The sequence below is a fragment of the Cynocephalus volans genome, chromosome 9 (assembly GCF_027409185.1).
Source record: "Cynocephalus volans isolate mCynVol1 chromosome 9, mCynVol1.pri, whole genome shotgun sequence".
Classification (NCBI taxonomy): Eukaryota; Metazoa; Chordata; class Mammalia; order Dermoptera; family Cynocephalidae; genus Cynocephalus; species Cynocephalus volans.
In genome coordinates, this window is record NC_084468.1 from 151516469 (window position 1) to 151660647 (window position 144179).

Sequence of the window (144179 nt, forward strand, 5' to 3'; positions counted from 1 at the left end):
CAATACCCAGGCAATTGTGCTGGCATCAAGAATGAAGCTGGTATCTTAGGAGGCAGCAGAAGAGTAGAAAAGACTGGGGAGATAATGGGCAGAGGGGTTGTTAGAGGGTGAACAGAACCAAGGCCATTTTGTGCCCTGCCAGCCATGTTGACTCCTGCTCAGCCTCACTCCTTTGTTTCACTGACCACCTTAACCTTAGGGCAAATGTAAAGGGAACATAGGCTTCAGGGAGTAAGTGATTTATTACAGCAAGTGGCATCTGTGGTCTAAGCACTAACTCACAAGACACCTCCCACCCCTCATGGATCACAAGACACCTGGTGAATGATGTACCAAGTTATCTCTCTTAAGATGTTTCCTTGAAGTTATTTTTAGAAATAGCGACTTTTACTATATAAACATTGTCTAACCTCAAAGATCTAGAGCTCTCATTTGTAGACGTCTGATTCTTTGCTGCACACGGTTTTCTTGTAATGGAAGTAGCCCCCATTAATAAATATCTCTGATTACCAAATGGACCTGCCAACTTCCTTCATCAGTCTCAAAGTACCTTTTCAATCTGAAGGGCATTGTACTTTATCCCCCTCCTCACACAGGAGTACAACAAGGAGGGAGTACAAAAAAAGTATTTCTCTCTTGCTTGGGCTATGTGCCTCTGTACAAGTGAAGGGTGCCCCCACGTGTATTCATGGTTGGCTAATGATCATTTTAATCTCTCTCCCTCTCTGGAAACGAACTGTACCTGTACACCCCTCCAGCTGCTACAGACATCAACTAAAGGGTGATGGGTAAGAATAATGTTGTAGAATTATAACCACCAGGGAAAGAATTCCTGTTTGTCTCATTGGTTAATAGATGGGGTGTTATGGCACTGAGTCTATCACTCTCAGCAAACTGGGCTAGCTTCGAGAGATGGCCCTGTGTAATAAAGAGTCTGACTCCATTTGTGATGCTTGACCACTGACGACTTTCAAACTACATCTCCACTTTCGCCTGTGCCCCATATGTGGGCAAGCTGATAAGAAAGCACATGCACTCCTTCCCTTAGCGTTAGAGGGGAAGTGCAAACCACACAAAGTGCTGGCCCTTGTGCAGGAACATTCATCCAGGTCCCACCCTCTAACCACAGTAAAACCCAGGGCCACTCATCTTTCCTTTGCTGATGCCATTTTTGGACTGGCTTAGGTGACTGACCTGCTCTCCCAGAAAGCCTTAATATGTGAATAATAAATTTCTTCATACCCTCTTGGTGCATGTGTGGCATCACTAATCTTGACATTAAACCAATTTGGGGTGGGGGGGTCCATCATGCTTTCATAGAGTGAGTATGACACCCTGTACGTCACCTTGGATAAGTGATCAGAAACTTCTCAGTCTGTTGTCAAAATACGTAAAGAACCCAGACTCACAATTTTCACTACTTTATAAGCTTTAACTTACTAATCAAGGAGAGATGTTTAGATTGCAGCCCAGGAGTTGGTACCAAGTTAGGCTGTCAGACCATTGAACTGCACATCTGTTATTTTTTCCTACCCAAGATCCCACACCTCTCCTCCCCCCTCTCTCTTTTTTCTCTCTCAGTAACAGCAACTTGATTTTCCTTTGGGGGACTACCCTTTTCCTACTATCAGTCTATGTGCCTTAGGTAAAGATGATCATACCCCTCGTAATTAGGGGTGACCTAGGCATGGCCAGTTAGAGTGCTGCATCTCCCTAGCCACAGTGATTGTTTCTATTACAGCTACATGACCCTCGCTAAGGCAATGAGGATAATACATGGAAGTCTTACTGGAACTGAAAAGGTGTCTTTCAATTGGGGCTGCTAAACTGGAGCCATCTTTGTCTTCTAGTATCCATCTTTGCCACCACAGTGGGAGAACCCACATGAGAATAAAGCAATACAAAGGAAATTGAAGCTGAGGGGAGAAGAAAATACTGATTATATCATTTCAGCACCTAGATTTAGCCATTCCTGAAGCTTCACCCTTGGACATTTCACATATGTGAACTAATAAATTCCTTTTATTTTCCTCTCCTTAAAACAGTTTGATTTGGATTTTGGTCCATTGCTATTTTCAAAAGAGTCTTGACTGATACTTGCTAAAGCAGAAATATCAATCCCTGGGTCTTTTTGCTGAGAGAGCAAATCATTATGTAAGTATCATATTCCTTGATTCATGATACTCTTTCATTTTTGGTTCATACATGGTTCTCTGTGATTTTTCATTTGTGTGTATTTTATATATATATGTAAAATACATATATGTGTTTTATATATATGTGTGTGTGTGTTTGTGTATGTGTGTATATATATATATAAAATATAGTAAATATCCATGAACCACCATCCAGGTCAAGACTAGAATATTACCTGTAACTTATATCAACCTATGTGCAATTTACCTGTACCATCTTCTGCCCTTCTGCAAGAGCTTACCATCATTAAATTTTATGTTTATCAATCTTTTGACTTTTAAAAACATATAGTATTTTTATTCTGCTTTGTTTTGAAGTTTATAAAAAAGTAACAAAGTGTTTATAAATAACCTTACTATCACATATATTATCTTACAGGTCTTAATTTTTAAAAATTATCCATGAGATAAAGAAGAAATCCAAAAGCAATTAGGAAAAAAAAAAAAGCCATTAGAAAGTATTTTGAACTGAATGTAAATTTTAAAATAATACATAAAATTTTTAAAAAAAATCTGTGGGGAGAGAGAATTCTGAGAAGACGGTAGAGAGGAAACACCAGGAATCTGCCTCTCCATCTAGACAACAAATGCACTGACAGAATCTGTCTGATGGAATTATTTCGGAACTCTGGAGTCGACTGATGTTAACGTTGGTCAATTTCAGATCTCAGCACAGTAGTAGCTACCCATATCTCATCTCCAGCCATGTGGCAGGCATCTGAGCATGAGTTCCTGGAGCAGCCTGTACACAGCTTGCAGGAGCCAGGGTGGGCAAAAAAGAACCTATCCTCCAAATATTAGGGATCTGTGCTTAGGAAGTGCTGACGAAAAGGTCTGAAGCCATTGTTGTTGCACCTCTCCCCACTGCTGCAAGCCCCTCCACCTTTGGCTGAAGCACAGGGGATTTAAAGGCCAATGCCCACTTTTCACCCCCCCGTTATTCATTTTTCTCTTTTTCTGCTTATGGGGCCAGACATTAAAGACTAGAACATTAAAAAACAACTACACATATTGGGAAAATTAGAAAATGACCACGCATACTCAGAGACAGGCACAGGCTCACAAAAGACCTGCAAACACTTTACATTTACACCTCAGGCTGATCCCTGGCACACAGACAGCCTACCACAATTTTTAAAAACCCAGAAAATACTGGGAAAGGGGGAGAAAGTGAGTTCTGGAGTTACCACATTATTATATTAAATGCCCTGTTTAAAAAAAAAAATCACAAGGCATAGAAAGAAAGAGGAAAATATGGTGCATTCAAGGGAAAAACTAAATAAATGAACAGAAACTGTCCCTGAAAATGGTCTACCCAACAAAGACTTCAAAATAAATCTTTTAAAGATGATCAAAGAACAAAAAAAAAAAAAAAAAAAAAGGGGCTGGCTGGTTAGCTCACTTGAGATAGCATGGTGCTAGTAATGCCAAGGTCACCTTGGTACAGATCCCAGTACCAACCTGTTGCCTTGCCTCACAAGGATTTGTCACCCCTTTCCCCCTGGGTGATGGTGCCATCAAAGAGTACTCAAAGCCCATCTCTTTTGAGCAGTGAGAAGCCTCAGAAAGGGGTTAATCTCCCATAGCCCTTAACAGCAAGGCATTGCTTCCATTTGGGAAATCAACCACGAACCGGGGTTCTCTTCCTGCATTTATTCTCCAGACCAGCAAGTTACAGGAAGAGACATCAGTGGGGTTTTGCTAAGCACAGTTTAACAAGTTTTAACAATAGAAGCTTGTAACATGCAATTAAGTGATCCACTAATAAAAGCTTGAGCTAGCAAACATTCCTTCTCCCTCTAGCAGCTTTTTAGTAATTTTACATACCAATTAGTAACTTGTCTGTCTTTGAGCCACCAACCTTGCTGTGTTACAGTTCTTATCTTACAACAGAGACTCGATAGCCTGGGGAAAATTTCCTGTCCTTTGCAAGATCAATATTTGAAACTGCAAGGCTTTGAAACACCAGGCCCTGTGAGCTACATTTGCTTTATGAATCCTCTACACCAACCAGCTGCCTGCCAAAAAAAAAAAAAAAAAAAAAAAAAGGATAACTAAAATAAGATGTGGAGAAAGTCAAGAAAATGATGTATGAAACACATGGCATTATCAATAGATAGAAAACCTTAAAAATCAGAAAGAAATTCTGAAGCTGAAAAGCACAATAATGAAAATGAAAAACTCACTAGAATGATTCAAAGGCAGATTTGAGCACGGAGAAGAAATCAGTGAATTTCAAGAGAAGACATGAAAAGCAAGTCTGAGGAACTGAAAGAACAAAGACAAAAGGAAAGTGAACACAGCCTAAAGGACCTATAAGACACCATCAAGTGGATGAACTTATGCCTTGTAGAAGTCCAGGAAGAAGAGAAAGAGGCAGAGACAATATTTGAATAAATAACAGCTGAAAACCCCAAATTTGATGAAAGACATGAATATAAAAATCCAAGAAGCTCAACAAACTCCACATAAGATGAACTCAAAGAGATCAACAACAGGACACATCATAATCAAACTTTTGAAAGGCAACAAGAGAATCTTTAAAGCAGCAGTAGAGAAGCAACTCATCACATATAAGGGATCCCTAATAGATTATGCACAGATTTTTCATCAGAAACTATAGAGGCCATAAGACAGTGGGCTGATATATTCAAATTGCTAAAAGAAAAAAAAAAAAACAAACTATCAATCAAGTGTACTAGTCCATTTCTGTTGCTTATACCAGAATACCTGAAACTGGGTAATTTATAAGGAAGTGACATTTATTACAGTTTTGGAGGCTGGGATGTCCATGGTCCAGTGGGGTGCATCTGGTGAGGGCCTCCTTCTTGGTGGTGACTCTCTACAGCAACACAGAATGCCAAATGGTGAGAATATGGCAAGAGCAAGAGAGATAACCTTCTCACTTCCTCTTCTCACAAAGCCATCGGAACCATGTCCATGAGAACCCATTTAACTATCAATCCTTTACTCCATGAATGGATCAGTTCATTCAGGAGGGCACAGTTCTCATGATCCAATCACCTCTTAAATGCCACAATAAGATTTCCCACTCTCTTTTTTTGTTTGATTTTTGTTTTTGTTTTTGGCAGCTGGCTGGTATGGGGATCCGAACACCTGAGACCCTGGTGTTACAACACCACACTCTAACCAAGTGAGCTAACCAGACAGCCCAGATTTTCCACTCTCTTAACACTGTGATAGGGTTTGGATGTGTTGTCCCTGCCAAAACTCATGTGGAAATCTGATCCCCAATGTGGCAGTGCTGGGAGCTGTCTGAGCCATGGGGGCAGATGCCTCATGAATGGATTAATTTTAAAAATGAGTGAATTTTTGCTCTATTAGTTCCTGCAAGAGCTTGTTGTTTAAAAGACCCTGGCATCTCCCCTCTCTCTCTCTTGCTTCCTCTTGCCATGTGATCTGCTTGTACCTGCCAGCTGTTTGCTGCTTTCCGCCATGAGTAGAAGCAGCCTAAGGCCCGTGTCAGATGCAGCTATCCCGAATCATAAGGCAAATAAACCTCTGTTCTTTATAAATTACCTAATCTCAGGTATTTCTGTTATGGCAACACAAATGGACTAATACACATTGTTACAATGGGGGTCAAGTTTCTAATACATGAACTTTTGGAGGTGAAACATCTAACCTGCACCACCAAGAATCCTGTATTGACCAAACTGTCCTTCAAAAGTTAGGGATAAATTAAGACATTCCCAGATAAACAAAAGGTAAGGGAGTTCATTACCGCTAGACCTGCTCAAGAGATGTTCCAGGGAGTACTAGTACTGCAGGTTGAAATGAAAGAACATTAGACAGTAACTAGAAGCTGTATGAAGGAATAAAGATCTCAATAAAGGGAAATGCATGGGTTGTTATAAAAGCTAGTATTATTGCAACAATGGTTTCGAACTACTCTTTTTGTTTTCTACACAATTTAAGAGACTAAAACATTTTTTGAAAAACTATTATTAGTCTAAAAGCTAGTACTGTTGTAACTTCGGTTTGTAAATTCACACTTTGTTTTCTATATAATTTAAGTGGCTAATACATTTCAAAAAATTATTAGTTTATGTTTTGGGGTACACAATGTATAAAGATATAATTTTGTGACATTAACAACCAGAATTATTAAAGGAGCAGAATTTTTGTATTTTATTGATGTTAAACTAGTATAAATTCAAGTTAGAGTGTTACAACTATAGGATGTTAAATGTAATCTCATGATCATCAAAAGAAAAGGAGCTATAAGATACATACAAGAGGAAATGAGAAAGGATTTTAAAAGTTTTGCTATAAAAAATCACCTAAACACAAAAGAAAACAACAATTTGATCCCAGCACTGGCAGCCACCAAATGAAAAAAGAAAACAATAATGTAGGAAATAGGCAAAAAAAGCTGTAAGACACACAGAAAACAAATAGCTATATGACAGAAGTAAGCCCCTCATTATCAGTTAATTATTTTAAATGTAAAGGATTAAACTCTCAAAAGACAGTGACTGGCAGAGTGTATTTTAAAAGGTAATCCAACTATATGCTGTCTATAAGAGTCTTGCTTTAGATCCAAAGATGCAAATATATTGAAAGGGTGGAAAAAGACATTCCATTAAATAGTAACCAAAAGAGAGCAGAAGTCACTGTATGAATATCAGACAAAGCAAACGTTAAATCAAAAAAGGTTACAAGAGACAAAGAAAGATATTATATATTAATAAAAGGTTCAATACAGCAAGAAGATATAACAAGTATAAACATTTATGCACCTAATGACAGACCATCAAAATATATGAAGCAAAAACTAACAGAAAGGAAGAAATAGTTCTACATATATAGCTGGATACTTTCATATCTCACTCTCAGTAATGGATGGAACAACTAGACCGACTATAAGTAAGGAAACAGAAGACTTAAACAACAAAATAAGCCAACTAGATCTAAAAGACATTTACAGAACACTCTACCCAACAACAACTGCATGCATATTCTTTTGAAGCACACATGGGATATTTTCTGCATAGACCATATATGAGGGTACTTCAAAACATTTGTGGAAAAACAGCATTAAAAGATAATACAAATCTTTCCATTAACATTTTGAAGTACCCTTGTATTAGGCACAAATTAAGTCTCAATAGATTTAAGAAGATAGATATTAGACAAAGTATCTTCTCCAACCATGATAGGATGAAATTAGGAATCAATAATATAAGTAAAACTGGAAAATTCACAAATTTGTGAAAATTAAATGACATATTCTTAAATAACCAACAGATCAAAGAAGAATCAAAAGGGAAATTAGAAAATACTTAAAGACCAATGCAAATGAAAAGCTTATGGGAGGCAGCTAAAATAGGGCTAAGGGGAAAATTTATAGCTATATATGCTTACGTTAAAAACCAGAAAAGATCTCAAATCAACAACCTGACTTTACAACTTAAGGAACTAAAAAAGAAGAACTAAACCCAAAGCTAGAAGAAGAAAGGAAATAGTAAAGATATCAATAAAACCAAAATTTGGTTCTTTGGAAAGGTCAGCAAAATTGACAAACCTGTAGTTAGATGAACTAAGAAAAAAAGAGAGAAGACTTAAATTACTAAAATAAAAAATGAAAATGGAGATATTACTACCCATTCTACAGAAATAAAAAAGATTATAAAGCAAGTATTATGAACAATTATACACTGATAAATTAGATAACCTAGGTAAAACGTATGAATTACTAGAAACACCAAAACTAAGACTAAATCATGAAGAAATAGAAAGTCTGAATAGTCATACAACTAGTAAGAAGATTAAATCAGTACTCACAAATCTTCCAACAAAAAAAGCTCTGGAACTAATAGCTTCACTGGTGAATTCTATTAAACATTAAAAGAACTAACACCAATGCTTCTCAATCTTTTCCAAATAATTGAAGAGGAAGGAAAACTTCCTAACTCATTCTGAGGTCAGCATTGCCCTGATGCAAAAGCCAGACAAGGACGCTACAAGAAAATAAAACTATAGCCCAATATCCCTTAATATTGATGCAAAAATTGTCAACAAAATACTGGCAAAATGAATTCAGCGCCATATTAACAGGATTATACACAATGACCAGTGAGATTTATTCCTTGAACTTAAGGGTGATTCAACATATGAAAATCAATAAACGTGAACTGCCACATTAACAGAATGATGGGAAAGGAAACCCACAAGATCATCTCAACTGATGCAGGAAAAGGATTTGACAAAATCTGATATCCTTTCTTGATTAAAAACACACAATAAACTAGAAATAAAAGGAGACTATCTCCACATACTAAAAGTCATAGATGAAAAACCCACAGCAAACTTCATACTCAATGGTAAAAGACTGAAAGCTTTGCTTCTACGATAAGTAATAAGGCAAGGACATCTGTTTTTGCCACTTCTACTTAACATATTACTGGAAGACCCATTAAGCAAGAAAAACAAATATAAGACATGTAAATTGGACAGTGTAGTGTTTTGTTTCTGTTAATTATAACAAATACCTGAAACTGGGTAATTTATAAAGAAATGAGATTTATTGCTTAGTTTTGGAGGCTGGGAAGTCCAAAGTCCAGGGAACTCATCCAGTGACAGCCTTGGTGGTGGGTAATAACTCTTCATAGCAAAGCAAGGTGTCTCATGGCAGATGGCAGAAGCAGAGAAAGAGCTAACTTCTCACTCCTCTTTTTGAAGCCCTCAGAACCATGCCCATGACCACCATTAAACCATCAATTAATCCATTTATTGGGGCATGGTCCTCACAGTCTAATCACCTCTTCAAGACCCCACCTTTCAATGACCATAATTTCCTGCTCCCTACAGTTACAGTGCGGATTAAGCTTCAGTGAATTTGGGGGGACATTCAATCCACAGAAGACAGGTAGAAGTAAAATCTCTGTTTGCAGATGATATGATGTTGTACGTAGAAACCCTAGAGTTCACACAAAAAACAGAACTAATAAACAGATTTGGCAAAGTTGAAGTATACAAAATTAACACACAAAATTCAGTTGCATTTCTATACACTAACAATAAATAATCTGAAAAAGAAATTACAAAATCAATTCCATTTACAACAGCATCTAAAAGAATAAAATACTGAGGAATAAACTTAATCAAGGAGGCGAAATACTTATACAATGAAAACTATAAAACTTTGCTGAAACAAACTAAAGAAGACATGAATAAATGAAAACGCATCTCATTTTCATGGGTTGAAAGACTTGGTATTGTTAAGATGTCAATACTACCCAAAGTGAGCTACAGATTCAATGCAATCCCTGTCAAAATCCCAATGACGTTTTTCAGAAATAAAAATGCCGATCTTAAAGTTCATATGGAATTTCACGGGAAAGCAAATGGCCAAAACAATACTGAAAAACAACAGAGTTGACTAGCACCACACTTCCTGATTTCAAAACTTACTACAAAGCTACAGTAATCAAAATAGTATGGTACTGACACAGAGACAGACATACAGACCAATGGAATAGAAGAGACGGCCCCACAATAAACCCTCACATATATGATCAAATAATTGTTGACTAGAGTGCCAAGACATGTTTTGCAAGGCATTTATAGTAGTCTTACTGGCCTAGGAAATTTCCACCAGTAGTTAATGCACCAATCCCCTCTCAGAGGGAAGCCTGATTTCCAAGATTTGAGACTCATCAGTGTAACTTCACATGAGTGTTCACAGTCTTTATGTATCTTTTTTGGATTTTTTTATAATAAATTTGAAAGAGCTCGTCATTATTTTAGGTCTCAATCACACTGAATGCCACACTTAAGGCAAATATTTCCCTATGCTACTGTTTTCTTTCACTGTGGATTCTTCCATTTTATCAAAGCTAACACAATTATAATGACTGGAGATATCAGATACATTTTCTAAATTCAACCTGCTTAAGCACCTACCACTTTTGAATCCTAGCTCTAGGACTTAGTATTTCTGCATCCTCGGGCATGTTGCGGAGCTCTCTGGGCCTTCTATAAACTAAGTGTAGTAACAGAACTTATTGCGGTTTTTAACATTAAATCCATTATTATTATTATTTTTTTTTGGTTACCGGTAAGGGGATCGTAACCCTGGGCTTGGTGTCGCCCGCACCACGCTCAGCCAGTGAGCGCACCAGCCATCCCTATATAGGATCCGAACCGCGCGGCCTCAGCGCTCCCAGCGCCGCACTTTCCGGAGTGAGCCACGGGTCCAGTCCACATTAAATCCATTCTTATTTAGGGCTTAGCTCAATAATTGGCACATAACAAGTACACACTGTGTATTAGCTTATTTAGATTTCCAGAACCCAAATGTTGGTAAATACAATATACGTTGATTATGCTCCAATGATGATTTTCCAGATCACATGCTCTGGAAAATTGGAGACTTGAGATGGAGAGTCTTGCTCCCTTCCCCAAATGGGTGAATCCTACTATGTCCTGAGCAGCTCCCGGGCGTCTAGGCACTGGGGGGATGGATGCAAACGTGACTTGCACCCGTTTCCGGGCCTCCGGGGATGGGGACCACGAAGGTCTTGGCCCAGCGGTGGCGGTGGCCGGCCAGGGACGGCTGGCGCTCCAGGTGGCGCTCTCCGGCTCCCGCCCAGGCCCCCTCCCGGCCGCGGCGCCCGACAGCCGCCAGGGGGCGCGCCGCGACCTCCGGCACCGGCGGGCCTGGCGGCTCCGAGCGCGGGCTTGTGGGGCCGGCCGCCGGGAGGCGGGGTCGGGCGGCCTCGGCTGGAACGCGGTCCCGCGGCCGGGTGGGCCCGGGCGGCGGCGGCGGCGGCGGGCGGGCGCCGCGCGGAGGAGGTGTCTCCGCAGCCGCATCCTCAGCTGCGCCGCGGGGCCTCGATGTCGTCCCGGGCGGGGCGCGACGACGCGGGCGCGGGGGCCGCGCGGCGGCCGCGGGAGCCGCCCGAGCAGGAACTGCAGCGGCGCCGGGAGCAGAAGCGGCGGCGGCACGACGCGCAGCAGCTGCAGCAGCTCAAGCACCTGGAGTCCTTGTGAGTCCCCGGCCCGGCGGCCCGGGCGCCCCCGCTGCGGGAGGAAAGGCCGGGGCCGGCGGCCGATGGCGGGCGGCGCGGGCCGGGAGCGAACGGTCGCGGGGCCTCGGCCTGGGAGCCGGCGGGCGCACGCGCGGGGCTCGGCTGTCCCGAGGAGGGCGGTCCCCGCGGTCGCGGGCGCTCGGCCGGTTTCGGTGGGCGAAAGCAAAGTTGAGCGCAGCCCTTGTGACGGGCCTCTGGGGTCCGGGTGGAGGAGGACGGAGACTGGGCCGGGGCCAGCCACGCGGCCGTGCGTAAACCCCGGGCAGGCTGGCCGCGCGGGCGACAGCGCGGACTTGCCCTCCCGTCCTCGGCTCTGCACCGGTCCGCGGGGCCGACTGACGAGGGCTCGGGGGAGCGCAGGCAGCCTGGAGAGAGGGAGGTGCAGAGGAGACTCCGACCAGGGAGGGGAAGGGCCTCCCTCCACCCGGCCAGGCCCTTTGGCTGGGCTACAAATTAAATGCACGTAAAACGGAGTAACAGAGAAAACCACTGTCAGTTCCTACCATGGCAACGCCACAAACAAGAGGCTCAAAGACGTGCCAGGGAAAAGGGCCTGGGGCTCCTGGGGGCGGGGAGACAAGTGGGAGGGGAGGGGAGGAATGAGCGGTGAGTAAGGCGGCCTTGTTAGGCAGGTGTGTCTCTCAGGTGACAAAAGTCATGCCCAAGCCGCTCTCTTCCTGATGCAGATCCCTTTACTAATAATTTCCTTTAGGAAAGGGGAATCTTATACTTTATTGTAGGCAATTGAAGGGGAGGTGAAAACGTTGTCCTGTGTTGGCTGGCTTGCTCTCGATTTCTTTTAGCTCGAAGTAATCAATATCCCGGGGTGGCACATATTGGGGTGGTGTATCCGATCTCCTCCAGTCATACATAATTCGGGGTGGTGTCCTGAGTCCCAACACAAAAGTCAGTTGCATTAGTAACCCTTTCCTTTCCTGTCTGTGATTCTATAATTAGCCATAGAAGTCAAACTTAGACTTAAAAGTCTGGTGTTCACTCAGTAACTCAACAATTCGCTTCTGTTTCAGGCCCTTCTAGTTACCTATGATAAGTAGGTCATGTAAGGAAAGTTCTTCAGAGAGTTAAAATTCTTTATAAGTTGTCTTCTGGTAGCTGTGATTCAGAATGTTTCCTTTCCTTTGCTGAGGCCTGGCCTGCCGTTTTCCGTGTGGCCCAAGAGCTGAATGACTTTTCACCTCAGCAGGGCAGTGGGTGCAGGATACAGGCCCCGCATTGACGGCATGCACATTACCAGGCAGTCCTGGCCCTTTCAAGTCACTCTGTGGCGCCCTCAGTCTCCCAGGGAAGTCAGATGTTTTCAATAAAAGGATGTTTTTGACACCTTACCCCTCTCGCACACACGTCCTTTCTTGCCATTCCACCTTCCACCGTAGGATGACGCAGTCATGAGGCCCTCACCAGATGCGTCCCCTTAATCTTGGACTTTCCAGCCTCCGGAAGTGTAAGAAATAAATCTATTCTTAATAAATTACCCAGCCTTAGGTTTTCTGTTATAGCAGCATTAAACTGACTAAGGTTCCCAAACCAGTGCACTTTTCCAGTTTCAGAGATTTAAAACCGGCTGGGCTGTTCACATGTTTCCTTGGGCTAGTTCAGGGGCTTGTTTGCTTTGTTAAAAGAAAAACTTTAGACATATTAAACTTAACAGATTAATTGAGCAAAGAATGACTCAGTATGAGGCAGCTGCCAGAACCAGAATACGTTCAGAGCAGGCTGGGCTGCCTTATGGTAGGCTAAGAGTTATGCACAGAGAAGAGAAACTGAACTGCAGAAGACGGACGTGAGGTGCGGAACAGTTGGGTGCCTGTGAGTGGCTGAGACTCGCTGCTTGTTACAAGAGAACCTTTAGGCCAAACTTAATTTACACTTTTAAATCAAATTCTATTTATTCTAGAGTAACATTTCATGCAGTTTGAACATCAAATAGTACACTAAAAGGCTAATTTCAAAAAATAGTGGTTTGAGGCCCTACTCTGCAGTGATTCCTTCCACACACTCCCTATACCTCTCCCTCCCACAATCTTTCCACGAGGAAACTCTTAGCTTTTTCATCTGGAATTTAACTGCTTATTTCAAAGTCATATGCTTATACTATTTTTTTTGATTCCACAGTAGACATTACCTGGCTAAGGGAAGAACGTTTTTTCTCTCTCCACTTTTCTAAGGTCTGGTGCCCTTGTAACAAAAGACAGACTAATAAGAAAACAAATAGAAGCTTATTAACATGTTAATTTCATATATAAGTGGGGGATACCCAGGGGAATGAGAAGATCTCAAAAAGGTGGCTTAGAATTCAGGCTTAAATACAGTCTTCAGCTAAATCAAAGAAGGGTGTGGAGGATTTGAGTTACGGGATGGTGACCAGGAAAAGTGTGGTGACTAAGGTGAGGTTTGTTAGACACTTAAGTCTGTTCCTTCTCCATTGTTAAGATTCTCTTGTGATTGAGAGACACGCTTCTCTTCCTGGTACAGGGAGGCTGACAGCTTACCAATGGAGATTTCCTTTATGGATGTGTATTTCCCTTACAGAAAAGGTAGTTTCATTTTGTTTCAGAGCTTTTCCTGTGTCTGTTGTTTTCCAAAATAATCCTTAGGCCAAAAAGGCATATTTGGGGTGGCATATTCTGGTCTCATTCACCTATTAATGTCAGGACATAGTAGATAAAGTTTTAGTTGTTTTCCTACCCTTCTCTCCATCCTTATAATGCAGCTACATGATAAGAATTTTTGCTAAATTAATAGTTAGTGTTAACGTTATTGTTACTATGCAGTATTATTCACTTTTGCACCAAATAGTGTTCTCTGACATCTTTTGCTTTCTAGTACAACTACTATTTTTCAAGTAAATAAGGGCCTCATTTTTTCATTTGCTTAATTTTCTATTTCTTGCTAATTTTTTCCCAAAGGCTCCAAAAGCTAAGAGTACTTTTTCTACATTCCTACATATCAGATACTCTATCAGTTCATTTTTAACCTAGAATCTTCCTTCTGCTTTCCTCCAGTACACTATGGTTACTATGGTACCTCTTAAGCCTGATTATATAATAATTGTCCTGGGACTTCTTTCACCAGGCTTCTGTCTTGGATCCCATTTCATGCAGCCTCTGTCTTTCTTTTTCTGTCTTTTTCTCATTTAGCTGAAGCACATTCTGTAATTTCTATCGCAGAGTACATTAGAGACACTTTTTTTTTTTTGAGTCCTTGCATATGTGAAAATGTCTAACCTCAAATATGATGGGTAGTTTGGCTAAGTGTAGAATTTTAGGGTAAAATTTATTTTCACTCAGCTTCAAAGGTGGTATGCCACAATTTTCCATTTCCCAGTGTTGCTAAGAAGTCTGATGCTCCCCTGATTCTCTTTGCATATAAGTTCCTTCTTCTACGTCATCCCACCTTTGGAAGCTTTAAAGAACTATTATCTCTGATATTCTGCAGTTTTATGATAATGTTTCAGTTAGCATATTTTTAACTTTCAAGAGCTTTTTCTTGTTCTGAGAATTTTTTTTTCCAAAGCAGCTTGTCTTGTTCTGTCAGTAACATATCTTCTTTCATCTTTGAGGATACCCATTAGTTTTTCTTTTTTGGTTTTCTTTTCCCTCCATTGCCTCTGTTTCTTCCTTGCCTTTTCTTTTGATTTTTTTATTTGGAGATTTTTTTCTGATGTGTAGGGATCTTTGGGTCTCTTTTAAAGTGAGACCCTATTAAGCTATTTTGAACAGGGGCTGTTGAGGAAGAGAGAAAGAGCAAAACAAGTCCTGGGTTGCTGACTGGTGAGTTTCACTGTAGGGAGACCAGACTGATCGGCCCTTTTTATGGGGGAGACTTCCACCTATCAGTAGGTGGCATTTTCTGGGAAGGCCCATTCAGTTTATCCAAAGAAGAAACTTCCCGCCTCAGGCCTGAGTGCCAGAAATATGGCTGGCTGCCAGTGCTCTGGACTGGGATGGAAGGGGAAGGAGCAGCGCTCTCGAGTTCAGACTAGGGCTCAGCAACCTTGCTCACCCTCATCCCCATCCTCAGCTCTGCCAGCGTTCCCAGGCAGCTGGGCATCTGCACTTAACCTTCACAGGGGACGAAGCCTGCGGTCTCTGTCAAGGGTGAGGACAGACAGAGCCTCCTGGGGCTGTGGGAGGAGGAGAGGACTGCTGGCTTTAGCTTCTTGGCGTCCATACTCCCAGCCCCCCATCTTTCAAAGATTGTGATAACTTCCCGCACCTAGAGAAGTCAATTACTACTTTCTTCCACTTTCCGTGGTCTTCCCAGACTTTGCTCATAAGTGTTCTCTGCCGTTATTGCCTCTCTCGGTGTCTTTGTGGCTCCTTACCTTTTTCGTTCCCTTACTGTCATGTTTAAGGGAGTCTGGGGAGAGAAGTCAGGTAAGCAAGTTGGTAAGTTGGCCATGCTAAACGGAAAGCCTCATAGTGGTTTTTTACAAATTGCGTTCCAATCTTTTTCCCCCTGATGTGTCCTCTTTAGGCCTTCTCAGTCTCCTCTGGCCGTTTTCTTACACTTGATCTTAACTTTGCTTACTCTTTGACGATTCCTGCTAGGCCCCAGAAGGCATGAGAGTCTTTCACCCATATTTCAGCTCTCTGCTGGACATAAAAGAATGGAGACTCTTGGGCATGTGTGGCAGTTTCCTCTGTGCCTTCTATAGGAGACAGCTGCAGAACGATTGGGTGGAATGGAATATGTTTATGTGAAGGACCCTTCTGAAAGAAATCACACCCCAGCACTCGAAAACACAAACAGTATTTTTAAATGTTTGATTGCTTGCCTCATACCCACACAGGAAGATAACATTTTTTTTCTCTTATGTAATATTAAGTCTTCGTACTGCTCAGAGCTACTTACTACAGTCTTAACGATTTAATAGCAAGGCTTCACAAATGGTGCAAAATAATGGACCTCTGCTAACTTTTTAAAAAAAGTTTGAGAGTTGACTAAAACGATAATGCAAACTTCTCACCTGTCACAGTCAGAAGCCAAACAGTACAATAAACACAACTCCCGTTCCCATCTCCAAATCTGATATATTTGGTAGTTAAATATAACTTTAAACTTTGAGAAATCTCTCTTTTAACATGCTATATATAGTAATGAATTGTTTAGCCCTAGGGAAGAAAGCATCAGCCATCTTCCTTTAAACTTGTGGAAACAGTTGCAAAATGGACTTTTTAAGGAATGCCATTGTTAATAATAATAATAGAATTCAAATGTGCAGTTGTTGCTTTGCATTGCTTCACCCCCCATGGATTTGTCACCCCACTTCCCCTGGGTGACGGAGATGAAAGGATTACTCAGAGCCTATCTCTACAGAGCAGTGAGAGGCCCTGAAGTGGTTAATCTCCCTGGGAACGCTCAAGCAAGAGCCATCCCTTCAGTTTGAGAAATTAACGCTGAACTGGGTTCTCTTCCTGCATTTATTTTCCAGACCAGGAAGTTACAGGAAGAGACATAGGTGGGGTTATAGTTTAACAATATAGGCTGGTAACTTTCAGTGAAACAAGACAGATGACATTCCAGTAAGGCGATTAACAAAAGCTTGGTCTTAGCAAATATTCCTTCTTACAGCAATTTCTCAGTATCTTTACATAACAGTCAGTAACTAGTCTGTCTTTGAGCCAGCAACCTGCTGTGCCAAAATTCTTATCTTGCAACAGAGACTTATAGCCTGAGGAAAATTTCCTCTCCTTCCAAGGTCAATATTTGAAACTGCAAGGCTTTGGAAAACCAGGCCCTGTGAAGTACATGTGCTTTATAGTATGTTCCACATGCAGTTCCATCACACTCCTTTTCCTTCTAGGCAAAAACAATTACATATTTTTCAAGAATTTGAAACTTTGTTTGGTCATATGTTGTTTGTATAACTCCTGTAGCAAAAATAACTTATTATTGGATATTTACATAGACTTTACCACCTCCTCTCTTAAAACAACTCCACCAAACTCTCTTAGGCCCCTATGCATACAGCATAGTATTAATATTCCAAATGCATGGCTACAGATAGACTGTATCATCTTCCCATTGTTCTTGCCTATGACATGCCACAGATTTCCATTAGAAAATACTTTAAGTATTTGCTTTGAAAAAGTACTGTATCATACTTAAAAAGCTAATTCTGCATATATCCAGTTGTTTACTAGGTACTCTTCAGGGGGTAATTCTTCCTCTGTCCCTTAGAGCAGCTCTGGATTAGTGATGGTGAGGGTGATAGCATTCTTTGGAAGGGTCCACAGATGGAGCCAAAGGGAAGTCTTTCTCACCGTAGTGACTCATGGCATTTCTCATCCATCAATCCTGCAAAGTCCTTTTCTCCCACCCCTTGGAGATGGGCTTTTGGAAAAACATTTCACTTTTCCCTTAGTTGATTCTCCCTAATTTTCCCTACTCCCAATATTTACTCTGTTCCTAAGGGTCTTTAAAGTCAGTGCATAAGAAGTGGGTTAAGATGTAGAAAACATTAAATCATTAAGTGTTTCTATATTTTGTAGCCATTCTGAAGTATTAAAACAAGTACTTCCTTGGAGGTTTAGAGGGTTAAGGCACATATCTGTGCTAAAAATGTTTATGTATTATTCTTTGTAGAGAAGGTAAGAATTCCTTTAAGAGTCTGAGAGCTGTATTGAGTATATGGACACCTGGACTCCACAATTTCTTTCTCGTGTTGCTGCCTGTCCCAAAGGCAGACTTGCAGGCTCAGCCTTCTGGGGCTCTCTGGAGTTCAGTCTCTGGATGGAAATAAGGAAGGCCTGGCCGGTCTCTGGTGGCTGGTGCAGCTCAGCACTGGCAGGAGAAGCTTCTGCTCATCCCAGGTTATTCTTGGTCTGTGTAGAGGAGGGAGACCCTTCTAGGGTTTTTGGCTAGGTGATGAATTCAATTGACATAAGACAGATTAATAGGAGAAAAAAAAATTAATTTTATGTGCACACACGGGATTCCTGCAAAGATATGAGACTCAAAGAAGGACCAGATAGTGAACCTAATATAGACCCTGAGCTCCAGAAAGGAATAGGGGCTTGGGGCTTGTGGGCGATGATGGAGACAAATTATGGAGGGTGAAGGGTGAGGGGAGGAAATGTATGATGAATAAAGGTCATCTTGTTATGCAGATGAAAGTCTCTCAGGTAATAAAGGTGGTCTTGAAGCAGCTGTCTTCCTGATACAAATACCTTTATTATTAATGTAAATTTCCTTTATAGATGTAAATTTCCTTTACAAAACAGTGGCTTTTCAGAGCTACTCCTGTATCTATGTTTTCTCAAAATAACCAGCTCAAAATAATCAATATGACAATGAGGTATATTTTGGGGTGGCATATTCTGGTCTCCCGCAGTCATATTTTCGGGTGGTGTGTCTTGAGCTTCAACATCTGCAAATCAGATGATGAAAGCTTATTATGTCTAAAATTTCTGATTAAAAACCCAACAGCTCTGTTTTGCATTAATTTGATGTGTTATGTTCCCATTAACATGGTTGATGGAGTCTTATTGTTTTTTGTTTTTCAGTTATGAGAAACCTCCTCCTGGGCTTATCAAGGTTAGTACTAACTTTGTAGTGTTGGTTATTCCATTAGACATACTTGCAGACCCAGTAGCTTGTTATGAAAAATGGTTGCATAAGGTTTTAAACCTCCTTTTATGAAAACCCTGTTTCTTCCCTGTGGATGCCAGAAGGGTCATAAAGTTTGGCTCTGCTGCAAGCCTGTGCCTTTGTGGAAATTTCATCAGCCCTGTGTTCCTTCCCCATGTAGCCAGTGCAGCACACAGGATTCTTGACCCTGGCTCCCCTTTTCTCGCTCCTGACTGTACCATCTCTAAGCTCTGCTACCTGTTCTCCTTGTCTGCCTCACCAGCTCAGCCCCTTACTCCGCCCTGTGAGTCTCATCAACTCAGAGACCAGTAGACTCTGAGGCCTGAGAACTCCCCGGTGCAGGGGTCCTGCCTCCAACTCCCTGGCCATGGGATCAGGGGGTTTCTGCATGAGGGAGGCTTAGAGTAGCAGGCAAAGGCTGAAACAATGTGTTGTGTTTGGTAACTTTCAGTTAGAATTAAAAACATTCTTCTATTATAAGTTTAATATTCATGGAAGCTCGAAAAAAAATAGAAATTAAAAAACCCAAAGCACCTTAATTGTAAATGCAATGATTCAGTGGTGAACGTGCATATCAGATATACGGCATGTGGCTGTGAAACATGACGCTGGCCTTTAAGGTATATTATAATAAGCTATTTTATTATAACATGCCATTTTTGTTATTCCAGAAAATCTTGTTTACTTTAATTCTTGCACTTGCCTCATCCGACACATTTTGAGATAGAGAAATCTTTGTTATTGATCTGAGAATCTAATTTACATCAGAATTTGGAGCTCACAAATCATTCCTAAATGAAGGACAGACTACTTTTCTGCCTCACCAGTAACTTTTCTCTAAGAACTGCATTGTGTTTGTGGTATAAGTTCTTCTGGTAAATTTATTGCCTGTTTCCTGTTAGGCATAACTGGCCTTTCTGTCTAGGTTTTGAAAGGGGATAATTGAGGATGAGAGGGGTTCTAAAGCAGGCTGGAGAGAATTCCAGTGCTCTTTTGCCATGTCATTGGTATGTTGTTTCCTTCATTTAGGAAGATGAGACTAAGCCAGAAGACTGTATACCAGATGTACCAGGCAACGAACATGCCAGGGAATTTTTGGCTCATGCGCCAACCAAAGGACTTTGGATGCCCCTGGGGAAAGAAGTCAAAGTTATGCAGTGTAAGTGTGGAAGAGTTTTAAGGATCACTCCTAATCCATGCACGTTACAAAGTGTGTTTACTTCTTTTATTTAATTTGTCCTCACCAAGTCCTCTTAACGTTGTGGCATGGTTTCCATTTTCGAGGTGAGGAAGCAGACTTGCATATGTTAGTAAGTGGTCCAAGGGAAAAGGTGGAACAACACTTTGACCCCAGGGCTTCTGACTGCGAGTCCAGCAGTCTTTCCTGAGGACTGTCGCTGCCTTGCAAGTACACTCTTCAGTCATATTCCTGTAACAAAAAGAACATTCCATGGTAGAAATGCCATGGGAGTGAGCCATGCCTTGGAGGGGAGGTCTCTTTGGGTCTTGCCTCCGTGGGCCACCTCCTTCAGTGGGTGTTAAGTGATGTTTTATCCATGTAACCCGAGAGGAGCCACTGCAGGCCACAGAGGGTTGGTCTGGACAGGTAGTGCTCTCTGCACAGCTCCTGCCTTACCTGAGCATAACACCTTTTAGGGTGTAAAAAAACACTCTTCAAAAGAGAAAAACTGTTTTAGTTGGTTGTTTTGATGTTTATCTCTACATGTCTTAAGATCATGCCTGCATTGTTGCTCCTTGATTTTTCAGGTTTAGGCATTATCTATTGACTTTGTACATGAAAATGAGAATTAGTTCACTCCCCTCTTCTCACCACACAGGTGTACCCTTGTTCTATCTCATTTTCCCAGTACTAATTGCATCGTAACTTTAGTTAGGTCTTTGGTGTCCGTTATTTTTAGAGATGAGTCATGCAGTAAACTGGTTACGTGCAGCCTGCATAATTGGCCTCCCGCTGTCAAATCAATGGATTGTTGTTTTCAAGTGTTGTTTTGTTGCTGTTGTTATTGTTTTTGCTTTCCATGTACTGATGTCTAATTTCAACTCCAAATTGTTCCCAAGCTTGAATCAGAAGACATTCAATTCAGATACTAGAGGTGTTCTATCCATTTTATCTTCCGAGGGTGGCTGCCCCCATGTTTATCATCTAGCAGTCTCCCTTCCCCAGCTATTAGGGACTGAATGTCTGCCCTTTTCCAAGAGGCTGTATGTGTGTTGGAGTATACCTTCAACGCTCACGCAGCTTACATGTCTGCCTTAGCTTCCACCGCCTGCTTGCACAAGGCCTCGAGGTCAGCCAGAAGTGAGAGAATAGGGCCTTCTCAAGCCGTTACTGTGTGTGTGCACAGCCTTGCACACGTACACAGCCTTCTTGATGCCCAGAACCCTTTTTTCCTTCCCTGCTCTGTGGGCTATGTCAGAACTTTTGAAAGTCTCCTTTGGATATCTCTTTTCCCAGATCTTACTCTTAAATTTTTGGCTAGGGCTTCATTTTCCCAACTGATATTGCAGCCTTGGGCAGTTGTGATGTTAAACAATTGCAGTTAATTGTTTTCAAAAAATATCCTGAGGGGAAGGCTTTTCCTGTAGAATGAATAGCATAACTGGTCAGATAAGGACAACACCCTATATATGTGCTTTTCCAGGGAGCTGTGAGACAGGTCAAACAGTGACAGTGCTCTGTGGTTAGGGCTTTTTGAGGAGTTTAAAACCCAGTCTTCCCCTTTGGGTGGCTGAAACTGCTGATTTTCAAGACTATTGCAGAACTGGGAGAGAGGGTTGGGAGTAGGCGTAGTTAAAATAGCAGAAATCTTGCTGTTCTTATTGAGGTTCAGTAGTTTTCCTTGAACTAATGGTCCTCAGATTGTGTCAAGTCTTTGGTTAACTTCCAGCATTTTAAGGAAGCTGATTTGGGCAAATTTGCAATTATTTTCATTGTTTTTATGGAGGTTGTCACTTGGCTATTATTGAGGTGCCTTCTGGTTTCTGATTTTTTTTAAAAGGCATTCCTTTTTTTTTTTTTTGGTGGCCAGTACGGGGATCCAAACCCTTGACCTTGGTGTTATAACACCACACTCTCACCAACCGAGCTATCCAGCCAGCCCCTAAAGGAATTCCCTTTGTTATCATTTTCATGGAATCTCAGGATGGGAGTGATGGCAAATCAGTGTGTTTAGTTTTCCATGTTCTCAAAAAACCTTGAAAACCACTGTTCTGTTTGATGAAGTGGCTAATTGCATTTCACTTATGGTTTTACGTTTCTTTTCATTCACTTGGAAAATAAGAGGGTTTGGTTTGGGACCAGAGCCAGTTTATGAAGAAGTTAAAGAAGCTTAAGCTTTAGTTCCCCAACTTGTGCCTTTCAAAGGCCTGTACGGATCCCAGCAATGTGTTCATATGGTCCTATGTTGTAAAAATTTCCAAGGCAAAAATATATTTTTGTATTTCTTTTCCTTAACGGCTTTTCTTCCTGCTGTCTCTTCCAGGAGATATAAGCTTCAGGCCCCACAAAGCTTGGACCCATCCCAGAGGGGAAAAAAAAGACACACACACCTAGACAAACTTTCACTGAGTTTATTTATTCTATTGTTAACTAGAAAAGTGGTTCTCAAACTTCGCTATGTCTACAAATATCAATACATCTTTAAATGTAGGTTGTATATCAGTTTTTGAGGGGTAGGGCCTGATTCTGTGATTTCTAATAATCTCCCTCTTGTTGTCAATTTGCTGGCAATTTTGCTTTGAGGATTACCTTTCCTTTAATGGTAAGAGAATATTGAGCAGAAACAGTATCTTCTAGATACCTACACGTCAGTCCATGTTTCATTGCATTTATGTCCCCTGACTTTAGCCAGTGAGGCAGTATAGTCCTTTCCCTAAACTTTAAGTAGTGGGGTAGAGGAGGATGGGGCAGCTCAGAGACAGTCAATAAAAAAACTTCAATTTTATCAATGGTTTCCTATATCAAATCCTCGAATAAAAATAAACTTTCTTTCCCTTTCACTACATATTTTCTGTAGGTGTCAGCCTGGAGCAAAATTGGCTCATCTCACCTGTTATCCCTCTTCATGCTTTCTGACCTCCTTGGTTGGAGTTGCTCATAATACCCAAAGGCAGGGTCTCACTTAGCTCACCACTGCCATGTAATTTCCTGTTTTGCCTCAAGCCCGGGTAATTCTGAGAGGATGAAAACAGATGAGAGAAGTAACAAGGGTCTCATCCATTCCAGCTTTCCTCACCACTTCCTTGTTCCCGGATCTCAATGCCTGAGCAAAGTCCATAATCGCTGAAATTCCACCAAGATGTACGTTTCCCTTTGTTGCCTTGGAACATGTATATGCATTCCCTAGTTATGTCTCCTCCTAGTTCCCCATCAGGACCTTCTGCGGCTTCTAATAACAAACCTCTTTAAGCAGGACAGTTTCCCTGTTCTACAGGTAAAGTTATACTAGGGTTCAGAGGACATTAACATTTTAAGAGAACTTATTTAAGATTTACTTGGAAAAATATAGTGAGACACCCTAAAAACAATTCGGCTGTTGAAGTGCTTTTGTATTGGGTTGCTTCATAAATACTTGGTGATCGAATATTCATTCCTGAAGCTACAAGATTAAAGGATACTTGTGGACGCCATTAATTTATCTTTGTTTTCTGGGATCTTACATGGTTTATCCACTGATTGCATTTGCTTTTACAACTGGAGTTTAATGAAGAAAAACTTGAATGTAATCTACTGATTCTTTATCTCAATTAGGTGAAACTGTGTTACCTTACAGAAATATTTTCCTTTTTCTTTGTTTTTAGGTTGGCGTTGCAAACGGTACGGTCACCGAACAGGGGACAAAGAATGCCCTTTCTTTATCAAAGGCAACCAGAAGTTAGAACAGTTCAGAGTGGTAAGTAAAACTCCACAATGTCAATTTACATTTATCAGAGATGGTGAATATCAATGAATCAGGTAGTCACCGGTGACCTCAATGTTCACATAAAATACACTCCCAGAAGCCTTTTTTTTTTTTTTTAAAGATGACCGGTAAGGGGATCTTAACCCTTGACTTGGTGTTGTCAGCACCACGCTCACCCAGTGAGCAACCGGCCATCTCTATATAGGATCCGAACCCGCAGCCTTGGTGTTGTGAGCACCGCACTCTCCCGAGTGAGCCACGGGCCGGCCCTCCCAGAAGCCTTTTGACCAAAGTGTCTGCTCTTCACTACACCTCTGTTAAACTGCATTTGTGTGACAGATTAGCTCTTTCACAGAAAACTAACTCCTTACTAAAGTGTTCTTTACTTATACCTGGGGAACAGTGATTCTTTTTCTGAAGCAGACATTGTGATCTTTTCAACCCCCTTTTTTAACTTATTATATATAAAAGTCACGTTTTATAACTAAAATCAGGTTTTAGTTTTCCAGTTTTTATCTAAAGATATCTTTCTACTTTAAGCTAGAGGTATGTGTATATTTCCTCTTTAGGTGATAGTAAGACATACCTTGCATTTCCTCACTTTATTTTAACAGAGTTACCTCGCAGAACTGTTAGTTCACAATTCAGTACCTGCTTCTGCCAAGGGAATTATGCTACAGTGTAGCTATAATGGGTTATCAGCATATATCAAACTGGGGTCAACAGAAATTCTCCAAACTTTTTAAAACAGTTAAAGTTTTTTATAATATGAAAAAAGTATTCTGGATCAAACCCTTCTAGGTGAACTGTCGATTTTTATAGATACTAGAAAACACAGCTCATTAATAAATTCAAGAACTTGAAACTTTTTTTTTTAACTCAGAAATCCAACTTCTAAGAATTTACCCTAGGGATATAAGAACATCCGTATAGCATAACATTCATAATTATTTATAAGGTTTTAAAAAATGGAAATTAAAATTATAGGAAACAACTTAACAGTCCTATATACCAACATAAATTACTGTAATATAGAAATTAGATATTAGAAAGTATGTTTTAACTTCAGACAGAACTGCCATATGATCCAGCAATCCCACTTCTGGGTATATACCCAAAGGAATGGAAATCATCCTGTCAAAGAAACACCTGCACTCCCATGTTTATCACAGCTCTATTTACAGTAGCCAAGAGTTGGAACCAACCTAAATGTCCATCATCAGATGACTGGATAAGGAAAATGGGGTATATATACACAATGGAATATTATTCAGTTATAAAAAAGAATGAAATAATGCCGTTCGCAATAAAAGGGATGAACTTAGAGAAAATCATAGTACGTGAAATAAGCCAGGCACAGAAAGGGAAATACCACTTATTTATAAGTGGGAGCTAACATAATGAACATGTAAATGAAAGAAAGAAAGATACATCATTCACAATAACGGATTGAACTTTCAAAAGGACAACTGAGGTTACTAGAGTGGGAAGAGAGTAGGGAGGGAGGAATGGGTAAAGGGCCACAGCAGTGATACTGTATATTGTTGCATATATAGTTATTCTGATGTGTGAGCATCACATGTTGCACACAAGTATTGAGGTTCAACTCTGTACCCTAGAGATACATGCAATTAACTTTGTTATAATAAAAATAGATAAGTTAATGAATAAATAAAAACAAACAAAAAAGGGAATTATGTTTTAGGCTGTCCAGATAGCTCAGTTGGTTAGAGCATATTACTGATAACACCAAGGTCAAGGGTTTGTATTCCCATACCTGCCAGACACACACAAAAAAAGAAAAACAGGGAATTATGTTTTAGAAGAATGTGTAATGTTATGAGAAATGTGTATGAAAACATAAGTGGAAAACAACAGAATTTTGTGTTTAATATGATTATAATTTTTCATGAATTGTGAAAAAGTGTCTAGAAGAAACACTCCAAATATTAACAGTAATTATTCCTGGCTGATGAAATAATAGATTTTTTTAAATTAACTTTTGTAATATCTAAAAGTTATATAAAAACATGTACTCTTTCTTAAAATTAAAATAATTCACTTACCATAATATTTCTACTATGTATATGCCTATTTTTAAGTACTTTAAGTCATTTTAAATTATTTAAATAATACAAGAATACGTTTATCTTATTAAATAAAATGGGAAACTCAGGAAGGTTTTCACCACCAATACCAATCTTGCTTCCCTCTCGCCAGATTGGGTTTACAGCAAGTAGTCTGAGGCATGTATTTCCAGACTTCTTTGGGGCATGTAACATGTATTTTTCTGTACTTAGAAATGGGTCATTCTTCTATATCATTTTGAAACTCATTTGTTTTGCTTAAGACTATCTCATGGTCATCTATCCATGCAGAACAGAGAGAATAACCTCAGCATTTCTAAACTTGAGTATGCCGTTATGGTTTATGCAGTTATTTCCTCATGAAGAATATTTAATGACCTATTTTTCTAATTGTAAAACTCTTTCTGTAGTCTTAATGAATTTTCAGCGATGTGACCTTTCAAAAGGATTAGAAAATGTTGCACATAAAGCTACATCAAACAGTAAAAAAATAACTTTTTAGTAACACAGGGGTTTAATTTTTGTTTAACAAGCAGTCCATGAAGCCTAATCAAACCGTAACCTTCTCTGACCCTTAAGGCACATGAAGACCCCATGTATGACATCATTCGAGAGAATAAAAGACATGAAAAGGATATAAGGTGAGGTCATCCTGATGATAACAATATCCTCTTACAGATTAAAATTATATAAAGTTAGAAACAACCATTCAAATATTAAGGGGACGGTTTAGCAAACATGGTACTTAGATTGGGAGGTGTTTGGAGGGCAGCAGTCATGGCTCGGCCAGTGCTGGGGAGTGGCCAGGCCTCCTCCTTTCTGCTTGGGTCAGCATGAAGCAGTGGGCTCGGTCAGCCCACTCACGCCACTGCAGTTGGTTCACGTGGAGTCTGCTGTACTTGTGCTGTGTGACAGACCCTTGCACATGATTTAGTTTGTCTTCTCCAGTGTCTTTAAGAGATCTGAGCTTTTGTTAAAAATTATTCTTAGACATGATTAAAGAGAGGGTGAAAAAACAGGAGACTTTTTTTTTTTCAAATTGGTTGCACTGAATTATAATTGTTGAGGAAGGAGATTATCTCCTGTGAAATTGAGCAGTGAGTGAATGGCTTAGTAAAGTGTGCGTCTGTTAGAAGTTACAGTAGTAAGGGCTGAGGGGACGTGAGAAGTGTGCAGGACAGTGAAAAGAACACAGCGTGGCTTCTACGTTGGCTACAGTCACGTAAAATAGACATTCATGTGGACTAGTACGGGGAAAACATAAAAACAAAAATAAGCACTGCCTTTAGTGAAGTGGTTGTTGGTGACCACGCCCCATACGCTGATAAATCATATATTAACCTCAGAAAACTGTTTGAAATTAAAGTTAAAAACCACAGTTCTTTGATCAATCTTCCACGTTTAGGATACAGCAGTTAAAACAGTTACTGGAGGATTCCACGTCCGATGGAGACGGGAGCAGCTCCAGTTCCTCGGAATGTGAAGAGAAGCACAAGAAAAAGAAGAAGAAAGAAAAGCATAAGAAAAGGAAGAAGGAAAAGAAAAAGAAGAAAAAACGGAAGCACAAGTCTCCCAGGTCACATGAGAGTTCCGACCTAGAGTGACAGGGACTTGACGTGTTCAGCAGTGTCTTCTCAGAAATCACACACGGTGGCCGGAGCCCAGAGGGAGATGCAGGCAGAGCGGAACAGACGGAGACACCCAGAGGAGGGTGTTTGTTGTCGCAGCTGTGACTTCTCACCCACCCGCAGGACAGGGGCCAGTGTCCTCCCAGGTGCCAGCTCTGGACTGTGGCCAGTTTCAGGCAGGAAACTTAACTGGGCGCCCTCCTCCCTGCTGGTCGCCTGAGTTTGTCATTGCTGTAAGATGCCGCCTGCACGGTGGCAGGACGAGGAGGGCATCTCTGGGGAAGCTCTTGCAGGTGCTGCCACAGCTTCTGCCCTCCATAGTGGGTGACTCAGTTCCCACAGACCTCAGGCTTGACTCTTCTCTGTTGTTGAGGATAATAAAAGCTCATTATCTATATTTGCAATGTATTTTTTACATGTATTTATGAATGACACATGCATGTGGTCCAAATTTAAAATCATGAAAACACTTCATTCCTTTCTACCCGTTCCCTTCCCCAGTGGTTACCAATGTTCCCAGTTTCTCGTGACGTCTTCCAGAAATATTTTGTGTGTGACAAACAAATTAAATACAATGCAGCCTCACAAGGTTTATTCTTGTTATAGGAATCTCTCTCCCCAATTAACAAATTATGTCAGGTGACTATAAATGCACACCTTTTATATGACAGCAAGGCCAAATGTGCTGTATATTAAAATGGTCATTTTTATACTCAAGTTTAAAATGTAACAATGTGCAGGTGAGTGTGTATAGTATTTGTGTAAAGAAAGCAGCCAGTACACTATTACAAATGGTTACTGGCCTGACTGCCCAGGAGTCTGGAAGCTTCTTGATTGCAGAGACTTTCTAATATATTGCATGCTCAGCTTCTAACATGATGCAAGACAGTGGTGTTCAATACAAATTTATTGAATATATACATAAATTCTCCAGTTGGAACATGATTTGAAAGTTGAAGGGGATGCTATGTTTTCCCACCCATATCTAACCCCACCCTACCCCTACTTTTGCGTGGAAGTATTTACTCTCCCAACAGCTAACAGTTGCATGGGCTTCCCCTCTCCAGGGATTGCCCTTGCCTGTGGAGGGCTGCCCCACCCAAACTCATATTACCTTCCCAGGGACATCCTACATTTCAGTGACTGGCCAAGACAGGTATAAAATGTGGCCCCTTACCACAAAAAGTGACGATTCATCAGGGTGATCATAGCTAGGAAGAAGTCCTCAGTGGGAGTGGCTGAGGCCTTTGTTGTGATTGCATTAAGCAATCATGTTTCCTTTGCCCCTTCAGAGATGTTATTCCTAAGAACACCAACAGGAAATTTCCAGCACACAAATCTCCATCTCAGAGTCTTGTCCCAAGAAACTAACCTGCCACAGGGTGAAATAGCCTCTTGGGAGAATGATAGGTTTGTTCAGAAGTGACCCTTCATTTGGTCCCCATTTTCCACAGAACCTCACTTTTTATCTAGTCCCTAGGGTAAGGTCAGACTCTAGGCAGAATTACAAAGTAGGAGAAACTATACATAGATTGCTTCTCTTCCGTCTACTGTCATTTTCCCCCTACCCTCTGTGGTCTTGACATTTTCCTACCATCCAGAGAGCCCTAGTCCATTAAAATGCCTGGAAGTCAGTACTTCCACAAGACTACAAAGTCCTATTGTGGAAGTGTTTAAAAGGCAATTAGATTTAACTCATTCACACTAGCACACTAATGAAAGCCTGCTTCCTTGAATCTTCCCACAGAACTAAAAGGAGTAAGAATTGGATGGTTTCAATACAAAGTGGAATGTCTTTCCAGATCCCACAATAGGAGGATGTTGGGTCACCTGGAATCAGGAAGTCTTCAAGCAGATCTCAGTATGGTCTTCCTACCCCAGCCTGTGTTACTCCAGCCAGCTCGCTCAATCTCTGCCTCTCCCCCTCACTTACATTCTGTTGGGTTTGGAATACTGGTTGAATCAGTGACCACAGAGCAAATGTGTTCATCTAAGTTGAGACTAAGCTATTCAGCCCATAAATACTTGGATGTATACTATACATCAGGCTCTGTACAAACTACTTCGTGGCGATACCACAGGGAATACAATAATCCATGGCCCTAAGGAATACATATAGTCTGGTGGAGAATTAAGGTTGCAATTCTCAGGAGTTGTATCATGAAATGGGCTATGAAAGTGATAACACAGGTGCTACAGGGACATAACGGAGGGTCATCGGGTCCAGCCTTGGGTGGGGATAAGGGTCGGAGTTTTCCTTGAGTATCTAAATCAGGTTCTGAGCTAGGGGTTAGTTAGGCACAAAAGCAGACTTCTATGGTTTGGGTGTGGTTTTTCCCTGCCAAAACTCATCTTAAAGCTTTAACTGCCAGTGGCTCAGTGTTTGGAGGTGGAGCCTAGTGGGAGGCGTTTGAGTCACGGGGGTAGATCCCTCATGAATAGACTGATGCCATCTCTCAGGAGTGGGTTCTCTTCACTGGATTAGTTCCCAAGAAAGCAAGTTGTTATAAAGCCCGGCTTGTGTTTGGTCTCTTTGCACATACTCACTCACCTTTCTGCTTCTCCACCATGTCTTGATGCAGCACATGGCCCTCACCAGAAGCCAAGAAGATGCCCACACCATCGTCTTGGAGTTCCAGTCACCAGAACCGCGAGCTAAATAAACCTCTTTTCTTTATAAATTACTCAGCCTCACGTATTCTGTTACAGCAACACTAAATGGACTAAGACAGAGACCTCATGAGAGCAGCTTTGGAAAAGCTATCTTTTGCTTGCCTTTTTGGATCTCATGTGGCAGCACTATTACTACTTTTTACCATCTCCTTAAACCACGCTGAAAGGTGCTTGGCTACTACAGTGAGTGAAAAATGTAGCGGAAACGTTTTCTTCACAGCTTAGAAGCAACACTGAGTGGCCCCATCCGTATGTATCACTGTACTGTCCATACTATCATCCTCAGAGACTTTCTGGGAGGCACCTCTGTCCTCTCCCACATCCACAGCACCGTGAATCCAACCATCTGATATTCTCCCAAATAACCTTGGTAAAACCTTCAACTACACCTAAACCTTTTGGCACCTAGTTGCCATCTTAAGCTGTACTTTTTTTTTTTTTTTTTTAAAGATGACCGGTAAGGGAATCTTAACCCTTGACTTGGTGTTGTCAGCACCACGCTCACCCAGTGAGCTAACCGGTCATCCCTATATAGGATCCGAACCCATGGCCTTGGTGTTAACAACACCACATTCTCCCAAGTGAGCCACAGCTGGCCCTCAGAGTTTCTGATTCTTTTTTTTTTTTTTAAAGATGACCAGTAAGGGGGTCTTAATCCTTGACTTGGTGTTGTCAGTACCACGCTCACCCAGTGAGCTAACCAGCCATCCATATATGGGATCCGAACCCGTGGCCTTGGTGTTATCAGCACCACACTCCCCGTGTGAGCCATGGGCCGGCCCTTAAGCTGTACTATTAATTGGGAGAAGGTTAGGTTACCTAGGTCCTAGGTTCTGGGTGTAATGAAATTATGTTTGCCTAAAGCTTCCAAATCTTTGTTTCTAAAAGTGTGCAATGGTTAAAGTGGATATGTGATACTACAGCCCATTGCTGCACACATATGTCAGTTTTATTATCAAGGCTATGTGCAGAGACTATAAAAACAAAAAGGATGCAGACCCCATCCCAACCGTAGTTCCTGTCTGTCAGCATTCAATCCATTTACTGTACTCAGCTTCATCATTTCCCCCTTATCTAAGACTCTCTGGAGATGAGTCAGAAGTACATGTGGCAAACTGAATGGTGCATATTAATTTGGTATTGGTGTAAGCCACTTTGGGTGCGAAGGGAAAATGCTCTGACTCTAGCTCAGGATCTTCGTCGTGCTCTGGCTCTGGCTTGGGCTCTGGATCTTGCTCTGCCTCTGGATCTAGCTCTTCCTCTGGTTCTGGCTCTGGCTCTGGCAGTGGAGGTGGAGCTGGAGCTGGAGCTGGAGCTGAACGTGGCAGTAGGTCTTGGGACTGTTGTTCAGCCTGGGCAGAAACTGGAACTGGAGTGAGAATAATTGAAAATGTCAACGTGAGTTTCTGTGTCTCTTCCAATGACACTGTCTTTCTGAGAAGCCCAAGTCCAGAGACCCAGCCTCAGGAAGTCTCCCCACACTGCAGAACACTGCATGATTGTTCTGAGTACTCAGTGCCCCTGTCCCCAGCCTGCTTCTGGAAACTCTGCTCTGTGTGGCCCAGCCCAGCCCTCTCCCCAACCCTCACAGGCACCCACCCTCTTCCTCCTCACCCTCAGTCTCCGCCTCACTGGGCTCCAGGTGCTCCAGCTTCTTCAGGTTTGCGAGAAGAAGATCAGCCTTGCGCTCCACCTCCGAACCCAGCATGTTGATGTGTATGTAGGCCAGCAGGGACTTCAAACAATAAAATGCAGGAGGCTCGTAGAAATCAACGGAATAGAAATCCAGCCAGATCTTTAAGATGGAGGACATGGCACTGGGGGAGACAGGTGGGTAGCAGCGTCAGAGGCCTGGCCTATCCCTCTATGCTGCCCTCCCAGGGCTCCCCTGAGTGAGCTGCAGTCTTGTACCCTCTGCCGCTGCCTGTCCATAGACCAGCCCCTCCAATGTCCATCCCCAGTCTGGCAGCCCTGGCAGAGATGGGCCTCGCGACCAAGGAGGGGCTGGCAAAAGCTTCCATGGGAGGAGCCTTCAACCACTGGTGTGACCACCTTTCCCTTCTTCAGGGAAACCTGACACCCTCCTCTGTCTGTGTCACTGCCCCATCCCTGCTGGAATGACATGTCCACCCCAGGAGGGTGCTGTCTGCTCTGGGCATTACTCACTGACACACAGGAGGTGTCCAGCAATATGTGATAAATGAGGAAACAGAGGGAGGCTCTGCTCCCCTGGCCTACCCAGGGCTCTTGGAAAAGCCCAAACTTGAGCTCACACGTGGATGTACTGCCCAAGTGTCTGCGTGAAAATCTGCATCTCCTCTTCGCACTGACACCGATCTCTTGGCCCTGACCACACTCTGTGCCCCCAGCACCAGCTGAGTATCGCCATGGAGGCTCCAGCCCCGAGTGTGAGCGGGATGCTCTGCACACCTCCTGCTCTGGCTCAGCACGGGCTCTGAGGGTGTGGGCAGGGCTGGGGGGAGGGGGTGGGGATGGATTCTCTCTGGGCTCACTCTGCTCTCCAGCCTCTCACACCCTACAGTGCCTGGGGCCCCATCCCCAGCTCATCTTGACTCCTTTTCCTGAAGGGAAACCCTGAGCCTTCAGCCATGCTGCAGGAATCATAAGATGTGTGGGAGCCAGAGTTCTGCCAGCTCCCCAATCCACAGGCCCCTGCAGACCACACACAGTTGTGTGGAGATGGGAGCCCCTCCATCTGCACCCAAACCCCCCTTACCATTTTAGCTGCTCCAAGGATTCGCCATCCCCGTGACAATCATGAACCATGCGTCCATACCTAGAGGAGGGCAGGAGGGTGTCAAATCTACCACATGGTGGCACTACCTGCTTCTCTCTGACTAGAATGGAAGCCCAGGAGGGCAGGGCATGTAGTCTCCTCGGTTTATTGGATTATGGTCAGTGCCCAGAAAGTGAGTGCACATAGTGTGGCTTCACATATGTTTGTTGAAGGAATGAACCCCAACCAACTCCTCCCAAGAGAGCTGGGTGCACCTGAAGCCGCTCTGCCCGCCCCTGGTCTCCCTGCTTTGAACACACCCAGGAGCCTGCAGATAGAATCTCAAATTTCCTGTAAAAATGTGAAAACAGTGAAGCCCAAGTCAACGAGGTCAGTGAGGGGGTGACAGAGACTTCCTCGTGGGGGGGCAGGAATCCTGAATGAGGACGACCGTGGCCCCTCCAGCAGACCTTCCACAGGGCTGGACTCAGGAGCAGCACTTTCCATGGGGGACCCACTGGAGCTTGTTCCTGTGACCACCCACTGAACACAAGTGGAAACTGAGGCTCAGAGGGGTGTGGTGACAGTCCCAAGACTCACAGACGGGAGGCGGCCTAGTGACACTGTGCGATCGAGGGCCAGAGTGCTCACCTGAGGAAAAGCAGGTGCACCATCTGCAGGGGACTGGTAAAGTCCCTGTAACTAAGCAGAAACATGTGCACATAGGAGCAGTTGCCAGCCAGGGCAGCGGGCACCAGGTGCTTCAACCGCTTCTTCAGAGTGCCTGCCGGGAGACGCCACACCCTATGGGTGGCATCCGGACTCATGGAAGTCTCGTCTTCATTCTAGGACAGGACAGGGGAGAGATACACAGTGACAGCACCGTGAACCCACAGGAGGGAAGAGGCTGGAGGCCAGTCTTAAGCCCAGGGAGGACATGAGAAGACAGCCTGAGGGCCCAGGGTTAATGCACAGGGTGGTGGTTGCGACCACAGCAGTCCCCTTTCACCCTGCAGCCATGACCTGAGGTGTGAACACACCAGGACCAGCAGGTTTATAAACCCCCCACCCTCTGCCCCTGCCCAGGGAGGGTGTCCCATGTCCCCATTCCTCACACACTCAGGAGGAGGGTGTGGTCACCTAGGGAGGCTCACAGTGCTGGCCTGGCTTGGCGTAGCCAGCCCTCCCCTGGGCCACCTGACATTACCTTTGGGGACCTCCTCCCAAACAGCCACAGGGGTCGAGGGCGAGGGCTGAACCAGCGCCTGAAGCATTGGCCAAGCCTCTCAGCACAGGGCTGCCTGGGGCTACGGCCCCGGGACCTCGGGACACAGCACAACATCTCACTCTGCCTGTGGCCAAGTGAACTGGGGAAGGGGCTGTGTATAGAATGTGGGTGCCAGGTTACCGAGTTCCGAGTTCTGTTGGGGTCTGTCATCAAGGAAGTGAGGTATCTTCCTGGTACCTCATTTCCTGGGCCCCTCCTCTGTGTACAAGACTGCAAATGTCCCTCTGGGTACCTGACTGCTGACCCTCCATCCCCATGAACTCTCTCTATTGCCCACACTTCCACCAACACTGCCTGACCACACCCCTGTGCAAGGCCTGGGTGCAGCCAGCATCACAGCTCGAAGGAGATACACGTAGGCTCAGCCCCAGCTCCTGCTTCTTATCACTTATGTGACCCTGGACAAGCCACTGTGACTCTCAGGACCTCCCCACTCTCCCCTTCTGCACAGTGGTGATCATTCTAGCATCTTCTTCCCAGGGATGGCATCAGGCATGTGTGAGAAAACATCTCTAAAACCTATGGCCGGTGTCACATGCAGCTAATAAACAAGACTAGAGATAAAATCCATGACGGTGTGGAAGGTAGCATGGAATACGACTAACGAGAGGTCTGGTTCCTGTCATATAATCTTGAAAATGTCACTTTTGCTCTTGGTCTGTTTTCCCTGTCTGCACCATGCAACAGTTGAAATTTCATGCATTCACATACTGCTGTCCTCCATAAAACCTCACAATGGCTTCATGTGTATTTAGGTTTGGACTCAAGTGCCACATCTCTGTCTCTGTGGTGGGCGACTCCTCAGGGGCTCCCAGTGGTCCCCACCATCTGCTGCAGACATCCTCACGTAATCCTCTGCCCTGCAGTGTGGACTCGACTTCGTGACTCACTTCTAACCAATAGAGTATCAAAAGTGAGAAGGTGTCACTTTCTAAATGTCATTGTAACACGCCTGTCACTAGAGTCTTGTGCTCTGTCTCCTCTGCTCTCTCTGTGTGTATCTACCATATGCCAAGCATGGTGCTGAGAGCTGGACAAAGAGCTGATTCAGCTGCACCCTGGCTTGGGAGAGGATCCCAGTATAAGGAAGAAGAGAGGACGTGCTATCGGGTGGCTGCCATTCGAAGAGAGGAAAGGGTAAAGTGATCCAGGAGGCCATCAGAATATTCTAGATTAGGAAGCTCCCTGTAGATGGTAGGAAATGAACACCATTTGCAGAGAAGAACCAGAGGCGTTTGGTCCACTAAGATGACGGCAACATGTAACTGATGTGTAAGATGTAAGTAAGTAAGAAATACTATACACAAATTCAAATCCTATTTTCAAAATCATTGAATGGCAGGGACAAGTGCTCGTGTTAAATGCAAACATAACTAGAATTGAGGAAGATTCCATTTTTGGAATAACTTTATATCTCCATTAGATGAAAGTATGCAGATATGTTCAGCAATTCTTTTCAAATTGTATAAAATATCCATTGTTGACATAATCAGGATTCCACCCCCATACTCTGGCTTCACACCCCATTTCCTTTACACCAGACACACATCGCTGTGATGTAGATCCATTGGTCTCAACACTTTCCCAGCCCACAGCCTACTGGTCCTGGGAGACAGCAACCATGTCACTATGTTGTGCCCAGAATCCAGGGCCTGACACAGGGGCTCCATAAATACTCCCTGAAATGCTGCACTTGAGAAGAGGCTGATTTTATTACCTAGTGCTCTGCCTACACATGTTATCACTCTGCATTATGTCATGATCCTTAGTCCCCCTCACTTGACAGTCAGCAACCCAGGGGCAGAGTCTGCACCTCGGTCTGCCCATATCCCAGGCCCCCCGCCCAGCACCTGGCAAAGAATAGGTGCCAAGTACTGATGAATGAATTATCTTGAAAATGTGATCTGACAGGTAACTACTGTATTGAAGCCCAGGATTCATCTAGAACACCCAGATGGGAGGTCACCATGAACATGCTGCCTGATAAACTGCCAGGCCTTTAATTTAGTCTGTCCACGACTTCCTTCAGCCAGAAACTGCCAGGGCACAAAGGTTTCCCAGAGTCACCATCCTGTCCTGACTTCTTGACATCTTAGCTAGAAGATGATTACAAATTTCTTAAACATTAGTAGAAAATTGCGGTTCATTTGTCCTGGCATGCAACTGAATGATAAAAATATGTGAAAACTTCTGATACCAATGACAAAAGAAATGATCCAAACAATATGACCATAGAGGTGCTTTTCTTTTATGCTTAGGACTATTGTTTAAAAATGTGGTATTAAGGAGAATGTCAACAATATTGGGGGAGGCTCTGGAATGTTTCTGAGTAGAAAATGGACTATAGATTACTTTTTTGAGAATTGAGAGAAGCTATTTTGCTGAAAGTGGCAAATGAGCTTGACTTTTAAAAACAAAGAGCATTAAAGCAAGTAAGTTTAGTGGAAAGTAGATGATATTTGGGGGAGGGGTGATGTGTTAAGTTACAAGAGGCAAAGAAATAGAAAGAACACATCTTTTGCAAAGGGAAAAATCATTCCTGTAAAACATAAGAATTTGAGATTTCTTGCTGTTTTTTTGTGCCTACGTAGTATCTTCTTTCTGCTGTAACTTCCAACTAGGGTTCTAGGTACTCTGTGTACTTGTGTGTTTAAAAGAGAGACACTGATAAACCTTAGTAAGCCCTAGAAAATTCTAAAGGTCTGAAATAAACAGGTATTTTTTTAAGTTCATTTAATTAAAAAGCAAAACAAAACAAAAACAGTGTCATCTGCTCCTATTAGGTCAATAAATACATGATCATATTGGAATCTTTTTTTGTGTGTGTGTGGCTGGCCAATATAGGGATCCACACCCTTGACCTTGGTGATACGAGGCTGTGCTCTAACCAGCTGAGCTACCAGCCAGCCTATACATGATCATATTGGAATAATATGCAACAGAGAGATACTCTGCTGCTATGGAGAATAAGCTGATTGCAAGGAAAAAAGATGCTCACAGATAAGGCAAGGGTAGGCTTTTTGTCCCCCATTGTGGAATAGTACAGGGAACAATGCAAATGTATTGAGGCTCGTAATTCCAAGTCATGGGAGGGAAATTAAAATGATGACTCTGGAAGAATAGTTTCAAATGTCAAGGAGTTTGAGGCAGGTGATCAATTTAGTGAAATGACAATTGCTTTAGGAGAGGCTGTTTCTTTGAAAGGATTGATACATACAGCAAGGCAAGGTAGGTGACTGTGCTTTAAGTTTTTAATATTGCTATGCGTTTTAACTTTAAATATATTTGTGACTTTGCATGTAGCTCTGAATTTTGAGTATCATAATTATTTAAGAATCTTTCATTGATTTGATTATTATAGCTATCACTGTAATTTGATAAGGTTTTAGAACTACATTCCATTTCTAATTTTGATTTCATTATTTCCAAGTGCCAAAATACTTAACACAGAACCACCTCTTATTCTATAATGAGAAGCAATGGAGAGAAGTTATTCAGTTGAAAAAAATTACTTTTTTTTCTTTTCAAAGATGACCGGTAAGGGGATCCTATCCCTTGATGTGGTGTTGTCAGCACCACGCTCTCCCAAGTGAGCCAATCAGCCATCCCTCCGTAGGGATCCGAACCCGTGGCCCTGGTGCTGTCAGCACCGCACTCTCCAAGTGCGCACGGGCCGGCCCTGCTCCATGGTAGTTTTGGATGCTTCCCTCCTTTCTTCTCAGAATTTTCATTTTCCCATGTTCTCCTGGACAACTTCAACCCTGCTAACAATTAAAACCCATCACATCTGTCTGTCGTGGTGTGGACTGGCTCCCACGCAGAAGACTCAGGGCCTCTTTGAACTAGGACTTGCATTGACTTCAACTCAACCAAGCCGAGGCGCCGATCTTGTGTTTGCACTTAGCATGTGCTATGAATGGAGAGAAATGAAGTGAAAAGTGCCTATGAGATGCGAAGTCAAACTTGTCACGTTCCTAGTCCCCTCTCTGGGCTTCTCTCCATCTTCAGCTCCACCTCACTGTTTACCCCTTAAAGAAGCCAGATGCTCTCTAATTCGTATGTGCACGAAACACTTGGTTTCAAATAACGGGTATTAAATGACTATTTGTTGGAAGTTCTGTACCCTAAATTTGTAGGTGTCCTTTATGTGACTGGCGATGGCATGAATACCTAGTGTTAACAGTCTTTGGTGTGCTCAGCATTAAGATACGTTAGGAATTGTCATGGACACTTGTAAAATTAAAACAAATGCAAATGCATGTCATCTGGCCTTGGAGTCCAGTTCTTCAGTACACACTCTGCTGATTTGGGCACCTCAGTCAAGAACCCAGTCAAAGAACCTCACAGAGTCACCCACAGGCCACGAAGCCACAGCACACGAGCAAGACTGTCCCGTGCTGCCCTGTTAACCATGAGCAGATGCCAAGGGCCCCAGATGTTTCAGCAAATCCTCTAGTTTCAGCAAATCCTCTAATATGAAACAGGCCAAAGCAAACAAACAAAAAAGGAAAAAGCGAATTGGAAGAAATAGAGATCATGCAAGGGAAACAGAAAATACCATTAACTTCCTCAGAGTTATAGGAGAGAAACTGTTGGACTTACTGACGAAGAACAGACATTGTTAAAGTAGAAGAGGGAGAAGATGAATCAAATAACCACGAGGTCATTTAGAAATTAAAAATATAACTGTTGAAATTTTTGTTTGTTTGTTTTGTGTGTGTGTGTGTGTGTGTGACAGTTAAGGGGGTTGCAACCCTAGGCGTGGTGTCGTCCGCACCGCGCTCAGCCAGTGAGCGCACCGGCCATCCCTATGTGGGATCCGAACCCGCGGCAGCGCCGCTGCGCTCCCAGCGCCGCTCTCTCCCGAGTGCGCCACGGGGCGGCCCGTAAGTGTTGAAATTTAACTTAGAAAACAACTCACTAGAAAGAAGAGAAAATAACACAGGGGAAGCCTGATTAGATCAAAAAGACAAAAGGATAACGAGAAAGATACAATTGAAAAAAAGCATAAAAAAGTAAAAGGAGTAAAAGGGAAAGAGAGAGAAACCGGAAGTGCGTGTCCGCAGAGCCAGAGTCTGAACAACACGCGCTCCAGGAAGAGCCGCGGAGATGGGCAGGAGGAGAGAACCGTGGGAGAAAGGAGGAAGGGACAGGTCCCGGAGGTCCCCAGAGGTCCCCACGTGGAGAGTGACGATGGGTCCACACGCCGCCCCGCACTGGGGAAGCACAGGGGACACCGTGTCAACTCTGGGTGTGGGGGTCCAGGGGACGGACCCTGCGGAGGAGCCTCAAGACGGAGACGACAGGGGAGTCGGGCCTTCAGCGTCTCGTGCAGAGTCGGTTCCAGTCTCCGCTTTTCGTCGTCAAACGTGAGTCCGACAAGGCGAGGACGGGCCTCTGGACGTTGAGCAGCCCAAGACCGTTTTCTTAGCAGTCTATGGGGGGGCGTCTCCCACTACGGAGAAGACATAAACCCGGACAGGGGACAGGGCCCTGGTGACGGCCACGGGGGATCGTGCCGACCCCGACTGCTCGGAGGCTGCAGTGTAGACATCGGCTCCCAGGAGGTGTCGTCCAGAGCACCACATGGGTCCCTGAGGCGTTCACCTATGGTGACAGCAGCTGCCCTAACCGGGACAGTGCGCGTGCGCAGACGCCACCGCGCACAGAGGACACGCGGCCCGCGCCGGGCTGTCAGCCGCGTCCCCGCAGCCGCCGGTGCGCGGCGCTCAGAGCCGCCGACGGGAAGCCGCGGTCGCGGGGTGCGCTCTCCGTGGCGCCTCCTGGTGGCCCTGCCTGCAGCTGCCGCTCCCAGGCCGCCCGTCCCGCCCGGGGACAGGAGCGCACGACCGGCCGCTCTCCACTCCCTGCTCCCGCCCCTCTGCGGCCGATGACAGCGGGTTCCAGCGACACGACGGATTCCCACGCGTGCTCCAGGTCGGTGCAAGGGGTCTGCGCTGACGAGGCGCGAGCACAGCCGTGGGGGGACCCGCGTGGGCTGTCGTCGGCCGACGGTCCTGGCGGTTCCTCGGCCCCAGGCTGGCAGGCACAGTCCGCCGCGTGACAGTCCTGACCGCGGAGCCGTGTGCTATGAAAGCCACACGGTCACCACGAGCGACGGGTGAGAACAAAGAGCGCGGGGAGCGCTGATCACACGACGCAGGTCGTCAGTTTTGTTATCTTTTTGAAGAACTGTCTTGGTTCTTAATTTTGTTGATTTTCTCTATTTTTTAAAATTTTTATTGCGTTTGTTTTGGCTTTTATCTTTTTTTTTTTTTGGTCTACTAGTTTTGGGCTTAGTTTGCTCTATTTTTCTAATTCCTTAAAGTGTAGTTTTGTTGTTGATTTGAGATCCTTTTTTTTAAACGTGAGTGTTTACAACCGTAAATTTCCCTCTTTGAACTGCTTTCACTGTGTGTTTTACTTCTCTTGAGACTTCCTCTTTGAGTCATGAATTACGTAGATGTGTGTTTTAAGTTTCCAAGTGTCTGGAGACTTTCTTTTTAACTTTATGTTTCTGGAGAACATACTTAGTGTGATTTCCAATCCTTTTAAATTTGTTTAGGTTTGTTTTATGGCCCAGGATATAGCCTATCTTGGTATATGTCCCACAGGTACTTGAAAAGAATGTGCGTTCTGCTGCTGTTGAGAGCAATGTTCTACCCATGTCTGTTAGATCTTTTCGGTTGAGGATGTCGAGTTCTTCCACATCCGTGATGATTTTCTGTCTAGGTGTTCCATCAATTGTTGAGAGGGCTGTTGATGTTTCCCCTGTAATTGTAGATCTGTCTATTTCTCCTGTCGATTCTATCTCTTTTTGTTTCATGTATTTTGTAGCTCTTATGTGTGTGCCTGTGTTTGTTTTAATGTGCTGACTGTGAAGAGAGGCTTAGTGAAGGTAAAGGCATGAACTTTGTCCCATGGGGTGACAAGCTGATATCATTGTGCCAGGCACTGTAAAGCACAGGCACTGCAAGTGCCAAGGGTGAGAGCTTGCTTCACTAGGTAAATCATCAGACGCTTCTCAACATCACTGTTTTCTGACTGACATCTCTGAAATGTATCTTTTATAACAGACGTCTCCAAGTTCTCTAGTGTCCTTTACTGTCACGACTATCTTGAAACAAAGCCAGCCCTGAGTTCTTGTCAGCCAATTATTTCACCATTGTAATTTACAAAACAAAAACTAATTAAAAATCTGTCATGCATAGTCATTGTTCTATGTTCTATATAACTTTTTTCCTATACTCCCTCCTCTATTTCCACATAAGGATATTGTCAGTTACATTGAGAGAAGTGTAATCCTAAAGGTGCGCCCACCTTTCAAAAGAGTGGCTTTCCTTCCTTTTCGTGATCATGACACAATAAATGTCTTTAATGCAAATGTGTATATACCATGTGGTATCTTTGCTTTCTCATTTATTGTAATATTTTTTAGAAAATAAGTTTAAACTGTATAGAGTATTTGTAATGAGGTGAGAGGAAAGCTCTGGGTAGTAAGAATGGAGGGTGTTAGGAGTCTTCACTTAGTGGGGGTCTCTCTCCCTAACTGTCTTTGAGAGAACCCATCTCTCTGGGCTTACTGCGGTTAGGAGCCTGATTGGAATAAGAGGAGCAGACACCATTGTCTCAGACACGTCTCATACACAGTTTCACGTCCTCCTGGCATTGTACCAACTGTGCCGGTGTGACCAAGGCCTCTCAGTGTCAACCAGCTCTGCCAGGGCTTCTCTGATGCTGGCACAAGAGGCTGCCCTGGGGACCTGCTCCCTGAGGAGTAGTTAAGTCTCCAAGTAACAATCTTGGCCCCCAAAAGGACAAGAACCTGTGGATAAATGCTTCCCTCTTTCTTCCCCTGAGGGGATAGTTTTGAGACATATTTCATTATAAATTTCAAAAGATTTTCAAAAGCAACTGGTCACCATAGAGGTAAACTACCCATGGCAGGAATGCTTTCCTGGATTGGTTTTCTGTCCTTCCCTTTCCACCCTCATTGTTCATTCCATACTCACAGAACATACATTCCCCAAACAACTTACCATTCAGGTTAACTCTCAGAGGAACTGGCTAAAGACCCGTTACTTTCCAGCACTCACCTTTAGTCCTGCTGCAGAGTGGCTATTAGACTGGTAGTGGTGACGATACTTATAGGTCTGCTCTTATTTATCGAAGTAATCTCAGCTACTTTTTCTTCAGATGACTTCATCCTATTCTTAGCAAAGTTTCAATAGATTCCCATCCACAATCATTGTGCATTTTTATTGCATTTCTCTACCTTGTGTTTTATATACCTCTTAGACTGAAGAACTCTCCAGAAATGGAATAAGTAGCATAAAAAAGGTCTAAGTAATGCCTGGTGCGGTGGGTTTGTTCCTTCAGGGACATTATGTGTGGAAATCCATGGATGTGGATACAGGAAATTAGAGGTGACAGGCTGTGTGGAGACGACCTTGGGGGCAGCAGGCCCTCGGGGACCCACATTATGGGGCTTCGCCAACCTTACTCCAGCGACTCCCCACTTTTCTCCTCTCGGGGTCTAGCTGTTTCTGCTCCTCGCTTATCTGTGTGCTTTCTCTGTCTCTTCTCTGTCTTTTACTTATGGTGTCTGCTTGCTCACAGTTTTCATTTTATGATAATAGCTGGGACTTGTCCTGATTTGCTCAAGGCCTCCACTCTCACCTCCTCCTGTGTGGTCCTGACAGTTGCTACATCGTGGCTACTGTGAACTTTCACCTCTGCTGTGCTGACAACCTTTTGTTACTATTTCCCAACCAGACTTCAGAGAGAGGTGGAGGGGCAGAGAGAGAGAAGGAGAGACAGTGGGAAACAGAGAGAAGGAGACAGAGCAGGAGAGAACGGGCTCATTTCATCTTTCTGTGCCAAGTCATATCATAAACTTCTGATCAGCCCCTAAATAAGCCCTCCTTGATAACGTGGAGAAGACCCAAACGTATTTGCAATTCTTATTATGATCTCAAAGGACTCAGAAAACATAGAAAGTTATTATAGGCCTCTACAGTACTTTTCAATTGTAGTAAAATACACATGACATAAAATGTACCGTTTTAGCCATTTTTAAGCGTGCAGTTCAGCGGCACCAAGTGCACTCTCAGTGTTGTTTAACCATCACAACCATCCATCTCCAGAACTTTCTCATCCTCCCACATCAAAATCCTGCACCCATTCAATGACAGCTCCACATTGCCTCTGTCCCCGAGCATTGTGGCTGCCTTTGCTCAGCTGCTCATATTCTAGGGACAGCATTAGTCAGTCACTAAGCTTTTTTTAACGCAATTGCCTGAATATTCTCCCTTCAGTAGCTGGACTTTAGTGAGACAAGCCGGCTGGGTTAGATTGGGGTGTGGGTCTCTCAGTAGGTGGGTAGGTGGTTCTTCCAGGTAAAAATGTCTAAGCTGAGGAGTCATGGGCTGAAAAAGAAAAAGAATGCAAGCAGGCATCTTTATTCTCAATAACAGGCATTGTGATTTCCATTTTTCAAATAAGCATACTGACGTCTAGAAAGTTTAAATAACTTGCTGGTCATTATACCGAGCCAGGGACTCATCTCTTCTTCACTGCAGACAGTCCCTCCTGTGGTTCCATGCCATGCAGGAGACCACATTTTGAAAGTCTGGGGTAACTGCTTTGTGCTAGACTCAGAGGAAGACATAGAAAAGGGCGAGGTTTTGTTTTCAAGGAGCTTACAATCTTAAAGCCTCCGCGCACGGCCACTTGAATGCTAGCAACTCTAGGCAAGCTCTTAACTACTCTAGTCACCTTCACGGACTCAGACCTCAGCAGGCAGAATCACATGGGGAGGTAAAACAGTGACGAAAATGGATTGTGATTAGTGTTGATGGATGATCGTGAAATATACAGTGAGGAAACAGGGACAGCCTGGAATCCACTGAACTTAAAAAGAAATGATGTGTTTCTGTAAATAGCCAGTCCTTCTAGGCACTTGAAATGTCATTTGATTAAAAACTTAAATGTAGAACAGGTTTTGGGGGAAGTGTATATTCAGCCTTTAAAACCCTTTAATCCATGTACCCAGTCAATGGCCGGTTTTAAGGTAGCCCAGTGCTGACAGGGCTGTTCCCTGCTGAGCAGGCTGTGGGCAGGTGCTTGGTGAGCTGTTTGCCTTACTTTTTAAGCAGCTGTTTTGCTTGGCACATGATCTCCCTTGTGGAAAATGTCTGGTCCTGCAGGACCTTATATAACCCTTGCTCTCAAAGCAAGGCCCATCCCCGCTCTCTCACATGTTGGCTCCTGTAGCCCATGGCCTATCCAAATCTTCCGTGGTCCTTATGGCACAAAACTGGAGCTGAAGCCTCCATGCAGAGCCCTTATTCCAATGCAAACTGTGGGCATTTCCTCATCCTTACAACTCATAGTTACCCACAAGTCTCACCCAAAAGTACAGGGACAGCAGAGCAGAATGGTTAAGACTTCGGGCTCTTGACTGAGGCCTCTGGATTCAAATTTGTCACTTACTGGGCCAGTTCTTTAGTCTACCTCAGCCTCTTTCTTCATCTGAAAATAGGGATAATAATAACCTCAAAGGTTAAGTTAATTCTTATAGAAGTTCTAGGAACAACCCAAATGTCCATCAATAGATGAGATGAGTGGATAAACAAAATTGTGTGTGTGTGTGTGTATCTATATAAACATTTTGTTTGTGTATGTGTATATATAGATATGTACATAAGGGGGTCTTCAAAATGTTCATGGAAAGATTCATATTATCTTTTTTTTGTTCAAAAGATGACCGGTAAGGGGATCTTAACCCTTGACTTGGTGTTGTCAGCACCACGCTCACCCAATGAGCTAACCGGCCATCCTTATATGGGATCCGAACCTGGGGCCATGGTGTTATCAGCACCGCACCACACTCTCCTGAGTGAGCCACGGGCCGGCCCCATATTATCTTTCAATTCCACTTTTCCACAAACTTTTTGAGATACCCTCGTATGTGACATTTTATTTATCCATTTATCCACTGATAAATTCCTTCCTAAAAAGGAATGAGATTCTGACACACGCTACATCATGGATGACCCTGAAGACATTATGTCAAGTGAAATAAGCCAGACACGAAAGAACTGACGTTGTGTGATTCCACCTATGCGATGTATCTAGAACAGTCAAACACATAGAGACAGAAAGTAGGACAGTGGCTAGCTAAGGCTGGAGGAAAGGGAAAATTGGGAGTTATGTTTTTAATGTGTACAGAGTTTCAGTATGGGATGATAAAAAATGTTCAGCAGGTGATTAGTGGTCATGGTTGCACAACACTAGGAATGTACTTAATTCCATGGAATTGTACACTTAAAAATGGTAAGTTTTATGTTATATATATTTTACCATCAAAAAAGTGCTTGGAACAGGGTCAATGCATAGTGAAGTCTCTGTATTCCTGATGGCATCTCTTGCACTGCTGCATGATGTTGTCCTTTAACTCTGGCATTTTTGTGCAGCATGCAGTTTGATGTCATCTCTCTAACTTAGGGCAAGGACAATTTCATATGATGCTTTGGCTGTCCCTTCACTGACCTGGCAACTTGCTTTGCACCTAGTTGGGCTCTATAAATCATTGACTGATTAGTTCAGATTCCAAATAACCTGCTTTATAATAACATGACTCGTGCTTTTACTCCAGTGAGTGGGTCTCAGTGTTTGCTCTGTGGGAGGCTGTTGGCACGGTGACTGAGAGCCAGCGTTTGGAGTCAGGCACACTAAGGTCTGCATTTCAGTTTTGCCACTTACTAGTCATGTGCCTCTGGGGAGGTCAATATGCCTCAGCTTCTTGTCACCTGTGATTAGGATAAACAATACCTTACGCATGGTTGCTGTCATGATTAAAATGAAATAACATTTTTTTGAGAACATGGCCTATCATGGGGGCTCAATAAATTGTAGACAATAAAAACATTTTCTATCCTAAGCAGCACTGCCACTTAACTTCCTCATTCTGAAAGTCAGTTTCTGAAACTGACCTTTTACTTAAAGCAGATGCCAATTCCTGCATCACCGTGGATGCTTCTACAACAAAGGGTGATGTCTTGAAGCCGTAACTGCTCAGGACGACGATGGCAATTATTCTGCTTCCCAAACCCAGCAGTCTCAGGTGTACCAGGAAGACTGTACATGCCCTCGCAGAGTGAAAGAAGGCTTTGTCAACCCGGAGGGGATTCCCACTTAGTGCAGACAACCATTGCTCTTAGGCACGAGTTGCTGCTCAGAGCCCCTCAGGGAGGCAATGCTGAGCCAACCTAGAGCCAAGCCCCTGGGCCTCGCTCTAGATGCCAGCAGCTGGGCCGATGAGCAGAACGATGAGCCATTCAGCCCTAAAGGGCAGTGACCACGTGAAGACCAGATCCATGACTCAGAGGCTGAACTTTGTTAAAAACAAACAACAACAGTGGCCACTACGGATGACTTTGACAGCGCCAGGAACAGGAAGCAGAGTGGCAGCCACAGGGATGAAACCCTGACAGCTAAGCTGTTCCTGCAGCAGGAGCCTGATTCGGGCAGATTAACTCTTGCTCTCTGTGAAACATCTCAGGGGACTTGTTCCAGAGTGGAGCAGTGGAAAATCTCTCAGCCCAGGGAGAGAGCGAGTGACCCTACTTACAGGTGAGTGCTGGAGAACGAAGGAGACTCTGCTGGAATTGGAATTCCAGGAAATTCAATAGAAGGACCCTTGAGCAAACAGAGTCCAATCGTGAGCTGGAATAAGAACTTGGAAGTCACAGCACCTTGATGTCACCACACCTGAGGTGACTCCAGAATACACAGCAAAGAGAAAGAGAACAAGCCGGGGAGGGGAGAGCAAACATGTCAAGAGACCCCCTCGATGTGGAGCAGTCAAGAGGAAGGGGAGGCCAGAGACTGTCAACTGGCTGCTGCACAAAGCACGTATCGCCTGATGGGCAGCTGCTGTCACCCTCCTCTGCCACCTGTTGACTTTTTGGGGTGTCATGCACCTGATGGCACAAAAGTACTCTGTATGTATCAGTCACTGCCTCAAACGTGAATGAATTCTATTTTCCTGCCCATGGAAATACGTGTCACTAATCTTCCAAAGAACTTTACATTTCCCAGCTCCTGTGTCTAACTTATGAATCTGCTGTTAGTCGTTACCCACAACTTGAGAAATGTCACCTTAATCTAACTTCAGGAGATATTTATCTATGTCACTAAGGACTTGACTTGAATTCTCATAAATGGTGGGGAAATGTATATAGATATGGGGATATATATATATAGCAGGATACCAGAGAGAATATACAGTGTGTAATATTAATTATGAAAAAAATGCCCAGGAAAAAAAAAGATTGGAAGGATTTTAACCAAAATGTTTACAGGGGATATATCCATTTTCTTCTTTATGTTTAATACATATCTGTAGTTTCCAAATTTTTGAAGTGAATAGATTATTTTACAATTTCTCTCTAAATACAATTTAGATATAGTTTTTAAAGAAACAGAGAAACTCCCCAGAGCTGCAGGAGCTGCTTCTCCGGTCTCAGCAAGACTAGCCGCCAAAAGCACCTCTCTCTGGGCCAGGAGTGGGTAGGAGGTTTGTGGGACTGCAATGGCTGTCTGTTACTCCAATGGGGGCCTGAGGCCATGGTGAGCAGAAGAAAGGTGTGATGTCAATTCAGGTCATCCTAAACTATACTTTAATTTCATAACAAATTATAAATATAGAGTTTTTCATAAACACTTTCTTATCCATTTCAAAGCAAGTGTTAAAATATTAAGATAACTTAGGTTTTATTCTCTTCTTCTATACATTATTAGTACCAGTTATACTGTCAATTCAATTCAGCAAAACAGACTAATCAAGAGCAAAGGCCATGGCAAGTTTTTAGGGATGCTCAAGGCATTTTGCTATTCACTGCTTACTATTTACAAAATGGTTTAAAGGAATGCAAAGATGAACTTTAATCCAGTGGAAGGGAAATACAAGTACATAAATAACAATATCACAGGTTAGCATATACAATAAATCCACCAAAAGGCAATAAAAATGCTATAATGCTCATAATAATTTTTTATCCTTTCTGAGTCCTTTGGGGTCAATACAAGGATCATAAATATAACTGGATTTTCTAAGCAGTCAATTGAATATTTCATGACTACAGAAATTCACTGGATCAATTAAGATTTTGATGAGCAACATTTCCTTTATTCTATTCAATTTTCAGAGGTGTGTCTCAGAGAGACTATAATGATTATTTTGAGCTGCTGTAATAAGTTTAGCTCCTTGATTTGCTGACATTTTCTCTTAAGTAGATGTGCTCAGATATATTATTTACCTTTAGTCCTGTATTTGCAAACTGTCTTCTATGCAAAATTTATTCTGCAGATATACTTGAACCTCCATTTCACAATTTAAGGAAAGTCTGATGACCTCCCCAATGTTTCTGTCAAGCACCAGGGTGACACAGCCTGGATGTGTGTTCTGACACTGCCACCTCCCACTCTGCCATCTTAGATGGGTTACTGCACTTTTCTGAGCCTCTCTTTAACAACAGGGCTTGAGTAGTTTGAGTTAGTCCATGTCATCTATTACTTACTGTTGGTTTTGTGGAGATTAGAAGCAGTGGTGGTGGCCTCACTGGGGCATTTTTTAAAAAAGACACTGGACGTTAACTGTTTCTATTTCTGCAAGTTCTTCGAGGCCCATGCTGCACCCAATCTGGCACCAGGCTACTCACAACGTTGCTGTCTCTCCTCTCGCATTCTTATTCCTCCCGTCTTTCCTCCTTACCCCGACTCCTTCTCTTCTGGATGGCCAGAACTTCAAACTCTCCTATTCCATTTCTTAAGCCCTTTTTATAAACTCATTTTTGGGCTTACTGCAAAACCAAACCCATTATGATACTTAACAAAAGAAAAGTATTCCAACACATGATCAGGCATCCATAAAACAGTTGTAGGAGAAAAATGGCAACTTTTACTCTGCATGGATGAAAGATGTCAAGTGGACATTGTCAAGGTTCTGTGATAACCATTTTTTATAGCTAATTCTTGTTCATATAAGGATATCCACACAATAATTACTAAGCTACTTGTCCTGAATATCCTCTAAATTTTTCTAAAGTTGCTTTTATTTTAAAATAATTTTATAGAAAGAACAACTTATTATTAGAAGTTCTCTTATTCATTAAGGATATGTTGGTAAATACTTTTCTACAAAACTTTTCCCAGATTTTTATGAGAAAAGAGTGAGTTAAATGACTTTACCTAACTTCACCTCTTGCAGATGACCGTGTTCTTTTGAAAGTACTTTTTAGGTACAGAACCAGAATTTGATTTCAGGTATTACTCAGTCAGCATTTCCTCATTTGATGACACGGGTTTCTCTTTGATTAATCTAGTTCCACAGTTTCAACTGCATCCTCCATACGAATCACGCACAAGTATATATATTCCAGCTTCGGTCTGCAGTGCCTCCGACACACGGCTGCTCTCACAGATTCAATGACTGTTTTCTTTGCGATGCTCAGATGGCTTCCTATCACACGTGGACTAAGGTTCAAACCAAGCCTAGTATTTTCAGCCCTTTAAATCTTGACCCCAGCCATATTCCTAGACTCATCTTTAGTCAATTTATTTCACAAATATTCATTAAGTCTGCCATGTGCCAGGTGTGTGCGGGGCCTGAGGATATGACCGTGGGCAACCCCAGACCCAGTCACTGGCCCCGCTGAGCTTCATCTGGGACATGCTTTCTTGCCCCTCTGTATTCTGTAGCCAAACCACGCACCACTCTCCAGATGTGCTTTGTGCTTTCTTATCTATAGGCTTGTCCTCTGCCTGGAATGTTGTGACCGAGAGCAAGAGTGTTAATGAAGCCCTGGGGTAAAATGATGAATTTGTACTGCTGTACTTTCCGAACTGTTTTTGATCCTCCATAGTGATGGAGACTGAGAAAAAAAAAAACTCACCAGGTCAGTAGTAGAATACCAAGTGCCAAAGTCTACCTTGCTTTTTGTCTATAAGATACCACATGGCGGACATGATTTAAAGTACCACTTGGTTAAGTTCACCTTCATTACCATAATCCATATAGTTTTTATGGGGGCCACATAGATGATTGGTCGGGAACATAATGGATGTCAATGCTCCTGCACTTTTCAAGTCTTTAACGGTGTTGCTCATCTCTGCATTTCCTCCCAGCATGTATTGTTACTTTGACATGTTAACTTGGCTGAGGGGAAGAACAGTTTCAAGTTTCTTACCATGATGGTTCTTACTCCACAGGGGGGAGAACCAATGTGAGGGTTCTCCCAGCCACTAGCAATACGTATTCCAATTCTGTATTCAGAAACCACAGGAATAACCAAAGAATGTTCCTAACAGATCCACCACACCCATTGTGAGACATACTGGAGCAAGAACTCCGTTTATCACGTGGCTGCTCTGTGCACTCGTTCTAACCGGACGTTAATGAAGGTATTTCAGGTCTCTTGATTCAGTACCAGCACAGAGCCTGGTTCTTATATTCAACAGTTCTTGAAAAATCTGAGGATTTCCTTTATGCCAGAGCAAATTTTCTCTGATGAATAGTCTTAGATCCTTTTGGGAAAGGTTCATGGGACTGTTCATCGTATAGACTTATGCTAGCATCGCATCGTCCCTCCTCAAGGGGACCATCTCTTGTGAAATGAGTAGGCTGTAAAATGTCTCATCTGGAAACTGGGTGTGGGACTCTTTTTCCCTGAAGTGAAAACTGGAGAAGGTTTCTGTTCATCAGCTCTTGATATTTTCTTTTTATTATACAAGCAAATTACATTCTGTTTGAACCCCCCAGAATGCAATGATTTTGTTAAGTATTGCTACAGATTCCCCAGGGTCTAAGCATGCTGCATACTATTCTAGCCCTGCCACTCGCTGTGGCAATTATGTCCCCTTTATTCTAACAGTTAAGTCCTACCATTTGGCCTCTGCCACTCCAGAGTCCTGTCATTCCCTTGATACTAGGAATCTCAATTCCATGGCAGCATCTTCTCCTGTCAAACCCGGCCTATCTGAGGCATTTATCACAGAGCTTCTCAAATTAACTGGTGCCCCTCAGCAATGTATTCCTCATGGCTTTAGTGAAAGAGATGTCCTCTGGGTCCTCCTAAGGAGCACTGCCAAGTGCCAGCTTCTCTGATCACACATAATAAACTCATTCTAATATTTTTATATCCTTGAATCTTTGGACCCCTCCCTCAATACTAGGCCAAGGCAGTTCCAGCATCTCCACCTCATTTGCAGTGGGCTATCATTGTGCAGAAGCTCCTAAGAGCCATCTCAGCAGCATGTTAGACAGAATCCAGGTGTCCTTACCAGGACATTGAACTTAAGTCATAGAGCAGGCTCCCATGTCAATAAACTATATCCCATCTGGGTTTATTTCCACTTTTCCCACCAGCATTCCTGATCTTCAAGATCACCATATATATGTGTTCTCCTGATTCCTGAAATATGCATATTAATCAGGTTCTGCACTTTCTTTGGCATGTAAACTACTTCCTCCCAGAACTGGAACTGTGTTTCCTCTTTGGGGCTATGCTAAGATCTTACCATACTTATCAGGATGCAAGGCAGGTCACATCTTGAGAAAACAAGGCCAAGGGAGGTTAAATAAATTGAACAAAATCAGGTAACAGGTTAGCTTTAGAGTCAGAATTACAACCTAAGTCTCCTTGCTCCTGGTGCTGTACGTTTCTACTACACTCTAGAACAGTGTGTCTTTGTCTTAGTCTGTTTGTGTTGCTATAACAGAAATACCTGAGACTGGATAATTTATGAAGAAAAGAGGTTTATTTGGCTTACAATTCTGGGACAGCTGCATCTGGCATGGGCCTCAGGCTGCTTCTACTCATGGCAGAAAATGGCAGGCAGCCGGCAGGTACAAGCAGATCACATGGTGAGAGGAAAGCAAGAGAGAGAGAAGGGAGGTTCCAGGGTCTTTTTAAACAACCAGCTCTCATGGGAACTAATAGAGTGAGAACTCACTCAGGCGCCTGCTCCCAGGGAGAGCATTAATCCATTCATGAGGGATCCACCCCCATGACTCAATCTGTTTCCAACACTACCACATTGGGGATCAAATTTCCACATGAGTTTTGGAGGGGACGACACATCCAAACTCCATCAGTCTTGGTGGTGGTAGTGCATAGATGCTTTGCTGGCAATAAAGACAGAAGCTGAAAATAGCACTTCCTCCACACTTCCTAATGTATTCTCAAATGGAATAGCATTTTATTACTGTCCATAACTTATTCATTTTACATTGAAAGTTAAAAAAAATGTGGAGTTTTAAAATTCATTAATATATAGTCACTGTAACATTTTACCTATTTCTTTTGCCTCTGACCATAGATGCATGTATCAACACAGATGCAATGTTAAATATTGATCTTTTCACTTCATAAATGATAAACATCTTCTGTATGCTATTACAGTATCTCAAATATAACTTAAACAATTATGTCTATTGCTTTTTTCCATTATAAAAGATGCTACTTTGTCACTCAAGAAAATTTATAATTCTGAAAAGCCAAATATTAGAGAAAAACAAAGCACCAATATCTTCACCACATAAATACAACCACATAAGTATTTTGGGTTTTTTTTTTTGTCTTTTTCATGACCGGCACTCAGCCAGTGAGTGCACCGGCCAGTCCTATATAGGATCCGAACCCACGGCGGGAGCGTCGCCGCGCTCCCAGCGCTGCACTCTCCTGAGTGCGCCACAGGCTCGGCCCAACCGCATATGTATTTTGGAATCATTATTATAATATTTAATGATTGAACAAATTTTTATCTTGACAAATACATTTTTTCATTATAATAATATAAAATTTAGGTGATTATATAGGGATTTCCGGAGGTAAATAGGGATTGAATGGGTAGGTAGAATTAGTTTGTGATGGTGATTATTGCTGGGCAACAACATTTCTGTTGCTCCTTTATTGTGTGTGCGATTGTTGTATCTTTTTTCTTTTCTCATTTATTTGTTTATTTACTTATTTTTTTATTAGCTCCCATATATAAGTGAGGACGTGCAGTATTTCTATTTCCTTGCCTGGCTTATTTCACTTAACATAATTTTCTCTAAGTTTAACCATGTTGCTGCAAATGGCAGAATTTCTTTCTTTTTTTATGGCAGAATGGTATTCCATTGTATAAATATACCACATTTTCCTTATCCACTAATCCGATGGTTGGCATTTAGGTTGGTTCCAACTCTTTGCTGTTGTAAATAGAGCTGTAATAAACATGGGAATATGGGTGTCCTTTCGAAATGATGATTTCCATTCCTTTGGGTATACACCCAGCAATGGAATTGCTAGGTCATATGGCAGTTTTATCTGTGGTGGTTTGGGGAACCTCCGTACCATTTTCCATAATGGCTGCACTTATTTACAGTGCCACCAACAGTGTAGGAGTGTTCCCCTTTCTCTGCATCCTCGCCAGCATTTTTATTCTATGTCTCTCCTTTGAAGCACGTGGTAGAATGGTACTTCCCCATCCCCTTGAAGTCGACCATGGCTTTAACTAGTGGGGTATGAGTGGAAATGACATGTTTTCATTCCAGGGGGAAGCTTTTAAAAGCCAGTGCACAATTTTCCATGTTTCCTTCCTTCTGCCAAGGTGACGTGAAAAGTTCCAGATGAAGTTCCATCAGCTTGATTCCTTGTGTGAGGATGACACAGAATGGTTCCCACAGCAGATCAACAAAAAATATATGTACCATGAGCAAGAAATTGTTGTTTTAGGTTAATGAGGTATTTGGAGTTGTTTATTACTGCAACATAACCCTAGTCTATCCTGTATGTTTTGCTTTACTTTTGAAGTATTCTATCCATCATACATTGAAATAGTTGCTCGTTATAAGGGTGATCTGACTTGGACATCTGCCATCCCATTGAACACCAGAGGTCATATGACTGTACCTTTCATCTCTCCCTGTTCCATTTAAATATCCTTCCCAAAGGTGAGAATTCAATGGAAGAGGATTACCCTCTCAGAATACAACTATTTTTAATCCAAAGTGTTAAAAATACCTGTGCTAGGGCCGCCCCGTGGCGCACTCGGGAGAGTGCGGCGCTGGGAGCGCAGTGGCGCTCCCGCCGCAGGTTCGGATCCTATATAGGAATGGCTGGTGAGCTCACTGGCTGAGTGCGGTGCGGGAGAGACCATGCCAAGGGTTGCGATCCCCTTACCGGTCACAAAAAGACAAAAAAAAAAAAAAAAAAATACCTGTGCTCTTTTCTAAAATCTGAAAACAAGGCAAATTTGGTTCTTTAAAAAGAGACTTGTGCCATTTTTAAGAAAATTGTCTAGAAAAGTCTTATTGTGGATGGCTGTGATAATCCCTTGATTGAAGAACTCAAGGAATAGGATGTTTAGCACAATCCCTGGCATGTCATAGATGTTCAATATACATGCAGTGGATTGAATTATGAAAAAATTTAGAAAATTTCACCAGCGTGTAGAGGAGGAGGAGGTCGAACACGGAGTCAAGGTACCTGATCCACCAGCTTTGAGACTTAATGCCTGCCCTGCTGGGTTTCAGACTTGTTTGGGACCCGTTTTTCATTTCTTTTGGCCTATTTCTCCCTTTTGGAAAGGGAAAATATACCCTATGTTCATCCCACTGTTGTATCTTGGAAGTAGATAACTTGTATTGATTTCACAGATGGGAATTTGAACTTTGGACTTTTGAGCTGAAACAAGTTAAGACTTTGGGAATAAAATGAATGTATTTGCATATTAAAAGACATGAGATTTGGGGGGCCAGGGGTAGAATGTAGTGGATTGAATTATGTCCCCCCAAAACTCATTGAAATTTGAATTGTGCCTCTCAAGTTTTATGTATTAGAAACTTAGCCCCCACTGTGACTAAGAGGGTGGGAAATTCTATTATGGTAATTGAAAGTCAGAGCTTTGAAGAAGTGATTGGATTATGGGACTGTGCAGTAGTGAATGGATTAAAAATGGTGGTCAGGGGAGTGGTTCTGAGGGCTTTAAAGGAAGAGGAGAGTCTGTCTTTCTCTCTTTCTCTGCTCTCTCTCTGCTTCCACCATCTTGTAATGTGAGACCCCTGGGTCACTGTTCCCACCACCAGATGGACTTTGGACTTCCCAGCCTCAGAAACTGTAAGCAATAAATTTTATTTTTCTTTATAAAATGCCCTGGTCCATGTATTTTGTTATAAGCAACACAAATGGACTAATACAGTACATGTATTCAGGAAGAGAAAGAGGAGGAGGAGGAAAAGATAGGCAAGAAGAGGGAGAAGGAGGAACATGAGAAGGAGGTTGAAGAAAAGTATGCACACACACACTCACACACAAAGATATATATATATATGTATACACACACACACACATCCACGCACAGTTAATCAAATTCACTTGAATGTATATATTGAATAATAATAGTTTAATTTGAAGAAAGAAGGGCATGTCCAGGTTGACATTATCTTAATCAACCAGGAGACTCCTTCTAACATCTGTGTCCAACAGAGATTTTTCCAATACCACTGGGCATATAAAGACATAAGACCCAAGTAGTAGGGCATCTTGCCCTGTAGCCTGAAAATGCAGAGCCTTTTCTTACTCTGGATGCCACTCAAAAACTGGGTGCCTTATGTGCTGTTTGCTTAAAAGGTCAGACAAGTATGCTCAAACATGGTACAGGTTGCCTCCAAAATCCAAAGAGGCCTTTTCTTTGTAATGGGAGATACCAGATACAGCAACTGGTTTCTAACTTTTAGAGTGGATAGCTTAACATGCCTCAGCTGAACTTTTCCTGGAATTTATCTTCTATCCTTTAGCATACATGTGTTTTACTAAGGCATTCAGGGTGCTTGCTACTTCCTGTTTACCAGGTACAGTTAGCATAATGTCACCAATATAATGGAACAGTGTGATAATCTGTGAGATATTAAAATAATCATTTTCCTTTGTATTCTCTTATGACAGAGGACAGGAGAGTTGACATACCCCTGAAATAAGACAATGATAGTGTACTGTGCTCCCTGCCATCTAAAGGTAAACTGCTTCTGATTACTTTTGCTAACAGAAACTGAAAAAAAGCATTTCTAGGTCACTATCTGCATATAAGGTGCCAGACTACAAATGACATCATTACCTAATTAGGCTTAAAAATATCCACATTCATTCACCAAGACCAGTTTGGCTTGTGCCACTAGCCAAATGAACAAGTTAAGCGGGAAAGTTTAGCTATTGGTAGGCTTCTAATTCAGGGGGAGTCTGATTCCCTCAGAGGAGGGGGGAGGCAAGGGAGGCTCAGGGGATGTGGGAATTCAAAGTTCTCAGCCCCATCACTTTTGCTCAGATGTCTCCACCACATGTCTTAGGTTCCTACTCCTTTCTTACCAATGCCTTAACTTAGCGTAAGAGACCTAATGGTGTTGTGCATTTAGCTGACACTGCTACTCCTCAACCCTTGAAATTAGGCTCTGTATTTAATTCTCAACCACGTCTGCCCTGTGCCTATAGGATCTAAGGGACTCCTTTAAAAATGCGATAGACATCTTCTGATTTTCTGCCAGTGCCCTGAGCTGGGCATTCAGTGCTTTAAATTTGTCCCTTTCTCTACCTATGCTCTCCAGGGTTATGAGACACGGACATTCCTAGTCACGCAATCTTTAAACTTACCATTGTTGCCATAGCTACTAAATGCCGTGGCCACCTCCCAGCGCCTTGCTTTTCATCTACATTCCGTCCCATACTGTGAATAGTCCATGTCCCAATGTGCCCCCTAGCAAGAAGGTTATCTACGTGTTCTGTTTCCTGGAGTCATCCTACTCCCTTTTTAAGTGCTCTATCAGTCAGGAGCCTGGCAGGAAAGAGATGGAACTCGTACAAGGGTGATTAAAGAAAGTTTAATGGCAGGACTACTTACAGACATGTGATAAGATATAGGGAAACCATAAGAGATGGTGGAGTCCACAGGGCTAGCAAGAGCAGAAGGCCATTACCATTTCTAACCTGGAAAGGCAAAGGAGAGGGAGGGGTTACTGAGACCACCGAGAGCTGTAGCAGCAGGAGAGGACTTCCCAGCGGGAACTGTGGCCTTGGCATTGGAATATATAACCTGTCACCAATCAGGGAGGCAACCAAGGGGATAAGCTCATCAGTCTTTTTCAGTCTTTCCATTTTCCAGTCTCTTGCCAATGCTTCCCATTGGCCAAATCCAATTGGAAACATAGTCAATGCTGTTGAAAAAGGTCAGGATCTTAGGGCACAGAGCAGAGTGTAAAAAAGATAGCAAAGGATCTGAAGGAGCAAATAAAGATATCGGCATCCACCTTTGTCCTTTATATCCAGAAGAAAAACTTATTTCTCCACTATAGGGTACACACAGAAAACCCCATCAGTTAGCATAGCATCCTTGGATATTATCAATCCATCTTCTTACCTGAAACCTAAGACATTAGCCACCAGCAGTGCTCTTTACATAAGGCTGCAGACCTTTAAAAAAGAAGAAGAAGAAGAAAAAAAAAAAAAAACCAGTCAATAACATAAAATGCTGCTATTGTCTCACATGGACAATATCCAGCACAGTACAGTCCTCTGGCTCCTAGCCTCCATGTGACTCATAACTGGTGTCCTCTGCTATGAAGCAATGGAGCTCCCAGCAGGAAAATAGTTGTCAGGTAGAGATGAGGCTAAGAAAGAATTACATACCAAGCTAACAGGGGCAGAAGGGCTAACCAGGAGCTTCTGAGTTTGGTTGACTTTAGTATCAGGTCCAATTTCAGAGACATCTGTCCTTCTGAGCATGTTCTAGCCTATCTTCAGAGGAAAGTACCATCTAGCCCCAGAAAAGGGACCTAGTAAAAATGAGGCGAGGGGATGGTTAGAACTCCAACCTGATAGGCTGGTGCTCAGGGCTGGGGACTAATTCCATCTGGGAACAGTACAGAAGGTCAAGAACACTAGCTTCTCACAGCAGTGACTAGGCAGGGAGCAGTTCAGTGTGTGCGTGGCTTCCTGTTAATCAACAGATATTGAGCATTGCTATGTGCCAAGTATTTTCCTGAAACCTGAAGATGTGATGTTAAAAAAGAAAAAGAAAAAAATCCTTGTCTTTATGGAGCTTAGGTAGAAGTGAGGAAGGTAGAGTTCAGGTAAATTCATTCAAATAGTTAATTAATTATTATAATACTACGTTCCGGGGAGGAGAATGACGGGTGATATCAGAGCATACAACAGGGGATGCCACCTAATCTCGAGAGTCAGGAAGAAGTCGGGAGACAAACATGTCAGCATCGTCAGCCGGCAGGTGTGAGAACAGCAAGTCACTTCCAGATGCCACTCCCGGTCACTGTCCTAGGACAGAGCCAGACAGCAGACTGGCATCTAGAGGAGACAGACACTGCATCTGTAGGTGTGAGTGGTCGCCTACGGTAGCTTCATTTCCATTTCTTCTACGAGTCCACAATTTCTCTATGTGTGTGCGTGTGTTTGTGGCTGTGTGTGTGGAAAAGAGAAAGAACACTCTTATGTTTCTGTCTCCATTACTATTTCCTTGCTTGCTCCAACCTTTAAACCTGGAAACCAATCCCATTAAAACTGGCTCTCAGGTTCTTGAGGCAAATACTAACCTCTCGCATTATTTCTGCCTGTGCTTTCTCGAGTCCAATGTCTGCTCAGCTTTTGACACTCTTTTTTGTGCTGTGGCTAAGAACTTGAGCTCTGAGGTTCCAATGCTAGCTTCCCCAGTTACTAGCTGTGTGACCTTGGCCAAGTTCCTTAATGTCTCTTAGCTTCATTTTCCCTAATTATAAAAGGAGCATAATAATAGTGCCTGTCTCATAGGGCTGTAGTGAGAATAAGAGGACAGACACCACTATAAATGGAAGCTCTAATTATTACTCATTTTCCCCTTTTCCCTCCTTGGATCTGAACAAAATCTCACTAAAGAACTTTAACACTCATCACTCACTAGGACACAGGTGACGGTTCCTTGCAGGTGTTTCTCACGTACAGCTACTTCACACCAATACCTCATCCCCCTGATTCCCTAGGACACCCTGCGAGGACCAGCCAGAAGGTCAGTGCCCTCCCCCGGGACTGTCAACTCCTCTTCATCCCCAATCCTCCCTCCTTCCCGTCTCATTCCATAAACCATTCCTAATTTGAATAGAAGATTTGTGTGTGTGTGTTTTATGGGAAAAAATGTACGTAAACTCTTCTTAATTTTAAAGTCACATAAATGTAATGTTGCACTTTCTATCTCTAAAAAAAAAAAAAAGAGTTGGCATTAAGTGGCTTTGTAGTACAGCTAACGTTTTTCTGTGAGTCTACAGCATGGATGAGAGTGAAATGGTTCCTCAGGCAGGAACTACGTGATTTCTTGAGGTTCTTTTAGAGATATGAAAAGCAAGCTAAGTGACGAAATAACAGGTCCTGGTCTCCCATGACTGCAGTCCGTGTTCCCAGCTTTGCTAATAGGTCTGAGATGGCGTATGGCCAGTATTTCAAGAAAAAAGAGCATAGTGGTCTACATATTTTTATATTTAAAAATATTTTAGGATTTATATATTTATGCTAGTATCTTACTTGATTTCCGGATCCAACGATAATGCTCCTGATTAGACACAAAGATTGTTTTACTTTACACTAAGGACATTTTATCACAACATTTTCCTAAACTTCTTACTGTGAAACAATTTTCGATTTACAGACAAGTTGCAAAGACAGTACGCAGAATTCTTGTATACCCTTTTACCCAGTTTCCCCTAGTGTTACCACTGTCGCTAAGAAATCCACATTGATATAACATTGTTAACTAAACTGCAGACTTTATTTGAATTTTCCCAGTTTTTCCATTCGTGCCCTTTTTTGTTCCAGGATTCAGTGGGATTGCATTTAGTCATCATGACTCCTTAGTCACCTCCAATCTGTGACCGTTTCTTAGCCTTCCCTTGTTTTTCAGGAACTTGACACTGTTGAATAGCAATGGTCAGATATTTTATGGCAAGTCCCTCAGTCTGTGTTTGTCTGATGTTTTCTCATGATTAGAAAGGAGTTACAGATGTTTTTTGGAAGAAAACCATAGAAACAAAGTGCCCTTCTCATTGCGTCAGGGATACATGATGTCGACATTTACTGATCAGCTTATGACTGGTCATGTTAACCTCAGTCACCTTGTTAAGGTGACGTCTGCCAGGTTTCTCTACTATAAAATTACTAATTTTTTTCCTTTCTATGCTCTATTCATCAGAAGCAAGTTACCAAGTTTGGTTAACACTTAAGGGCTGGGGAAATAAATTAAACCTCCTGGAGGGAGAAGTATCAAAGAACTTATGGATATATGTTAAAATGGCCAAAGCATTTCATACATATTTTGAGGAGGATATTTTGAGGCTATACAACTATTCAGTTTCTCTTTAAAGTTCCACCTACTAATTTAGCATTCATCCCTGAGACTTACGCACAATAATTATTACTGAGATATTCAAATAGTGATTTTTTTATTGCCCTCATTCCTTCTTCCCCACTTTATTTATTCAATCATTATTTCTATCAATAGGGACTAATAGATATTTATTTTGTTCTTTGGGTTATAATCCAATACTAGAGGAGAGAGGGGATCTTTAGCCGAATGGTGCAGCAGGTCAGCTGGATGGTAGGTCTGAAGATCCAAGTCTCACTCAAGATCCCTACACTTCATTTGTGGAATAGAAGGAACCATGCAGGCTGGGACAATGACACTTTGGTCACAGCTGGTGTAGACAGATGATTAATAACTAGAGGGGGATCTCCATAATGCCTTAGAGAATATGAGACCCCAGAACTTTGACACAAGCCTCAATGGAGGAAAGCCTCGGAAGGGTGCTTTTTCATATTTAAATTTCATTCTAAAATGCAATAGGTTTAACAAATGGTGCTGGGACAACCGGATATCCACATGCAAATGAATGAAGTTGGACACCTACCTCACACCATATGCAAAAATCAACTCAAAATAGATCAACAACCTAAATGGAAGAGGTAAAACTGAAAAACCCGTAGAAGAAAACCTGGAGAGTAAATCTTCACGACCTTGGATTTGGCAATGGATTCTTAGGTATGACACCAAAAGCATAAGTTACAAAAGAAAAACATAAATAAATTTGATTCCATCAAAATTTAAATGTTTTGTGTTAAAAAAAAGCATTATTAAGAAAGTGAAAAGGCAAACTACAGAATGGGAGAAAATATTTGCAAATCATGTTTAATAAGGATTTAGTATCTAGAATATGTAAGCAACTCTCACAACTCAACAACAAAAACACAAACAACCCAATTTTTAGAGGGGCAAAAACATTGAGTAGATATTTCTCTAAAAAGATTTACAAATGGCAACAAAAACTTGAAATGATACTTAAAATCATTAGTCATTGGGGAAATGCAAATGAAGACCACAATGAGATATCGCTTCACACCCATTAAAATGGCTATAATAATAATGATAATAATAAACGGAAGACAACGAGTGTTGGCAAGGATGTGGAGAAATTATTATTATTTTTAATTTTAACTTTTATTGAAGCAAAATTGATTATACATATTTTGGCGTTTCAACATTGAGATATGTTGATCAAATCAATATTACTAGCATATATATTGTTACAAATTGTAATTATTCTTTATGCCCCTTGTCCAGTCCCTCTTCATCCCCCTTTCCCTCCCTCTGCCCCCCTCTAATCACCCTACATTTCTTCTCACGCTCTGAAAGAATAATGGTTACTGTTGATTTGCTGCCCAAATGATCTGTCCAGTGCTGAGAGGCATGATCAGGTCCCCCAATACTATCATAGAGCAGATGCCTCTTCCATCACTCTGAAATGGGCTCTGTGGAGACAGACATCCTCCTCCTTTCTCTGCTGGTTACTCTCCTTGTGTCAACTCACCCCAGTGGCTGGCGGACCATCTGCATGGTGGGTGTGGCATCTAGCTGCCTTCATGGCAGCCGTCATTATCGTAGTAGCTATGGTGGGCCACCCACACGGAGGAGATATTTTTGGCCTGCTCTGTGGTGCTGGCAGTGTGCCTGGTTGTGGAGAGTGTCTGATCCCCAGTTCCATGCCCTGGGTCACTGAGTGGGTCCCAAGGCACTGGCATAGTGTGCCTGGTTGTGGGATGGGGGTCTTGTCCCCATCTCCATGTCCCAGGTCCCTGGGCAGGCCCCAAGGTGATGGTATGGTGTGCCTGGTTGTGGGAGGGGGCTCCAGTCCCCTTCTCCATATCTCGGGCCCCTGGGTTGTGGGAGGGGGATCTGGTCCCTGGCTCCATACCCTGGGTCCCTTTGTGGGCCTTGGGGCACTGGTGCAGGGTGCCTGGTTGTGGGAGGGGGGTCTGGTCCCCAGCTCCATACCCTGGGTCCCTGGGCTGGCCCCAAGGTGCCGGCATTGGGTGCTTGGTTGTGGGAGGTGGGTCTGGTCCCCTTCTCCATGCCCCATGTCCCAGCACAGGCCCCAAGACGCTGGCATGGTGTGCCTGGTTATGAGACAGAGGTTTGGTCCCCTTCTCCATGCCCTGGGTCCCTTGGCAGGCCCCAAAGTGTTGGCATGGTGAGCCTGGTTGTGGGAGGTGGATCCAGTCCCCTTCACCATGCTCCAGGTCCCTGGCTGGGCCCTGAGGCGCTTGCATTCTGATGCCTGGTTGTGGGAGGGGTTCTGGTCCCCTTCTTCATGCCTTGTGTCCCCAGATGGGGCCCAGAGGCACTCTCACAGCATGCCTGTAGGAAGGGGGTCCAGTTGTTCCTCTCATCACGGGTATCTTTCAATACACCTGTGTTAATGATGCGTCTCATAAATAGATACGAATTCTTTCATATCTAGAAGAAATAAACGTAAGATGGAAATTTTAGCTGTGTGTGTGTTCACTGCTTCTCATCTTCCCCAATCTAAAGCTTCCAAAAGCCTCCAGTGTGCTTCCCTAAACAGGCTGCAAATGTTCCGGTTGTTTTATGGATGTGTTTATAAATAGGAAACAAAAACTTACAAACTCCTTCACTTCCATAGGCAAGCTTTGGGGGGATCTTCACCAAACGCCTCTCATTGAAACACATCCCGACCAGAGCTTGGTCCATCCCTGCAATCAGCTGTCCTTTCCCCACAAACATGTTGAAAGTGGAGTCTCTGTCATAGCTGAAGACCCAAATGGTAGGGAGAGAGACAGAAAAGTGTGAACAGTCCTTCCCTAGTGAAACCAACCTGTGATAATGCACCTATGGCCCGCACAAGGTCACAGCAAAGCAAAAGCCTGCAAGGAGTAACTGATACAGGAAATGTCTTCACTGGGGTACTTGTAGGGTTGGAATTTTTAGATTACCTTAAATACTGCCAGAAAATCCAGTTAGATAAGCATTACCATAAATCTCTCTAGAAAAAAATATATGTTAAGTTTGTCTTGTAAAATAGCTACCTATTTCTCCACCAAAAATTTGTTTACTCCATTTTCAATAAGAGTAGCATCATAGATATTAATGGCCCAAGTTAACACACACACACACACACACACACACACACACACACACACACACACACACACACACACACACACACACACACATTTTACGTCATCCAAGTAAATTAAACAAAGATGCAGCATGGTATAGCATAGAGTTAAACTCTCTTAACTTCAGTTGCCTCCATTGCAAAATGAGAGTAATAATAACAGCCATGCCAGCATCAATATATGTGGAATACACTATAAAGCATATGTACTTCACAGGGCCTGGGATTCCAAAGTCTTGCAGTTTCAAATATTGACCTCACAGAGGACTGGAAATTTTCCTCAGGCTATTAGTCTCTGGTGAAAGACAAAGATTTGTGGCACAGCAAGGTTGCTGGCTCAAGGACAGACTAGTTACTGATTGTTATGCAAAGATACTGAGAAATTGCTGTTAGATCACTTAATTGTCTAAGGGAATGTCATCTAACTTGTTTCACTGAAAGTTACCAGCCTATATTGTTAAACTATAACCCCACCTATGTTCTCTTCCTGTAACTTCCTGGTCTGAAAAATAAATGCAGGAAGAGAAACCCAATTTGGAGTTAATTTCCCAAGGAAGGGTTGCCTCTTGCTGGAATGTTTCCAGGGAAGTAAACCACTTCGGGGCTTCTCACTGCTCAGAAGAGAGATGGGCTTTGAGTAATCCTTTGCATCTCCGTCACCCAGGGGAAGTGGGGTGACAAATCCATGGGGGGTGAAGCAACACAAAGCAACATATATAACAACGTGAAAAGTACTCTGAAAACCTAAGGGTTATGCCAGTATTACTATAATCATCACAGGCCATAGAAAATCTGATGTATTCTTGAAATCACTTATACAAGGGCACTTCAAAAAGTTCATGGAAAAATAGAATTGAAAGGTAATATGAATCTTTCCATGAATTTTTGAAGTACCTCATATATGTGTTTTAAAAGCTCATAGGTGTTGGCCTTAGGTTGGAAGATAAATAAAGAAATCATAGCTGTGACCCACACTCTCATCTTCTTCAAGGTCAAATTCAGCAACCAACAAGGGTTAGCCTATTAGGAGACTGTGCTAGGTGCTTTGGGGGCACCCATATAAAGGAAGTCAACGCATAGACCTTGCCTACAAGTACCTTATTAACTGGTGGAGAGACCCACAGAGCTTCAGACACTGTGTTTAAGAAAAGAACTGGAGAGTTTGCTTTATAATACTGAACAGTGGAAATAATTTAGAAGTTCAAGCGTATAGCACTAATTGTATCTAAGGCAAAGACATACAACAACATGCTCTATGGCCATTTACTAATAACACAGATTTTTACTTACTGACACGCAAGGACATAAACAATAAGAGTAAGGAGTAGGTTACAGAGTCACAGTATAAAATAATCCTATATATACAGATGAATATGAAAAAATCCACAAGGCAAAACATGAAAACATTATCAATGGTAATCTATGGATAGAAGATTTCAGCTGACTGAATTAATTTTCTCTAATTCTTCCTTTTCAAAGTGATCATATAATTACTTGTGTAACAAAATGTTAAGAGCGGCTGCGATTTACTTCATTTTGTAAATCACTTCCACCTTTCCTCACGTTCCCCAATGAGTAGCTGGGGCGAGCAGCAGAGTCCACCTCACCACCCCAGTCAGGGCATCTTCTTCAGAACCACCCTCCTTCACTTTCTCCCCTTAGTTTTACAGCCTATTTTAACAGCTTTCCTTTCTTCAAGGTCAGTGAACAGTAACCAGGGTTTGAAGTTCAGGCCAAGAAGCCACAGGACAAAAGCACATGGTTAATTTTGTGCCCAAGACAGCTTTACACTTCCACCCACTACCTACAGGTGGAAGCACACCCGCCCCCTGGAATGCCACCTCTTGAATTTTACTTCTGGCGAGTTTATAATAATGGACCAGAAAGCAGGGCTTCAAAGACTGCCAAGGCACAGCACATGCACAAACTACTTCAAAAATATATCTTTCATTCACAGAACCTGAATATACTTCCCAAATTTAATGGAAGTTTTTTTCCAAAAGTTTTTAGTAACTACTATTTACAGAGCATTTTTATGTGTCAGGCCCAGTAGCACACTAAGCTCTTCACGTGTACTACCTTGTTTAATCCTCATACAACAGTTTAAGGTGGGTGCTACTCAGACACCTCGGAGGTTAAAAAATTTCCCAAGCTCACTGTGGACCAAGTGGGAAAAAAAGCTAGAACCCAGGACTGTGCAACTCTTTTGTTCCAGGCACAGGGCCCCCCTAGATGGTGTATAAAAATTGTTGTTCCTCACAGTATTAAATCTTCTTCATTTGATGACTGCCTAAGCACATGAACGATTAAGTGGCAAAGTGCTTAGAACAAAAAACGCCAATACGAAAGAAAATGTGTACATTTATATACACAAGAAATTAACAATGCAAGACCAATCTTATCTACTACTTAAAATCCTGACCATCTGGAAAAATAAAGTTGTTTGGACGAAATTTATGCTGATCAGCACAACTGGCACAAATTCATGTGCAACATCAAGCCCAGAACTAGTCATGAAAATTATTTCTGCAAGCTCTGGAATAAGCACTTATACAGCCTGTCTCTGTGTCTGGCTTATTTACACCTTTTACAGATGTCCGACTCAGGGTCCTGCAGGAAACAAATGGCACCCCCAAACTAGGCAGCTCCAGGAAAGTTTAAAAAGGGCTGTGCATAGTTGACATCATACTCAATGGTAAAAACTGAAAGCTTTTCTCCTATCACCAGGAACAAGGCAAGGGTAGCTGCTTTTGCCACTTCTATTCAACACAATGCTGGCACTCCTAGCTAGAGCAATTAAGCAAGAAAAAGAAAAAGAAATACAAGGTATCCAAATTGGGAAGGAAGAAGTAAAAGTATCTCTGTTCACAAATGAAATGATCTTACGTGTAGAAAACTCTGAAGAGTCCACACACACCAAAAAACCTGTTAGAACTAATAACTGAATTTGTCAAAGTTGTGGGAAACAAAACCAATGCTCAGAATCTGTTGCATTTTTATACAGTAACAATGAACAATATAAAAAGGAAATTAAGAAAACAATTCTATACACAGTAGCATCAAAAATAATAAAATACTTAGGAATAAACTTAACCAAGTTGGCAAAAGACTCCTATGCTGAAAACTAGAAAAACATTGCTGAAAGAAATTAAAGAAGACACAAAGAAATGGAAAGACATCATATTTTCATGGATTGGAAGATTTAATATTGTCAAAATGTCCATAATTCCCAAAGCGATCTATAGATTCAATGCAATCCCTATCAAAATCCCAACGACATTTTTTTGCAGAAATAGAAAACTATCCCAAAATTCATAAGGAATCTCGAAAGACTCCAAATAGCCAAAACAATCCTGAGAAAGAAGAACAAAGCTGGATGCCTCTGACTTCCTGATTTCAAAACATATTACAAAGCTACAATAATCAAAACAGTATGGTACTGGCATAAAGACAAATATATAGACCAATGGGACATAATAGAGAGCCCAGATGCATAAAGTTGTATGGTCAAGTGATCTTTGACAAGGGCACCAAGATTACACAATGGGAAAATGACAGTCTCTTCAATAAATAGTGCTGGGAGAACTGGATATCCACATGCAAAAGAATAAAGTTGGATCTTTACCTTATACCATATACAACAATCAACTAAAGATGGATTAAAGACATAAATGTAAGAGCTGAAACTATAAAATGCCTATAAGAAAACGCTGGGGAAAATCTTTATGACATTGGATTTGACAATAATTTCTTGGTCTAGGGACACAGCCCATGGTGACCTACAGGTAGGGAGCCAGAGGAATAAATATTTCCACCTCATTCTCCTTCCTCCTTCTATTTGCTGATGCCCCACTGGCTGAACCCAACCAAAGCCAGACAACAAGGGGGTCATTGATATAACCCAGCCTATGCACATGTAGTCCATACAGGTCAGCCTCCCAGAGCAGAGGGCAACTGGAACAGGTGGAGAGTGGGCCTAGAAAGGCAAACAGAAATCATCCAGCACATCCAACACCCCACCCTTTCCTCTCCACCAGCTTATTTTAGTGCCCTGCTCATTAACTGCTACAGACCCTTCAATCACTGCTGACACTTCTACCAACCCCTGCCCCAAGGCTAACAGGAGGTGTCTGCAGCTCCCTCTGGTGATGCTCTTCAAAATCACTGACCCAAGGACCACTAAGATAGGAGACATCAGCAAAACCTGTCACAGTCAACTCACTAAACTGCCTACACAGAAGCACACACTGTCTTGCAACACATTACGTAAGACAAATAACTACCCCTGTGGCTATATTCTTAAAGCATAAATAATGAGGCTCTACTTCTGAGTGTAGGTTTAAATCTGCAGGGAGAATGAACTTTTAAAAGAACAAAAGGCAATGTGAATGCACTCTCTCCCTGAAACCCCAAAGCCCATTCTTTCCCCAAGTCCCTAAGCTCCTCTATATAAAAATGTACTTAAAGAACTGGAAAGGAGGCCACTGCAGTCAAGGAATGGCACCAAAATTTGGGAAGACAGAAAGGGAATGGAGAAGCAGGAACTAATCTAGAAGGGAAAAAACAGCATCTAGGTGCAGGCAAAGGTGGATGTGGCCATGGGTGGACTCAGTGCCTCCCGGAGCCTGGAGAGGCTGCAGAGTGGTAGGTGCAGGGTGGTAGGGAGCTTGGAGCATAAGGGGGCCCTGGTTCACAGTCTGCTTCAAAACAGCTGCACCCACCCTGAGCCTGCTCCCCACTCCTAGCAGGCAACTATAATGTTAAACACTATAGAATCATCTAAGCGGTTTTTAAAACTCTGTACATGCCCTGAACTGGCCAGCCACCAGAAAAATAAAGAATGAAGAAATAAAATTCTGTACATGTGTATTACTTTTTAAAAATCAAATTAAGCTTTTTTTGCTTGTTGCTGAGGTTATTCTTGTCTCAGATCAAGAAACAAAGGAAAAACAGCCGCTCCAAAGGGGGAGAAAATTGCCCTTCAACAGCTGGCCCATTGGCTCAGTTGGTTACAGCGTGTGTTATAACACCAAGGTGAAAGGGTTCAGATCCCTGAACCGGCCAGCCACACACACACACAAAAAAAGCCCAACAAAAAAACCTGATGCTCTTCATTTCTGTTAGCAGAACTAAAGCACAGATCAGCTATGAGAAGAAAAGTCAGCTTGCTCTAAATGCTAGTACTAGATTCTGTTTAGACAATTAAAACCTGAATACAGGGTGCTCACTCGGGAGAGTGTGGTGCTAATAACCCCAAGGTCAAGTGTTTGGATCCCCATACAGGCCAACCACAAAAAGCAAACCAAAAAAACCCTGAATACATTACTCTTGAACATTAAAAAGACTGCCATATTTTGAGAACTCATAACAGGAGGGAAGCAAGATAGTAAGGAACAAGCCCACTGGGCATGGGAACCACCTTCTGGGTGCCTCAAAGTGGGTCCAGTCTCACTGCGGACTCACATGGGAGCTGCCTGATGTGAGGACTGTGGTCCTGCCCCAGCCTTTGGCGAATGGGACTGACACCTCCTCGCTGGCCCCTACCTCCCAAATGATCCAGCTGAGACACGCCCTCCCGTGGCTGAGTTCCGTGGGAAGCAGTGTCTGATTTCTCCACCTCCCACCTCTCTCTCCACACCACATACTCCCTAAAGTGACTTTGGGCTTCCCAGACCCTTTGCCCAAGAGGATTTCTCTCAACTAACCAACTCTGCCAGCAATGAATGAGACCTGGCAGGGGGAAAAGGCAAGCAGCTAGTGAACTGGCAAACTACCTGCCCGCCACCCAGATGGGGAAATGAGGCTGCAATGAGAGGAGAGAGAGAAGATGAGGGAGGGGAGAGGGAACAGGCAGGGCAGAGAGCAGGGAAGCCAGAGGGAACATGCCCATCACGTCTCCACAGGGGACAGGACCCCGAAATGTGAGTGGTTGGCTTGGACGGTCTTTAGTACTTTAAAATACCATGAAAAGAAAAACTTTTCAAAGCAAAGTAAAATCATTACATTGTTGTTGTGGATTTTTGTTGTTAAGCAACTTCACAAAGTAAAATGTCAGATCCAGGACTGGCTATTAGTTCGCTTGGATAGAGTGTGGTGCTGATAACACCGAGGTCACGGGTTCGGATCCCCATACCAGCCAGCCAGCAGCCAAGAAATAAAAAAAGCCAGATCCCTATATAATTCTTATTTTATACAGGTGCTCAGCCCCACAACATATAGCCAAATTAAATCATTAATATGAAAGCATAGTTGCTCACAGTGATCCACAAATGAAAATTAAAAGCCCTGCCAATAAGTTTTCATAGGGGGCTCTTAGCCAGCCTGCCGATGGCCTCAGGAGACCCTAGTCAGAAGAATCAGCCTGGAGGCTCTTTTCCCAAAGTTGGCAGAGACTCACAGGCTGACACATAACCAGCAGCTTCTCTCGCACCACTCCGCTTCCCATAGCAAGAGTCACTACGCAGATTCACACTCTTCCTGCCTAAGTGAGCATATCCTGACCTGCCCAGTCTCCCTGTCACCATTCACCTCCTCCAGGTCACCCTGACACCAGTCTGGGTGCTGCCCAGCCCCACTGGCTCTCCTCTGAGGCCCAGTCCTGCTGAAGGGGTGAGCCTGGCCTTCAACTGAGAACCACGTGATTTAACACCCCCCAGGGAGGATAACTGACCCAAATGTGACCAATCAGCCTCTCTCCTGGGAATCTGGAATTGCAACTGAGTCCTGTGAGTCAGCGTTGGTGCTGGATCCAAGAGGTCCTGTGTGCAGCATGGAGAACTTGCTGGAGCTCTCCTTTTAGGGAGGGGAAGAATGAAGCCCCCTGTGCAAGCCCTCAGGGGATGAAGAAACTAACCTCAGGTCATGACTCCGGAAGTGCAGGAGGAATCAGAGATCCTCCCAAAAAATTCCCTACCCTTTCTGCTTAAGCCAGCTGGAACGGGTTTGTGTCCTCTCCCACATACCGATCTGAGGGCAAGGATTTTTGTCTGTTTTATTCCAGCACCTAGAACGTTAGAAGCTGAATGAATATGTAAAATGAGGCCCCACTTAAGCTGATTTCTAGGGTTCCTACCCACACTGTCAGTCAATCCACTGAACACCTCTTGGATTAATCTGCTTACTCCTCTGCACAAAGACCTTCAAAAGATACCTGACAAAATCCAAAATCTCCAGGCCAGCCATTAGGGCCTTCCATGGACTGGTGCTCCCACACCTTTCCCGTTCTGGGTTCCCATCTCCTAACGCAAATATTGGGGCCTCCTGCTGTTCCTCGAGCATGTGCTGCTCATGCCCAGGCCCTGGTCCACCTTACTTACTCAATCATCCTCTCCACTTCAAGCAACGAAGTCCCATCCATGCTCAAGGCCCAACTCAAGCATCATCAGCTCCTCCCAAAGCCCTCTCTGTGGCTTCAGTAGGAAGAATACCTTTCTCCTTGCAACTAGTAGAGGTATCCATGTGTACCGCTCACACGGCACTCCATACGGGAGACAGCTTGTGTGACACATAAGAGGACACCCAGTCCAGAGTCCAGAAGTCAGTTGTTAGCTGGGTGACCTATGTCGTCTCATCCTTCTGGGCCTATTGCTTCATCCCCTCCAATCTTGCCCCCACTGCATTATTTTTCTCCATAGCCCTCACGACCTTGTACCATGTAACTTAGTGTGTCTGTGCTCATGCTAGAATGTAAGCTCCATGAGGGCAGGGATTTCTGCTGATTTTGTTCACTGCCACATCCCCAGCACTGGAAGAGTAGGTACTCAATAAACATTTGTTGAATGAATAAATGGATACGTAAAACGAATCTGCCCTCTGGTGATGAGTCTATGATTCTTTTAGAGCAATGGTGATCAAAGTGTGATCCTCAGATCAGCAGCATCAGCTGGGAACTTGTCAGAAATGCAAATTCTTAGGCCCACTCCCGAGCAACTGAATCAGAAACTGTGTAACAAGCTCTCCAGGTGATTCTGATGAGGTACAGTTTGAACACCACTGTGCAGAGCATCTACCACTCTAGATACCCAGCAAGGCAAGTGGTAGGCACACAATGTGTAATGAATGGACCTTAAGGGTCTGTAGACAGGTCTGGAGCTGTTAATGAACCAACCAGACACTTGTTCTGCCTCCTTAAAGATAACAGGAACATGTTAAACTCAGTCCCTGAAATAAACAGAATGAGCACACAGAGTGATCATTCCCCTCACCCTTATTACTAAGAATGCTACGGACTGCTGAAGCTGAATCTAGAATGGCTGACGAAGAGCTCCCAAGAGTTGGAGCGTGAAAGCAGCAGCCCCCGCTGCAGGCTGTGGGTGGGAGGCTGCCACCGACTTCTTGCCTTCTGTCTGTAGCAGCAGCCCCAGAGGCACATTAGCAAGCTCAGAGGCTATGAAATAAAATGAAGCATGGGAAGACAGTGGCCGAGGGCTGAAGGTCTGCACCTCCTGGCAACCGTGAATGCCTGTAAGCTGGAAAAGTGCCACCTGCGCCCCTGGTGCCAGGCAGAGACACAGGAAGAAAGCTTTGTGGGAAGAAAGTCCCTTTGTGGTTTGTGACTCTGGTCTGGGCGACAGCTGCTGTTGTCTGCTGGGCAAAACCTCCAAATCAGCAGCAAAAGCCCAAAACACCTAGATTTCTCCCCCCTTAAGCACTTTATGCAGGAATAGCAAAGTCATGTCTTAACACTTCAAAAACCCCAAAGGAATAGAGACCTAAGAGGGAAACTCACATCAGTGAAGCAGCTCTTATGTGTCCTGCCCCTCTGCTCCATTCTCCACGTTGCAGCCACAGGGACCTTTGTAAAGTGCAAGTCTGATCCCTCACTCTGCTGGTTAGAACACTTCAGTGGCTTTCCACTGGCCCTGGACAACGTCCAAACTCCATAGCCAGGCAGTAAGATCTCTCAAGAGCTGGCCCAGCCTTCCTGTCTGGCTTCCTCTCTTACCTCTCCTTTCATCCCCTTTGTCACTAACCCACTCCCACTCCACGCTGGGGCCATAATGACCAGCCCTAACTTTCCCCAACACAACACACCCACCACAGGCCCCTCTACTAGCTTTACCATTTCTGCCCCAGCCCATGGCCCAGCCCTCAGCCCTCAACTCCACCCTGGTAAATTTAGTCATCCTCAGCTCTTGTCCCTACAATCCCAGGATTCCATCCTGACCACATACCCCCAACACACACACACACACACACACACACACACACACACACACACACACACACACACACACACACGATAGTTAAGCCTTCTGTGTGTTTTCATAGCTTCTTGCCTTTCTTCCACCATATGCATAGGTAGACCATAGACCATAGATTATGGACCTATTTGCCTGGGTTCAAATGTCCACTCTGCCACCTAGAAGTCAGGTGCCTTGGGCAAGTCATTTGAACTTTCTGAACCTCAGCTTCTTCATCTGTAATGAAGCACCTACCTCACTGTCTTGTGAGATTAAATGAATTTTTTTGCAATTAAATGAATTAATATATGTGAAGGCATTTGGTAAGAACTGTGTGAACTCTACGTGAGAGACAGAGTGTGTGCTACTATTCTTACTACTCTTACCACACCATGTTGTAATTACCTAGGCTATAAGTGGCAGATAGGGGCAGGGGACATACTAGACTAGGACTAGTCTCTGTCTTGAGGGGCAAACACACTACATAAGTGTTTGATGATGGATGGCAACTCCTCTATGCTTGTGCCACTGTCCTGCACTGCCTCACAGTGGCTGTCATCCCTAGAGAGTAGAACAACTTGTTCTAGGGGGAATTATTAATTACCATCAGCTCAGGCAAGAAATTCTTCCCTATTTTTTAATGAAAGAAGCAAATGAAAGAAGATAAACAAAGGGCCAATAAACACATGAAAAGATGCTGAGCATCATGGGAAATGCAGTTCAAAACCACAATGAAATACCACTTCATACCCATTAGGATGACAGCAACTACAAGTGTTGTCAAGAATGTGAAGAACTAAGAACCCTCGTACGCTGCTGTTGGAAATGCAAAATGGTGCAGCCATTGTGGAAAACAGTTTGGTGGTTACTCAAAAAGTTAAAAATTACCATACAACCCACCAATTCCACTCCTAGGTATATATTGGAAAGAAATGAAAACATATGTCCACACAAAACCTTGTACTAGAACATTCATAACATCATTATTCATAATAGCCCCAAAATGTAAACAACCCAAATGTCCATCAACTAACGAATAGTTAAACAAAATGTGGTATATCTATAGGATAGAATATTACATTTACAGCCATAAAAAGGAATGAAATACTGATACATGCTACAACATGGATGAACCTTGAAAGCACTATGCTAAATAAAAGTCAGACACAAAGCACCACAAATTGTATGATTCCATTTATATGAAATGTCCAGAAAAGGCAAATCCATAGAGACAGAAAGTAGATAAGTGGCTGCCAGGGGCTGGAAGGGAGGTAAATAGGGAGCAGGAAGTGACTGCTAATGGGCCCACTCTTTCTTTTCTGGAGTGATGAAAATGTTCTGGAATTAGATCATTAGGATGGCTGTGCAAGTCTGTGAATATACTAAAACCCACCAAATCGTACACTCTAAATGTACAGTATATGAATTATGTGTATCTCAATAAAGCTAATTTTTAAAAAAGCAGCAACTAGACCGACAGTAAGAATGACCACTGCTATGTGCCACATAGTATGCTGAACAGCTGTTGTATATTCACTCATGTCTGGAATTTCAAAAAAGGCAAGAGAGGCTAGAGAATTCCAGAATGAGCCTAGCACAGCCTCGGGTACAAAGCAGAGGCTCCACAGCACTTTTGTCTAGTCTAATGATTCACTAAGAAGTGCTGGCACAGACCAGGCTTGTTGGGGAGGAGACCAGCCCAGAGCTGGAGGAAAGTAGGCCTGTTAAGCCCACAGGTAAAGTGGAGAGGAACTGAGGGGAGGCATTGTGATCCTGGGACTCAGTTGAGGGGCCCCATAGCAAAGCTGAGGGACTACTCTGGATCCCGCCCCCCACCCAAGAGCAGGAAAGAGAGGGCGACGGTAGTCACATGCATAGACTCTGGACTGGACTGTCTGGGTTTCAGTCAGACTCAACTGTTTAAACAAGTTTCCTAGCCTCAGTGGCCTCAGTTACTGTGGAATATACTATAAAGCAAATGTACCTCACAGGGCCTGGTTTTCCAAAGCCTTGCAGTTTCAAATATTTACCTTGCAAAGGACAGGAAATTTTCCCCAGACTATTGAATCTCTGTTGCAAGCTAAGAATTGTAACACAGCAAAGCTGAAGGTTCTAAGACAGACCATTACTAATTGATACGTAAAGTTACTAAAAAGCTGCTGGAGGGAAAAGGAATGTTTGCTAAATCAAGCCTTTGTTGCAAATTGCATTACAGAAGGTCACCTTGCTTGAATTACTGAATGTTACCAGCTTCTATTGTTAAACTTGTTAAACTGTACTTAGCAAAACCCCCACCTATGTCTCTTCCTGTAACTTTTGTCTGGAGAAAATATGCAGGAAGAGAACCCCGATTCGTGGTTAATTTCTCAAACGGAAGAATTGCCTCACGCTTGAGGGTCCTGGGATATTAACCCCTTTCTGGGGCTGCTCACTGCTCAAAAGAGATGGGCTTTGAGTAATCTTTGGCGGCTCCGTCACCCAGGGGAAAAGGGGTGACAGATCCGTGGGAGGCAAAGCAACAAGTTACCTCACTGGAGAGATGAAGGTCATCCAGTCCTTACCTCACAGGATCACAGAGTTGTGAGAATTAAATGAGCTCACGACACCAAAAGCACTCAGAACTGCGCCTACACATGACAACAGCTCCATACGTGCCAGCGGCTGCTGCCGTGAGCTTCCTCCGCATGGTCACTACTGTGTGAGCGGCACCGTGTGACTACGTGCTCAACGGACCAGCGGGAGCCGTGCAGGGCGGCGGCAGACGGGCAGCCACGTCTACTCCGGGGTCTCTTGGGTCGAGGGCCTCGCACACAGACTGCGCGCGTGGTGCGCCGCCAGGGGCGGGAGGGCCGGCGACCGGCCCGGCCATAGGGGGATGAGGCTCTGGGAGCGGCGGGGCAGGGGCAGGGCGAGGGCGGAGCTAGGGGAGGGCCGCCGGGAGGGAAAGGCCTGCCCGGAGACGGGGCCCGGGAGCGCGGTACCTGGAGTCGAACTTCTGGCCCTCGGGGAACGTCCCCACGTAGTGGTAGCGCACGAAGTCGCCGCTGCGCACGGTGCGCGGGCACTCGTCGGGCACGAAGCGCCGCTCGATCTGCAGCTCCGCGTCGGAGTCCAGGCCCAGGCCCGCCACGGGCGCCGCCTGCCCGGTCACCCAGAGCAGCAGCAGGAGCAGCGGCGGCGGCGGGGGCCGCCCGCCCCGGGGCCCGAACGCCATTGGGGCGGCGAGGAGACGAGCGAGCGGGGCGGCGCGGGTCGGGCCTGGGCGCGGGGCGGAGCTTGCGAACGTGGAGAAGGCTCGGGCGTCCCCGCGGCGGCCACGCCTCCCTCCCGCCCTCGCCCCCTCCCGCCCTCGCCCCCTCCCGCCCTCGCCCCCTCCCGCCCTCGCCCCCTCCCGCCCTCGCCCCCTCCCGCCCTCGCCCCCTCCCGCCGCAGCCGTGAGGGGAGGAGCCCGGCGCGCCCGGGCCGCCAGGCCGCGGGGACGGGATGGCGACTTGGGAAGGGACCCGGTCCGGGCCTAGGGAGCACGCGTCCACCAGCGAGACAGCCTGAACTCTCCGGACCGGGCTTCGTCCCGAAGGCGGGAAAGAAAAGTGGTTGCTCCCAGGCCCACCGCCGGCCTCCGCCCGGCCCTGGAGACCGCGGATTTGGGGCGGCGGGAGGCGCCTACGTGGCCGCGGATCCGATTTCCCGTTGCTGCTCTGGGGAGGGAGGGAGGGAAACTTAGATTGTTGTTGTTGTTTTTTTAACTTAGTTACAAGGGTGGAGTCCACATAAAACTATTCTTCAGCATTTACTTTTTTCATTGTCTTTATTTGTTATTACTTTTACCTAAGACAAAAGATACTGACTGCCCATTCATCGCATTTATTTTTGCTACTTAGAGAAAAGGGGAGGCATGTATTGCGAGACTCCCCTGACAGTTGTCCCGACTAAAGTCTGGAGTTGCTAACTGTGAGTGTCCTCCAAGCCACTAACGGATGCAGTGCAAGCTGATGCTTACTAGCAAACGTCCTGCAAGTTCCCACTCACGTGACTATGCCAGGTACAACTTCATCGCAGAGACCCGGATGCCACAAGAAATTCATTAGAGTAGTTAAATGCATCCTCAGCTGAGAACTGGCTGTTATGATTTATTAAAACTTTGGAATAATAAAAGCAAATCACCAAAGGTTTCTCAGTTCGCTTTGGAAGCAAACATAAACCTGATGCCAAAACCTGGCAAGGATAGCAACAAAATTACAAAATACAAAAAAAAAAAAGCAACAAAAGAAAAGAACAGAACAACAACAAAAAGAACCTGGGCACCAATCTAATTTATAAATATATTTTAGGGATATATATTAATATCATATTCATTTAATATAAAAATGTATTAAAGGAATAATACATATTATATGTGTATTATTAATACACTACCCAGGTGACCTTCTACAAGTTAATTAACAAAGTTGCAGTTATCCTCTGTAAGAACAAAAAACATGGTATTGATAAGATTGTTATAGATCTAATTATTAGATTCCAGGGATCTAATGAGAAACTAAACGTAGTACTCAAGAAATGTTCATTGTTCCTATTACAGTTTAATCTAGAAATAGAAAGTCTATTAATATAATTATAAGACAGAAGAGGGAACAAAACCCTAAGATCATATGGCCATAGACTGAAAAGGCATCAGATAAAATCAAACATCTACCTCTTATTTAAAAACAAACAGTAAACCCAGGAGCCACAGGTTACTTGTGTGTTGCAAAGAAAACCTGTGTGTCTCAAATTTAGTCTTCTTTCAGTCTCCCCATCTCAGTGAGAGGCATCACGCAACCAATAAAGAGCCTTCTTCCACTCTTTTACCCTCCATATCAAATCCATCACAAAGTCCTCTCAGTTTTCCACCTTAAATAGCTATCTACTCTGTCTATCCTATTTAACTCTTCCCCATCCTGGTCCAAGCCTCCTCATCTCCTGCTACTTCTATTTTAGCACATGAACTAATATGGAATTGAAAGTAAAAGTTAAATTATAAAAGTATAAAGGGAAATGCACAGGTATATTTATAATCCTGAGATGCAGACAGTCTTTCTAAGCATGATTCCAAGAGGGGGGAAGAAAAAAAAAAAAAAAAGAAAGAAAAAAAAACTAATAAATCTGTCAGCCACACCAGCATAGGCAGCAAAATGTGAGTGAAGGAGCCTCCGGATTATGCCAGCCCCGACATGTCCAAGTCACCCCATCCATTTGGGCAGTCCAGCCAAGGCTCTAAAAATCATGGAGCAGAGACAAGCCATGCCTGCTGTACCCTGTCAAAATTCCTGACCCATGGAATTCATAAGCATAATAAAATTGTTGTTGTTTTACCCCTGCTAAACTTTGGGGTGGAATATTATACAACAGACAACCAGAACACGATCTCCAATGATAATACCAACAAAACCAAAGCCAGAGTACATAAGCAAGGAATTCAGAAAAGAAGAAATATTAATAATATGAATAGATTATGAATAAATATATTCGCTCTCACTAGCATTCAATAAAATAAAATAAAAATAATAAAATACCTTTTTCACCTCTCAAATTAGTAAGATTAAAAAATAAATATAATAAACATTGTTGGTGAGGAGGTATAGAAAATGGATATTCTCACACACTGGCCGTGAGTACATAAATTAGTACAGAATTTGGAGAGATACATTGGTTTTTTGGTTCCGAGTGACAGAACTGCAAATTCACTCAGGGAATAAAGGAAATGTATTTGGGAAATACTAGAGGTTCTCAGTTGAAGAGTTCAGCATCCAACCTCAAGAAATGGCAGGTTTCCAGCTGCCAAGAGGAGTTTAAGAGTTACAAGAACCAAGGATACAGATGTTTCCTAATAATCTGTCTCCATTTCTAGTTTCTGCATCTTCTTGTGTATGGGCGTTGTTCTCTCTAAAATGCAGACTAGGGGCTGGCCGGTTAGCTCAGTTGGTTAGAGCATAGTGTTAGAACACCACGGATAACACTCTGTACTGGCTCAGCCATCAAAAATAAATAAATTTTACAAAATAATTTTAAAAATGCAGACTATCTTTTGCCACATATCAAAAAACAACACCCCTGACATCTCCCAAGTTTAACATCTTTCAGCTCCGTTACCAGAAAGAAACTAAGTCTTTCCCAGCATCAGCTTTTTAAATCACTATGTTGGGACTGGAACTTGGTCAGCCAATCAGCTGACCAAGGAGACCGAGGCTTTGCAGTGCAGTTATATCTACCGAGGCCCTCCCCTGCAGTTTGGAAACCATTCCCCAGAAGGGGAAACCACAGGGAGTTTAACAGTAACTTATAGGGAAATTTGGCAATATGTATCAAAAGCCCTAAAAATGGGTATACTCTTGACTCAGCAATAGCATTTCTACCAATTTATCCTTAAGGATGCATGCAAAGACTCAGCTACAAAAATGTTCATTACAGTATCATTAGTAATAAAGGAAAGTATGAGACTGTTTAAATTAATTATTATACATCCACATAGCCATTAAAAGTGGTGAGTAGAATTCTGTTTATTTAAAAACTAAATATGAAAGTATAGAAAAATTTCTGGAAGGAAATATATATATATATTAAAACATATATATATATATGTAAAATAGTGGTTAAAATATCATAGTGGTGGGGTTATGGACAAGTCTTTTTTAAATTTTCTTATACCTACCAAATATTCCAAGCTTTTGTAACAAACTTCTTATATAAAAAAATAATGTTTAATGGACATTATTTGGGGAAATGATGTTTTTATAAGAATATGTAATGATAGGAAAAGGTACTCATGAAATAATACACAATATATTATGTGAAGAAGCTAGTTTCCAAACAATATTTATAGAAATATAAATACTGAAATTTTTAATTTTTAAAATATTTATTATTTTTTATATTTATTCAGTATATCAGTTGGTGGACATTTGGGTTGCTTTCACTTTTTGGTTATTGTGAATAATGCTACTATGAACATTTGTGCACAAGTTTTTTGTGTGGACATACGTTTTCATTTCTCTGAAATGAGGGTACAGTTGATCCTTATTTGCAAGGTCAATATTTGAAACTGCAAGGCTTTGGAAAACCAGGCCCCGTGAAGTACATTTGCTTTAAGAATCCTCTACGGACTTCTCAACAGACGCTCTATGGGCCAGAAGAAAAGGGATGATATACTCAAAACACTAAAAGAAAAAAACTGCCAGCCAAGAATAATATACCCAGCAAGGCTATCCTTCAGAAATGAGGGGAAAATAGTATATTTTCCAGACAAACAAAAACTGAAGGAGTTCACCACCACAAGACCAGCCCTACAAAAAAACCTCAAGGAAGTCCTGCATCAGGAATTCAAAAAGAAATAATCACTGCCATGGATACACAAGAAAGAACAAAACCCACTGGTAAAAATGCAAATGAGAAAGAGAAAGAAACTAAATCTTACCACTAGAAAAAAAGCATAATGACAATGTAGTAAAAATGTTTGCAAATTTTGTTAATCTTTAAAAGGAAAAAAAAGATTTATAGACAGAAAAAGGAAAGTGATATACAGAAAATGGAAGTGAGATACAGAAACAGCTGGATGTTTGCCTTATTTGAACATGATTTGAACAGTTGGCTGCCTGTGAATGGTTGAAGTATGGCTGCTGTGATTGGCTGAGACTCAAAGACTATTATAAAAGCATACTTCCAAGTTAGGTTTCCAATTTGTTTACATACTACATTAGGTTTTGGTTCATATGTAAGAACTCAACTATGCAAGTATGAAGGCTTTCTCGGACCAAATTTTGGTTTGATTTATCATCTTGTATTCTTCTCTTTAGCCATGATATGAGGAAGCTGTCACCTTCCTTTCAAAATATACATGAGCTCTCCTAAAATTGACAGTGTAGAGGGAACATCTCCTCCAAATCTTGTCACCTTCCTCTTAGAAACGACCTCTCACTAACAAGCACTTCACTGTCATGGTAGTCTCTCAGAAAGGAGGCACCTCTTTACCTTTAGCAGAATCGTGGACACAGAATACTTTCCTTACAGTTACCCTGTTGCACAGAGGAGACAAAATAGGAATATCCTATTCCAGAAACCCAATCCCCATATAATATCATACATAAAATATCTACACTAACATGTTGTAGCAGATTGAATTATGTCCCCCAAAACTCACTGAGGCTTGAATAGTGTTCCCCAAGTTTATGTATTAGAAACTTGGCCCCCGCTGTGACTGTTAAGAGGGTGGGACATCCTATTACGGTAATCAAAAGGTAGAGCCTTGAAGAGGTGATTGGATTGTAGGACTGTGCAGTAGTGAACGGATTAAAAATGGTGGTCAGGGGCATTGGTTCTGAGGGCTTTAAAAGAAAGGGAGAGCCTGTCTTTCTCTCTCCCTGCTCTCTCTGCTTCCACCATCTTGCAATGTGAGACCCCTGGGTCACTGTCACCACCACCAGATGGACTTTGGACTTCCCAGCCTCAGAAACTATAAGTGATAAATTACATTTTCTTTATAAATCACCCAGTTCCATGTATTTTGTTATAAGCAACATAAAAGGACTAATACACATGTATAAACTTTAAAAGTATTTAGACATACATTTTATCTCTTGATCTGCCAATGACTCTGTGAAAAAGATATACCCACTCCCATTTTAATGATGAGAAAACTGAGGGAGGAAACGCCCCCTTAGCCAGTTGAGTCAAGACTTCTGGAACCACAGCTGCAGTGCCAAGAAAGAGATCTGCCTGTCCATCCTTCGGCCTGGCAACCACCTCCCATCATACATGCAACCAGTAGAGAAGTAAAATAATTGAAACAAAGTTGTTTGGCTGGTAAGCTCTCAAATCAGGGCTAGTCCCAGGTCAGTCTGACACCAGCATCTGACCATCTTACTATCCTGCCCTGTGAAGGTAGCATGTTTAAAGATGCTCAGAAATGTTCTTGTAGTTTCTTGCATAAGGTCTTTGGAAGAATTTCCAAGGGCTCCTCTCAGCCTCCCATGTTCCTGTGTGCCATTGGCCACAAAGTCACAGCACAACTCCACTTTAGAGTTTTGCAGGTCGCAAAGAGTAATTTGATGTCAAAGATCACCAGGGGAACAACATGTACCTGTTCCCCTTTCCCTACTCAACAGTCTCTCTCTAGGGCTACAATGACTTAGTGGCCAAGAAGAGTAAACACAGCATAAGAAGCAAACAAAACAAACAAAAACAGTCAAGGGATAAAAACAAAGGTGAGTAGATGTGGCTCCCCAGGACCTCCCTTGAGCTCACGGAGGAATGCTTAAAGTTCATGGTCTTGGCCACCTGCCCAGAGTGTGATAGTCACCTATTCTGGACTATCTATCTGTCCTCCTTTTTTGGTTTTAACTTTTTCTTATTTTCCTACCTCTTTTGGATTAATTCATATTTCTTCACATTACAAATCTAATAAGTTAATTACATTCAACAAAAAACATACTAGACAAGGCTGAAAAGCAAATTAGTAAATTAGTGGTATGGAAGACTTGAAATAATCATAGGAAGGCAAAGAAAAAAGATAAAGAAATCAAAACAAGTAGAGAAATGATAAATATGGAGTGACTAAGACTATCCAATTTACACATAATCGATGTACCTGAAGAAAATATCCAGGGACATGACACAGGAGAATATTCCTGAAATAAAAAAGAAAGAAAGAAAGCTAAATGTAAAGTTAAAGCAAATCTTAGCACGCCAAGAAAAAAATTCCTCATGTAAAATGATTAACATAAAAAATTCGTCCAAGCAAAGCAAATCATGTACAAGAGGAAAAATGCAAGTTGGGCTCCACCTTCTTGAACAGCGCCACTCAGTGTCACAAAACAATGGAGCCAAGGGTCCAAAGCTCTCCACCCAGATTATAGTTCACGTATAGAAGCAAAGGCAGAACTTCTCAAAATGAAACTATTCAAGGAATCTAGCACTGATAATCTTTGTTGAAAAACAATGTTCTCCAAGATAAATCAAAATAATGAACTTGGGAAATGAAAGGCTGTGGTATAAAGACATGATGAGCATTAAGTTCATTTAAATATAGAGTACACAACTGTGTGAACTATGGTTTTAGACTCTAAATGCCATAAACCAAAGAAGAAGTAAGAATAATCCTAAGCAACAAAAATAAAGAGGCCCGTGAAGGGGAGCAGTAGGAAAGAGGATAGACGTGATAATGTCTTCGCAGACATTCTTTGAATTGGATTTCTGTAGCAATCTACCAACCAGAAAATTCTACCTTGTATATCAGGATGTCAAGGATGCTTTAAAAGTTGAAATGTGCAGTTAAAACACATAATGATTCCAATTCCTTAGAGGTTTTGTGTGTGTGTGTGTGTGTGTGTGTGTGTGTGTGTGTGCGCGCGCGCGCGTGTGTGTGAAATACGTCCATTTAGTGTTTTTTTGTAATCATAATAACCATTTTTCTTTTCTTTAGACGGCTTTTTTAGAAAGTAATATCTCTAGTGATGAAAAAAAATTCCTTTAGCTTCACAATCGTGTCGTTTTTTTCTGTTGACTTTAAGTAAAATAAAATTCAGTACTTTCTACTTTAAGAGGCATGTATGGAGGGTCCCTTTCCATCTATGTATTACTCTATCTACCTATCCACGTCTTTATCCACCCTTTCATTGGTTTATAGGGACAGTGAGATATCTTATATGATGTTTACCAAACTGTAACACTGGTTATTTATAGGTGGTTGAATTTTTGGTGATGATTTGCTTTCTTTTATGTACTTTTTCGTAGCCCTTTATGGTTTTTAATGGCTATATCACATTTTTATTAAAAACAATCAAGTTTTATACAGAAACATGCAAACAAAAGTCAGCCTGGGTTCCAGTCAGGAACCTTCTACTCCCCCTGTGACTGTGGACAACACATGCAGCGATCTGGGCCTCAATTTCTCACGTGAGAAATGAAGGGGTTGATAGCTAAGACTTCTCCAATTTTAAAATCCCATGATTCCGTGAGGGAGAAGACACTCAAGGACAGGAAAAACAAGACTAAAGTAGAAAGAGAGAGGCTGAGTGGTGACTGACACTTCCATTCTGCCTCTTCGGGCTTCTAAGTGTTTTAATTTCTTATCAGTCATTTTAAAATGTTATTATCTGATCAAACACTATGTGTGCTCTCCAATGTCTCTGTAAGTCCTCACAGACATTCTTTGAATTGGATTTCTGTAGCAATGTACGTAAGAGGAAATTTACCTCTTAGCTTCAGTGACAACATTATCCTAAGAACCAGTTAAAAATCAAGATGAAACTTTCAAACTTAAAAATATGATCTCCATTAAGTCTCTGGGGGTGACTTTGTGAAGACTCACCAGGACTAAAAGCTGTGAATCCAGTCGGGGAGAGTCCACAGTAGACTCTGGAACGTCAGAGGAGTAAAGGTGGGGGTGGAGGTGAGCAGGTGTGGGCAGGGACCAGGAAGAAGGGAAGGGTTTTGGAATAAAAGGGGGTGGGGGTGAGAGGGACAGACGGTAAGAAGAGAAAAATAGATGAGGATCAGTGAGAAGACAGAGAGCCAGGGACTAGAGGAGAACATGGCACGGTCCACGCCATGGCAGGATCCTAAAGGAGTCAGCTTGGGCTGCCCTCTCCGAGTTGGCAAGGCCCCTGGAGGGAGAGCTGTCGGCAAGGCCACAGCTACGAGCACTTGCTGCAACTGTAAGGGGTTCCTGCCTTGGCTTCGTGGCTTTTGCCCTCTCTTTCGACAGTTTGGTTAGCGTGGCAGTTCTCTGAATTCCCAAAAGATTATAAAAATAACACAAATAATTATGCAGTCATCGAACTAAACATTCCCACAGAGGATCCGAGTAAATTGGACAATTTAAAATTATCCCCTTATGATAAATTGACCACACCAACATATGTTCCAAAAGCACTGCTCATGACTAAATATGAGCTGCAGCCTAATGTAAGTTGGCAAACATCATTTACTGGAGATTATATTAATGGCAAGAGAATGGTTGGTATTAATGAGAAATTATATGATTGGGACAAATTAAGTATATGGGAATGAAACTGTAGAACCCCCTTTACTTGGTGGTATCCAGTTTTAAATAAATCATTAAGAATTAGATATTGGGATAAAAATAGATGCTGTAAAATTATTAAACCTGCAAAATTAGACCTAAGAGGCAAATGTAACTGGTTTTGTGAGGGACGGTGCTGTGCACAAGGACACTTTAACATTTAGATCAAGATTATAGGGCCACAGCGAATGCATAACCTCAAGATGTGCATGATAATGCTGCTCAAATATCCCCTGTTCTTTTTCCATATAAACAGTAGGTTCATTCCATTAGAACATAAGATCATTACACCCCCATTAGAATTTAAATGTTAGCATTTTTCCTTTTAGCAAATTTGTACTTAACATTTAGCAGTAGACATAGGTCATATGATAGTACTGTCTATCACTTTACAACTGCAATAGTCCCACCCTGTTAATAGGGTAGATATTAACCACAGCTTGCCAACTGGAAGAGGTCACAGGTTAACTTCAAGGCAATGAGAAGATGGTCCTGATCTGATAACCTGATACCAAAAGGAGAAAGCATGATCTAATCACCTGAGACGTGCTAACGAAGGAAAAAAACTGGCTTCCCCTGTCCTTTTTAAATTATTAATTCAAGCTTGCTGATGGAATAAAAATGATACCCAAAAAACCCCTGCAGAGAAAAATCTAAATAAAAGGCATTGTCTCAGGCTCTCCTGTGCTCCAGCTGCAACACGCCGACAGCCTGCAGAGAGAGAACATGCATACTGATGCATTGAGGTCTCTGTCTGTGTTTTTTATTTTCACCGGCTTCCTCAGGCCTCCTTCAAGGACCCGCAACTTGACTGGAGCTGGTCTCCGGCAAGAACAGTAAAAAATGATCCGATTTTGCCAGCAGAATCAGAGAGAAGGACATAATGAGAGGAACATCTAAGCAATGTGAGGCCAGGATGGACTGGAGCAGCACAGGGCAGGGGAACGGGGCCTGAAGGAGGATGGGTCTGAGCGAAAGGCAGAAAACTAGGCTGTGTCCTGTGCCCCTCATGGCACACGGGAAGTTAACATGTTAGCAGTGAAATCTAACAATCCAGGAAGCGAGGCAGGGCACTAAAGGAAAGGTTCCACCTCCCACTGAGTCCCACATCAAGGGCTTGTGAATGAGAAGGTCCTCCGAGAGCAATAAGCCCTGGAAGTTAAGCTGTGTCCGCTGTTAACTTTGGCCTGGCACACAGTGAGCATGGCTACGGGACGACTGGCATCGAGAAAGCAGCCCCCAAATCCATCTGTGCCGACCCGAGGCGCGGGGAGTTAGGGAAATTTGTTCCAGGCAGCTCCCTCTTCCCACCCTTCCCAAAGACATTCCAAGAGGTTCTCCTACTCCCAGTACCAACAAGGTACCTGAATTCACCTCGACAATACACCTGAATGAGGAACACTGGACTAGAAACCAGACCATCTTGGTTGTAGCACCCCCCCCCCGCCCCAGCCTCAGTGTCCTTACCAATATGTCTTGCCTGTCCTCACTGGGCTTCCTGAAGATCAACCGAAGCGGTATACAGAGGTGGTGGGGGTCTGCACAGCACTACTTAAATGTGAGGAATCACAATTATCTAAGAGCAATAGAAGACCCAACTCGAAATTACTTAAACAATAAAGGAAATGACCCTCTCACCCCCACCCCCCTTTTATTCCAATATCCTTCCCTACTTCCTGGTCCCTGTCTCATACCTGCTCCCCTCCTAACCCCCACCTTTACTTTTCTGAATTTCAAGAGTCTACTGTTGACTCTCCTTGACTGGACATCTCAGGATGAGAAGTCTGGATGCGGGACAGCTCCGGGACTGGTTAATCAAAGATCTCTACAACATCCCCAAGGGCTCAGGGGTCCCCTTCTCTCCTCTGTTACCCCCCAACTGTTAATGGTTAGAAATAATTTTAATTCTCAAATGTTTCTACTGCACTGCAGAGGACTACAGACCTGCACCCCTCACCCTGCGGACAGTGAGAATTCCTTGAAGACTGATATTTTGGACAGAAAAAAAGGGAAGATTTTGCAATGTATTTTCTAATCTATCCATATTTCTTTAATATACAATAGGATGTGATTTTTCCCTTTTACTCACTTTTTTCCTTTCCTTATCTCCCCAGTGCAGCAAAATAATGGCATCAAGGTTACATCGTGAAAGGTAGTCAAGATAAGCAGGAGACAGTCTAGTCTTTTTTTAGTTGCTCTATTCTGAAAGGTCTAAAATATGACCAGTAACACAGATCAAGGACCAGCTGTAGCTTCCCCACCATAATTGGGCCAATACCCAGGCAATTGTGCTGGCATCAAGAATGAAGCTGGTATCTTAGGAGGCAGCAGAAGAGTAGAAAAGACTGGGGAGATAATGGGCAGAGGGGTTGTTAGAGGGTGAACAGAACCAAGGCCATTTTGTGCCCTGCCAGCCATGTTGACTCCTGCTCAGCCTCACTCCTTTGTTTCACTGACCACCTTAACCTTAGGGCAAATGTAAAGGGAACATAGGCTTCAGGGAGTAAGTGATTTATTACAGCAAGTGGCATCTGTGGTCTAAGCACTAACTCACAAGACACCTCCCACCCCTCATGGATCACAAGACACCTGGTGAATGATGTACCAAGTTATCTCTCTTAAGATGTTTCCTTGAAGTTATTTTTAGAAATAGCGACTTTTACTATATAAACATTGTCTAACCTCAAAGATCTAGAGCTCTCATTTGTAGACGTCTGATTCTTTGCTGCACACGGTTTTCTTGTAATGGAAGTAGCCCCCATTAATAAATATCTCTGATTACCAAATGGACCTGCCAACTTCCTTCATCAGTCTCAAAGTACCTTTTCAATCTGAAGGGCATTGTACTTTATCCCCCTCCTCACACAGGAGTACAACAAGGAGGGAGTACAAAAAAAGTATTTCTCTCTTGCTTGGGCTATGTGCCTCTGTACAAGTGAAGGGTGCCCCCACATGTATTCATGGTTGGCTAATGATCATTTTAATCTCTCTCCCTCTCTGGAAACGAACTGTACCTGTACACCCCTCCAGCTGCTACAGACATCAACTAAAGGGTGATGGGTAAGAATAATGTTGTAGAATTATAACCACCAGGGAAAGAATTCCTGTTTGTCTCATCGGTTAATAGATGGGGTGTTATGGCACTGAGTCTATCACTCTCAGAAAACTGGGCTAGCTTCGAGAGATGGCCCTGTGTAATAAAGAGTCTGACTCCATTTGTGATGCTTGACCACTGACGACTTTCAAACTACATCTCCACTTTCGCCTGTGCCCCATATGTGGGCAAGCTGATAAGAAAGCGCATGCACTCCTTCCCTTAGCGTTAGAGGGGAAGTGCAAACCACACAAAGTGCTGGCCCTTGTGCAGGAACATTCATCCAGGTCCCACCCTCTAACCACAGTAAAACCCAGGGCCACTCATCTTTCCTTTGCTGATGCCATTTTTGGACTGGCTTAGGTGACTGACCTGCTCTCCCAGAAAGCCTTAATATGTGAATAATAAATTTCTTCATACCCTCTTGGTGCATGTGTGGCATCACTAATCTTGACATTAAACCAATTTGGGGTGGGGGGGTCCATCATGCTTTCATAGAGTGAGTATGACACCCTGTACGTCACCTTGGATAAGTGATCAGAAACTTCTCAGTCTGTTGTCAAAATACGTAAAGAACCCAGACTCACAATTTTCACTACTTTATAAGCTTTAACTTACTAATCAAGGAGAGATGTTTAGATTGCAGCCCAGGAGTTGGTACCAAGTTACGCTGTCAGACCATTGAACTGCACATCTGTTATTTTTTCCTACCCAAGATCCCACACCTCTCCTCCCCCCTCTCTCTTTTTTCTCTCTCAGTAACAGCAACTTGATTTTCCTTTGGTGGACTACCCTTTTCCTACTATCAGTCTATGTGCCTTAGGTAAAGATGATCATACCCCTCGTAATTAGGGGTGACCTAGGCATGGCCAGTTAGAGTGCTGCATCTCCCTAGCCACAGTGATTGTTTCTATTACAGCTACATGACCCTCGCTAAGGCAATGAGGATAATACATGGAAGTCTTACTGGAACTGAAAAGGTGTCTTTCAATTGGGGCTGCTAAACTGGAGCCATCTTTGTCTTCTAGTATCCATCTTTGCCACCACAGTGGGAGAACCCACATGAGAATAAAGCAATACAAAGGAAATTGAAGCTGAGGGGAGAAGAAAATACTGATTATATCATTTCAGCACCTAGATTTAGCCATTCCTGAAGCTTCACCCTTGGACATTTCACATATGTGAACTAATAAATTCCTTTTATTTTCCTCTCCTTAAAACAGTTTGATTTGGATTTTGGTCCATTGCTATTTTCAAAAGAGTCTTGACTGATACTTGCTAAAGCAGAAATATCAATCCCTGGGTCTTTTTGCTGAGAGAGCAAATCATTATGTAAGTATCATATTCCTTGATTCATGATACTCTTTCATTTTTGGTTCATACATGGTTCTCTGTGATTTTTCATTTGTGTGTATTTTATATATATATGTAAAATACATATATGTGTTTTATATATATGTGTGTGTGTTTGTGTATGTGTGTATATATATATATAAAATATAGTAAATATCCATGAACCACCATCCAGGTCAAGACTAGAATATTACCTGTAACTTATATCAACCTATGTGCAATTTACCTGTACCATCTTCTGCCCTTCTGCAAGAGCTTACCATCATTAAATTTTATGTTTATCAATCTTTTGACTTTTAAAAACATATAGTATTTTTATTCTGCTTTGTTTTGAAGTTTATAAAAAAGTAACAAAGTGTTTATAAATAACCTTACTATCACATATATTATCTTACAGGTCTTAATTTTAAAAAATTATCCATGAGATAAAGAAGAAATCCAAAAGCAATTAGGAAAAAAAAAAAAGCCATTAGAAAGTATTTTGAACTGAATGTAAATTTTAAAATAATACATAAAATTTTTAAAAAAAATCTGTGGGGAGAGAGAATTCTGGGAAGACGGTAGAGAGGAAACACCAGGAATCTGCCTCTCCATCTAGACAACAAATGCACTGACAGAATCTGTCTGATGGAATTATTTCGGAACTCTGGAGTCGACTGATGTTAACGTTGGTCAATTTCAGATCTCAGCACAGTAGTAGCTACCCATATCTCATCTCCAGCCATGTGGCAGGCATCTGAGCATGAGTTCCTGGAGCAGCCTGTACACAGCTTGCAGGAGCCAGGGTGGGCAAAAAAGAACCTATCCTCCAAATATTAGGGATCTGTGCTTAGGAAGTGCTGACGAAAAGGTCTGAAGCCATTGTTGTTGCACCTCTCCCCACTGCTGCAAGCCCCTCCACCTTTGGCTGAAGCACAGGGGATTTAAAGTCCAATGCCCACTTTTCACCCCCCCGTTATTCATTTTTCTCTTTTTCTGCTTATGGGGCCAGGCATTAAAGACTAGAACATTAAAAAACAACTACACATATTGGGAAAATTAGAAAATGACCACGCATACTCAGAGACAGGCACAGGCTCACAAAAGACCTGCAAACACTTTACATTTACACCTCAGGCTGATCCCTGGCACACAGACAGCCTACCACAATTTTTAAAAACCCAGAAAATACTGGGAAAGGGGGAGAAAGTGAGTTCTGGAGTTACCACATTATTATATTAAATGCTCTGTTTAAAAAAAAATCACAAGGCATAGAAAGAAAGAGGAAAATATGGTGCATTCAAGGGAAAAACTAAATAAATGAACAGAAACTGTCCCTGAAAATGGTCTACCCAACAAAGACTTCAAAATAAATCTTTTAAAGATGATCAAAGAACAAAAAAAAAAAAAAAAGGGCTGGCTGGTTAGCTCACTTGAGATAGCATGGTGCTAGTAATGCCAAGGTCACCTTGGTACAGATCCCAGTACCAACCTGTTGCCTTGACTCACAAGGATTTGTCACCCCTTTCCCCCTGGGTGATGGTGCCATCAAAGAGTACTCAAAGCCCATCTCTTTTGAGCAGTGAGAAGCCTCAGAAAGGGGTTAATCTCCCATAGCCCTTAACAGCAAGGCATTGCTTCCATTTGGGAAATCAACCACGAACCGGGGTTCTCTTCCTGCATTTATTCTCCAGACCAGCAAGTTACAGGAAGAGACATCAGTGGGGTTTTGCTAAGCACAGTTTAACAAGTTTTAACAATAGAAGCTTGTAACATGCAATTAAGTGATCCACTAATAAAAGCTTGAGCTAGCAAACATTCCTTCTCCCTCTAGCAGCTTTTTAGTAATTTTACATACCAATTAGTAACTTGTCTGTCTTTGAGCCAGCAACCTTGCTGTGTTACAGTTCTTATCTTACAACAGAGACTCGATAGCCTGGGGAAAATTTCCTGTCCTTTGCAAGATCAATATTTGAAACTGCAAGGCTTTGAAACACCAGGCCCTGTGAGGTACATTTGCTTTATGAATCCTCTACACCAACCAGCTGCCTGCCAAAAAAAAAAAAAAAAAAAAGGATAACTAAAATAAGATGTGGAGAAAGTCAAGAAAATGATGTATGAAACACATGGCATTATCAATAGATAGAAAACCTTAAAAATCAGAAAGAAATTCTGAAGCTGAAAAGCACAATAATGAAAATGAAAAACTCACTAGAATGATTCAAAGGCAGATTTGAGCACGGAGAAGAAATCAGTGAATTTCAAGAGAAGACATGAAAAGCAAGTCTGAGGAACTGAAAGAACAAAGACAAAAGGAAAGTGAACACAGCCTAAAGGACCTATAAGACACCATCAAGTGGATGAACTTATGCCTTGTAGAAGTCCAGGAAGAAGAGAAAGAGGCAGAGACAATATTTGAATAAATAACAGCTGAAAACCCCAAATTTGATGAAAGACATGAATATAAAAATCCAAGAAGCTCAACAAACTCCACATAAGATGAACTCAAAGAGATCAACAACAGGACACATCATAATCAAACTTTTGAAAAGCAACAAGAGAATCTTTAAAGCAGCAGTAGAGAAGCAACTCATCACATATAAGGGATCCCTAATAGATTATGCACAGATTTTTCATCAGAAACTATAGAGGCCATAAGACAGTGGGCTGATATATTCAAATTGCTAAAAGAAAAAAACAAACAAACTATCAATCAAGTGTACTAGTCCATTTCTGTTGCTTATACCAGAATACCTGAAACTGGGTAATTTATAAGGAAGTGACATTTATTACAGTTTTGGAGGCTGGGATGTCCATGGTCCAGTGGGGTGCATCTGGTGAGGGCCTCCTTCTTGGTGGTGACTCTCTACAGCAACACAGAATGCCAAATGGTGAGAATATGGCGAGAGCAAGAGAGATAACCTTCTCACTTCCTCTTCTCACAAAGCCATCAGAACCATGTCCATGAGAACCCATTTAACTATCAATCCTTTACTCCATGAGTGGATCAGTTCATTCAGGAGGGCACAGTTCTCATGATCCAATCACCTCTTAAATGCCACAATAAGATTTCCCACTCTCTTTTTTTGTTTGTTTTTTGTTTTTGTTTTTGGCAGCTGGCTGGTATGGGGATCCGAACACCTGAGACCCTGGTGTTACAACACCACACTCTAACCAAGTGAGCTAACCAGACAGCCCAGATTTTCCACTCTCTTAACACTGTGATAGGGTTTGGATGTGTTGTCCCTGCCAAAACTCATGTGCAAATCTGATCCCCAATGTGGCAGTGCTGGGAGCTGTCTGAGCCATGGGGGCAGATGCCTCATGAATGGATTAATTTTAAAAATGAGTGAATTTTTGCTCTATTAGTTCCTGCAAGAGCTTGTTGTTTAAAAGACCCTGGCATCTCCCCTCTCTCTCTCTTGCTTCCTCTTGCCATGTGATCTGCTTGTACCTGCCAGCTGTTTGCTGCTTTCCGCCATGAGTAGAAGCAGCCTAAGGCCTGTGTCAGATGCAGCTATCCCGAATCATAAGCCAAATAAACCTCTGTTCTTTATAAATTACCCAATCTCAGGTATTTCTGTTATGGCAACACAAATGGACTAATACACATTGTTACAATGGGGGTCAAGTTTCTAATACATGAACTTTTGGAGGTGAAACATCTAACCTGCACCACCAAGAATCCTGTATTGACCAAACTGTCCTTCAAAAGTTAGGGATAAATTAAGACATTCCCAGATAAACAAAAGGTAAGGGAGTTCATTACCGCTAGACCTGCTCAAGAGATGTTCCAGGGAGTACTAGTACTGCAGGTTGAAATGAAAGAACATTAGACAGTAACTAGAAGCTGTATGAAGGAATAAAGATCTCAATAAAGGGAAATGCATGGGTTGTTATAAAAGCTAGTATTATTGCAACAATGGTTTCGAACTACTCTTTTTGTTTTCTACACAATTTAAGAGACTAAAACATTTTTTGAAAAACTATTATTAGTCTAAAAGCTAGTACTGTTGTAACTTCGGTTTGTAAATTCACACTTTGTTTTCTATATAATTTAAGTGGCTAATACATTTCAAAAAATTATTAGTTTATGTTTTGGGGTACACAATGTATAAAGATATACTTTTGTGACATTAACAACCAGAATTATTAAAGGAGCAGAATTTTTGTATTTTATTGATGTTAAACTAGTATAAATTCAAGTTAGAGTGTTACAACTATAGGATGTTAAATGTAATCTCATGATCATCAAAAGAAAAGGAGCTATAAGATACATACAAGAGGAAATGAGAAAGGATTTTAAAAGTTTTGCTATAAAAAATCACCTAAACACAAAAGAAAACAACAATTTGATCCCAGCACCGGCAGCCACCAAATGAAAAAAGAAAACAATAATGTAGGAAATAGGCAAAAAAAGCTGTAAGACACACAGAAAACAAATAGCTATATGACAGAAGTAAGCCCCTCATTATCAGTTAATTATTTTAAATGTAAAGGATTAAACTCTCAAAAGATAGTGACTGGCAGAGTGTATTTTAAAAGGTAATCCAACTATATGCTGTCTATAAGAGTCTTGCTTTAGATCCAAAGATGCAAATATATTGAAAGGGTGGAAAAAGACATTCCATTAAATAATAACCAAAAGAGAGCAGAAGTCACTGTATGAATATCAGACAAAGCAAACGTTAAATCAAAAAAGGTTACAAGAGACAAAGAAAGATATTATATATTAATAAAAGGTTCAATACAGCAAGAAGATATAACAAGTATAAACATTTATGCACCTAATGACAGACCATCAAAATATATGAAGCAAAAACTAACAGAAAGGAAGAAATAGTTCTACATTTATAGCTGGATACTTTCATATCTCACTCTCAGTAATGGATGGAACAACTAGACAGACTATAAGTAAGGAAACAGAAGACTTAAACAACAAAATAAGCCAACTAGATCTAAAAGACATTTACAGAACACTCTACCCAACAACAACTGCATGCATATTCTTTTGAAGCACACATGGGATATTTTCTGCATAGACCATATATGAGGGTACTTCAAAACATTTGTGGAAAAACAGCATTAAAAGATAATACAAATCTTTCCATTAACATTTTGAAGTACCCTTGTATTAGGCACAAATTAAGTCTCAATAGATTTAAGAAGATAGATATTAGACAAAGTATCTTCTCCAACCATGATAGGATGAAATTAGGAATCAATAATATAAGTAAAACTGGAAAATTCACAAATTTGTGAAAATTAAATGACATATTCTTAAATAACCAACAGATCAAAGAAGAATCAAAAGGGAAATTAGAAAATACTTAAAGACCAATGCAAATGAAAAGCTTATGGGAGGCAGCTAAAATAGGGCTAAGGGGAAAATTTATAGCTATATATGCTTACGTTAAAAACCAGAAAAGATCTCAAATCAACAACCTGACTTTACAACTTAAGGAACTAAAAAAGAAGAACTAAACCCAAAGCTAGAAGAAGAAAGGAAATAGTAAAGATATCAATAAAACCAAAATTTGGTTCTTTGGAAAGGTCAGCAAAATTGACAAACCTGTAGTTAGATGAACTAAGAAAAAAAGAGAGAAGACTTAAATTACTAAAATAAAAAATGAAAATGGAGATATTACTACCCATTCTACAGAAATAAAAAAGATTATAAAGCAAGTATTATGAACAATTATACACTGATAAATTAGATAACCTAGGTAAAACGTATGAATTACTAGAAACACCAAAACTAAGACTAAATCATGAAGAAATAGAAAGTCTGAATAGTCATACAACTAGTAAGAAGATTAAATCAGTACTCACAAATCTTCCAACCAAAAAAGCTCTGGAACTAATAGCTTCACTGGTGAATTCTATTAAACATTAAAAGAACTAACACCAATGCTTCTCAATCTTTTCCAAATAATTGAAGAGGAAGGAAAACTTCCTAACTCATTCTGAGGTCAGCATTGCCCTGATGCAAAAGCCAGACAAGGACGCTACAAGAAAATAAAACTATAGCCCAATATCCCTTAATATTGATGCAAAAATCGTCAACAAAATACTGGCAAAATGAATTCAGCGCCATATTAACAGGATTATACACAATGACCAGTGAGATTTATTCCTGGAACTTAAGGGTGATTCAACATATGAAAATCAATAAACGTGAACTGCCACATTAACAGAATGATGGGAAAGGAAACCCACAAGATCATCTCAACTGATGCAGGAAAAGGATTTGACAAAATCTGATATCCTTTCTTGATTAAAAACACACAATAAACTAGAAATAAAAGGAGACTATCTCCACATACTAAAAGTCATAGATGAAAAACCCACAGCAAACTTCATACTCAATGGTAAAAGACTGAAAGCTTTGCTTCTATGATAAGTAATAAGGCAAGGACATCTGTTTTTGCCACTTCTATTTAACATATTACTGGAAGACCCATTAAGCAAGAAAAACAAATATAAGACATGTAAATTGGACAGTGTATTGGTTTGTTTCTGTTAATTATAACAAATACCTGAAACTGGGTAATTTATAAAGAAATGAGATTTATTGCTTAGTTTTGGAGGCTGGGAAGTCCAAAGTCCAGGGAACGCATCCAGTGACAGCCTTGGTGGTGGGTAATAACTCTTCATAGCAAAGCAAGGTGTCTCATGGCAGATGGCAGAAGCAGAGAAAGAGCTAACTTCTCACTCCTCTTTTTGAAGCCCTCAGAACCATGCCCATGACCACCATTAAACCATCAATTAATCCATTTATTGGGGCATGGTCCTCACAGTCTAATCACCTCTTCAAGACCCCACCTTTCAATGACCATAATTTCCTGCTCCCTACAGTTACAGTGCGGATTAAGCTTCAGTGAATTTGGGGGGACATTCAATCCACAGAAGACAGGTAGAAGTAAAATCTCTGTTTGCAGATGATATGATGTTGTACGTAGAAACCCTAGAGTTCACACAAAAAACAGAACTAATAAACAGATTTGGCAAAGGTGAAGTATACAAAATTAACACACAAAATTCAGTTGCATTTCTATACACTAACAATAAATAATCTGAAAAAGAAATTACAAAATCAATTCCATTTACAACAGCATCTAAAAGAATAAAATACTGAGGAATAAACTTAATCAAGGAGGCGAAATACTTATACAATGAAAACTATAAAACTTTGCTGAAACAAACTAAAGAAGACATGAATAAATGAAAACGCATCTCATTTTCATGGGTTGAAAGACTTGGTATTGTTAAGATGTCAATACTACCCAAAGTGAGCTACAGATTCAATGCAATCCCTGTCAAAATCCCAATGACGTTTTCCAGAAATAAAAATGCCGATCTTAAAGTTCATATGGAATTTCACGGGAAAGCAAATAGCCAAAACAATACTGAAAAACAACAGAGTTGACTAGCACCACACTTCCTGATTTCAAAACTTACTACAAAGCTACAGTAATCAAAATAGTATGGTACTGACACAGAGACAGACATACAGACCAATGGAATAGAAGAGACGGCCCCACAATAAACCCTCACATATATGATCAAATAATTGTTGACTAGAGTGCCAAGACATGTTTTGCAAGGCATTTATAGTAGTCTTACTGGCCTAGGAAATTTCCATCAGTAGTTAATGCACCAATCCCCTCTCAGAGGGAAGCCTGATTTCCAAGATTTGAGACTCATCAGTGTAACTTCACATGAGTGTTCACAGTCTTTATGTATCTTTTTTGGATTTTTTTATAATAAATTTGAAAGAGCTCGTCATTATTTTAGGTCTCAATCACACTGAATGCCACACTTAAGGCAAATATTTCCCTATGCTACTGTTTTCTTTCACTGTGGATTCTTCCATTTTATCAAAGCTAACACAGTTATAATGACTGGAGATATCAGATACATTTTCTAAATTCAACCTGCTTAAGCACCTACCACTTTTGAATCCTAGCTCTAGGACTTAGTATTTCTGCATCCTCGGGCATGTTGCGGAGCTCTCTGGGCCTTCTATAAACTAAGTGTAGTAACAGAACTTATTGCGGTTTTTAACATTAAATCCATTATTATTATTATTATTTTTTGGTTACCGGTAAGGGGATCGTAACCCTGGGCTTGGTGTCGCCCGCACCACGCTCAGCCAGTGAGCGCACCAGCCATCCCTATATAGGATCCGAACCGCGCGGCCTCAGCGCTCCCAGCGCCGCACTTTCCGGAGTGAGCCACGGGTCCAGTCCACATTAAATCCATTCTTATTTAGGGCTTAGCTCAATAATTGGCACATAACAAGTACACACTGTGTATTAGCTTATTTAGATTTCCAGAACCCAAATGTTGGTAAATACAATATATGTTGATTATGCTCCAATGATGATTTTCCAGATCACATGCTCTGGAAAATTGGAGACTTGAGATGGAGAGTCTTGCTCCCTTCCCCAAATGGGTGAATCCTACTATGTCCTGAGCAGCTCCCGGGCGTCTAGGCACTGGGGGGATGGATGCAAACGTGACTTGCACCCGTTTCCGGGCCTCCGGGGATGGGGACCACGAAGGTCTTGGCCCAGCGGTGGCGGTGGCCGGCCAGGGACGGCTGGCGCTCCAGGTGGCGCTCTCCGGCTCCCGCCCAGGCCCCCTCCCGGCCGCGGCGCCCGACAGCCGCCAGGGGGCGCGCCGCGACCTCCGGCACAGGCGGGCCTGGCGACTCCGAGCGCGGGCTTGTGGGGCCGGCCGCCGGGAGGCGGGGTCGGGCGGCCTAGGCTGGAACGCGGTCCCGCGGCCGGGTGGGCCCGGGCGGCGGCGGCGGCGGCGGGCGGGCGCCGCGCGGAGGAGGTGTCTCCGCAGCCGCATCCTCAGCTGCGCCGCGGGGCCTCGATGTCGTCCCGGGCGGGGCGCGACGACGCGGGCGCGGGGGCCGCGCGGCGGCCGCGGGAGCCGCCCGAGCAGGAACTGCAGCGGCGCCGGGAGCAGAAGCGGCGGCGGCACGACGCGCAGCAGCTGCAGCAGCTCAAGCACCTGGAGTCCTTGTGAGTCCCCGGCCCGGCGGCCCGGGCGCCCCCGCTGCGGGAGGAAAGGCCGGGGCCGGCGGCCGATGGCGGGCGGCGCGGGCCGGGAGCGAACGGTCGCGGGGCCTCGGCCTGGGCGCCGGCGGGCGCACGCGCGGGGCTCGGCTGTCCCGAGGAGGGCGGTCCCCGCGGTCGCGGGCGCTCGGCCGGTTTCGGTGGGCGAAAGCAAAGTTGAGCGCAGCCCTTGTGACGGGCCTCTGGGGTCCGGGTGGAGGAGGACGGAGACTGGGCCGGGGCCAGCCACGCGGCCGTGCGTAAACCCCGGGCAGGCTGGCCGCGCGGGCGACAGCGCGGACTTGCCCTCCCGTCCTCGGCTCTGCACCGGTCCGCGGGGCCGACTGACGAGGGCTCGGGGGAGCGCAGGCAGCCTGGAGAGAGGGAGGTGCAGAGGAGACTCCGACCAGGGAGGGGAATGGCCTCCCTCCACCCGGCCAGGCCCTTTGGCTGGGCTACAAATTAAATGCACGTAAAACGGAGTAACAGAGAAAACCACTGTCAGTTCCTACCATGGCAACGCCACAAACAAGAGGCTCAAAGACGTGCCAGGGAAAAGGGCCTGGGGCTCCTGGGGGCGGGGAGACAAGTGGGAGGGGAGGGGAGGAATGAGCGGTGAGTAAGGCGGCCTTGTTAGGCAGGTGTGTCTCTCAGGTGACAAAAGGCGTCCCCAAGCCGCTCTCTTCCTGATGCAGATCCCTTTACTAATAATTTCCTTTAGGAAAGGGGAAGCTTATACTTTATTGTAGGCAATTGAAGGGGAGGTGAAAACGTTGTCCTGTGTTGGCTGGCTTGCTCTCGATTTCTTTTAGCTCGAAGTAATCAATATCCCGGGGTGGCACATATTGGGGTGGTGTATCCGATCTCCTCCAGTCATACATAATTCGGGGTGGTGTCCTGAGTCCCAACACAAAAGTCAGTTGCATTAGTAACCCTTTCCTTTCCTGTCTGTGATTCTATAATTAGCCATAGAAGTCAAACTTAGACTTAAAAGTCTGGTGTTCACTCAGTAACTCAACAATTCGCTTCTGTTTCAGGCCCTTCTAGTTACCTATGATAAGTAGGTCATGTAAGGAAAGTTCTTCAGAGAGTTAAAATTCTTTATAAGTTGTCTTCTGGTAGCTGTGATTCAGAATGTTTCCTTTCCTTTGCTGAGGCCTGGCCTGCCGTTTTCCGTGTGGCCCAAGAGCTGAATGACTTTTCACCTCAGCAGGGCAGTGGGTGCAGGATACAGGCCCCGCATTGACGGCATGCACATTACCAGGCAGTCCTGGCCCTTTCAAGTCACTCTGTGGCGCCCTCAGTCTCCCAGGGAAGTCAGATGTTTTCAATAAAAGGATGTTTTTGACACCTTACCCCTCTCGCACACACGTCCTTTCTTGCCATTCCACCTTCCACCGTAGGATGACGCAGTCATGAGGCCCTCACCAGATGCGTCCCCTTAATCTTGGACTTTCCAGCCTCCGGAAGTGTAAGAAATAAATCTATTCTTAATAAATTACCCAGCCTTAGGTTTTCTGTTATAGCAGCATTAAACTGACTAAGGTTCCCAAACCAGTGCACTTTTCCAGTTTCAGAGATTTAAAACCGGCTGGGCTGTTCACATGTTTCCTTGGGCTAGTTCAGGGGCTTGTTTGCTTTGTTAAAAGAAAAACTTTAGACATATTAAACTTAACAGATTAATTGAGCAAAGAATGATTCAGTATGAGGCAGCTGCCAGAACCAGAATACGTTCAGAGCAGGCTGGGCTGCCTTATGGTAGGCTAAGAGTTATGCACAGAGAAGAGAAACTGAACTGCAGAAGACGGACGTGAGGTGCGGAACAGTTGGGTGCCTGTGAGTGGCTGAGACTCGCTGCTTGTTACAAGAGAACCTTTAGGCCAAACTTAATTTACACTTTTAAATCAAATTCTATTTATTCTAGAGTAACATTTCATGCAGTTTGAACATCAAATAGTACACTAAAAGGCTAATTTCAAAAAATAGTGGTTTGAGGCCCTACTCTGCAGTGATTCCTTCCACACACTCCCTATACCTCTCCCTCCCACAATCTTTCCACGAGGAAACTCTTAGCTTTTTCATCTGGAATTTAACTGCTTATTTCAAAGTCATATGCTTATACTATTTTTTTTGATTCCACAGTAGACATTACCTGGCTAAGGGAAGAACGTTTTTTCTCTCTCCACTTTTCTAAGGTCTGGTGCCCTTGTAACAAAAGACAGACTAATAAGAAAACAAATAGAAGCTTATTAACATGTTAATTTCATATATAAGTGGGGGATACCCAGGGGAATGAGAAGATCTCAAAAAGGTGGCTTAGAATTCAGGCTTAAATACAGTCTTCAGCTAAATCAAAGAAGGGTGTGGAGGATTTGAGTTACGGGATGGTGACCAGGAAAAGTGTGGTGACTAAGGTGAGGTTTGTTAGACACTTAAGTCTGTTCCTTCTCCATTGTTAAGATTCTCTCGTGATTGAGAGACACGCTTCTCTTCCTGGTACAGGGAGGCTGACAGCTTACAAATGGAGATTTCCTTTATGGATGTGTATTTCCCTTACAGAAAAGGTAGTTTCATTTTGTTTCAGAGCTTTTCCTGTGTCTGTTGTTTTCCAAAATAATCCTTAGGCCAAAAAGGCATATTTGGGGTGGCATATTCTGGTCTCATTCACCTATTAATGTCAGGACATAGTAGATAAAGTTTTAGTTGTTTTCCTACCCTTCTCTCCATCCTTATAATGCAGCTACATGATAAGAATTTTTGCTAAATTAATAGTTAGTGTTAACGTTATTGTTACTATGCAGTATTATTCACTTTTGCACCAAATAGTGTTCTCTGACATCTTTTGCTTTCTAGTACAACTGCTATTTTTCAAGTAAATAAGGGCCTCATTTTTTCATTTGCTTAATTTTCTATTTCTTGCTAATTTTTTTCCCAAAGGCTCCAAAAGCTAAGAGTACTTTTTCTACATTCCTACATATCAGATACTCTATCAGTTCATTTTTAACCTAGAATCTTCCTTCTGCTTTCCTCCAGTACACTATGGTTACTATGGTACCTCTTAAGCCTGATTATATAATAATTGTCCTGGGACTTCTTTCACCAGGCTTCTGTCTTGGATCCCATTTCATGCAGCCTCTGTCTTTCTTTTTCTGTCTTTTTCTCATTGAGCTGAAGCACATTCTGTAATTTCTATCGCAGAGTATATTAGAGACACTTTTTTTTTTTTGAGTCCTTGCATATGTGAAAATGTCTAACCTCAAATATGATGGGTAGTTTGGCTAAGTGTAGAATTTTAGGGTAAAATTTATTTTCACTCAGCTTCAAAGGTGGTATGCCACAATTTTCCATTTCCCAGTGTTGCTAAGAAGTCTGATGCTCCCCTGATTCTCTTTGCATATAAGTTCCTTCTTCTTCGTCATCCCACCTTTGGAAGCTTTAAAGAACTATTATCTCTGATATTCTGCAGTTTTATGATAATGTTTCAGTTAGCATATTTTTAACTTTCAAGAGCTTTTTCTTGTTCTGAGAATTTTTTTTTCCAAAGCAGCTTGTCTTGTTCTGTCAGTAACATATCTTCTTTCATCTTTGAGGATACCCATTAGTTTTTCTTTTTTGGTTTTCTTTTCCCTCCATTGCCTCTGTTTCTTCCTTGCCTTTTCTTTTGATTTTTTTATTTGGAGATTTTTTTCTGATGTGTAGGGATCTTTGGGTCTCTTTTAAAATGAGACCCTATTAAGCTATTTTGAACAGGGGCTGTTGAGGAAGAGAGAAAGAGCAAAACAAGTCCTGGGTTGCTGACTGGTGAGTTTCCCTGTAGGGAGACCAGACTGATCGGCCCTTTTTATGGGGGAGACTTCCACCTATCAGTAGGTGGCATTTTCTGGGAAGGCCCATTCAGTTTATCCAAAGAAGAAACTTCCCGCCTCAGGCCTGAGTGCCAGAAATATGGCTGGCTGCCAGTGCTCTGGACTGGGATGGAAGGGGAAGGAGCAGCGCTCTCGAGTTCAGACTAGGGCTCAGCAACCTTGCTCACCCTCATCCCCATCCTCAGCTCTGCCAGCGTTCCCAGGCAGCTGGGCATCTGCACTTAACCTTCACAGGGGACGAAGCCTGCGGTCTCTGTCAAGGGTGAGGACAGACAGAACCTCCTGGGGCTGTGGGAGGAGGAGAGGACTGGCGGCTTCAGCTTCTTGGCGTCCATACTTCCAGCCCCCCATCTTTCAAAGATTGTGATAACTTCCCGCACCTAGAGAAGTCAATTACTACTTTCTTCCACTTTCCGTGGTCTTCCCAGACTTTGCTCATAAGTGTTCTCTGCCGTTATTGCCTCTCTCGGTGTCTTTGTGGCTCCTTACCTTTTTCGTTCCCTTACTGTCATGTTTAAGGGAGTCTGGGGAGAGAAGTCAGGTAAGCAAGTTGGTAAGTTGGCCATGCTAAACGGAAAGCCTCATAGTGGTTTTTTACAAATTGCGTTCCAATCTTTTTCCCCCTGATGTGTCCTCTTTAGGCCTTCTCAGTCTCCTCTGGCCGTTTTCTTACACTTGATCTTAACTTTTCTTACTCTTTGACGATTCCTGCTAGGCCCCAGAAGGCATGAGAGTCTTTCACCCATATTTCAGCTCTCTGCTGGACATAAAAGAATGGAGACTCTTGGGCATGTGTGGCAGTTTCCTCTGTGCCTTCTATAGGAGACAGCTGCAGAACGATTGGGTGGAATGGAATATGTTCATGTGAAGGACCCTTCTGAAAGAAATCACACCCCAGCACTCGAAAACACAAACAGTATTTTTAAATGTTTGATTGCTTGCCTCATACCCACACAGGAAGATAACATTTCTTTTCTCTTATGTAATATTAAGTCTTCGTACTGCTCAGAGCTACTTACTACAGTCTTAACGATTTAATAGCAAGGCTTCACAAATGGTGCAAAATAATGGACCTCTGCTAACTTTTTAAAAAAAGTTTGAGAGTTGACTAAAACGATAATGCAAACTTCTCACCTGTCACAGTCAGAAGCCAAACAGTACAATAAACACAACTCCCGTTCCCATCTCCAAATCTGATATATTTGGTAGATAAATATAACTTTAAACTTTGAGAAATCTCTCTTTTAACATGCTATATATAGTAATGAATTGTTTAGCCCTAGGGAAGAAAGCATCAGCCATCTTCCTTTAAACTTGTGGAAACAGTTGCAAAATGGACTTTTTAAGGAATGCCATTGTTAATAATAATAGAATTCAAATGTGCAGTTGTTGCTTTGCATTGCTTCACCCCCCATGGATTTGTCACCCCACTTCCCCTGGGTGACAGAGATGAAAGGATTACTCAGAGCCTATCTCTACAGAGCAGTGAGAGGCCCTGAAGTGGTTAATCTCCCTGGGAACGCTCAAGCAAGAGCCAACCCTTCAATTTGAGAAATTAACGCTGAACTGGGTTCTCTTCCTGCATTGATTTTCCAGACCAGGAAGTTACAGGAAGAGACATAGGTGGGGTTATAGTTTAACAATATAGGCTGCTAACTTTCAGTGAAACAAGACAGATGACATTCCAGTAAGGCAATTAACAAAAGCTTGGTCTTAGCAAACATTCCTTCTTACAGCAATTTCTCAGTATCTTTACATAACAGTCAGTAACTAGTCTGTCTTTGAGCCAGCAACCTGCTGTGCCAAAATTCTTATCTTGCAACAGAGACTTATAGCCTGAGGAAAATTTCCTGTCCTTCCAAGGTCAATATTTGAAACTGCAAGGCTTTGGAAAACCAGGCCCTGTGAAGTACATGTGCTTTATAGTATGTTCCACATGCAGTTCCATCACACTCCTTTTCCTTCTAGGCAAAAACAATTACATATTTTTCAAGAATTTGAAACTTTGTTTGGTCATATGTTGTTTGTATAACTCCTGTAGCAAAAATAACTTATTATTGGATATTTACATAGACTTTACCACCTCCTCTCTTAAAACAACTCCACCAAACTCTCTTAGGCCCCTATGCATACAGCATAGTATTAATATTCCAAATGCATGGCTACAGATAGACTGTATCATCTTCCCATTGTTCTTGCCTATGACATGCCACAGATTTCCATTAGAAAATACTTTAAGTATTTGCTTTGAAAAAGTACTGTATCATACTTAAAAAGCTAATTCTGCATATATCCAGTTGTTTACTAGGTACTCTTCAGGGGGTAATTCTTCCTCTGTCCCTTAGAGCAGCTCTGGATTAGTGATGGTGAGGGTGATAGCATTCTTTGGAAGGGTCCACAGATGGAGCCAAAGGGAAGTCTTTCTCACCGTAGTGACTCATGGCATTTCTCATCCATCAATCCTGCAAAGTCCTTTTCTCCCACCCCTTGGAGATGGGCTTTTGGAAAAACATTTCACTTTTCCCTTAGTTGATTCTCCCTAATTTTCCCTACTCCCAATATTTACTCTGTTCCTAAGGGTCTTTAAAGTCAGTGCATAAGAAGTGGGTTAAGATGTAGAAAACATTAAATCATTAAGTGTTTCTATATTTTGTAGCCATTCTGAAGTATTAAAACAAGTACTTCCTTGGAGGTTTAGAGGGTTAAGGCACATATCTGTGCTAAAAATGTTTATGTGTTATTCTTTGTAGAGAAGGTAAGAATTCCTTTAAGAGTCTGAGAGCTGTATTGAGTATATGGACACCTGGACTCCACAATTTCTTTCTCGTGTTGCTGCCTGTCCCAAAGGCAGACTTGCAGGCTCAGCCTTCTGGGGGCTCTCTGGAGTTCAGTCTCTGGATGGAAATAAGGAAGGCCTGGCCGGTCTCTGGTGGCTGGTGCAGCTCAGCACTGGCAGGAGAAGCTTCTGCTCATCCCAGGTTATTCTTGGTCTTGTGTAGAGGAGGGAGACCCTTCTAGGGTTTTTGGCTAGGTGATGAATTCAATTGACATAAGACAGATTAATAGGAGAAAAAAAAGTTAATTTTATGTGCACACACGGGATTCCTGCAAAGATATGAGACTCAGAGAAGGACCAGATAGTGAACCTAATATAGACCCTGAGCTACAGAAAGGAATAGGGGCTTGGGGCTTGTGGGAGATGATGGAGACAAATTATGGAGGGGGAAGGGTGAGGGGAGGAAATGTATGATGAATAAAGGTCATCTTGTTATGCAGATGAAAGTCTCTCAGGTAATAAAGGTGGTCTTGAAGCAGCTGTCTTCCTGATACAAATACCTTTATTACTAATGTAAATTTCCTTTATAGATGTAAATTTCCTTTACAAAACAGTGGCTTTTCAGAGCTACTCCTGTATCTATGTTTTCTCAAAATAACCAGCTCAAAATAATCAATATGACAATGAGGTATATTTTGGGGTGGCATATTCTGGTCTCCCGCAGTCATATTTTCGGGTGGTGTGTCTTGAGCTTCAACATCTGCAAATCAGATGATGAAAGCTTATTATGTCTAAAATTTCTGATTAAAAACCCAACAGCTCTGTTTTGCATTAATTTGATGTGTTATGTTCCCATTAACATGGTTGATGGAGTCTTATTGTTTTTTGTTTTTCAGTTATGAGAAACCTCCTCCTGGGCTTATCAAGGTTAGTACTAACTTTGTAGTGTTGGTTATTCCATTAGACATACTTGCAGACCCAGTAGCTTGTTATGAAAAATGGTTGCATAAGGTTTTAAACCTCCTTTTATGAAAACCCTGTTTCTTCCCTGTGGATGCCAGAAGGGTCATAAAGTTTGGCTCTGCTGCAAGCCTGTGCCTTTGTGGAAATTTCATCAGCCCTGTGTTCCTTCCCCATGTAGCCAGTGCAGCACACAGGATTCTTGACCCTGGCTCCCCTTTTCTCGCTCCTGACTGTACCATCTCTAAGCTCTGCTACCTGTTCTCCTTGTCTGCCTCACCAGCTCAGCCCCTTACTCCACCCTGTGAGTCTCATCAACTCAGAGACCAGTAGACTCTGAGGCCTGAGAACTCCCCGGTGCAGGGGTCCTGCCTCCAACTCCCTGGCCATGGGATCAGGGGGTTTCTGCATGAGGGAGGCTTAGAGTAGCAGGCAAAGGCTGAAACAATGTGTTGTGTTTGGTAACTTTGAGTTAGAATTAAAAACATTCTTCTATTATAAGTTTAATATTCATGGAAGCTCGAAAAAAAATAGAAATTAAAAAACCCAAAGCACCTTAATTGTAAATGCAATGATTCAGTGGTGAACGTGCATATCAGATATACGGCATGTGGCTGTGAAACATGACGCTGGCCTTTAAGGTATATTATAATAAGCTATTTTATTATAACATGCCATTTTTGTTATTCCAGAAAATCTTGTTTACTTTAATTCTTACACTTGCCTCATCCCACACATTTTGAGATAGAGAAATCTTTGTTATTGATCTGAGAATCTAATTTACATCAGAATTTGGAGCTCACAAATCATTCCTAAATGAAGGATAGACTACTTTTCTGCCTCACCAGTAACTTTTCTCTAAGAACTGCATTGTGTCTGTGGTATAAGTTCTTCTGGTAAATTTATTGCCTGTTTCCTGTTGGGCATAACTGGCCTTTCTGTCTAGGTTTTGAAAGGGGATAATTGAGGATGAGAGGGGTTCTAAAGCAGGCTGGAGAGAATTCCAGTGCTCTTTTGCCATGTCATTGGTATGTTGTTTCCTTCATTTAGGAAGATGAGACTAAGCCAGAAGACTGTATACCAGATGTACCAGGCAACGAACATGCCAGGGAATTTTTGGCTCATGCGCCAACTAAAGGACTTTGGATGCCCCTGGGGAAAGAAGTCAAAGTTATGCAGTGTAAGTGTGGATTACTCCTAATCCATGCACGTTACAAAGTGTGTTTACTTCTTTTATTTAATTTGTCCTCACCAAGTCCTCTTAACGTTGTGGCATGGTTTCCATTTTCGAGGTGAGGAAGCAGACTTGCATATGTTAGTAAGTGGTCCAAGGGAAAAGGTGGAACAACACTTTGACCCCAGGGCTTCTGACTGCAAGTCCAGCAGTCTTTCCTGAGGACTGTCGCTGCCTTGCAAGTACACTCTTCAGTCATATTCCTGTAACAAAAAGAACATTCCATGGTAGAAATGCCATGGGAGTGAGCCATGCCTTGGAGGGGAGGTCTCTTTGGGTCTTGCCTCCGTGGGCCACCTCCTTCAGTGGGTGTTAAGTGATGTTTTATCCATGTAACCCGAGAGGAGCCACTGCAGGCCACAGAGGGTTGGTCTGGACAGGTAGTGCTCTCTGCACAGCTCCTGCCTTACCTGAGCATAACACCTTTTAGGGTGTAAAAAAACACTCTTCAAAAGAGAAAAACTGTTTTAGTTGGTTGTTTTGATGTTTATCTCTACATGTCTTAAGATCATGCCTGCATTGTTGCTCCTTGATTTTTCAGGTTTAGGCATTATCTATTGACTTTGTACATGAAAATGAGAATTAGTTCACTCCCCTCTTCTCACCACACAGGTGTACCCTTGTTCTATCTCATTTTCCCAGTACTAATTGCATCGTAACTTTAGTTAGGTCTTTGGTGTCCGTTATTTTTAGAGATGAGTCATGCAGTAAACTGGTTACGTGCAGCCTGCATAATTGGCCTCCCGCTGTCAAATCAATGGATTGTTGTTTTCAAGTGTTGTTTTGTTGCTGTTGTTATTGTTTTTGCTTTCCATGTACTGATGTCTAATTTCAACTCCAAATTGTTCCCAAGCTTGAATCAGAAGACGTTCAATTCAGATACTAGAGGTGTTCTATCAATTTTATCTTCCGAGGGTGGCTGCTCCCATGTTTATCATCTAGCAGTCTCCCTTCCCCAGCTATTAGGGACTGAATGTCTGCCCTTTTCCAAGAGGCTGTATGTGTGTTGGAGTATACCTTCAACGCTCACGCAGCTTACATGTCTGCCTTAGCTTCCACCGCCTGCTTGCACAAGGCCTCGAGGTCAGCCAGAAGTGAGAGAATAGGGCCTTCTCAAGCCGTTACTGTGTGTGTGCACAGCCTTGCACACGTACACAGCCTTCTTGATGCCCAGAACCCTTTTTTCCTTCCCTGCTCTGTGGGCTATGTCAGAACTTTTGAAAGTCTCCTTTGGATATCTCTTTTCCCAGATCTTACTCTTAAATTTTTGGCTAGGGCTTCATTTTCCCAACTGATATTGCAGCCTTGGGCAGTTGTGATGTTAAACAATTGCAGTTAATTGTTTTCAAAAAATATCCTGAGGGGAAGGCTTTTCCTGTAGAATGAATAGCATAACTGGTCAGATAAGGACAACACCCTATATATGTGCTTTTCCAGGGAGCTGTGAGACAGGTCAAACAGTGACAGTGCTCTGTGGTTAGGGCTTTTTGAGGAGTTTAAAACCCAGTCTTCCCCTTTGGGTGGCTGAAACTGCTGATTTTCAAGACTATTGCAGAACTGGGAGAGAGGGTTGGGAGTAGGCGTAGTTAAAATACCAGAAATCTTGCTGTTCTTATTGAGGTTCAGTAGTTTTCCTTGAACTAATGGTCCTCAGATTGTGTCAAGTCTTTGGTTAACTTCCAGCATTTCAAGGAAGCTGATTTGGGCAAATTTGCAATTATTTTCATTGTTTTTATGGAGGTTGTCACTTGGCTATTATTGAGGTGCCTTCTGGTTTCTGATTTTTTTTAAAAGGCATTCCTTTTTTTTTTTTTGGTGGCCAGTACGGGGATCCAAACCCTTGACCTTGGTGTTATAACACCACACTCTCACCAACCGAGCTATCCAGCCAGCCCCTAAAGGAATTCCCTTTGTTATCATTTTCATGGAATCTCAGGATGGGAGTGATGGCAAATCAGTGTGTTTAGTTTTCCATGTTCTCAAAAAACCTTGAAAACCACTGTTCTGTTTGATGAAGTGGCTAATTGCATTTCACTTATGGTTTTACGTTTCTTTTCATTCACTTGGAAAATAAGAGGGTTTGGTTTGGGACCAGAGCCAGTTTATGAAGAAGTTAAAGAAGCTTAAGCTTTAGTTCCCCAACTTGTGCCTTTCAAAGGCCTGTACGGATCCCAGCAATGTGTTCATATGGTCCTATGTTGTAAAAATTTCCAAGGCAAAAATATATTTTTGTATTTCTTTTCCTTAACGGCTTTTCTTCCTGCTGTCTCTTCCAGGAGATATAAGCTTCAGGCCCCACAAAGCTTGGACCCATCCCAGAGGGGAAAAAAAAGACACACACACCTAGACAAACTTTCACTGAGTTTATTTATTCTATTGTTAACTAGAAAAGTGGTTCTCAAACTTCGCTATGTCTACAAATATCAATACATCTTTAAATGTAGGTTGTATATCAGTTTTTGAGGGGTAGGGCCTGATTCTGTGATTTCTAATAATCTCCCTCTTGTTGTCAATTTGCTGGCAATTTTGCTTTGAGGATTACCTTTCCTTTAATGGTAAGAGAATATTGAGCAGAAACAGTATCTTCTAGATACCTACACGTCAGTCCATGTTTCATTGCATTTATGTCCCCTGACTTTAGCCAGTGAGGCAGTATAGTCCTTTCCCTAAACTTTAAGTAGTGGGGTAGAGGAGGATGGGGCAGCTCAGAGACAGTCAATAAAAAAACTTCAATTTTATCAATGGTTTCCTATATCAAATCCTCGAATAAAAATAAACTTTCTTTCCCTTTCACTACATATTTTCTGTAGGTGTCAGCCTGGAGCAAAATTGGCTCATCTCACCTGTTATCCCTCTTCATGCTTTCTGACCTCCTTGGTTGGAGTTGCTCATAATACCCAAAGGCAGGGTCTCACTTAGCTCACCACTGCCATGTAATTTCCTGTTTTGCCTCAAGCCCGGGTAATTCTGAGAGGATGAAAACAGATGAGAGAAGTAACAAGGGTCTCATCCATTCCAGCTTTCCTCACCACTTCCTTGTTCCCGGATCTCAATGCCTGAGCAAAGTCCATAATCGCTGAAATTCCACCAAGATGTACGTTTCCCTTTGTTGCCTTGGAACATGTATATGCATTCCCTAGTTATGTCTCCTCCTAGTTCCCCATCAGGACCTTCTGCGGCTTCTAATAACAAACCTCTTTAAGCAGGACAGTTTCCCTGTTCTACAGGTAAAGTTATACTAGGGTTCAGAGGACATTAACATTTTAAGAGAACTTATTTAAGATTTACTTGGAAAAATATAGTGAGACACCCTAAAAACAATTCAGCTGTTGAAGTGCTTTTGTATTGGGTTGCTTCATAAATACTTGGTGATCGAATATTCATTCCTGAAGCTACAAGATTAAAGGATACTTGTGGACGCCATTAATTTATCTTTGTTTTCTGGGATCTTACATGGTTTATCCACTGATTGCATTTGCTTTTACAACTGGAGTTTAATGAAGAAAAACTTGAATGTAATCTACTGATTCTTTATCTCAATTAGGTGAAACTGTGTTACCTTACAGAAATATTTTCCTTTTTCTTTGTTTTTAGGTTGGCGTTGCAAACGGTACGGTCACCGAACAGGGGACAAAGAATGCCCTTTCTTTATCAAAGGCAACCAGAAGTTAGAACAGTTCAGAGTGGTAAGTAAAACTCCACAATGTCAATTTACATTTATCAGAGATGGTGAATATCAATGAATCAGGTAGTCACCGGTGACCTCAATGTTCACATAAAATACACTCCCAGAAGCCTTTTTTTTTTTTTTTTAAAGATGCCCGGTAAGGGGATCATAACCCTTGACTTGGTGTTGTCAGCGCCACGCTCACCCAGTGAGCAACCGGCCATCCCTATATGGGATCCAAACCCGCAGCCTTGGTGTTGTGAGCACCGCACTCTCCCGAGTGAGCCACGGGCCGGCCCTCCCAGAAGCCTTTTGACCAAAGTGTCTGCTCTTCACTACACCTCTGTTAAACTGCATTTGTGTGACAGATTAGCTCTTTCACAGAAAACTAACTCCTTACTAAAGTGTTCTTTACTTATACCTGGGGAACAGTGATTCTTTTTCTGAAGCAGACATTGTGATCTTTTCAACCCCCTTTTTTAACTTATTATATATAAAAGTCATGTTTTATAACTAAAATCAGGTTTTAGTTTTCCAGTTTTTATCTAAAGATATCTTTCTACTTTAAGCTAGAGGTATGTGTATATTTCCTCTTTAGGTGATAGTAAGACATACCTTGCATTTCCTCACTTTATTTTAACAGAGTTACCTCGCAGAACTGTTAGTTCACAATTCAGTACCTGCTTCTGCCAAGGGAATTATGCTACAGTGTAGCTATAATGGGGTTATCAGCATATATCAAACTGGGGTCAACAGAAATTCTCCAAACGTTTTAAAACAGTTAAAGTTTTTTATAATATGAAAAAAGTATTCTGGATCAAACCCTTCTAGGTGAACTGTCGATTTTTATGGATACTAGAAAACACAGCTCATTAATAAATTCAAGAACTTGAAACTTTTTTTTTTAACTCAGAAATCCAACTTCTAAGAATTTACCCTAGGGATATAAGAACATCCGTATAGCATAACATTCATAATTATTTATAAGGTTTTAAAAAATGGAAATTAAAATTATAGGAAACAACTTAACAGTCCTATATACCAACATAAATTACTGTAATATAGAAATTAGATATTAGAAAGTATGTTTTAACTTCAGACAGAACTGCCATATGATCCAGCAATCCCACTTCTGGGTATATACCCAAAGGAATGGAAATCATCCTGTCAAAGAAACACCTGCACTCCCATGTTTATCACAGCTCTATTTACAGTAGCCAAGAGTTGGAACCAACCTAAATGTCCATCATCAGATGACTGGATAAGGAAAATGGGGTATATATACACAATGGAATATTATTCAGTTATAAAAAAGAATGAAATAATGCCGTTCGCAATAAAATGGATGAACTTAGAGAAAATCATAGTAAGTGAAATAAGCCAGGCACAGAAAGGGAAATACCACTTATTTATAAGTGGGAGCTAACATAATGAACATGTAAATGAAAGAAAGAAAGATACATCATTCACAATAACGGATTGAACTTTCAAAAGGACAACTGAGGTTACTAGAGTGGGAAGAGAGTAGGGAGGGAGGAATGGGTAAAGGGCCACAGCAGTGATACTGTATATTGTTGCATATATAGTTATTCTGATGTGTGAGCATCACATGTTGCACACAAGTATTGAGGTTCAACTCTGTACCCTAGAGATACATGCAATTAACTTTGTTATAATAAAAATAGATAAGTTAATGAATAAATAAAAACAAACAAAAAAGGGAATTATGTTTTAGGCTGTCCAGATAGCTCAGTTGGTTAGAGCATGTTACTGATAACACCAAGGTCAAGGGTTTGTATTCCCATACCTGCCAGACCCACACAAAAAAAGAAAAACAGGGAATTATGTTTTAGAAGAATGTGTAATGTTATGAGAAATGTGTATGAAAACATAAGTGGAAAACAACAGAATTTTGTGTTTAATATGATTATAATTTTTCATGAATTGTGAAAAAGTGTCTAGAAGAAACACTCCAAATATTAACAGTAATTATTCCTGGCTGATGAAATAATAGATTTTTTTAAATTAACTTTTGTAATATCTAAAAGTTATATAAAAACATGTACTCTTTCTTAAAATTAAAATAATTCACTTACCATAATATTTCTACTATGTATACTCCTATTTTTAAGTACTTTAAGTCATTTTAAATTATTTAAATAATACAAGAATACGTTTATCTTATTAAATAAAATGGGAAACTCAGGAAGGTTTTCACCACCAATACCAATCTTGCTTCCCTCTCGCCAGATTGGGTTTACAGCAAGTAGTCTGAGGCATGTATTTCCAGACTTCTTTGGGGCATGTAACATGTATTTTTCTGTACTTAGAAATGGGTCATTCTTCTATATCATTTTGAAACTCATTTGTTTTGCTTAAGACTATCTCATGGTCATCTATCCATGCAGAACAGAGAGAATAACCTCAGCATTTCTAAACTTGAGTATGCCGTTATGGTTTATGCAGTTATTTCCTCATGAAGAATATTTAATGACCTATTTTTCTAATTGTAAAACTCTTTCTGTAGTCTTAATGAATTTTCAGCGATGTGACCTTTCAAAAGGATTAGAAAATGTTGCACATAAAGCTACATCAAACAGTAAAAAAATAACTTTTTAGTAACACAGGGGTTTAATTTTTGTTTAACAAGCGGTCCATGAAGCCTAATCAAACCGTAACCTTCTCTGACCCTTAAGGCACATGAAGACCCCATGTATGACATCATTCGAGAGAATAAAAGACATGAAAAGGATATAAGGTGAGGTCATCCTGATGATAACAATATCCTCTTACAGATTAAAATTATATAAAGTTAGAAACAACCATTCAAATATTAAGGGGACGGTTTAGCAAACATGGTACTTAGATTGGGAGGTGTTTGGAGGGCAGCAGTCATGGCTCGGCCAGTGCTGGGGAGTGGCCAGGCCTCCTCCTTTCTGCTTGGGTCAGCATGAAGCAGTGGGCTCGGTCAGCCCACTCACGCCACTGCAGTTGGTTCACGTGGAGTCTGCTGTACTTGTGCTGTGTGACAGACCCTTGCACATGATTTAGTTTGTCTTCTCCAGTGTCTTTAAGAGATCTGAGCTTTTGTTAAAAATTATTCTTAGACATGATTAAAGAGAGGGTGAAAAAACAGGAGACTTTTTTTTTTCAAATTGGTTGCACTGAATTATAATTGTTGAGGAAGGAGATTATCTCCTGTGAAATTGAGCAGTGAGTGAATGGCTTAGTAAAGTGTGCGTCTGTTAGAAGTTACAGTAGTAAGGGCTGAGGGGACGTGAGAAGTGTGCAGGACAGTGAAAAGAACACAGCGTGGCTTCTACGTTGGCTACAGTCACGTAAAATAGACATTCATGTGGACTAGTACGGGGAAAACATAAAAACAAAAATAAGCACTGCCTTTAGTGAAGTGGTTGTTGGTGACCACGCCCCATACGCTGATAAATCATATATTAACCTCAGAAAACTGTTTGAAATTAAAGTTAAAAACCACAGTTCTTTGATCAATCTTCCACGTTTAGGATACAGCAGTTAAAACAGTTACTGGAGGATTCCACGTCCGATGGAGACGGGAGCAGCTCCAGTTCCTCGGAATGTGAAGAGAAGCACAAGAAAAAGAAGAAGAAAGAAAAGCATAAGAAAAGGAAGAAGGAAAAGAAAAAGAAGAAAAAACGGAAGCACAAGTCTCCCAGGTCACATGAGAGTTCCGACCTAGAGTGACAAGGACTTGACGTGTTCAGCAGTGTCTTCTCAGAAATCACACACGGTGGCCGGAGCCCAGAGGAAGATGCAGGCAGAGCGGAACAGACGGAGACACCCAGAGGAGGGTGTTTGTTGTCGCAGCTGTGACTTCTCACCCACCCGCAGGACAGGGGCCAGTGTCCTCCCAGGTGCCAGCTCTGGACTGTGGCCAATTTCAGGCAGGAAACTTACTGGGCGCCCTCCTCCCTGCTGGTCGCCTGAGTTTGTCATTGCTGTAAGATGCCGCCTGCACGGTGGCAGGACGAGGAGGGCATCTCTGGGGAAGCTCTTGCAGGTGCTGCCACAGCTTCTGCCCTCCATAGTGGGTGACTCAGTTCCCACAGACCTCAGGCTTGACTCTTCTCTGTTGTTGAGGATAATAAAAGCTCATTATCTATATTTGCAATGTATTTTTTACATGTATTTATGAATGACACATGCATGTGGTCCAAATTTAAAATCATGAAAACACTTCATTCCTTTCTACCCGTTCCCTTCCCCAGTGGTTACCAATGTTCCCAGTTTCTCGTGACGTCTTCCAGAAATATTTTGTGTGTGACAAACAAATTAAATACAATGCAGCCTCACAAGGTTTATTCTTGTTATAGGAATCTCTCTCCCCAATTAACAAATTATGTCAGGTGACTATAAATGCACACCTTTTATATGACAGCAAGGCCAAATGTGCTGTATATTAAAATGGTCATTTTTATACTCAAGTTTAAAATGTAACAATGTGCAGGTGAGTGTGTATAGTATTTGTGTAAAGAAAGCAGCCAGTACACTATTACAAATGGTTACTGGCCTGACTGCCCAGGAGTCTGGAAGCTTCTTGATTGCAGAGACTTTCTAATATATTGCATGCTCAGCTTCTAACATGATGCAAGACAGTGGTGTTCAATACAAATTTATTGAATATATACATAAATTCTCCAGTTGGAACATGATTTGAAAGTTGAAGGGGATGCTATGTTTTCCCACCCATATCTAACCCCACCCTACCCCTACTTTTGCGTGGAAGTATTTACTCTCCCAACAGCTAACAGTTGCATGGGCTTCCCCTCTCCAGGGATTGCCCTTGCCTGTGGAGGGCTGCCCCACCCAAACTCATATTACCTTCCCAGGGACATCCTACATTTCAGTGACTGGCCAAGACAGGTATAAAATGTGGCCCCTTACCACAAAAAGTGACGATTCATCAGGGTGATCATAGCTAGGAAGAAGTCCTCAGTGGGAGTGGCTGAGGCCTTTGTTGTGATTGCATTAAGCAATCATGTTTCCTTTGCCCCTTCAGAGATGTTATTCCTAAGAACACCAACAGGAAATTTCCAGCACACAAATCTCCATCTCAGAGTCTTGTCCCAAGAAACTAACCTGCCACAGGGTGAAATAGCCTCTTGGGAGAATGATAGGTTTGTTCAGAAGTGACCCTTCATTTGGTCCCCATTTTCCACAGAACCTCACTTTTTATCTAGTCCCTAGGGTAAGGTCAGACTCTAGGCAGAATTACAAAGTAGGAGAAACTATACATAGATTGCTTCTCTTCCATCTACTGTCATTTTCCCCCTACCCTCTGTGGTCTTGACATTTTCCTACCATCCAGAGAGCCCTAGTCCATTAAAATGCCTGGAGTCAGTACTTCCACAAGACTACAAAGTCCTATTGTGGAAGTGTTTAAAAGGCAATTAGATTTAACTCATTCACACTAGCACACTAATGAAAGCCTGCTTCCTTGAATCTTCCCACAGAACTAAAAGGAGTAAGAATTGGATGGTTTCAATACAAAGTGGAATGTCTTTCCAGATCCCACAATAGAAGGATGTTGGGTCACCTGGAATCAGGAAGTCTTCAAGCAGATCTCAGTATGGTCTTCCTACCCCAGCCTGTGTTACTCCAGCCAGCTCGCTCAATCTCTGCCTCTCCCCCTCACTTACATTCTGTTGGGTTTGGAATACTGGTTGAATCAGTGACCACAGATCAAATGTGTTCATCTAAGTTGAGACTAAGCTATTCAGCCCATAAATACTTGGATGTATACTATACATCAGGCTCTGTACAAACTACTTCGTGGCGATACCACAGGGAATACAATAATCCATGGCCCTAAGGAATACATATAGTCTGGTGGAGAATTAAGGTTGCAATTCTCAGGAGTTGTATCATGAAATGGGCTATGAAAGTGATAACACAGGTGCTACAGGGACATAAAGGAGGGTCATCGGGTCCAGCCTTGGGTGGGGATAAGGGTCGGAGTTTTCCTTGAGTATCTAAATCAGGTTCTGAGCTAGGGGTTAGTTAGGCACAAAAGCAGACTTCTATGGTTTGGGTGTGGTTTTTCCCTGCCAAAACTCATCTTAAAGCTTTAACTGCCAGTGGCTCAGTGTTTGGAGGTGGAGCCTAGTGGGAGGCGTTTGAGTCACGGGGGTAGATCCCTCATGAATAGACTGATGCCATCTCTCAGGAGTGGGTTCTCTTCACTGGATTAGTTCCCAAGAAAGCAAGTTGTTATAAAGCCCGGCTTGTGTTTGGTCTCTTTGCACATACTCACTCACCTTTCTGCTTCTCCACCATGTCTTGATGCAGCACATGGCCCTCACCAGAAGCCAAGAAGATGCCCACACCATCGTCTTGGAGTTCCAGTCACCAGAACCACGAGCTAAATAAACCTCTTTTCTTTATAAATTACTCAGCCTCACGTATTCTGTTACAGCAACACTAAATGGACTAAGACAGAGACCTCATGAGAGCAGCTTTGGAAAAGCTATCTTTTGCTTGCCTTTTTGGATCTCATGTGGCAGCACTATTACTACTTTTTACCATCTCCTTAAACCACGCTGAAAGGTGCTTGGCTACTACAGTGAGTGAAAAATGTAGCGGAAACGTTTTCTTCACAGCTTAGAAGCAACACTGAGTGGCCCCATCCGTATGTATCACTGTACTGTCCATACTATCATCCTCAGAGACTTTCTGGGAGGCACCTCTGTCCTCTCCCACATCCACAGCACCGTGAATCCAACCATCTGATATTCTCCCAAATAACCTTGGTAAAACCTTCAACTACACCTAAACCTTTTGGCACCTAGTTGCCATCTTAAGCTGTACTTTTTTTTTTTTTTTTTAAAGATGACCGGTAAGGGAATCTTAACCCTTGACTTGGTGTTGTCAGCACCACGCTCACCCAGTGAGCTAACCGGTCATCCCTATATAGGATCCGAACCCATGGCCTTGGTGTTAACAACACCACATTCTCCCAAGTGAGCCACAGCTGGCCCTCAGAGTTTCTGATTCTTTTTTTTTTTTTTAAAGATGACCAGTAAGGGGGTCTTAATCCTTGACTTGGTGTTGTCAGTACCACGCTCACCCAGTGAGCTAACCAGCCATCCATATATGGGATCTGAACCCGTGGCCTTGGTGTTATCAGCACCACACTCCCCGTGTGAGCCATGGGCCGGCCCTTAAGCTGTACTATTAATTGGGAGAAGGTTAGGTTACCTAGGTCCTAGGTTCTGGGTGTAATGAAATTATGTTTGCCTAAAGCTTCCAAATCTTTGTTTCTAAAAGTGTGCAATGGTTAAAGTGGATATGTGATACTACAGCCCATTGCTGCACACATATGTCAGTTTTATTATCAAGGCTATGTGCAGAGACTATAAAAACAAAAAGGATGCAGACCCCATCCCAACCGTAGTTCCTGTCTGTCAGCATTCAATCCATTTACTGTACTCAGCTTCATCATTTCCCCCTTATCTAAGACTCTCTGGAGATGAGTCAGAAGTACATGTGGCAAACTGAATGGTGCATATTAATTTGGTATTGGTGTAAGCCACTTTGGGTGCGAAGGGAAAATGCTCTGACTCTAGCTCAGGATCTTCGTCGTGCTCTGGCTCTGGCTTGGGCTCTGGATCTTGCTCTGCCTCTGGATCTAGCTCTTCCTCTGGTTCTGGCTCTGGCTCTGGCAGTGGAGGTGGAGCTGGAGCTGGAGCTGGAGCTGAACGTGGCAGTAGGTCTTGGGACTGTTGTTCAGCCTGGGCAGAAACTGGAACTGGAGTGAGAATAATTGAAAATGTCAACGTGAGTTTCTGTGTCTCTTCCAATGACACTGTCTTTCTGAGAAGCCCAAGTCCAGAGACCCAGCCTCAGGAAGTCTCCCCACACTGCAGAACACTGCATGATTGTTCTGAGTACTCAGTGCCCCTGTCCCCAGCCTGCTTCTGGAAACTCTGCTCTGTGTGGCCCAGCCCAGCCCTCTCCCCAACCCTCACAGGCACCCACCCTCTTCCTCCTCACCCTCAGTCTCCGCCTCACTGGGCTCCAGGTGCTCCAGCTTCTTCAGGTTTGCGAGAAGAAGATCAGCCTTGCGCTCCACCTCCGAACCCAGCATGTTGATGTGTATGTAGGCCAGCAGGGACTTCAAACAATAAAATGCAGGAGGCTCGTAGAAATCAACGGAATAGAAATCCAGCCAGATCTTTAAGATGGAGGACATGGCACTGGGGGAGACAGGTGGGTAGCAGCGTCAGAGGCCTGGCCTATCCCTCTATGCTGCCCTCCCAGGGCTCCCCTGAGTGAGCTGCAGTCTTGTACCCTCTGCCGCTGCCTGTCCATAGACCAGCCCCTCCAATGTCCATCCCCAGTCTGGCAGCCCTGGCAGAGATGGGCCTCGCGACCAAGGAGGGGCTGGCAAAAGCTTCCATGGGAGGAGCCTTCAACCACTGGTGTGACCACCTTTCCCTTCTTCAGGGAAACCTGACACCCTCCTCTGTCTGTGTCACTGCCCCATCCCTGCTGGAATGACATGTCCACCCCAGGAGGGTGCTGTCTGCTCTGGGCATTACTCACTGACACACAGGAGGTGTCCAGCAATATGTGATAAATGAGGAAACAGAGGGAGGCTCTGCTCCCCTGGCCTACCCAGGGCTCTTGGAAAAGCCCAAACTTGAGCTCACACGTGGATGTACTGCCCAAGTGTCTGCGTGAAAATCTGCATCTCCTCTTCGCACTGACACCGATCTCTTGGCCCTGACCACACTCTGTGCCCCCAGCACCAGCTGAGTATCGCCATGGAGGCTCCAGCCCCGAGTGTGAGCGGGATGCTCTGCACACCTCCTGCTCTGGCTCAGCACAGGCTCTGAGGGTGTGGGCAGGGCTGGGGGGAGGGGGTGGGGATGGATTCTCTCTGGGCTCACTCTGCTCTCCAGCCTCTCACACCCTACAGTGCCTGGGGCCCCATCCCCAGCTCATCTTGACTCCTTTTCCTGAAGGGAAACCCTGAGCCCTCAGCCCTGTAGCAGGAATCATAAGATGTGTGGGAGCCAGAGTTCTGCCAGCTCCCCAATCCACAGGCCCCTGCAGACCACACACAGTTGTGTGGAGATGGGAGCCCCTCCATCTGCACCCAAACCCCCCTTACCATTTTAGCTGCTCCAAGGATTCGCCATCCCCGTGACAATCATGAACCATGCGTCCATACCTAGAGGAGGGCAGGAGGGTGTCAAATCTACCACATGGTGGCACTACCTGCTTCTCATGTCTACTGTGACTGTCTCACCTCTGACTAGAATGGAAGCCCAGGAGGGCAGGGCATGTAGTCTCCTCGGTTCATTGGATTATGGTCAGTGCCCAGAAAGTGACTGCACATAGTGTGGCTTCACATATGTTTGTTGAAGGAATGAACCCCAACCAACTCCTCCCAAGAGAGCTGGGTGCACCTGAAGCTGCTCTGCCCGCCCCTGGTCTCCCTGCTTTGAACACACCCAGGAGCCTGCAGATAGAATCTCAAATTTCCTGTAAAAATGTGAAAACAGTGAAGCCCAAGTCAACGAGGTCAGTGAGGGGGTGACAGAGACTTCCTCGTGGGGGGGCAGGAATCCTGAATGAGGACGACCGTGGCCCCTCCAGCAGACCTTCCACAGGGCTGGACTCAGGAGCAGCACTTTCCATGGGGGACCCACTGGAGCTTGTTCCTGTGACCACCCACTGAACACAAGTGGAAACTGAGGCTCAGAGGGGTGTGGTGACAGTCCCAAGACTCACAGACGGGAGGCGGCCTAGTGACACTGTGCGATCGAGGGCCAGAGTGCTCACCTGAGGAAAAGCAGGTGCACCATCTGCAGGGGACTGGTAAAGTCCCTGTAACTAAGCAGAAACATGTGCACATAGGAGCAGTTGCCAGCCAGGGCAGCGGGCACCAGGTGCTTCAACCGCTTCTTCAGAGTGCCTGCCGGGAGACGCCACACCCTATGGGTGGCATCCGGACTCATGGAAGTCTCGTCTTCATTCTAGGACAGGACAGGGGAGAGATACACAGTGACAGCACCGTGAACCCACAGGAGGGAAGAGGCTGGAGGCCAGTCTTAAGCCCAGGGAGGACATGAGAAGACAGCCTGAGGGCCCAGGGTTAATGCACAGGGTGGTGGTTGCGACCACAGCAGTCCCCTTTCACCCTGCAGCCATGACCTGAGGTGTGAACACACCAGGACCAGCAGGTTTATAAACCCCCCACCCTCTGCCCCTGCCCAGGGAGGGTGTCCCATGTCCCCATTCCTCACACACTCAGGAGGAGGGTGTGGTCACCTAGGGAGGCTCACAGTGCTGGCCTGGCTTGGCGTAGCCAGCCCTCCCCTGGGCCACCTGACATTACCTTTGGGGACCTCCTCCCAAACAGCCACAGGGGTCGAGGGCGAGGGCTGAACCAGCGCCTGAAGCATTGGCCAAGCCTCTCAGCACAGGGCTGCCTGGGGCTACGGCCCCGGGACCTCGGGACACAGCACAACATCTCACTCTGCCTGTGGCCAAGTGAACTGGGGAAGGGGCTGTGTATAGAATGTGGGTGCCAGGTTACCGAGTTCCGAGTTCTGTTGGGGTCTGTCATCAAGGAAGTGAGGTATCTTCCTGGTACCTCATTTCCTGGGCCCCTCCTCTGTGTACAAGACTGCAAATGTCCCTCTGGGTACCTGACTGCTGACCCTCCATCCCCATGAACTCTCTCTATTGCCCACACTTCCACCAACACTGCCTGACCACACCCCTGTGCAAGGCCTGGGTGCAGCCAGCATCACAGCTCAAAGGAGATACACGTAGGCTCAGCCCCAGCTCCTGCTTCTTATCACTTATGTGACCCTGGACAAGCCACTGTGACTCTCAGGACCTCCCCACTCTCCCCTTCTGCACAGTGGTGATCATTCTAGCATCTTCTTCCCAGGGATGGCATCAGGCATGTGTGAGAAAACATCTCTAAAACCTATGGCCGGTGTCACATGCAGCTAATAAACAAGACTAGAGATAAAATCCATGACGGTGTGGAAGGTAGCATGGAATACGACTAACGAGAGGTCTGGTTCCTGTCATATAATCTTGAAAATGTCACTTTTGCTCTTGGTCTGTTTTCCCTGTCTGCACCATGCAACAGTTGAAATTTCATGCATTCACATACTGCTGTCCTCCATAAAACCTCACAATGGCTTCATGTGTATTTAGGTTTGGACTCAAGTGCCACATCTCTGTCTCTGTGGTGGGCGACTCCTCAGGGGCTCCCAGTGGTCCCCACCATCTGCTGCAGACATCCTCACGTAATCCTCTGCCCTGCAGTGTGGACTCGACTTCGTGACTCACTTCTAACCAATAGAGTATCAAAAGTGAGAAGGTGTCACTTTCTAAATGTCATTGTAACACGCCTGTCACTAGAGTCTTGTGCTCTGTCTCCTCTGCTCTCTCTGTGTGTATCTACCATATGCCAAGCATGGTGCTGAGAGCTGGACAAAGAGCTGATTCAGCTGCACCCTGGCTTGGGAGAGGATCCCAGTATAAGGAAGAAGAGAGGACGTGCTATCGGGTGGCTGCCATTCTAAGAGAGGAAAGGGTAAAGTGATCCAGGAGGCCATCAGAATATTCTAGATTAGGAAGCTCCCTGTAGATGGTAGGAAATGAACACCATTTGCAAAGAACCAGAGGCGTTTGGTCCACTAAGATGACGGCAACATGTAACTGATGTGTAAGATGTAAGTAAGTAAGAAATACTATACACAAATTCAAATCCTATTTTCAAAATCATTAAATGGCAGGGACAAGTGCTCGTGTTAAATGCAAACATAACTAGAATTGAGGAAGATTCCATTTTTGGAATAACTTTATATCTCCATTAGATGAAAGTATGCAGATATGTTCAGCAATTCTTTTCAAATTGTATAAAATATCCATTGTTGACATAATCAGGATTCCACCCCCATACTCTGGCTTCACACCCCATTTCCTTTACACCAGACACACATCGCTGTGATGTAGATCCATTGGTCTCAACACTTTCCCAGCCCACAGCCTACTGGTCCTGGGAGACAGCAACCATGTCACTATGTTGTGCCCAGAATCCAGGGCCTGACACAGGGGCTCCATAAATACTCCCTGAAATGCTGCACTTGAGAAGAGGCTGATTTTATTACCTAGTGCTCTGCCTACACATGTTATCACTCTGCATTATGTCATGATCCTTAGTCCCCCTCACTTGACAGTCAGCAACCCAGGGGCAGAGTCTGCACCTTGGTCTGCCCATATCCCAGGCCCCCCGCCCAGCACCTGGCAAAGAATAGGTGCCAAGTACTGATGAATGAATTATCTTGAAAATGTGATCTGACAGGTAACTACTGTATTGAAGCCCAGGATTCATCTAGAACACCCAGATGGGAGGTCACCATGAACATGCTGCCTGATAAACTGCCAGGCCTTTAATTTAGTCTGTCCACGACTTCCTTCAGCCAGAAACTGCCAGGGCACAAAGGTTTCCCAGAGTCACCATCCTGTCCTGACTTCTTGACATCTTAGCTAGAAGATGATTACAAATTTCTTAAACATTAGTAGAAAATTGCGGTTCATTTGTCCTGGCATGCAACTGAATGATAAAAATGTGTGAAAACTTCTGATACCAATGACAAAAGAAATGATCCAAACAATATGACCATAGAGGTGCTTTTCTTTTATGCTTAGGACTATTGTTTAAAAATGTGGTATTAAGGAGAATGTCAACAATATTGGGGGAGGCTCTGGAATGTTTCTGAGTAGAAAATGGACTATAGATTACTTTTTTGAGAATTGAGAGAAGCTATTTTGCTGAAAGTGGCAAATGAGCTTGACTTTTAAAAACAAAGAGCATTAAAGCAAGTAAGTTTAGTGGAAAGTAGATGATATTTGGGGGAGGGGTGATGTGTTAAGTTACAAGAGGCAAAGAAATAGAAAGAACACATCTTTTGCAAAGGGAAAAATCATTCCTGTAAAACATAAGAATTTGAGATTTCTTGCTGTTTTTTTGTGCCTACGTAGTATCTTCTTTCTGCTGTAACTTCCAACTAGGGTTCTAGGTACTCTGTGTACTTGTGTGTTTAAAAGAGAGACACTGATAAACCTTAGTAAGCCCTAGAAAATTCTAAAGGTCTGAAATAAACAGGTATTTTTTTAAGTTCATTTAATTAAAAAGCAAAACAAAACAAAAACAGTGTCATCTGCTCCTATTAGGTCAATAAATACATGATCATATTGGAATCTTTTTTTGTGTGTGTGTGGCTGGCCAATATAGGGATCCACACCCTTGACCTTGGTGATACGAGGCTGTGCTCTAACCAGCTGAGCTACCAGCCAGCCTATACATGATCATATTGGAATAATATGCAACAGAGAGATACTCTGCTGCTATGGAGAATAAGCTGATTGCAAGGAAAAAAGATGCTCACAGATAAGGCAAGGGTAGGCTTTTTGTCCCCCATTGTGGAATAGTACAGGGAACAATGCAAATGTATTGAGGCTCGTAATTCCAAGTCATGGGAGGGAAATTAAAATGATGACTCTGGAAGAATAGTTTCAAATGTCAAGGAGTTTGAGGCAGGTGATCAATTTAGTGAAATGACAATTGCTTTAGGAGAGGCTGTTTCTTTGAAAGGATTGATACATACAGCAAGGCAAGGTAGGTGACTGTGCTTTAAGTTTTTAATATTGCTATGCGTTTTAACTTTAAATATATTTGTGACTTTGCATGTAGCTCTGAATTTTGAGTGTCATAATTATTTAAGAATCTTTCATTGATTTGATTATTATAGCTATCACTGTAATTTGATAAGGTTTTAGAACTACATTCCATTTCTAATTTTGATTTCATTATTTCCAAGTGCCGAAATACTTGAACACAGAACCACCTCTTATTCTATAATAAAAAGCAATAGAGACAAGTTATTCAGTTGAAAAAAATTACTTTTTTTTCTTTTCAAAGATGACCGGTAAGGGGATCCGATCCCTTGATGTGGTGTTGTCAGCACCACGCTCTCCCAAGTGAGCCAATCAGCCATCCCTCCGTAGGGATCCGAACCCGTGGCCCTGGTGCTGTCAGCACCGCACTCTCCAAGTGCGCACGGGCCGGCCCTGCTCCATGGTAGTTTTGGATGCTTCCCTCCTTTCTTCTCAGAATTTTCATTTTCCCATGTTCTCCTGGACAACTTCAACCCTGCTAACAATTAAAACCCATCACATCTGTCTGTCGTGGTGTGGACTGGCTCCCACGCAGAAGACTCAGGGCCTCTTTGAACTAGGACTTGCATTGGCTGCAACTCAACCAAGCCGAGGCGCCGATCTTGTGTTTGCACTTAGCATGTGCTATGAATGGAGAGAAATGAAGTGAAAAGTGCCTATGAGATGCGAAGTCAAACTTGTCACGTTCCTAGTCCCCTCTCTGGGCTTCTCTCCATCTTCAGCTCCACCTCACTGTTTACCCCTTAAAGAAGCCAGATGCTCTCTAATTCGTATGTGCACGAAACACTTTGTTTCAAATAACGGGTATTAAATGACTATTTGTTGGAAGTTCTGTACCCTAAATTTGTAGGTGTCCTTTATGTGACTGGCGATGGCATGAATACCTAGTGTTAACAATCTTTGGTGTGCTCAGCATTAAGATACGTTAGGAATTGTCATGGACACTTGTAAAATTAAAACAAATGCAAATGCATGTCATCTGGCCTTGGAGTCCAGTTCTTCAGTACACACTCTGCTGATTTGGGCACCTCAGTCAAGAACCCAGTCAAAGAACCTCACAGAGTCACCCACAGGCCACGAAGCCACAGCACACGAGCAAGACTGTCCCGTGCTGCCCTGTTAACCATGAGCAGATGCCAAGGGCCCCAGATGTTTCAGCAAATGCTCTAGTTTCAGCAAATCCTCTAATATGAAACAGGCCAAAGCAAACAAACAAAAAAGGAAAAAGCGAATTGGAAGAAATAGAGATCATGCAAGGGAAACAGAAAATACCATTAACTTCCTCAGAGTTATAGGAGAGAAACTGTTGGACTTACTGAAGAAGAACAGACGTTGTTAAAGTAGAAGAGGGAGAAGATGAATCAAATAACCATGAGGTCATTTAGAAATTAAAAATATAACTGTTGAAATTTTTGTTTGTTTGTTTTGTGTGTGTGTGTGACAGTTAAGGGGGTTGCAACCCTAGGCGTGGTGTCGCCCGCACCGCGCTCAGCCAGTGAGCGCACCTGCCATCCCTATGTGGGATCCGAACCCGCGGCAGCGCCCCTGCGCTCCCAGCGCCGCTCTCTCCCGGGTGCGCAATGGGGCGGCCCATAAGTGTTGAAATTTAACTTAGAAAACAACTCACTAGAAAGATGAGAAAATAACACAGGGGAAGCCTGATTAGATCAAAAAGACAAAAGGATAACAAGAAAGATACAATTGAAAAAAAGCATAAAAAAGTAAAAGGAGTAAAAGGGAAAGAGAGAGAAACCGGAAGTGCGTGTCCGCAGAGCCAGTGTCTGAACAACACGCGCTCCAGGAAGAGCCGCGGAGATGGGCAGGAGGAGAGAACCGTGGGAGAAAGGAGGAAGGGACAGGTCCCGGAGGTCCCCAGAGGTCCCCACGTGGAGAGTGACGATGGGTCCACACGCCGCCCCGCACTGGGGAAGCACAGGGGACACCGTGTCAACTCTGGGTGTGGGGGTCCAGGGGACGGACCCTGCGGAGGAGCCTCAAGACGGAGACGACAGGGGAGTCGGGCCTTCAGCGTCTCGTGCAGAGTCGGTTCCAGTCTCCGCTTTTCCTCGTCAAACGTGAGTCCGACAAGGCGAGGACGGGCCTCTGGACGTTGAGCAGCCCAAGACCGTTTTCTTAGCAGTCTATGGGGGGGCGTCTCCCACTACGGAGAAGACATAAACCCGGACAGGGGACAGGGCCCTGGTGACGGCCACGGGGGATCATGCCGACCCCGACTGCTCGGAGGCTGCAGTGTAGACATCGGCTCCCAGGAGGTGTCGTCCAGAGCACCACATGGGTCCCTGAGGCGTTCACCTGTGGTGACAGCAGCTGCCCTAACCGGGACAGTGCGCGTGCGCAGACGCCACCGCGCACAGAGGACACGCGGCCCGCGCCGGGCTGTCAGCCGCGTCCCCGCAGCCGCCGGTGCGCGGCGCTCAGAGCCGCCGACGGGAAGCCGCGGTCGCGGGGTGCGCTCTCCGTGGCGCCTCCTGGTGGCCCTGCCTGCAGCTGCCGCCCCCAGGCCGCCCGTCCCGCCCGGGGACAGGAGCGCACGACCGGCCGCTCTCCACTCCCTGCTCCCGCCCCTCTGCGGCCGATGACAGCGGGTTCCAGCGACACGACGGATTCCCACGGGCGCTCCAGGTCGGTGCAAGGGGTCCGCGCTGACGAGGCGCGAGCACAGCCGTGGGGGGACCCGCGTGGGCTGTCGTCGGCCGACGGTCCTGGCGGTTCCTCGGCCCCAGGCTGGCAGGCACAGTCCGCGGCGTGACAGTCCTGACCGCGGAGCCGTGTGCTATGAAAGCCACACGGTCACCACGAGCGACGGGTGAGAACAAAGAGCGCGGGGAGCGCTGATCACACGACGCAGGTCGTCAGTTTTGTTATCTTTTTGAAGAACTGGCTTGGTTCTTAATTTTGTTGATTTTCTCTATTTTTTAAAATTTTTATTGCGTTTGTTTTGGCTTTTATCTTTTTTTTTTTTGGTCTACTAGTTTTGGGCTTAGTTTGCTCTATTTTTCTAATTCCTTAAAGTGTAGTTGGTGTTGTTGATTTGAGATCCTTTTTTTTAAATGTGAGTGTTTACAACCGTAAATTTCCGTCTTTGAACTGCTTTCACTGTGTGTTTTACTTCTCTTGAGACTTCCTCTTTGAGTCATGAATTACGTAAATGTGCGTTTTAAGTTTCCAAGTGTCTGGAGACTTTCTTTTTAACTTTATGTTTCTGGAGAACATACTTAGTGTGATTTCCAATCCTTTTAAATTTGTTTAGGTTTGTTTTATGGCCCAGGATATAGCCTATCTTGGTATATGTCCCACAGGTACTTGAAAAGAATGTGCGTTCTGCTGCTGTTGAGAGCAATGTTCTACCCATGTCTGTTAGATCTTTTCGGTTGAGGATGTCGAGTTCTTCCACATCCGTGATGATTTTCTGTCTAGGTGTTCCATCAATTGTTGAGAGGGCTGTTGATGTTTCCCCTGTAATTGTAGATCTATTTCTCCTGTCGATTCTATCTCTTTTTGTTTCATGTATTTTGTAGCTCTTATGTGTGTGCCTGTGTTTGTTTTAATGTGCTGACTGTGAAGAGAGGCTTAGTGAAGGTAAAGGCATGAACTTTGTCCCATGGGGTGACAAGCTGATATCATTGTGCCAGGCACTGTAAAGCACAGGCACTGCAAGTGCCAAGGGTGAGAGCTTGCTTCACTAGGTAAATCATCAGACGCTTCTCAACATCACTGTTTTCTGACTGACATCTCTGAAATGTATCTTTTATAACAGACGTCTCCAAGTTCTCTAGTGTCCTTTACTGTCACGACTATCTTGAAACAAAGCCAGCCCTGAGTTCTTGTCAGCCAATTATTTCACCATTGTAATTTACAAAACAAAAACTAATTAAAAATCTGTCATGCATAGTCATTGTTCTATGTTCTATATAACTTTTTTCCTATACTCCCTCCTCTATTTCCACATAAGGATATTGTCAGTTACATTGAGAGAAGTGTAATCCTAAAGGTGCGCCCACCTTTCAAAAGAGTGGCTTTCCTTCCTTTTCGTGATCATGACACAATAAATGTCTTTAATGCAAATGTGTATATACCATGTGGTATCTTTGCTTTCTCATTTATTGTAATATTTTTTAGAAAATAAGTTTAAACTGTATAGAGTATTTGTAATGAGGTGAGAGGAAAGCTCTGGGTAGTAAGAATGGAGGGTGTTAGGAGTCTTCACTTAGTGGGGGTCTCTCTCCCTAACTGTCTTTGAGAGAACCCATCTCTCTGGGCTTACTGCGGTTAGGAGCCTGATTGGAATAAGAGGAGCAGACACCATTGTCTCAGACACGTCTCATACACAGTTTCACGTCCTCCTGGCATTGTACCAACTGTGCCGGTGTGACCAAGGCCTCTCAGTGTCAACCAGCTCTGCCAGGGCTTCTCTGATGCTGGCACAAGAGGCTGCCCTGGGGACCTGCTCCCTGAGGAGTAGTTAAGTCTCCAAGTAACAATCTTGGCCCCCAAAAGGACAAGAACCTGTGGATAAATGCTTCCCTCTTTCTTCCCCTGAGGGGATAGTTTTGAGACATATTTCATTATAAATTTCAAAAGATTTTCAAAAGCAACTGGTCACCATAGAGGTAAACTACCCATGGCAGGAATGCTTTCCTGGATTGGTTTTCTGTCCTTCCCTTTCCACCCTCATTGTTCATTCCATACTCACAGAACATACATTCCCCAAACAACTTACCATTCAGGTTAACTCTCAGAGGAACTGGCTAAAGACCCATTACTTTCCAGCACTCACCTTTAGTCCTGCTGCAGAGTGGCTATTAGACTGGTAGTGGTGACGATACTTATAGGTCTGCTCTTATCTATCGAAGTAATCTCAGCTACTTTTTCTTCAGATGAATTCATCCTATTCTTAGCAAAGTTTCAATAGATTCCCATCCACAATCATTGTGCATTTTTATTGCATTTCTCTACCTTGTGTTTTATATACCTCTTAGACTGAAGAACTCTCCAGAAATGGAATAAGTAGCATAAAAAAGGTCTAAGTAATGCCTGGTGCGGTGGGTTTGTTCCTTCAGGGACATTATGTGTGGAAATCCATGGATGTGGATACAGGAAATTAGAGGTGACAGGCTGTGTGGAGACGACCTTGGGGGCAGCAGGCCCTCGGGGACCCACATTATGGGGCTTCGCCAACCTTACTCCAGCGACTCCCCACTTTGCTCCTCTCGGGGTCTAGCTGTTTCTGCTCCTCGCTTATCTGTGTGCTTTCTCTGTCTCTTCTCTGTCTTTTACTTATGGTGTCTGCTTGCTCACAGTTTTCATTTTATGATAATAGCTGGGACTTGTCCTGATTTGCTCAAGGCCTCCACTCTCACCTCCTCCTGTGTGGTCCTGACAGTTGCTACATCGTGGCTACTGTGAACTTTCACCTCTGCTGTGCTGACAACCTTTTGTTACTATTTCCCAACCAGACTTCAGAGAGAGGTGGAGGGGCAGAGAGAGAGAAGGAGAGACAGTGGGAAACAGAGAGAAGGAGACAGAGCAGGAGAGAACGGGCTCATTTCATCTTTCTGTGCCAAGTCATATCATAAACTTCTGATCAGCCCCTAAATAAGCCCTCCTTGATAACGTGGAGAAGACCCAAACGTATTTGCAATTCTTATTATGATCTCAAAGGACTCAGAAAACATAGAAAGTTATTATAGGCCTCTACAGTACTTTTCAATTGTAGTAAAATACACATGACATAAAATGTACCGTTTTAGCCATTTTTAAGCATGCAGTTCAGCGGCACCAAGTGCACTCTCAGTGTTGTTTAACCATCACAACCATCCATCTCCAGAACTTTCTCATCCTCCCACATCAAAATCCTGCACCCATTCAATGACAGCTCCACATTGCCTCTGTCCCCGAGCATTGTGGCTGCCTTTGCTCAGCTGCTCATATTCTAGGGACAGCATTAGTCAGTCACTAAGCTTTTTTTAACGCAATTGCCTGAATATTCTCCCTTCAGTAGCTGGACTTTAGTGAGACAAGCCGGCTGGGTTAGATTGGGGTGTGGGTCTCTCAGTAGGCGGGTAGGTGGTTCTTCCAGGTAAAAATGTCTAAGCTGAGGAGTCATGGGCTGAAAAAGAAAAAGAATGCAAGCAGGCATCTTTATTCTCAATAACAGGCATTGTGATTTCCATTTTTCAAATAAGCATACTGACGTCTAGAAAGTTTAAATAACTTGCTGGTCATTATACCGAGCCAGGGACTCATCTCTTCTTCACTGCAGACAGTCCCTCCTGTGGTTCCATGCCATGCAGGAGACCACATTTTGAAAGTCTGGGGTAACTGCTTTGTGCTAGACTCAGAGGAAGACATAGAAAAGGGCGAGGTTTTGTTTTCAAGGAGCTTACAATCTTAAAGCCTCCGCGCACGGCCACTTGAATGCTAGCAACTCTAGGCAAGCTCTTAACTACTCTAGTCACCTTCACGGACTCAGACCTCAGCAGGCAGAATCACATGGGGAGGTAAAACAGTGACGAAAATGGATTGTGATTAGTGTTGATGGATGATCGTGAAATATACAGTGAGGAAACAGGGACAGCCTGGAATCCACTGAACTTAAAAAGAAATGATGTGTTTCTGTAAATAGCCAGTCCTTCTAGGCACTTGAAATGTCATTTGATTAAAAACTTAAATGTAGAACAGGTTTTGGGGGAAGTGTATATTCAGCCTTTAAAACCCTTTAATCCATGTACCCAGTCAATGGCCAGTTTTAAGGTAGCCCAGTGCTGACAGGGCTGTTCCCTGCTGAGCAGGCTGTGGGCAGGTGCTTGGTGAGCTGTTTGCCTTACTTTTTAAGCAGCTGTTTTGCTTGGCACATGATCTCCCTTGTGGAAAATGTCTGGTCCTGCAGGACCTTATATAACCTTTGCTCTCAAAGCAAGGCCCATCCCCGCTCTCTCACATGTTGGCTCCTGTAGCCCATGGCCTATCCAAATCTTCCGTGGTCCTTATGGCACAAAACTGGAGCTGAAGCCTCCATGCAGAGCCCTTATTCCAATGCAAACTGTGGGCATTTCCTCATCCTTACAACTCATAGTTACCCACAAGTCTCACCCAAAAGTACAGGGACAGCAGAGCAGAATGGTTAAGACTTCGGGCTCTTGACTGAGGCCTCTGGATTCAAATTTGTCACTTACTGGGCCAGTTCTTTAGTCTACCTCAGCCTCTTTCTTCATCTGAAAATAGGGATAATAATAACCTCAAAGGTTAAGTTAATTCTTATAGAAGTTCTAGGAACAACCCAAATGTCCATCAATAGATGAGATGAGTGGATAAACAAAATTGTGTGTGTGTGTGTGTATCTATATAAACATTTTGTTTGTGTATGTGTATATATAGATATGTACATAAGGGGGTCTTCAAAATGTTCATGGAAAGATTCATATTATCTTTTTTTTGTTCAAAAGATGACCGGTAAGGGGATCTTAACCCTTGACTTGGTGTTGTCAGCACCACGCTCACCCAATGAGCTAACCGGCCATCCTTATATGGGATCCGAACCTGGGGCCATGGTGTTATCAGCACCGCACCACACTCTCCTGAGTGAGCCACGGGCCGGCCCCATATTATCTTTCAATTCCACTTTTCCACAAACTTTTTGAGATACCCTCGTATGTGACATTTTATTTATCCATTTATCCACTGATAAATTCCTTCCTAAAAAGGAATGAGATTCTGACACACGCTACATCATGGATGACCCTGAAGACATTATGTCAAGTGAAATAAGCCAGACACGAAAGAACTGACGTTGTGTGATTCCACCTATGCGATGTATCTAGAACAGTCAAACACATAGAGACAGAAAGTAGGACAGTGGCTAGCTAAGGCTGGAGGAAAGGGAAAATTGGGAGTTATGTTTTTAATGTGTACAGAGTTTCAGTATGGTATGATAAAAAATGTTCAGCAGGTGATTAGTGGTCATGGTTGCACAACACTAGGAATGTACTTAATTCCATGGAATTGTACACTTAAAAATGGTAAGTTTTATGTTATATATATTTTACCATCAAAAAAGTGCTTGGAACAGGGTCAATGCATAGTGAAGTCTCTGTATTCCTGATGGCATCTCTTGCACTGCTGCATGATGTTGTCCTTTAACTCTGGCATTTTTGTGCAGCATGCAGTTTGATGTCATCTCTCTAACTTAGGGCAAGGACAATTTCATATGATGCTTTGGCTGTCCCTTCACTGACCTGGCAACTTGCTTTGCACCTAGTTGGGCTCTATAAATCATTGACTGATTAGTTCAGATTCCAAATAACCTGCTTTATAATAACATGACTCGTGCTTTTACTCCAGTGAGTGGGTCTCAGTGTTTGCTCTGTGGGAGGCTGTTGGCACGGTGACTGAGAGCCAGCGTTTGGAGTCAGGCACACTAAGGTCTGCATTTCAGTTTTGCCACTTACTAGTCATGTGCCTCTGGGGAGGTCAATATGCCTCAGCTTCTTGTCACCTGTGATTAGGATAAACAATACCTTACGCATGGTTGCTGTCATGATTAAAATGAAATAACATTTTTTTGAGAACATGGCCTATCATGGGGGCTCAATAAATCGTAGACAATAAAAACATTTTCTATCCTAAGCAGCACTGCCACTTAACTTCCTCATTCTGAAAGTCAGTTTCTGAAACTGACCTTTTACTTAAAGCAGATGCCAATTCCTGCATCACCGTGGATGCTTCTACAACAAAGGGTGATGTCTTGAAGCCGTAACTGCTCAGGACGACGATGGCAATTATTCTGCTTCCCAAACCCAGCAGTCTCAGGTGTACCAGGAAGACTGTACATGCCCTCGCAGAGTGAAAGAAGGCTTTGTCAACCCGGAGGGGATTCCCACTTAGTGCAGACAACCATTGCTCTTAGGCACGAGTTGCTGCTCAGAGCCCCTCAGGGAGGCAATGCTGAGCCAACCTAGAGCCAAGCCCCTGGGCCTCGCTCTAGATGCCAGCAGCTGGGCCGATGAGCAGAACGATGAGCCATTCAGCCCTAAAGGGCAGTGACCACGTGAAGACCAGATCCATGACTCAGAGGCTGAACTTTGTTAAAAACAAACAACAACAGTGGCCACTACGGATGACTTTGACAGCGCCAGGAACAGGAAGCAGAGTGGCAGCCACAGGGATGAAACCCTGACAGCTAAGCTGTTCCTGCAGCAGGAGCCTGATTCGGGCAGATTAACTCTTGCTCTCTGTGAAACATCTCAGGGGACTTGTTCCAGAGTGGAGCAGTGGAAAATCTCTCAGCCCAGGGAGAGAGCGAGTGACCCTACTTACAGGTGAGTGCTGGAGAACGAAGGAGACTCTGCTGGAATTGGAATTCCAGGAAATTCAATAGAAGGACCCTTGAGCAAACAGAGTCCAATCGTGAGCTGGAATAAGAACTTGGAAGTCACAGCACCTTGATGTCACCACACCTGAGGTGACTCCAGAATACACAGCAAAGAGAAAGAGAACAAGCCGGGGAGGGGAGAGCAAACATGTCAAGAGACCCCCTCGATGTGGAGCAGTCAAGAGGAAGGGGAGGCCAGAGACTGTCAACTGGCTGCTGCACAAAGCACGTATCGCCTGATGGGCAGCTGCTGTCACCCTCCTCTGCCACCTGTTGACTTTTTGGGGTGTCATGCACCTGATGGCACAAAAGTACTCTGTATGTATCAGTCACTGCCTCAAACGTGAATGAATTCTATTTTCCTGCCCATGGAAATACGTGTCACTAATCTTCCAAAGAACTTTACATTTCCCAGCTCCTGTGTCTAACTTATGAATCTGCTGTTAGTCGTTACCCACAACTTGAGAAATGTCACCTTAATCTAACTTCAGGAGATATTTATCTATGTCACTAAGGACTTGACTTGAATTCTCATAAATGGTGGGGAAATGTATATAGATATGGGGATATATATATATAGCAGGATACCAGAGAGAATATACAGTGTGTAATATTAATTATGAAAAAAATGCCCAGGAAAAAAAAAGATTGGAAGGATTTTAACCAAAATGTTTACAGGGGATATATTCATTTTCTTCTTTATGTTTAATACATATCTGTAGTTTCCAAATTTTTGAAGTGAATAGATTATTTTACAATTTCTCTCTAAATACAATTTAGATATAGTTTTTAAAGAAACAGAGAAACTCCCCAGAGCTGCAGGAGCTGCTTCTCCGGTCTCAGCAAGACTAGCCGCCAAAAGCACCTCTCTCTGGGCCAGGAGTGGGTAGGAGGTTTGTGGGACTGCAATGGCTGTCTGTTACTCCAATGGGGGCCTGAGGCCATGGTGAGCAGAAGAAAGGTGTGATGTCAATTCAGGTCATCCTAAACTATACTTTAATTTCATAACAAATTATAAATATAGAGTTTTTCATAAACACTTTCTTATCCATTTCAAAGCAAGTGTTAAAATATTAAGATAACTTAGGTTTTATTCTCTTCTTCTATACATTATTAGTACCAGTTATACTGTCAATTCAATTCAGCAAAACAGACTAATCAAGAGCAAAGGCCATGGCAAGTTTTTAGGGATGCTCAAGGCATTTTGCTATTCACTGCTTACTATTTACAAAATGGTTTAAAGGAATGCAAAGATGAACTTTAATCCAGTGGAAGGGAAATACAAGTACATAAATAACAATATCACAGGTTAGCATATACAATAAATCCACCAAAAGGCAATAAAAATGCTATAATGCTCATAATAATTTTTTATCCTTTCTGAGTCCTTTGGGGTCAATACAAGGATCATAAATATAACTGGATTTTCTAAGCAGTCAATTGAATATTTCATGACTACAGAAATTCACTGGATCAATTAAGATTTTGATGAGCAACATTTCCTTTATTCTATTCAATTTTCAGAGGTGTGTCTCAGAGAGACTATAATGATTATTTTGAGCTGCTGTAATAAGTTTAGCTCCTTGATTTGCTGACATTTTCTCTTAAGTAGATGTGCTCAGATATATTATTTACCTTTAGTCCTGTATTTGCAAACTGTCTTCTATGCAAAATTTATTCTGCAGATATACTTGAACCTCCATTTCACAATTTAAGGAAAGTCTGATGACCTCCCCAATGTTTCTGTCAAGCACCAGGGTGACACAGCCTGGATGTGTGTTCTGACACTGCCACCTCCCACTCTGCCATCTTAGATGGGTTACTGCACTTTTCTGAGCCTCTCTTTAACAACAGGGCTTGAGTAGTTTGAGTTAGTCCATGTCATCTATTACTTACTGTTGGTTTTGTGGAGATTAGAAGCAGTGGTGGTGGCCTCACTGGGGCATTTTTTAAAAAAGACACTGGACGTTAACTGTTTCTATTTCTGCAAGTTCTTCGAGGCCCATGCTGCACCCAATCTGGCACCAGGCTACTCACAACGTTGCTGTCTCTCCTCTCGCATTCTTATTCCTCCCGTCTTTCCTCCTTACCCCGACTCCTTCTCTTCTGGATGGCCAGAACTTCAAACTCTCCTATTCCATTTCTTAAGCCCTTTTTATAAACTCATTTTTGGGCTTACTGCAAAACCAAACCCATTATGATACTTAACAAAAGAAAAGTATTCCAACACATGATCAGGCATCCATAAAACAGTTGTAGGAGAAAAATGGCAACTTTTACTCTGCATGGATGAAAGATGTCAAGTGGACATTGTCAAGGTTCTGTGATAACCATTTTTTATAGCTAATTCTTGTTCATATAAGGATATCCACACAATAATTACTAAGCTACTTGTCCTGAATATCCTCTAAATTTTTCTAAAGTTGCTTTTATTTTAAAATAATTTTATAGAAAGAACAACTTATTATTAGAAGTTCTCTTATTCATTAAGGATATGTTGGTAAATACTTTTCTACAAAACTTTTCCCAGATTTTTATGAGAAAAGAGTGAGTTAAATGACTTTACCTAACTTCACCTCTTGCAGATGACCGTGTTCTTTTGAAAGTACTTTTTAGGTACAGAACCAGAATTTGATTTCAGGTATTACTCAGTCAGCATTTCCTCATTTGATGACACGGGTTTCTCTTTGATTAATCTAGTTCCACAGTTTCAACTGCATCCTCCATACGAATCACGCACAAGTATATATATTCCAGCTTCGGTCTGCAGTGCCTCCGACACACGGCTGCTCTCACAGATTCAATGACTGATTTCTTTGCGATGCTCAGATGGCTTCCTATCACACGTGGACTAAGGTTCAAACCAAGCCTAGTATTTTCAGCCCTTTAAATCTTGACCCCAGCCATATTCCTAGACTCATCTTTAGTCAATTTATTTCACAAATATTCATTAAGTCAGCCATGTGCCAGGTGTGTGCGGGGCCTGAGGATATGACCGTGGGCAACCCCAGACCCAGTCACTGGCCCCGCTGAGCTTCATCTGGGACATGCTTTCTTGCCCCTCTGTATTCTGTAGCCAAACCACGCACCACTCTCCAGATGTGCTTTGTGCTTTCTTATCTATAGGCTTGTCCTCTGCCTGGAATGTTGTGACCGAGAGCAAGAGTGTTAATGAAGCCCTGGGGTAAAATGATGAATTTGTACTGCTGTACTTTCCGAACTGTTTTTGATCCTCCATAGCGATGGAGACTGAGAAAAAAAAAAACTCACCAGGTCAGTAGTAGAATACCAAGTGCCAAAGTCTACCTTGCTTTTTGTCTATAAGATACCACACGGCGGACATGATTTAAAGTACCACTTGGTTAAGTTCACCTTCATTACCATAATCCATATAGTTTTTATGGGGGCCACATAGATGATTGGTCGGGAACATAATGGATGTCAATGCTCCTGCACTTTTCAAGTCTTTAACGGTGTTGCTCATCTCTGCATTTCCTCCCAGCATGTATTGTTACTTTGACATGTTAACTTGGCTGAGGGGAAGAACAGTTTCAAGTTTCTTACCATGATGGTTCTTACTCCACAGGGGGGAGAACCAATGTGAGGGTTCTCCCAGCCACTAGCAATACGTATTCCAATTCTGTATTCAGAAACCACAGGAATAACCAAAGAATGTTCCTAACAGATCCACCACACCCATTGTGAGACATACTGGAGCAAGAACTCCGTTTATCACGTGGCTGCTCTGTGCACTCGTTCTAACCGGACGTTAATGAAGGTATTTCAGGTCTCTTGATTCAGTACCAGCACAGAGCCTGGTTCTTATATTCAACAGTTCTTGAAAAATCTGAGGATTTCCTTTATGCCAGAGCAAATTTTCTCTGATGAATAGTCTTAGATCCTTTTGGGAAAGGTTCATGGGACTGTTCATCGTATAGACTTATGCTAGCATCGCATCGTCCCTCCTCAAGGGGACCATCTCTTGTGAAATGAGTAGGCTGTAAAATGTCTCATCTGGAAACTGGGTGTGGGACTCTTTTTCCCTGAAGTGAAAACTGGAGAAGGTTTCTGTTCATCAGCTCTTGATATTTTCTTTTTATTATACAAGCAAATTACATTCTGTTTGAACCCCCCAGAATGCAATGATTTTGTTAAGTATTGCTACAGATTCCCCAGGGTCTAAGCATGCTGCATACTATTCTAGCCCTGCCACTCGCTGTGGCAATTATGTCCCCTTTATTCTAACAGTTAAGTCCTACCATTTGGCCTCTGCCACTCCAGAGTCCTGTCATTCCCTTGATACTAGGAATCTCAGTTCCATGGCAGCATCTTCTCCTGTCAAACCCGGCCTATCGAAGGCATTTATCACAGAGCTTCTCAAATTAACTGGTGCCCCTCAGCAATGTATTCCTCATGGCTTTAGTGAAAGAGATGTCCTCTGGGTCCTCCTAAGGAGCACTGCCAAGTGCCAGCTTCTCTGATCACACATAATAAACTCATTCTAATATTTTTATATCCTTGAATCTTTGGACCCCTTCCTCAATACTAGGCCAAGGCAGTTCCAGCATCTCCACCTCATTTGCAGTGGGCTATCATTGTGCAGAAGCTCCTAAGAGCCATCTCAGCAGCATGTTAGACAGAATCCAGGTGTCCTTACCAGGACATTGAACTTAAGTCATAGAGCAGGCTCCCATGTCAATAAACTATATCCCATCTGGGTTTATTTCCACTTTTCCCACCAGCATTCCTGATCTTCAAGATCACCATACATATGTGTTCTCCTGATTCCTGAAATATGCATATTAATCAGGTTCTGCACTTTCTTTGGCATGTAAACTACTTCCTCCCAGAACTGGAACTGTGTTTCCTCTTTGGGGCTATGCTAAGATCTTACCATACTTATCAGGATGCAAGGCAGGTCACATCTTGAGAAAACAAGGCCAAGGGAGGTTAAATAAATTGAACAAAATCAGGTAACAGGTTAGCTTTAGAGTCAGAATTACAACCTAAGTCTCCTTGCTCCTGGTGCTGTACGTTTCTACTACACTCTAGAACAGTGTGTCTTTGTCTTAGTCTGTTTGTGTTGCTATAACAGAAATACCTGAGACTGGATAATTTATGAAGAAAAGAGGTTTATTTGGCTTACAATTCTGGGACAGCTGCATCTGGCATGGGCCTCAGGCTGCTTCTACTCATGGCAGAAAATGGCAGGCAGCCGGCAGGTACAAGCAGATCACATGGTGAGAGGAAAGCAAGAGAGAGAGAAGGGAGGTTCCAGGGTCTTTTTAAACAACCAGCTCTCATGGGAACTAATAGAGTGAGAACTCACTCAGGCGCCTGCTCCCAGGGAGAGCATTAATCCATTCATGAGGGATCCACCCCCATGACTCAATCTGTTTCCAACACTACCACATTGGGGATCAAATTTCCACATGAGTTTTGGAGGGGACGACACATCCAAACTCCATCAGTCTTGGTGGTGGTAGTGCATAGATGCTTTGCTGGCAATAAAGACAGAAGCTGAAAATAGCACTTCCTCCACACTTCCTAATGTATTCTCAAATGGAATAGCATTTTATTACTGTCCATAACTTATTCATTTTACATTGAAAGTTAAAAAAATGTGGAGTTTTAAAATTCATTAATATATAGTCACTGTAACATTTTACCTATTTCTTTTGCCTCTGACCATAGATGCATGTATCAACACAGATGCAATGTTAAATATTGATCTTTTCACTTCATAAATGATAAACATCTTCTGTATGCTATTACAGTATCTCAAATATAACTTAAACAATTATGTCTATTGCTTTTTTCCATTATAAAAGATGCTACTTTGTCACTCAAGAAAATTTATAATTCTGAAAAGCCAAATATTAGAGAAAAACAAAGCACCAATATCTTCACCACATAAATACAACCACATAAGTATTTTGGTTTTTTTTTTTTGTCTTTTTCATGACCAGCACTCAGCCAGTGAGTGCATCGGCCAGTCCTATATAGGATCCGAACCCACGGCGGGAGCGTCGCCGCGCTCCCAGCGCCGCACTCTCCTGAGTGCGCCACAGGCTCGGCCCAACCGCATATGTATTTTGGAATCATTATTATAATATTTAATGATTGAACAAATTTTTATCTTGACAAATACATTTTTTCATTATAATAATATAAAATTTAGGTGATTATATAGGGATTTCCGGAGGTAAATAGGGATTGAATGGGTAGGTAGAATTAGTTTGTGATGGTGATTATTGCTGGGCAACAACATTTCTGTTGCTCCTTTATTGTGTGTGCGATTGTTGTATCTTTTTTCTTTTCTCATTTATTTGTTTATTTACTTATTTTTTTATTAGCTCCCATATATAAGTGAGGACGTGCAGTATTTCTATTTCCTTGCCTGGCTTATTTCACTTAACATAATTTTCTCTAAGTTTAACCATATTGCTGCAAATGGCAGAATTTCTTTCTTTTTTTATGGCAGAATGGTATTCCATTGTATAAATATACCACATTTTCCTTATCCACTAATCCGATGGTTGGCATTTAGGTTGGTTCCAACTCTTTGCTGTTGTAAATAGAGCTGTAATAAACATGGGAATATGGGTGTCCTTTCGAAATGATGATTTCCATTCCTTTGGGTATACACCCAGCAATGGAATTGCTAGGTCATATGGCAGTTTTATCTGTGGTTGTTTGGGGAACCTCCGTACCATTTTCCATAATGGCTGCACTAATTTACAGTGCCACCAACAGTGTAGGAGTGTTCCCCTTTCTCTGCATCCTCGCCAGCATTTTTATTCTATGTCTCTCCTTTGAAGCACGTGGTAGAATGGTACTTCCCCATCCCCTTGAAGTCGACCATGGCTTTAACTAGTGGGGTATGAGTGGAAATGACATGTTTTCATTCCAGGGGGAAGCTTTTAAAAGCCAGTGCACAATTTTCCATGTTTCCTTCCTTCTGCCAAGGTGACGTGAAAAGTTCCAGATGAAGTTCCATCAGCTTGATTCCTTGTGTAAGGATGACACAGAATGGTTCCCACAGCAGATCAACAAAAAATATATGTACTATGAGCAAGAAATTGTTGTTTTAGGTTAATGAGGTATTTGGAGTTGTTTATTACTGCAACATAACCCTAGTCTATCCTGTATGATGTTTTGTTTTACTTTTGAAGTATTCTATCCATCATACATTGAAATAGTTGCTCGTTATAAGGGTGATCTGACTTGGACATCTGCCATCCCATTGAACACCAGAGGTCATATGACTGTACCTTTCATCTCTCCCTGTTCCATTTAAATATCCTTCCCAAAGGTGAGAATTCAATGGAAGAGGATTACCCTCTCAGAATACAACTATTTTTAATCCAAAGTGTTAAAAATACCTGTGCTAGGGCCGCCCCGTGGCGCACTCGGGAGAGTGCAGCGCGTGGGAGCGCAGTGGCGCTCCCGCCGCAGGTTCGGATCCTATATAGGAATGGCTGGTGAGCTCACTGGCTGAGTGCGGTGCGGGAGAGACCATGCCAAGGGTTGGGATCCCCTTACCGGTCACAAAAAGACAAAAAAAAAAAAAAAATACCTGTGCTCTTTTCTAAAATCTGAAAACAAGGCAAATTTGGTTCTTTAAAAAGAGACTTGTGCCATTTTTAAGAAAATTGTCTAGAAAAGTCTTATTGTGGATGGCTGTGATAATCCCTTGATTGAAGAACTCAAGGAATAGGATGTTTAGCACAATCCCTGGCATGTCATAGATGTTCAATATACATGCAGTGGATTGAATTATGAAAAAATTTAGAAAATTTCACCAGCGTGTAGAGGAGGAGGAGGTCGAACACGGAGTCAAGGCACCTGATCCACCAGCTTTGAGACTTAATGCCTGCCCTGCTGGGTTTCAGACTTGTTTGGGACCCGTTTTTCATTTCTTTTGGCCTATTTCTCCCTTTTGGAAAGGGAAAATATACCCTATGTTCATCCCACTGTTGTATCTTGGAAGTAGATAACTTGTATTGATTTCACAGATGGGAATTTGAACTTTGGACTTTTGAGCTGAAACAAGTTAAGACTTTGGGAATAAAATGAATGTATTTGCATATTAAAAGACATGAGATTTGGGGGGCCAGGGGTAGAATGTAGTGGATTGAATTATGTCCCCCCAAAACTCATTGAAATTTGAATTGTGCCCCTCAAGTTTTATGTATTAGAAACTTAGCCCCCACTGTGACTAAGAGGGTGGGAAATTCTATTATGGTAATTGAAAGGCAGAGCTTTGAAGAAGTGATTGGATTATGGGACTGTGTAGTAGTGAATGGATTAAAAATGGTGGTCAGGGGAGTGGTTCTGAGGGCTTTAAAGGAAGAGGAGAGTCTGTCTTTCTCTCTTTCTCTGCTCTCTCTCTGCTTCCACCATCTTGCAATGTGAGACCCCTGGGTCACTGTTCCCACCACCAGATGGACTTTGGACTTCCCAGCCTCAGAAACTGTAAGCAATAAATTTTATTTTTCTTTATAAAATGCCCTGGTCCATGTATTTTGTTATAAGCAACACAAATGGACTAATACAATACATGTATTCAGGAAGAGAAAGAGGAGGAGGAGGAAAAGATAGGCAAGAAGAGGGAGAAGGAGGAACATGAGAAGGAGGTTGAAGAAAAGTATGCACACACACACTCACACACAAAGATATATATATATATGTATACACACACACACACACATCCACGCACAGTTAATCAAATTCACTTGAATGTATATATTGAATAATAATAGTTTAATTTGAAGAAAGAAGGGCATGTCCAGGTTGACATTATCTTAATCAACCAGGAGACTCCTTCTAACATCTGTGTCCAACAGAGATTTTTCCAATACCACTGGGCATATAAAGACATAAGACCCAAGTAGTAGGGCATCTTGCCCTGTAGCCTGAAAATGCAGAGCCTTTTCTTACTCTGGATGCCACTCAAAAACTGGGTGCCTTATGTGCTCTTTGCTTAAAAGGTCAGACAAGTATGCTCAAACATGGTACAGGTTGCCTCCAAAATCCAAAGAGGCCTTTTCTTTGTAATGGGAGATACCAGATACAGCAACTGGTTTCTAACTTTTAGAGTGGATATCTTAACATGCCTCAGCTGAACTTTTCCTGGAATTTATCTTCTATCCTTTAGCATACATGTGTTTTACTAAGGCATTCAGGGTGCTTGCTACTTCCTGTTTACCAGGTACAGTTAGCATAATGTCACCAATATAATGGAACAGTGTGATAATCTGTGAGATATTAAAATAATCATTTTCCTTTGTATTCTCTTATGACAGAGGACAGGAGAGTTGACATACCCCTGAAATAAGACAATGATAGTGTACTGTGCTCCCTGCCATGTAAAGGTAAACTGCTTCTGATTACTTTTGCTAACAGAAACTGAAAAAAAGCATTTCTAGGTCACTATCTGCATATAAGGTGCCAGACTACAAATGACATCATTACCTAATTAGGCTTAAAAATATCCACATTCATTCACCAAGACCAGTTTGGCTTGTGCCACTGGCCAAATGAACAAGTTAAGCGGGAAAGTTTAGCTATTGGTAGGCTTCTAATTCAGGGGGAGTCTGATTCCCTCAGAGGAGGGGGGAGGCAAGGGAGGCTCAGGGGATGTGGGAATTCAAAGTTCTCAGCCCCATCACTTTTGCTCAGATGTCTCCACCACATGTCTTAGGTTCCTACTCCTTTCTTACCAATGCCTTAACTTAGCATAAGACACCTAATGGTGTTGTGCATTTAGCTGACACTGCTACTCCGCAACCCTTGAAATTAGGCTCTGTATTTAATTCTCAACCACGTCTGCCCTGTGCCTATAGGATCTAAGGGACTCCTTTAAAAATGCGATAGACATCTTCTGATTTTCTGCCAGTGCCCTGAGCTGGGCATTCAGTGCTTTAAATTTGTCCCTTTCTCTACCTATGCTCTCCAGGGTTATGAGACACGGACATTCCTAGTCACGCAATCTTTAAACTTACCATTGTTGCCATAGCTACTAAATGCCGTGGCCACCTCCCAGCGCCTTGCT

At 42.9% G+C, this 144179-nt stretch overlaps 4 protein-coding genes and 2 long non-coding RNA genes across 6 annotated transcripts in view; 4 read left to right on the plus strand and 2 right to left on the minus strand.

Annotated features, from left to right (window-relative positions):
• Positions 1–10946: 10946 nt before the first annotated feature.
• LOC134386162 (retinitis pigmentosa 9 protein) lies at positions 10947–27899 on the plus strand. The gene is made up of 6 exons (XM_063108213.1): positions 10947–11209; positions 18781–18811; positions 19895–20024; positions 23687–23778; positions 26454–26515; positions 27280–27899. The coding sequence occupies exons 1-6, from the start codon at positions 11058–11060 to the stop codon at positions 27476–27478; spliced, it is 666 nt and encodes a 221-aa protein (XP_062964283.1). The 5' UTR covers positions 10947–11057; the 3' UTR covers positions 27479–27899.
• A 3203-nt stretch (positions 27900–31102) lies between these two features.
• LOC134386519 (ral guanine nucleotide dissociation stimulator-like) lies at positions 31103–76177 on the minus strand. Its single transcript, XM_063108724.1, has 5 exons — positions 75912–76177; positions 33564–33757; positions 32913–32972; positions 31790–31992; positions 31103–31544 (listed from the first exon to the last, which is right to left on the minus strand). Exons 2-5 carry the CDS (start codon positions 33737–33739, stop codon positions 31246–31248), a joined length of 738 nt encoding a protein of 245 aa, XP_062964794.1. The 5' UTR covers positions 33740–33757; positions 75912–76177; the 3' UTR covers positions 31103–31245.
• Positions 40005–48256, plus strand: LOC134386520 (uncharacterized). Its single transcript, XR_010024465.1, has 2 exons — positions 40005–40363; positions 46213–48256. It is a non-coding gene; the product is annotated as an uncharacterized LOC134386520 (long non-coding RNA).
• A 22001-nt stretch (positions 76178–98178) lies between the features above and the next one.
• On the plus strand, positions 98179–115125 carry LOC134386080 (retinitis pigmentosa 9 protein). Its single transcript, XM_063108042.1, has 6 exons — positions 98179–98449; positions 106021–106051; positions 107135–107264; positions 110913–111004; positions 113682–113743; positions 114507–115125. The coding sequence occupies exons 1-6, from the start codon at positions 98298–98300 to the stop codon at positions 114703–114705; spliced, it is 666 nt and encodes a 221-aa protein (XP_062964112.1). The 5' UTR covers positions 98179–98297; the 3' UTR covers positions 114706–115125.
• Positions 115126–118326: 3201 nt separating this feature from the next.
• Positions 118327–144179, minus strand: part of LOC134386536 (ral guanine nucleotide dissociation stimulator-like) — a 45138-nt gene continuing 19285 nt past the window's right edge. The window contains exons 2-5 of the mRNA XM_063108734.1: positions 120811–121004; positions 120137–120196; positions 119014–119216; positions 118327–118768 (exon numbers count right to left, since the gene is read on the minus strand). Of these exons, the coding sequence (XP_062964804.1) occupies positions 118470–118768; positions 119014–119216; positions 120137–120196; positions 120811–120986 (738 nt within the window). The 5' untranslated portion in view covers positions 120987–121004 and the 3' untranslated portion in view covers positions 118327–118469. The remainder of the gene's footprint in view (positions 118769–119013; positions 119217–120136; positions 120197–120810; positions 121005–144179) is intronic.
• LOC134386537 (uncharacterized) lies at positions 127187–135489 on the plus strand. Its single transcript, XR_010024467.1, has 2 exons — positions 127187–127600; positions 133446–135489. It is a non-coding gene; the product is annotated as an uncharacterized LOC134386537 (long non-coding RNA).

Coding starts and splice junctions, on each gene's coding strand:
- LOC134386162 (XM_063108213.1), top strand. CDS start 11,058: ATGTCGTCCCGGGCGGGGCGCGACGACGCGGGCGCGGGGGCCGCGCGG. Junction 20,025..23,686: donor AGAAGTCAAAGTTATGCAGT/GTAAGTGTGGAA, acceptor CTTTGTTTTTAG/GTTGGCGTTGCAAACGGTAC. Junction 26,516..27,279: donor AGACATGAAAAGGATATAAG/GTGAGGTCATCC, acceptor TTCCACGTTTAG/GATACAGCAGTTAAAACAGT.
- LOC134386519 (XM_063108724.1), bottom strand. CDS start 33,739: ATGAGTCCGGATGCCACCCATAGGGTGTGGCGTCTCCCGGCAGGCACT. Junction 31,993..32,912: donor TCCTTGGAGCAGCTAAAATG/GTAAGGGGGGTT, acceptor TGTCTCCCCCAG/TGCCATGTCCTCCATCTTAA. Junction 31,545..31,789: donor CAGTGAGGCGGAGACTGAGG/GTGAGGAGGAAG, acceptor TTCTCACTCCAG/TTCCAGTTTCTGCCCAGGCT.
- LOC134386080 (XM_063108042.1), top strand. CDS start 98,298: ATGTCGTCCCGGGCGGGGCGCGACGACGCGGGCGCGGGGGCCGCGCGG. Junction 98,450..106,020: donor CTCAAGCACCTGGAGTCCTT/GTGAGTCCCCGG, acceptor TTTGTTTTTCAG/TTATGAGAAACCTCCTCCTG. Junction 113,744..114,506: donor AGACATGAAAAGGATATAAG/GTGAGGTCATCC, acceptor TTCCACGTTTAG/GATACAGCAGTTAAAACAGT.